Source organism: Furipterus horrens, unplaced genomic scaffold, assembly GCF_987537825.1.
Source record: "Furipterus horrens unplaced genomic scaffold, mFurHor1.1.pri manual_scaffold_3, whole genome shotgun sequence".
Lineage (NCBI taxonomy): Eukaryota > Metazoa > Chordata > Mammalia > Chiroptera > Furipteridae > Furipterus > Furipterus horrens.
In genome coordinates this window covers 191,658,074-191,769,234 of record NW_028327173.1, presented here as the reverse complement: position 1 = coordinate 191,769,234, position 111,161 = coordinate 191,658,074, and the positions used below count along the sequence as shown (strand labels likewise).

Below are 111,161 nucleotides of genomic sequence, written 5' to 3'. Positions count from 1 at the left end.
CCAGGGCCAATTCGCAACCAATAGGAGATACTCCCATCTCCCAGTCCTTTGGTGGAAAGATTCTGATGTTTGCTCTACATGGTATCCTGAGGGTCCTCAGATGGTTTCAGGACCAACTGCTCATAGCGATCACTCTCTCCTTAACACACCCTTTGCTATTTTTTCTCCATTCCTTATTTTAGTTCCCTACTTCCTCAGTGGTGCTTCCTGAAATCACCTCCCCAATAAAATAGCTGTACCCAAGGTCTTGCTAAAATGTCTTGGAAGCATTTTCCTTCCCTCGTATGACAGAATGTGAGAGTCCAGTGGAGTCTGCAGGTGTTACCCATTGGGGTGATCCTCTAAGCCAAATCCCAAGTGGTTCTATCATCAGCCAGCTATGAATTCTTAGAGAGTCTGGTTGCTAATGGGCTACTGGGATAATAAGAATTCTGCCTCTGGAATCTTGGTGTTTTCTGGAGTGCTTCAAAAGACTGAGAGCTGGGATTTCCTTGAGCCTGCAGAACAAGTATGTGAACTGGTTTTGTGCTTGGCTTCGGTTAGAATTTTAGTTCATGAGAGTCTTTATGACAGTGTAATTTGGTCTGTAATTGCTTCTCTTATAACATGGTTGTGAAGTAGCTAACACTCATCCTCTTCAAACTCCTTTAACCACTCCCATTATCACCAAAAAGAATCTAAAAGATATCATTGACCAAACTGGCTAGTTCAGTTTACAATGTCACCTAAAGTAGTCACCCATTAGCATTCACATAATCTTACTTTAATCCCCCAAATGGTACTTATTGTGTTTTTAAAATATTATTCTTTTTATTTATCTATGGTTTGTTTTCTGTCTCCAGATCCTCTCCAACCCTAACCTTGATGAAAGGTAAACTCAGTATCTTGTCTCTGTCTCCCCCAGCACTTACAGCAATGCCTGGCACTCAGCAGACGCTCGACAAATGTTCTGTTTAATGTGGAAGAGTGACAGCAGGTACAAGGGAGGCGGAATGATGGAGAACCTTGTATTCTGAAAAAGGGAGTTTGCCTGTTAACTTCGAGCCTGTGATTCTTAGGCTGTGGGGAACATGGATGCCTCTGAGAATGAGCTACTGCCTCCTCCCGCAAAAAAAAAGCACATATAATGATACACTCAAAATTCTACCTGTGATTTCAGGGAACGTATAGACCCCCAGGTTCAAAATTCCTGCTTCCAGCCACGTGCGAGCTAGAAAGGCTTTAAAACAAACACATGACTAATCTGGCTTTGTTTTTATGAAGCTAACTCAAGCGGTCACACAATGGTGGAGGAGAAGGGAGTAGGAGGCAGGGAGACCAGCAGAAAGTCTTGAGAGAGGACGAGGGGAAGAGAACGCAGGTGTTGGTTTAGGCAGCACTAAGGGAATGGAGGGAAATGGGGAGTTGAGGGGAACATTTCTGAAACAATTTATAAAATTGATAATCGACTACTTAATGGAGGGGAGAGAGGGGGAAGAGGCAAGTAGTTGTGAGTCTGGCCTGGGACGCGAGAGGAGGATGATAACCTGAAACAAGGCAGAGAAGTGTGCGCCCCTGTAGTGAGGGGAAATGATAGACAGCCTGACCCCCAGGCCGAGTCACACCGGTAGACTTTGGTCTCCCTTCAGGCTACCCTGGAGTTCCTGGGAAACAGGCTGAACCAAAGGCCAGGGGCTGGGAGAAGGAACCACTTCCTCTGTTTCTGAAGGAGCCACCTTCCCTTGTTTTCCCCTCTTGCTGAATCTTTGTTGGAGGAGCCAATTCTTTCAGTATTAAAGTGCAAGTTAATATACAGAAGTCCCAGGACGGATGATAGGTCAGAAATTGAGCTCCTCTTGGACATCTGTGGCCTAAAGCAGTCTGGCTCACCCACATACCTCTTGTTTAACTGCCTGTGCTCCTCACAGAGGCAACCCCCACCTGTGCACTGGATCCTAGTCCCTCTCACCCATTCAAGGACATGGCTCCTGCAATTCTCCCCTTTCTCCTGCATCATCTGTTTTTGCCCTCCACTGGAATATTTCAACCATCATTGTTAGCATGCTATTGTTTATCCAGTTTGAAAAAACTCCCTCTGACTTCTCTTCCCAAGGTAGCTTCTACCCCTCTTCTTTATCGCAAAGTTCCTTCAAAGAGTTGTTCAGACTTACTGTCTATATTTCTCTTCTGTCAATCTCTCTTGAACCCAAATATAAAAGGCTTTCTTTCCTACCATGATACCAAAGACCCTTATCAGAATCACTGATTACTTCCACATCAATAAAGCTAGTGGCCATTTGCCCATCATTACCTAATTGGACCTCTCTGTGACACACTTGACATCCCTAGTCACTCCCTCCTAGATATCATACTTTTTGCATTTTCCCGATACTTCTCTGGATATTCCTTCCTTGTCTTCTTTGCCACTTTTTTCTCATCTCTTGGACCTCTAAATGTTGGAGGAAACTGGGGATCAATCCTGGACCTCACCTCTTCTCTACCTACATATCTCTTAGTGATATCCTCATGTCTCATAGCTTTAAATATAATACTAGTTATATGTGATGTCTCCCATATTTACATTTCTAGCCAAACCCATTCCCTTGAATTTCATACTTTTATGTCCAATCATCTAATTCCACCTGAATGTTTAAAAGTAGGCATTTCCAGTGATCACATCAAAAATTGAGTTTCTACAATCCCCCTTCCTGACTCTATAAATCTGTTCTCATCCTCATAGTAAATGGTTTTACCATTCTTCCAATTGCTGAGGCCAAAATCCTTGGAGTTATCTTGACCCTCCTCTTTCTCAACCTATATCAGATCCTTTTGATTGCATTTTAGCACTTTCTCTTTTACACCCCAATCCAAGACCCTTCCTACCTAGATTACTGCTTTCTAGCAAGTCTTCTTGCTTCTTCCATTGCCCTTCTTCTATTAATTCACTACACAGTAACCAGAGTGAACCTGTTAAATGTCACTCTTAAGCTTAAAATCCTCCTATGGCTTCCCATCTTATTCACAGTAAAAGCTAAGATCCTTTTGAAGATCTCCAAGGTCCTTCATAAATGGCCCCACTTCCTCTTGGACCTCATCTCCTACTGCTCTCCCATCTCTCATCTGCTCCAGCCACACCGGCTTCCTTACTCTTCCTTAAACGCACTGGGTGTGCCCTGCCTCCTGGTTTGGCATGTGCTCCTCCATCTGCCTGCAGTGCTGTTCCCCCAGATTCTGCATGACTTGCTCTCACACCTCCTTCAGGTCTTTATGTCATGTTTCCAGTGAGACTTTAGCTGGCTATCCTGTGTAAAATTATAACTCGCTCCCCTAAATATTTTCTATTCCCCTTTGTGTATTTCCCCTAACACTTTTTGTTATTGAACAAATATATATTTTACTTCATTATTTTGCAAAATTTCTATCTTCCCCATTAAAATACAAGCACCACATGTACAGTAACTTTTGCTCGTTTATTACTGTAGCTCCAGCACCAAAACAGTGCGTGAAATTATAAGTAGGAACTCAATGAATATTGTTCAGAAAATGCATGAATTCTAGTCTTGAATCAGAGTCTAAATGATAGTTCTAGAGATCATAAGAACAATGTTTCCTATACGCTGCTTCTGACTGTGAGAGAGTACCTTGTATTACACCAATAGTCGCACCAAAAACAAACAGAAAAGTTAGGTAAAATACAAAATTCTGTCTGAGCGTGTCGGAGAGTTTCCAAACAGCTGGACATTGAGGAAGTAACTTGAAAACATCCTAAGCTCCCAGGTAGAACCTCTGGAGAGCTATATTCTAAGAGTAAGGAACATCGGGGGTAGAGTAAGACTTAACATGTCTAAACCCAGCTTTGAGTCATCTCAGTCCCTGTTCGGTGAGCTGCCCTGCCCTAGCTGCCTTCCAGAGGAGAGGGTAAAACCTTTCTGTAGGAAGTTAACTTTATCCAGAGCCTCTACTATTGCTCTTATAGAAACCTGGTATTGATTAAAATTTCCTGGCACACAAAAGTAGAGGACAAGACAACAGAAACAAGACTACAGATGAGACAGATGTTAGCATTATTAGACATAGACTTTAAAATAAATGTGATGAAATGTTAAAAGAAAATAATTGACAAAATGGAGAACTTCATCTAAGAATTGGAATGTGTTAAAAACATTGGAGGTTCTACCACTGGAAAAATGTTGTAGCAAATTAAGAACTCACTATATGAATAATAGCATAATGGACAAAAATGAAGAGAGGATTATTTTACTATAAGATGGGTCATTAGAAAAAAGTCAGACTGAAATACAGAGAGAAAAATGTAGGGTGGGGAAGAGCAAACAGGCATTAATATGGTGAAAAGATCTGTGGTCCCAGAGGCTGAGAAGAGAGATAATTAGTGAAAGCAATATCTGAAGATATAAAGACCTAGAATTTTCAAAATTGATTAAAGATATCAAACCAAATATTCTACAAGCACTACAAATCCCACGCAGAATAAATACAAAGGAAATCACACCAAAGCACATCCTACTCAAACTTCTGAAAATTAAAGACAAAGAGAAAATCTTAAAAGCAGCCATGGTAAAAAGATATATCACATTCAAAGGAGCAACAATAACTCAGACAGCAGACTTCTTAACATAAATAATGGAAGCCAGAAGACAAGGAATGACATCTTTGAAATGCTTGTAGAATGTAATGGCCAACCTAAGATACTCTGAAAATGCTTCAAAAGTGAAGGCAAAGTAAAAATTTTCAGACCAACAAAAATAACAATTTTGTTGCAATGAGACCCACTGTCAAATATGAAGGGCAGCTCTTCTCAGGAAGAAAGCAAACAACCCCACACGTAAACATCAAAATAAAAGAATTTTGAAAAATGAAAAGGGCATATATGCAGGTAAGTCTAAAAAATTATTAAATATAAAAAACAACAGCTGTATTTGAACAAGTACACAAAAAGATCAGTAAGAATATAGAAGCTCTGCCAACATGATTAGTTCAACAAACTAGAACTAATTGGTAGATTTTGGACACTTCACTCAACAACTTTAGAATATATATTTTTAAAATATGCACAAGTAATATCCAACAAAATTGATGTTATGCTAACCTAAAAGCAACTCTCAGCAAATTCTGAAAGACTAAAATAAATCAAAATTCTTTTTTCTGATCATAGAGTAATTAAGCTAGATATCATTAACCCAAGGATATCTAGATAATCCCCAAATGTTTAGGAATTAAGTAAAACATTACTAAACAACCAGTAAGTAAAAGAAGAAACTGTGATGGAAATTAGAAAATATTCCTAATTGAATGATAATAAAAATGTGGTATATCAAAACTTATGAGGTGAATTTAAAACTGTGTTTAGAGGAAAATTTGTACCCCTAATTATAAATATATTATAAAACAAGAAAAGCTGAAAGCAAATGACCTAAGAATTCATCTCAAGAATTTAAAAATCAGGACTTCCAGTCAAGATGGAGGTATAGATAGATACACTTCAGCTTCTTGTGCAACCACAGAAGAATTACAACTAACCTCAAAACAAATATACCCAGAACTGCCAGAAAATTGAACTGTATGGAAGTTCAGCAACTGAGGATTTAAAGAAGCCACATTCATCCAGATGGGTAGGAGGGGTGAAGATGCAGAACTGGGGTGAAGAGGGGTCAGTGGCAGAATGGATGGTCCCACATTCACCTGTGGTGGATAAAAATTGGGAGGGATACCTTGGGAGCAAGTGATCCCAGACCCAGGCCAGATTGCACAGCCCAGGGTTCCAGCACTGGGAAGATAAAGCCCCATAACTTATGGCTGTTAAAACCAGTGGTGGTTGGGGCAGAGGAAGAAACTGCTGGTCTTCCAGGAGAGTCCATTTAGACGGCCCTCACAGACTTAGAATGTATGCAAACCCACACACCAGGGCAACAGCTAGAAGAGCACCGGTTGCATATGGGAAGTGGGTGAAGTGACTGGAAATGAGGTGAGTGTTGGGAAAACATCCAGGAGTCAGGCAGCAGCATTGTTCCCTCTCCAAAACCTCCCCCCACAGAGCCACAAAGCAATGAAGCAGGTTGCTTGCCTTGGCAAATACCTAAGGCCCCACTCCATACAACTTAACAGATGTGCTAAGACAGCTAGTCAAAGCAGTTCTACCTAACACACAGAAGCAAACACAGGGAGGCTGCTAAATTGAGGAGAAAAAGAAATATAGCCCAAATGAAAGAACAGAACAAAACCCCAGAAAAAGAACTAATTGAAATGGAGATAGCCAACCTATCAGATGTAGAGTTCAAAACACTGGTGATCAGGAGGCTCAGTGAATTGAGTACAGCAATAAAATAAGGGAAGAAATGAAGGCTATAATAAGTGAAATTAATAAAAATCCACAGGGAACCAACAGGAAGGAAAGGAAGCTAGGATTCAGATAAGCAATTTGGAACATAAGGAAGAAACAAACATTCAACCAGAACAGAAAAAAGAAACCAAAATTCAAAAAAACAAAGGTAGTATAAGACTAGGGACATCTGCAAAAGTTCCAACATCTGAATCAGAGGGACGCCAGAAGGAGAAGAGGAAGAGCAAGAAATTAAAAACTTATTTGAAAAGAAAAATGAAAGAAATCTTCCCTAATTTGGCAAAGGAAATAGACATACAGGTCCAGGAAGCACAGAGTCCCAAACAGTTAGACCCAAAGAAGACCACATCAAGACACATCATCATTAAAATGCCAAAGGTTAAAGCTAAAGAGAGAATCTTAAAAGCAGCAAGAGACAAGCAGAGAGTTTCCTACAAAGGAGTTCCCATAAGACTACCAGCTGATTTCTCAAAAGAAACTTTGCAGGCTAGAAGGGACTGGCAGGAAGTATTCAAAGTGATGAAAAGCAAGGACCTACAACAAAGATTACTCTATCCAGCAAAGGTATCATTTAGAAGGGCAGATAAAGTGCTTCTCAGACAAGGTAAAGCTAAAGGAGTTCATCATCACCAAGCCATTGTTGTATGAAATGTTAAAGGGACTTACTTAAGAAAAAGAAGATCAAACTATGAACATTAAAATGACAACAAACTCACAACTATAAACAACTAAATCTAAAAAAACAAAAGCAGAAACAAACTAATCAAAAAATCAATACAGCAACAGAATTATAGATATGGAGATCATTTGGAGGGTTATCAGCTGGGAGGGGAAAGAGGAAGAAATGGGGAAATGGTGCAGGGATTAAGAAGCATAATTGGTAGGTACAAAATAGACAGGGGGATGTTAAGAATAGCATAGGAAATAGAGAAGACAAAGAAATTATATGCATGACCAGTGGACGTGAAATAAGGCGGAGGGGGGCATTGCTGGAGGGAAGTGGGGTACCAGGTGGAAGGGGGCAAAGGGGGAAAAACTGGGACAACTGTAATAGCATAACCAATAAAATATACTTAAAAAAAGAATTTAAAAATGAACAGTGAATTAAGTCCTAAGAAAGAAGCAAAGGCAGAAGATAACAGAGATTAGAACAGAAATTATTTAAATAGAAAATAAATGTATGTAAGAGAAAATCAACAAAGCTAAAAAATTGGTTCTTGGAAAAGACTAAAAAACTATTAAACCCTTAGCAAGATTCACACAGACACACAAAAGAAATAAGAAGGGGAACACCATTATAGATGCTACAGACTTTAAAAAGATAAGAATATTATAACAACTTTGTACTGATATAGTAGCAATTTAAATGACATGGACACATTTCTTTAAAAATAAAATTTAAAACTGATAAGAAAAAAGAGAAAATTTGAATAGTTCCTTTATATATTAAGGAATTTAAATCTGTAGTTTCCAGGCCCAAATGGCTTCATAGGTAGAAATTCACCAGAAAATATTGAAATGGCCAATAAGCATTTACAAAGGTGCTCAACCTCAATTATTATCAGGACACACAAATTAACCAGCATCAGATACTACTCCACACCAAATAACTACAATTATAATCCATCAAGCAATATACATATGATTTGTGTATTTTCTGTATGTAGATGTCAAAAAATGACTTCAAAAATAGCTACACATTATTCTTGATTTGTTATTTCTATCAAGTATGTTGTGATTAAATTTATATGTAGTAAAATGCACTCATTCTAAGATGATAGCAAGTAGAGCCTTCGAGCTAGATCCAGCCTCACCCATTTGTTTACATATTATTTATGCCTGGTTTCATGCTACAGTGGCAAAACTGAGCAGTTGTAACAGAGACCATATGGTCTTCACAACTAAAAATATTTAATATCTGCATTCTTTATAGAAAAAGAAGTCTGCTAATGTCTAGCTACCACCACAATCGAGATATAAGGTATTTCCATCATTCCCCAAAAGCTTCTTCCTGCCTCTTTGCCCATCTCACCTTTGACCCTAGACAATTATTGATCTGTTTTCTGATACTCTGAATTCATTTTGCCTTTTTTAGAATTTCATATAAATGGAATCATAGAGTATGTACTTTTCTGTATCTGACTTGATTCATTTAACATAAGGTCTTGGAGAGTCATCCATGTTGTTGTATGTATCTGTAGTTCTTTTCATTGCTGAGTAGTATTCCACTAAATTGTTATACCAAAATTCATTCTCTAACTGATGGACATTTGGGTCGTTTTTAGTTTTTACAAATAAAGTATGTTCATGAACATATGTTTTCATTATCTTGGGTAAATAACTAAAAGTTGAATCCTGGGTTATACAGGAAACGTATGTGTAACTTTATCATAAACTAGTAAGCAATTTTCCAAAGTAGATGATCGTTTTGCATTCAGCCAGCAGTGTGTGAGAGTTCCAGTTAGTCCAGTTCCTCATCAATACTTGGTATTGGCACTCTTTTCAATTTAAGCTATTCTAATATGCATGAGATAGTGTGCTATTGTAGTTTTAAGTTGCATTTTCCTCATAATTAATGACATACATCTTTTCATGTACTTATTGGCCAATTGTGTATCTTTTTTTATCTGTTCAAATCTTTTGCCAATTTTTAAACTGGGTTTTTTGCCTTATTATTGAGCTGTAAGACCTCTCTATGTATTCTTGGTACGAGTCCTGTGTCTGAGTGCATGTATGCACGTGCACACACACATGCTTAATAGTGTCTGCATTAGTTTCCTATTGAAGCTATTACTAATTATCACAAACTTTCTGGTTCAGAACAATACAAATTTATCATTTTATAGTTCTGGAAGTCAGAAGTCAATTTTACGGAGCTGAAATCAAGATGTTGGCAGGGCAACAGCATTCCTTCTGGAGGCTCTAGAGGACAATTTATTTTCTTGCCTTCCCTAGTTTCTAGAGGTAGCCTGCACCTCACTGCTGCCTCTGTCCTCACATCTGCTCTCTTATGCCTGTCTCATTCTTAAAGGGACCCATTATGATTACATGAGGCCCAATGGATAATCCAAGAAATCATCCCTATCTCAAGATCCTTAATTTAATTACATCTGCAAAGTTTCTGTTATTATGTAACAGATTTACAAATTCCAGGATTAGGACACGAACATCTTGGAAAAGCCATCATTCAATCTACCACAGTGTCTTTCAATGAGCATAAGTTTATGTCTCTACGCGTCAGGGTTCTCCAGAGAAACAGAACCAATAGGAAGTAGATAGATAGATAGATAGATAGATAGATGATGAAAGATAGATAGATACATAGATAGATAGATAGATAGATAGATAGATAGATAGATAGATAGATAGATAGATAGATCTTCTTTATATATTTAAGGTATTTGTAAGGAACTGGCTGATGTGATTATAGAAGGCTAACAAGTTGCAAGATACGCAGGGTGAGTTGGCAAACTGGAGGTACAGAAGAGCCAATGGCACAGCTCCTGTCTGGAATCTGGCAGGTTTGAGACCCAGGGACAGCTGATGTTTAAGTTCAGGTCCAAAGGCAAAAAAAAAAGGTAGTGTCCCAGTTCAAAGGCAGTCAGGCAGGGGAAATCATCTCTTACTCAAGAGAGTATCAGCCTTTTTGTTCAAGTCAGCCCTTCAACTGCTTGGATGAGGCCCACCCACACTAGGGAGGGCAATCTGCTTTCCTTGGTCTGCAGATGTAAATGCTCTTCTCACCCACAAACATCCTCCTAAAAACATGCAGAATAATATTTGACCAAATATCTGGGTATCCAAATGTTTGGGTCTACATTTGAACTTTGCATCCTATGCCATTCATTAATATGCCTGTCCTTATGCCAATACTTTATTTCTGTAATTTTATAATTAAGTCTTGCAATCTGGTAGTACACATTTTCCAACTTTTTTTCTTTTTCAAAATTGTTTTGGTTTATTATGAGGCCTTTGAATTTCCATGTAAATTGTAGAATATATTTGTCAATTTCTATTTTTAAAAAGCCTGCTGGCATTTTGATTTGAATTGAATTAAATCCATATATCAATTTCAGGAAAATTGGCATCTTTAACTTAAGTCCTTTTTTTTTTTTTTAACTTAAGTCCTTTTTTAAAGTAATATTCTGTTAACAATCTGAGGATCCTCATTGTTGATGATATTCATAACAAATTATAATAAAGAGAAAAATATCTATAGTTTATTGAACTCAGCCTTGTACAGACACTCTATATCATTTCACTTAATAATCTCAGCAACCAAAATGAGATAGGTATTATTATCCCATTTTTAAAATTTATAGATGAGAACTCAGATTCTGAGAGGTAAAGTCACTTGCCTGAAGTTACAATATTAAAATATCTTCCCTAGAGTTAGGGTATGAACCAACAGCTTCCTGATTCCAAAATCCATCCCTCTTTCCAAAACACTCCGGCTGTTTTACGTTACTATATTCCTTGCTCCCCGTCTCCTCCTGCCCTGACTTCAGAGGCCACCTCATTGACTCCCTAATTAACATTTATTAAGCACCTACTATGTGTGCCTAGTGCTGAGCTAGGTGATTTCTGCATGCTGTCTATTCCCTTGGAGAGAGACACATTCTCGCATGGCACAGATGGATGCGTGTGCCTTTTTCCCAGCTTCCTCCCGTGACTGGGTTGAGGTTCAGCTCACCACCCACTGCCTTGAAGGTGTGGGGAGGGGGCGGCTGAGGGCTGTTCCAAGGCCTCTCCCCCGCCTCACAACCAGCTCTAGACCTCCAGGGCTTCAGAAGCTCCTCACCCAGCTCACCTGTCCAGTTGCTCATTGTAGAAGTGGTGGTAGATTCCCATCTTTAGGGGGAATGATTTGATCCTTTTCTCTGACTTTCAATAAATATAAGCAAACTTGTACAAACCAGTCAGGGCAAGTCACAGAGAACCCATCTCTAAATGTGGGAAACCAGCACTGCTATTTTTAGGTAACCCACTTGCTCTGCTATCTCACCCCTCTGTGGATAGATTTCTCGTGCTCATGCAGGACTAGCTCCGAGGAAGCAGGTTTCCCAGACACTCTTTCATTCCCAGCCACTCTGTGCAGCTCCCCGCCCATCACTGGCAGGCCCACACCTGGCCCTCGGGGCTGCATGCTGCTTCCAGAGGCCTGAGAACAACAGCAGCAATATCTGAACCCCAATTTCTGTTGGTAGCAGTAGCAACACCTGTACCAAGCCTCCACTCATTTAATGTTAAGAAGGAACTTGGATATATTTGGGATAAAATGGCACCTTGGGGACACTGTCATCTTTCTGTCGTACTTAGCAGGAAATGCTTAGATGCCCCAGTACTACTACAGAGGGGTGTCTGATGCAGCATAAAAAATGAGGGGAATATTTAGAGGCAAGCTGCATGTGAGCCAAATAGAGTCGTTCAGGCATTTGCTCCTTCATTCAGAAAACATGCAAGGCGCAGTCATCCCTGGGTCCCTGGTACAATACCAAGTGCAGGGGACCCGAAAGTGCATAAGACATAGCCCTTGGTCTCAAGAAACTCCTAAGCTGGTACATAGGCTACAAAGAGCTATTTTAACTGCAGAAGGAATGAGAAAGGCAGAGCTCTGAGGAAAGACAGAGAGACGATGGTGAAGAACCAGACTCATCAGGCAGCAGGCCCACCCTGAGAGCAGTGGGACACCCTATGGTCCAACTCTGCTTACAAGAAAAGGGTGGAAGAAGGAGGATGGACCCACCCAGAAGAAATGGCCAAGGGCCACCTGGCAATAGCAGATGATATACTGCTCTGTCTCCAGTGAAGACAGAACATAAGAAAGCAGACTCCACGTGGGCACATGTAGATGGCCTGGTGATGTCACCAGTGGAATGTATCATCCAACCCTTTTTGTGGGGTCTCCAAAATAAGGAATTAGATGATGTCTCCAAGTCTCAGACCTCGGGAAAAATGGGGGGCCCCTCCTGCAGTATAGTAAAGGACCCTGCATGTGACATACTAATGAATATGCCTTGAGAACTTTAGGGCAGAATTAGGGAACTTAGACAGAAAAACACAAAAGAAGAGAATATATATTGCCAAATGTGCATTATCCACTGAGTAGTGCTTAAGGTTCGAGTCGGGCCAACCTTGGCTTCAAAACTCAGCTTCACCACTTCTTACTTGCTGTGTGACTGTGGGCAATTGCCCTGGCTGGTTTAGCTCAGTGGATTGAGCGTCGGCCTGCGAGCTAAGTGTCGCTGGTTCGATCTTCCAGTCAGGGTACATCAGAGAAGGAAAACTCTGACTCCAAAAAACCTCCGCTGCCTTGCGGCATACCTCTTCAGGGGAAAGGCTAAGGGAGTAAACCCCGACAGAAAATCCGGAGCCGGAGTCCCTAAGGCGGTTTGATGTTGTAGTCAACACCGGCAACTCCTGCGGCTCACCTGAACCCAAGCTGTATCGACTCCGTCTTTCCCTTGGACCCTTCAGCTGCGAAGAGAGGGGGGGTCTGCTGCATGGGCAACAGCAGACCCTCCATATTACCCTGCCCAGGCTCTGTAGCTTCAGCGTCATCGCAAGATGTCGATTCAACACGGGAGGAGACAGATACCATGTCACTCCCGAGTCGGACTGCACAGCCATTCTTGGCGGTGCAGATAGACTCTGAAGAAGCTACACCATCGTCTCTCGAGACGGACGGCTGCCGACGACGACGACTGTGGGCAAGTTATTAAACCTCTCTGAGCCACAATTTCCTCGTCCATAAAAAGGGACTGAAATACCTTTCCCATGGTTGGGAGAATCAATGAGACACCTGTATGTTCATCTCCTGGCCCCCCACCCCCTCGCACTTGTTGAGTGAATGAATGAATGAAGTACCATCTGACAGGCAGTAAACACTCAGTCAGTACCCAATGTGCTTATTATCATCCAGGTTCCTACCCCATCTATGCCCACCCCACCCAGGGCTTGGACTTACCAGTGACTGGCTGTCCTGTGTATGTTTTCAGAGCATTTGCAGAAAGCTGTGAAATACAAGCCCCCAGGCGGGTCTTGGCCCTGGGCTGTCTGCTAATCAGCATGCTGCTTTTCCTCTGCCATCTCCTCTTTGGACTTTGGACCGGGTTCTCCTTCCTGATCCCAGCCAATAATTTTCTAAAACGAGCAGAGAGGATCCTGGCCTGTACCTCTGTCTCTGTCTCTGTTCCTTTCCCCACCCCCCACCCCCGCCTCCCCCCTTTATTTTGGCCCAGGAACGTGTCCCCAGCATGTCAACAGCAGTGGGAAGTAACCTAATTAGTAGTTATTTGATAGACTGCCCACCTTCATGTCCCACTGGCAATCCAGCAGCCTTTTTCTGCAGACAGAAAAATATTTCCTTGCTAATTAATCTGAGCACAGGGATTTGAGTTTGGACCAAGGCAGGGAAATCCATCTCCATGAGTCTTGTTCAATTGCATCTGTTTCTCCTGCAATCATTTCCTTCCCTCTGACTCCCCCTGCTCCAACCCACCCGTCCCGCATCTCATCTACCTTTATTAAGGCTGGTTATCCTGATGATTTTCCTGCATGCCCCGGTGGTCCTACTCAAGAGGCTGCTCTCTGAGGACTGGCTTGGGGTTCATTTTCCTCCAGCACCAGGTGCTTCCCAAGGATAGGCGAGTTCACGTCCCTCGGCTTGGAGTGGAGAAGACACTAATGGCTTCGTCTGTTCTGCTCCCAGGCCCCATTAGAATAGCACGCACCTCACTGCGGCGCCCCCTGCCCCCGCAATCCACACTCCCAAACAAATACAGACATCTCACTGTCGTTTTTAAATAAGGTTCAGCTTCTGTCCCTGGGCCCTGCCCTGGTCCTCTGTAGAATCGTCTATTTGCATCCAAAGAGATTCCTAGGAAAGGGGCAACTGTACACATTATTTCACATGCTTTTTGTGGCTTTTGCCTGGGCCTGCTTATGAGTATGTCTCCAGTGCACACACCTGACATGGGCGGTGGGAAGGGGGCCTTGGGTATTGATGGGAGTCCATAAAGGGAAAGAGGGTCATCCATAATAAAGTGATGAAGATCTTGTTTTTGCTGGATGGGCCCAGGATCAATGGCAAGAAAGCTGTCTTTGCCTGATACTAACTTATTAGACAGATGTGAAGATTCCACGTGTGTGTGTGTAATTAGCTGTAAAGTAGTAGATGACCTATTGTTTTTGTTTTCCTGGTATACCCTTTCCCTGGCACCTTCGACTCAATTTTGCTTTGGGGAGCAGTCCCACACCCATTTCTTGCCGCTTTGGTGCTACTGTCAATCATGTGACTCAGGCTAGACCAACTGAATGCTCTCTCTATGTGTGCTGAGTCTTGAGCCAGGTGTCCCAAAGGCTGAAAATGGCCAAGGATACCCAAATCTCTAGCGTCCTGGCCCTTGGCCTTTCTGAGGCTTGGCCCTATCCATCCTTCCAGTACATTCCAATTTAGTTTAAGTTAGCTCGGTCAGTGTCTACTGCTTACAACCAGACAGCTGTGGAGCTGCTGATTCCTTCCCTCTTACCTCTAATGATTAAGTTCATAGGAATTTTCTTTATTCAGGGGGTGGATGACTTTTGAATGAAATTACAATATAATATAACCTCTAATAAGAGGTTAATATTCTGCATTCCTTATCATGTCCCCGAGTCTCTTCCTTCTCAGACTATTTCTTGGAAACTTCTCCACCTCCTGTGAGAACTACCACTAATACTGCAGGGGCTGTGTGGTTCTATCCTTGCTGCCTCCATGCAATGCCCCTTATCTGAGTTTATCACTCTGGAATTGTAGACCAGGTTGACCAGATGGTCAGGATGGAGCCGAATCCACTCAAGTGGAATCTACCCAAGCTGGGCAGGAAAAGGTTCTCTGGGCCCCATAGTGGATGTGGGTCTTTCTGGATGGAGCTATTCTACGGTAGCTAAATCAGTTTAAGTTTCAGAGAGGCCAGTTCAGCTAACTGGCCCATTAAACTAGGCACATATATAGCTCCCCAAAAGATATCATTTTGACAGGATAACACAGTATAAACCCAACTTGAAATGGTCACGTTTTATCACTTACCAAGGCACCTTTGCCTCAGAGAGTACTTTCATATGATTAGTACATAATATCTCTTTCCTCTCCTGCTCCACATGGGTCCCACCTATAAAATAAATGCACTACACTGTCCTTAACATTGGTTTTCTTTGTTGCTCAAGGATGAGCTCTGGACTCCACTAAATTCTAAAGTTTCCAATCTCCCTCTGAGAGACTTTGCCAGTTCTTCCAGAGCTGAAGGAAGTCATTCATTAAGAAGGGGAAAGAATGTCTCAATGACAAATTTGTGTTGTCCCTACTTCCAGGAGAGAAATGGCAGGATTTCACTATTTAAAGAGCACACTAATAAATAAATTCAGATCGGTTCCATTTGTTCCCAATGTTAGTGAGGTAAAGTCCAGGTTATTTTCTTGTAGACAAAGTCCTCCCGGCCCTGGAAGCAGAGTCATATTATACATCACATGACGCTTCCTTGACTTAGAGGTGTTTCTTGAGGACACTATCAGGGATTTCTTCTTCCTATTCTGGGTCTGAGATTCCCCTGATGATACCTCCTTTCTTACAAAAGGAGGGCTCTTTCTTGCCTACCAGATAACTAAAGAATAAAGCTCCTCCAGAACTATCTTTCTCTTGGACAGGGCTACATTAATCCTAAGGGAGACGGAACATTTTCCAGGTGTCATTTGTAAATCTCTTTTCACTAGGATATTACTTTAATTTCAGTCTCAATATGTGTATAAGGTGGAAACCTGAAAGTCATCCAAGCTCACTTGCCCTTCTCAGATGTGCCTTAACCACCTGATGGCTCAGCCCCAAAGGACTCCTCAAGTGCCACAAAGCAAAGTGGCCAAGCACAGGCTCTAGAGTCCAAACGCCTAGGTCCAAATCCCGGCTCAGCTCTTAGCTGTTGTATGGGTTATCTATTGCTGCATAACAAACTATCCCCAAACCCAGCAGCTTAGAACACACTTATTACCTCACAGTTCCTGTTAGTCTGGGAACTACCGAGCTCAGTCCTCTGACTCAGCTTCTCTCCCAGGCTTCCATCAAGGTGTCCAACCAGGTGTTAAAGTCATCGCAAGGCCTCACTGGGGAATGGCCCACCTGCAAACTCACTCACCTGGCTGCTGGCAGGTTTCAGTTCCTCGTGGGCTGTTGACCTAAGACCATCCGCCATTCCTTGAGGTTTCTCCAGACAGCAGCTTACAGGACGGCAGCTTGCTTTATCAGAGCAAGTGACCTGAGAAGAGGTAAGAAGAGAGAGTGTGAGCAAGACAAACATCCCAGTTTTCTGCAGTCTAATCCCTGAAGTGGCAGCCCATCATTTTTGTCATGTTCTGTTCATGAGAAGCAAGACACTAGGTCCAGCCCATACTCCTGGGAGCACAGGGTGTGAACACCAGGGTAGAGATCGGCGAGGGCACCTCAGCGGCTGCCTACCACACTACTCACCTGAGTGTGGCAACTTATCCCACCTCTCAGGGCCTCCGTTTCCTCATCTGTAAAATGTGCATTTAACAATGAATACCACTTAAGCTCTGGGGGTATTGTGTGGGTTAAATATTGAAGGCAGGTGAAGAACTTAGAACAGTGCCGGGAAGAGCATGTGTTCAATGTTGGCAGTCGTGAGCCGTAGAGGACACGAGAAAGAACAGAGCGGTTCTGAGATCCTAACACGCACCCACTAAATTAGGTGCCTGCCTGCTTTGCTGCTGCTGCGGACGATGTTCCAGGACAGAGGGGAGGGGATGAGGAGGCTGCAGGCTGAGCACTGCCAAGGGTGAGAGAGGAGCCTGGCAAGCCCAGCTACTCCCGGAGCCCAGGTCTTTGTCTCCTAAGGGGGCCTGGGGTTCACGTCGATCTCATTTGTGGCAGCCACATATCTGAGCCTTTCTTGTGTATGTACCTACTGGGAATGGTGCACAGTGCTCTCCCTGCGTTATTTCATTTCACCTTCACAACATCCCCGTAAAGTCGGCACTATCACTACACCCAGTTTACAGGTTGTGCACACTCCTGTGGGGAAGACTGTAACTTAGGGACTTAGAGGTTGGAAATTAAAGCTCAGAGGGGTTACAAGACTTGCCTGGGTCACACGGCTCTGACATGGCAGAGAGGGGAATCAAACTGAGGTCCGCCTGATTCAGTGTCCACTGGGCTCCCAGGCAGGAACCGGCAGAGAACCGACACACACACTCAGCCTCTGTGTTGTCTGACGTGTTGAATCCCACTGCCGGCCTCCCCAGTGTGACAGGCAGGTTCTCTGACCTCTCCTCATCTGTGGGTGCCATTACCCTGCCTCCCCTCTATCGCCCCTACAACCCAAATGTGGCTCTTAGCATGGTCTCCCCTAATCCACCCGACTCAGCCTCCTGGGCCCCCCCACACCAGCCTGTCTTTAATAGCAAACTCTTATCATTATTAAGAACCTCATTCTGCTCCTTTCAGCTGCTCACCGTTGGCGCAATCCGACTCCACGTGCTTTCCAAAGTCACATTTCTTCTCCACCCTCATCTTAAACCTTTTTCTTCAGGTCATTCTCTACTTAGGGGTCTGGCCTTGCTGACCTCTAATTCTTCAGAAATCACTGAGGTCTTCCCTCCCACCAACAAGTACATCTAGAGGCTGTATCACGCTCCCCTGTGCCACACCAAAGAGGTGCCCACTGCCCTGCCCGGCAGCCCTCCTGGAGCAGAGATTTTTGTTGCCTCCGCACCAAGATGGAAGAGAAGGTAAAACGCCCACAGGAGGAACAAGACAATGATGGAGACCGAGGTGTAGATGCAAGGGGAGAGTGTGTTTCAGGGGGGCCATAAATTCCCTTCTAATTCCAAATAATTCCGATTACACGGATGAGTAGTTTTCAATCAGGAAGATAATCTCGGAGATGGATGGCAGGATAATTGTTCGTAGCGCCGACGTAAATATTGTGTCGTTTCTATTAATCTCGGCGAATCGGCTGTCAGAGGTGTCACTCATTCATCACAACAAATTAAAAATAAAATTTTAAGAGAGAAAGTCATGCCTGGGGGTGGGGTGGAAGAAGCTGGAGTTGCTGCAGGAACCGTGACTAAGAGGGGGAGGTGCAGTCAGCAAGTTGTTGCCGGAAATAAATTTGGTTTACCTATTTAATATACTTATTTATGAAAGCAAACGGTAACGAGGGCTGTAGATCTCTGTTAACCGCCCTGTGGGGTGTGAACGCTCATGAGCAGGTGTGTGCACACACGTGCATTGAATGCCACCCTGCTCACACTGCTCAGCAGTGAGACACATCTTCAGGCCCCTCTGGGCCTGGGCACAGACGTCCCAGAGGCAGGTCACCTGTGTTCTGCACACCCTGGCAAGGGGTGACAGCAGGGTCAAAGCCATATAGCCAAAGTACACAGCTCTCTGGTGGTTCTGCTTGATCCAGGGGTGTCAGTTTGGAATAACTGGAGAAACAGCCAGACTATAAATGCTCCCAGCCGTCTTCCATGAACATGAGTTTTGAAATAAAAATTTTATAAGAACTGGGCAGTTAAATCTTTGAGGTTATATTCCTTATCAAGGATGTGTCATGCAGATATTGTGTTTCCAGTTGAGTGTTGAAATGTATGCTTTGAAAATGAACCGGATAGGAGGGGGGATTAACATTCTCTTATGGAAGTCAAATTGCTAACCAGTACTTGCGCATGACTAGGCTAGCTCTGAGGCCTCTGGAAAACAGCAAGCTAAGGGAATCCATCAAAGAGTTCTAGAATCCCTCCAAGAGCTGCAGCAGGACTGTGGAGGTCCCAAGACGGATGGTCAGAGTAGACATCTGTGTTTTATCTGCCCACCCGTTATTTCCTCTTTCCCTGGAAGGGAGGGAGCATTCCTTTGCGGGACCTCTGCTCTTTCTCTTCCCATGAGTGTGGGTGTGGGTTAGGTGGGACTGGCCTCTCCCACTCACAACATGTGACCCACGTCTGGCCAATCAGCATGTTGTGTTTTCTAGGCCACAGTAGTTAGTTCCAGACGAGCATGTGATCTAGGTACAGTTAAGGGCACAAACCTGGGGATTTTGCTGTAACTATTGGGAAAGAATGTTATTTCCCCTGAGATTGTTAAGCTGAATGAACATGATGCTGGGGTTTGCTGAAAACCCTGTTGTTACCACGAGGGGAGCGGTTGCCTGGAAATGAAACTAACCTAGAGGAAAGCAGAGACAAGAGATGAAGGGACCAGCATTGGTCCCTAGATTCAGACCAACCTGAGTTCCATTCTGTGCCTAGATTTGGGAGCTGTTTCCTTTTTTGCCTTGGCCAGTCTGGGTTGTGTTTCTGTACTTGCAATGGGAAGGGTCTTGACTGACAGAAAGATCTTTCAGCCCAATTGTGACTCATACTAAACTCCGAAGAAATTTCTAGATTCATAAATAGATGTGAAGAGCTGGAGTAGGAAGAAGGAAACTAAAAATATTAGACACTATTTGGACCTCAAAGATTTCCCTCACTTTCCCTCTATCCCAATTCACTCCCCTCACTCTCAGTGTCTTATACACACAATCTGTATCTCCATGATGCCTGTGTGAGTGTTTTTTTCTTTTTAACTGGACTCCTCTCTCTGAATAGAGACAGTCAGGAATGTATATGGAGACAGACAGACTACTAATATATATATATATATATATATATGTGTGTATGTGTGTACATACACACACACACATACATATATGCATATATATCTATCTGGTACAAGGAGAGGAGGGGACATCTCAAAAGCCCCAAACCCCATACTTTCACTCCTACCCATGATTCTTGGTATCTCTCTCTTTTTAAAATAATCAAATCACTTTTTTAAAAAAAGCAGGAGTAGTAGCGGTAACGGCTATCATTTATTGAATGCTCCATACGAATCAGCCCCCCAATATTCACAATGAGCCTGGGAAGTAGGGTCCATTACCCTTGTTTTACAGATGGGAATACTCAGTAGTTAAATAACTTGCCCAAGGTTTGCCAGCTAGTCAGTGGTATCATTAGGATTTTTAAAATGGCTATATTGAGGTATAATTTATATGTCATAACATTTTTCCACTTTAACTGTTCAATCTAGTGATTTTTAGTAAGTTTACAAAGTTGTGCAACCCTCACCATCACCTAGTTTGAGAATATTTCCATCCCCTTAAAAAAGACCACCTCTGTACCCATTTGCAGTCACTCCCTGTCTGACCCCACCCCAACACACACCCTGTGCCTCGCCCAAGCCCCAGGCAACCACTCACCTACTTTCTGTACCTAGAGATTTGTCTTCTCTGGATTTTTGATAAAAATGGAATCCTACACGTGAGCTTTTGCATCTGGCTTTTTTCATTTAAGATCATGTTTTCAGGGTTCATCCATGTTGTAGCATGTCAGTGCTTCATTCCTGTTAAGGGTTGAATCATGGTCCACTGTATGGATATATCAGATTTTATTTCTGCATCCATCAGCTGATGGACATTTGGGTCATTTCCACTTTTTGGCTACCGTGAGTAATGCTGCTATGGACATGGATATTTGCATACATGTCCTTGTGTAGACAGAAGGTTTTATTTCTCTTGGGTAGATACCTAGGAGTAGAATTGCTGGATCATATTTTGGATTTGAGTCCAGGTCTGTCTGCTCCAAAGTTTGAATGCACTACCCTATGCTCATTCTGTTTCTCTTCCCTTAAAATCAGTCTCTGGCAACTTAATCCCTAACCAGGACAGTCCCTTCCATGTATCACCCTGCCCCTACCTAGGGAAACATGGCCTCCTCTGGGTGAGACACTGAGGGGATATACTCTGATGATGGATCCGTGGAAGAAAGCCACCCTCTTCAAAAGCATAGACCTGGATCACACTGCTGGGATGGTCCCCCACAGCTGGCCTCCCTCCCTTGTCAACTGGCAGAATGGTGACTGGATTCTCCATCTCACTTCCTCCATTCCTCCCAAATGGAAGTGACACTTCCAGATCAGGGCAGGGCAGGGGTGGCGTGGGGTAGGGTGGAGGGAGGAATGGAGAGGCAGACAGATAGATACGTACCTACTGTCAAGGGCTGTCAAAAATACTGGCAATAGCTCTGCTCCCCAGGTCGGGATCAGGAACAACACTACTGCTTTCTGGGTGGGTGACCAGCTGTCAGTGGACTCTTCAATGAGCAGTTCAGCATTTGTCATTGCGATATCTGGCCGGCAGGGAGAACCCAGGGGCTGTTCCCATGTGAGTGTGTGAGCGAGAACAGCAGGGCTGTTGAAAGAAGAGAATAGCTTGTCTTCCCCACCATACTGTCAGCTTCTTGAGGACCAGAACTGCTTGTCACACCCACGGGGACCTCACAGTCTCCGGCACATAGGACATGCTGATAAGTATGCGTGTGATGAAGGGGTGGGTGAGGAATGAATGATGATTGGGATAACCTCAGCAGAGGCAAGTTCAAGGAAGTTCAACAGAGGAAGTGGCTACTCATCAAATAACCATGGTCAATCTCCAGTTCGTTGGGGATATCCTAGCTTGGGGGTGGGGTGTCTCTTCGGAACATACTAAATGTGGGAAGCGTGATGTGGTCGGATCAGTCACTTCTACTCACAGCCCCTAAGGCAAAGATAGGAGTAGAGCCTGGGGCATGACTGAAATCCAGGCCTCCCTGCGGCTCTGCTGGGCTGTTTGTTACAGAAAGGGACCGCTGGGGTTTGAGTACCTATCAGGTCTCCCCCTTCCTCCCTCCCTCATTGACAAGTAGCTGCTCCTGGGCCATGTGTGTAGGAGTGGCCACCAGTGTGGTGGGGAGGAGGCTCTATGCCCTCTCCTGCCATCAGGGAGGATCTTTGAGAACCCGCCAGCTGAAGGCCACTGGGATGTGTTCATGATCATGAAGAGTCATCAAACGCAAGAGTGATGAGGGTCTCATGTTTTGGCTGATATGGCAGTTTAGAGTATTTCTCCCCTCCCCTCTCCCCGATTCTAGATCTGAAGCATGTGGCAGTGTTCTGAGATTCCCTTAGAATGTCCAGCCATGCTCCACACCATATTGCAATTGTCATGGCCTCTTGCAGTCTCAGTTTCTTCATATACATAATAGGAATAATACCACTACACCCAGTTGATGCGCGGTTTAAAATGAGTTGACATAGGCGAAGTCCCAGGCACAACAATGCCCAGCTAGTATTAGCACCTTTCCCTCCCTTGCTCCACGAGGCTGACCTCCTTTCTCTAGGAACTGAGACCATGATGCTCGCTCTACACACATCCCCCCACCCCACCACATTGTCACCCCTCCATAGAACAAGTAATGTGTTCTCCTTGGCAACTGTAGCCCTCCAAAAACTTAGCATTCTTCTGGAACCCCATCAGCCTCCATGGTTAGTATCAGGTGGCAGTGTGGATTGCAACAGCAACGTTTGCAACTCTGTGATGCTGGAGCTGTACATCAGAACTTCAACTCTCCCTGAGAGCATCCTCCAATCAGCATTGATCACCACCAAATCATCACTGTTCTCCGGGTTTCTCTGGTGCATTTCACTCTGCTATGCTAACAGTTGTTAATGTGAAGAATAAATCTGCTAGAAGTCAGCAGGCAGCTCTCCCAGAACTCCAAAGATATCCCTTCAGGTGATTCTGCATTTTTTCCTAACAATGAATTAGTATTTTTGCAAATACCAAAGAAGAAAAGGCTGCAAGGCATTGTGCCCTGCTCTGTGTGAGGGTCTTTGCTCCTCCATCAACTTTGGAAAGGACTTGGCTCAGTGGGCTCCTGGGGACTCAAAGGACAAGCCTCTCTGATCACAAAGAGCATTCCGTCTTCTTTTAATTCCTGCTATAACCATGCACTATCACTGCCCTTGCCTGGCTGGTTTGGCTCAGTGGATTGAGCGTCAGCCTGCGAGCTAAGTGTCGCTGGTTCGATCTTCCAGTCAGGGCACATCAGAGAAGGAAAACTCTGACTCCAAAAAACCTGCACTGCCTTGCAGCATACCTCTTCAGGGGAAAGGCTAAGGGAGTAAACCCCGACAGAAAATCCAGAGCCGGAGTCCCTAAGGCGGTTTGACGTTGTAGTCAACACCGGCAACTCCTGCGGCGCACCTGAAGCCAAGCTGTATTGACTCCGTCTTTCCCTTGGACCCTTCAGCTGCGAAGAGAGGGGGGTCTGCTGCATGGGCAACAGCAGACCCTCCATATCACCCTGCCCAGGCTCTGTAGCTTCAGCTTCACTGGAGAGGACACTCCAGCATCATCGCAAGATGTCGATTCAACACGGGAGGAGACAGATACCGTGTCACTCCCGAGTCGGACTGCACAACCATTCTCGGCGGTGCAGATAGACTCTTAAGAAGCTACACCATCGTCTCTCGAGACAGACGGCTGCCGAGAGAGAGATTATAATAGCTACCATTTACTGAGTACTTTCTGAATGTGGGATAATGTGTTTGTCCTGGTATAACTATACCTGCCTTAGTATGAATTACAAGAAGGCACCCCTTTGGGGTGAAAAAATTTGCAAAAGGTTCCCCTTCTGGCAAACAAATTACAGATGCCCCTCCCTCCATGCTGACATGGCCCCACATGGACACGGCCCCACGTGGATGCACCGGGCTCAGCAGCAGAGCATGCACTGGGTCCCTTTGGACATGAGCAACCTGCACAGTCGTGCCTGGCAGCCTTGATATAATTCCTGTAACTACTCCTCAAGATAGTTGTTTTCAACGGTTCATAGGAAACCAAGGCTCAAAGACATTAAGTAACTTGTTCATGTCACTCAGCCAGTTAAGTGGCAGTTCCAGGAGACAGACCATGTCCTCCTGACTCCAAAGCTGGCCAATTATACAAGACCACCTTCCTTAGCAAGAGGAGCAGACTCGTGGAGATGGGCCTGTTGGAGTTAGAGACAGAGAACAGGCTGGGAATGAAGCTAAGGACAGAAGATTTGAAGGTAAGAGCCAGCGCTTCTAGTCCCTGGCACCGTGCTGACCAAAGCCCACAGCATTTGTTCAGGGCTGTCTGATCAGCTCCAGAGTGGGGTATGGACATAAAGCCCCAGTAGTCACTAAAGTTTATCATGAAAGAGAGCAAAGCCATGAGCAAATGAGACTCCTTCTCCCTGCTGCTTCTTAGTTTTCCAACATAAGCTAGAGCAAAGGTACATAAGATACAACTTCCCTATTGCTCAGCAATTCCACTCCCAGATATTTACCTTAGAAATATAAAAACATGTCTATAAAGAGATTTCAATACAAATGTTCATAGCAGTTTTATTCATAATAACTCCAAACCAGAAACACAACCATGCCCACCAGTTAGAACTGGATAAACAAACTGTGGTGCAGTCTATCCATACAACAGAATTCTATTTAGCCATAAAAAGGAACAGGCTATTGATACACACAACAGATTAATGACTCTCATAAACATTAGGTGAGTGATAGCTGCCAGACACAAAAGACTACATGGGGTATGATTCCAGTTTATGAAATTCAAGACCTAACAAAAGTAACCTATGGTATTAGAAGTCAGAACACTGGCTGTTGAGGGTCGGGGACTGACTGGAAAGGAGAAAAAGAGAACTTTCAGCGGCAATGAAAATGTTCTGTATTGTGTTCGGGGTGGCAGTTTCATACATGTATACACGGTCACGATCCATGGAAGTGAACTTAAGATCTGTGCATTTCATTACACATAAATTACACCTGAATCGTTTTTTAAAAATGTCAATTAAAAGAAAAAAAGAATATAGTAGTCCCTCGCTATATTGCAGTTCAATTATTGTGGCCTCACTGTATTGCGGGATTTTTAAAAATATTATATTTAATTATTTATTGCGGATTTTTCGCTATATCGTGGGATTTTGCAGTACTGTATACATATGTTGTTAAAGTTACGTAGGTTTAAGAGTGTAGAATAAATGTAAGGTTCCCACTTCGCGGGGCGGGGGGGAGGGGGGTCTGGAACTTAATACCCACGATAAGTGAGGGGATCCCGTAAAGGTTTAGAATGCCTCATGGCACGCCCTTCACCCCGCCCCCCGTGTGGCGGTCCTGCTGCTCTCCACCCTCAGGCAGGTCCACTTACCTCAGCCTCCAGCCTTATCACTCCCTCAGAGCAGCCTGGGAGGGTGAAGCTGGATCTTCGGGTGCAGGTGTCCTTCTGGGGAAGAGAAAGACCCATGTGTCTCCCCAGACTGAAGACAGCAACTGCAATGACAGCCACTTTTAGGAAGGAGCTCAATGAAGGCTTCAGAATGTAAGGGAGTTGGGGAGAAAGCTCCTCTTTCCTTAGAGGCCTTGTGTCTGAGGAAAAGAACACCTGCTTTGAGGCAGAGATGACCTAGGTTCAAATCCCAGCTATGCCACCTGTCAGGTGTGTGACTGGGAGCAGATGACAGCTTCTGTGAGCTGGGAATGACACACACTTAGAATCCTGCCTGTGAAGTCTCTGTCCACACTCACTGGAGCCAGCCACAGGGGTGGGTAATGATCCTTGCAGGTGTCCTGCTCTTTCCATAGATACATGGTGACGCATGTGTGCGGAGGTGACCTGGCAAAGTCCACACCTCTCCTTGCACCTCAGGTTGTGCCACTTCCTCAGAGAGGCCTTCCCAGACCCCTCGCAGATGAAATGCCGGCTCCCATGCTTGCTGTCAAGCACTTATCTTATTAAAGTATTATTATGCCTGATACTATATTCATTTGGGTTCATTTACCTCACGTCTCTCTTGCCCCCTAGGCTACTCAACCCATGAAGGCAGAGACCATGTCTGCTCTCCTTACCCACTATTTTCAGGAAACACGTAACACAGTGTTCATGTTCAATAAATATTTGTGAGTGAACAAATTCATATCCATAGTAAAAATGGTTTGAAGCTTAATCTCCCCAGAATCTGGAAAGTGATGACATCTGGTATGTAGCTACAGATTGTTAAAAATATGAGACGTTTCTGCACAAATACATGTGTTTGTAGAGATTATCGTTCAAGAGAAACCCACGGCACTTTATTCCCGGTTGGGATCCGACAGTAAACTAACATCTGGAAAAGCACTAATTTTCATTCAAACAACCTATATCTAGTGTCATATGTCGGTAACAGAACATAGGCCTTTTCACTTTTAAAAGTTCAATAAATCATTTGCGTTATCTTCAATGGAGATTAAGTTAAATTAATACTACCAACTTTTATTTTTTATGCAGTTCACGTTTTCAACATTTAATTTAAAGTAGTTTGAGGTCTGTAAAACCCAGTGTTTCAAATGGTCTTGGGTTTTGGGGTTAATTTCCATATTAATTTAAACTATAAATATGATTAGGAAGTAAATCTACTGCCAAAAATATATACACATGCATTCTGAAATCAAACGTGCATTTGGGATTATCAGTGAATATAGTTTTACATAGGAAAGAAGCCCTCAAATAATATCAGGGGATGTAAAATTGCTCCATTTCTACTAAATTTCTATGGAAGTCAGCTTTTGACATTTCATGCTGCACTGTTATCAGTAACCTCCCATTCTTAAAAATTTTCCTTTTGACTCACTTCTTCTAAGAAGCCTATTCTAAGCCCTTTCCAAGACAAGCAAATCATATGTGATCCCGACTGCCCGCCTGTGCCCCCCCCTCCCCCAAGGACACAGTGAGTTGAGGACACAGGAATGCTCTGAACAAGGAGCCAGGTCCCTACTGCACACCAGGGTTTTTGCTCTGGGCTGGGCAGCCCCTGTTCAACCTGCTTCTTAGCCTTGAGTCAGTAATGCCTGACATTTTTATTTCTGAGCATATACAGTGAGTGGAGCACTGTCCTGAGAACAGTGGGTAGGTTATCTCAGCTCTACAATCTATCCAGCTCTATATAATCTATCAGCTCTAGAATTTATCCCCATTTACACATAAAGAAACCAAAGCTCAGAGAGGTTAAACAACTTGCCCAAGGTCACACAGCACTAAGTGGCAAAGCCAGGCAGACTGTTTGGCCTACAGGCTGTCTTTTTAATCACTCTGCTGCCGTAAGCCATGAGCCGAGCAATCTCTGTATCTAATGTTTTAGTGTATGAATATCTGAAAAGCTGTCTGCAAAGAACAAAGAGAAGTATCTGAAGGAGCTGGTAGACCTGCCCTCACTTACTCACAGAGCAAAACTCAAGTCTTGGAGTGGAGAATGATAACCATATCTGCCTCATGGGATGTAGTGAGAATTAAATCGGTAAACAGAGATAATATAGCTAGAGTATACGTGTATATGTAATTGATCAATAGTTTTGTTAGCTATTACTATCATTACTACTAATACACCTACACTAGTACCACTACTAATTGTACCACAGGAGCTCAAAGAGGGCCACATAACCCATCCATGGACAGAAGAGTTTCCTGAATCTATTCTGTCTGCTCTTGCCCCCTCTCCAGCCAGCTAGTATACCAAGAAGGTGGAAGAAGGAGGTATTCGATTACTGTCCCTACCCCTACCCTGGGGCCATGGTGATCCATTCTCAACTTCATTTTTCTCAGAATCAGGCAAAGGGACACTAAAGCCATGACCAACGCCCTCGTTATCATGCTAGTGCCCTATATACAGTAGGTGCTTAATAAATGTTTATTGAATAACTGTAAAATAAGGGATGAGGATAAAGGAGAAAGTGGGTGAGCAGAGAGCAAACGGAGAAGCAGGCAGGAAACCCACATGCACCAGTGGCTGAACAGAAACTGGGGTGCCAGTGCTCTCCAGCCCTCTCATTTTCTCCCCTCGCGGCCAGAATTTTTGTTCTTCCCTGTTACGTCATCCCGCTCAAACCTTCTGCTCACCCAGACTAGAGGTCACATCATGATCTGCTGAGCCAACTACTGCTCACATGGCAATGTGAGGGAGTCGCTATTTGTCTTTGTTACTGCTTCAAGTGTCCAAAAAAAAAAAAAAAACCAGCTTCAAAGATCACATTTGTTGGGATAACCTATTGATTTGTGTCACATTTCTCCCAATCCCCATTTTATTGTTGCTCAAGACGGGGTCAGAGTAGGTCAAAAATAACTCCTTCCAATGGAGGCAACAGACTGAGGAATTCTAACAGGAATTCTAAATTCTCTAAAAGTGTGGGCCAAGGCAGTAATGAAAGACTGAGGTAGCCCAATGCCAAATTGGAGGCTGTGGGGAGGGAGAGTCAGAATGAAGTCTGTGATATACAAGCTTAGGGAGAAAAGAAAAAAATTAACTAGGAAGATAGGATTATAACATAAGATGGACACCCAGGACAAGCTTTTAGATTTTTTAAAAAAATTTTTTAAATTAGTTTGTCATACCTGTTAAACCACTTTGTTGAATATAGTGTTAGGCAACTATTCTATGATCAATGAAAGGGAAAGCACTTCGTATTTATGAATACCAGACTATTCGCTGAATACTTTATCTATATCAGGGTCTGCAACTACAACCAAATCCAACCACTGGCTGTTTTGTAAATAAAGTTTTATTGAGATACAATCATGCCCATTCCTGTATGTATTGTCTATGGCTATTTTGCTACAACAGTGGGATCAAATAGTGGCCTCAGAAACCGTAAGGCCTACAAAGACATAAATATTTACTATCTGTACTGTTGCAAAAAAAAAGTCTGTAGGATCTTAGTTAATTGTCACACCTTCATTTTACATAAGGAAACTTTAAATCATGAAGGTTAAATAACTTGCTCAGGATCAGATTCCAGGATCGTGCTGGGATTCAAATACAGGTCTGCTTGATATAAAAGAAGTTTTCCTAGACATATCTTACTTTCCAAAGGAGAAGATTTTATGCTCACTACTAATAGTGTGATCTATGCAAGTCAAATATCCACACAAATTATATCTGTGGAAGTCAAATTTGGCACAAAGTATTCAAACCCCCCTGTTTCACTAGATTGTCATTTGGCTGAGTAGTTGTGAGGTTAATGAAGATATCAGCTTGGGTTTAGGAATCTTTTAGCTATTCTGAGATTTCTGGGTTTGCCATTGTCATCGAGTTAACTTACGGTCTATGTCACCCTGACAGCTTCAAATTCCTCCTTAGTCTTGACCAACACTGACCAGTTGGATGGGGAACAGATACAAACGTTCTCTGACAGGAGGCTCAGTAGAGGCATGAAAAAGCAATGACAAGTCGCAACCACCAGAGACTGAGGGATAAAATCCAAGTGTTCTGTGTGTTTTTCTTTCATCTCCACTCCCTTCCCTGGCAGAAATCATTCCCTCAGACACTGGGAACAGCAGGTAATACTTAGGATGAGGGAGGTGGGAAATCATAGAAATATCCAGAATGCAGTACTTTCCAAAGAATCTCTGATTCTCTGTATAACTCAGAGGCCAAAAATACTCATTATGGTCAGAATGGAATAAGGAAATATGCTGTTTGATTTTAGGAGAAAATAGTTACTAAATTGGGGGAGAAGGAGGAAAATACAGAGGGATTCAAAAAAGGACATAACATTACATCAGTGTCTTGAGAGAGATTGTTTAAAGATAACCAGAGAAGGAACAATTCAAAAGATGTGATTTTGGAAGAGCTACTAGTTCCAAAGGCCGCCAGTGTCAGCCCCAGTCCCAGGTGCTCTGCAGCTGTTGCTACGGAGCCATTTGGACAACGCTGTGAGCAGCCTGACAGCACATGGCCGTTGAACTTGCAAAGAATGGTGCCTGGGCATTAAAGGAGGACACCAAAGGCAAGGAAAGAACAACCATGGGGGTATTTCATTGGATGCCGTGGAATAAATCCACCAATGCAATCGATGGCAGCTCCCCATCATACCAACATGAATTCTGAAGCTAGACAGCTTCCGGAATATGACTTTGCTCAGAGTCACCCTGGGGACCCCAGGAGACACTAACCTAACCTATGTTTGGAGTGGGTATGCCACAGGTTAAGCCAGCCCTCCTTCCGGTGTCCGACTTCCAGGTTGTGCCCCACAATTTGATCCTTTCCTCTATGATCCTGTAACCAGACTCCTTTCACTGCCTTGCTAGCTTGAGGGGATAGGCCATGTGAGCTTGGACTCACCCTGTTCCTGCCGCACAGCTGCTCTACACAGAATGGCAACTCTGCCCTGCAGAGGCCCTGGAGAAAGCTGAATTACAGTGATGGGGAAACCAGAAACACAAAGCCCATGAAAATGACTAACAGGCAAGGAAAGACACAAGGATAGAACAATAAAGCTGCCATCCAAAATTTTTAGTTTACTTTGTTTCTTCAAACTTTCCACCTTCACACTAAAAGGAAATTGAGACAAAAAATAATAATATACCAAATACATCCCAGAAGTATGGGTCTCTAATATCAAACCTAAGCCTGTTTTCTCTCCCCCTCAAGACAACCCTTTCCAATGGCAGAAATTAACCCCCGTGAGTCTTTCAAAGCTGCTGGGCTGTGCACAGTCTGGTCAGAAGCAGCCCCGGTCCCAGGCAGAGGCGCCGCAGGAGTTAACCAGGGGTATTCATTTACAGGTTAAAGAGGCAAGCTCTGGAGTGAACACTGCTGAGGAGATGCTGAGCATGAGCTAACAAGATGCTCTCTCCAGCGGCATTCTGGGTGATTACCCCCGAGCACCCAACCATACCAAAATCAATAAACAATTTCAGCGCAGCCCAGGGAACTTTGCCACACTTAATAAAAGTCTCCAGCTGCAGTTATGGCTTCATTTCACCTTAACGTCTTCTTTAACTGTCCCCTCTTTTCAAGATCAATTAGAGGGACATGCAAAGAGAATAAAGAAATATGCACATGCAGGCGCGCACACACCAACACATACACAGTAAGCAAACAAGGTCAAAACTAGCTATAGGTGCTGGTGGGCTCTCCCCTCCCCACTCATCTTTCCACTATAAGATGACCAACAGTGAATAAGTCTGGGGATGGAGTTGGGGGAGTGGAATTGGGTTTAGAGGGGAACGAAGAGGGAGCGAGTAAGAGACTGGTCCCGTGTTTCCTAAGCACATATAACAAATCCTAGTATGAAAGGCACTCTTACTCTGTTTAGAGACTTCCAAGGATCTCTTCCTCTCTGGAAATCACCAAAGATACCTTGCTTTTGACTAGTTCTTTACTCTCCAGAATATCCATTTAAGAATGAGTAAAAAGAAAGGGGGGGAGGGGGATGAGGACAAACTGTGTTAATGTTCTTATTAGTGTCTTGAATTAAAGAGTTGAGAGACAGTGCCTGGGGTAGGGAGGTTGGAGAGAGAAGAAGAGAAAACGTTCGGTCTGTTAGCTAAAATGATGTGTGCTGTTGAACTGTCGGCCTGTCTGACTCGCGGACATAAAAGCCCACCGTAACACTAGCTCTAGAACTGGGACTAGTGCTTGCTGAACTAACCAGGCTCATCAGCCATTTTCCAGGCTTGATTAGATATGGAACAAAACTTTAATGAGAATCTGTTTAATTTTTTAAGAATGGCCCCCATGTGCATTACATTCTCTGCCTCTGAAAGTTCATTATCCTTGCACAACTCTATGCACACAAACCTTTGCCTCTGACTTTAGAAAATCACTGGACTCTGTGAGATGAACTGCTCAACCTTTTAGGAAGTCAATAACACTAATTAATTCATCATCTTTCTTAGATTCTTTGCCACTCAAGTGTGATTAGAAACAAATACAATAGAAAGCTCTGCTTGCAAGAAAGCACAAAGATAAAGCCCTTCCGTGAAAGCAACACACCTTACAAAAACAAAAGGAGTCACTCAGGTGACAGGAAGAAAGATGGTCTTAGGACATTTGGAATAAATAAGGAGATGGTGATTCTGTCTCCCCTGCCTCCCCTTCCTCCTGTGGTGAGCAGTGAGCCCCAAGCACAGATGAAGTGGGCCAGCTTTCTCCACGTAAAAAAGTCCTTTATGGAGGAGGAGACGATGGCTCTTACTGCTTAATTGATGAGCTGTCCACTCCCTGCCATCAGGCATGTGAGATGTGCCCACGGAAAGGGGAAGGCTTTGACTGAGGGCTCTCAGCCCCAGACTTTTCTCTTGCTTCAAGGCGTGTCAGTACATTGGTGCTGGTCCTCTGAGCTACAGTGTTTCTCCAGTTTTCCAAGGACTTGGCTCCATCATCAAGACATCGCTGTTCTCCACGCAAGTCTCTTCTTTCTCCAACTCCAAAGATTTTCATTCCCACCCACCAGTCCCAAGACTCACACCCCTCACCAAGGGGGTCAATCTTTGGGTGACCCCGAAGAGTGAGGAGGGTAGAAGACAGAGGAAAATAATTATAGCAAAGTTCACATTTCTCCCTGACAGTATAGAAAGTGGTTCTATTTAAAAGTCCCATTGATAAGGGGAGAAAAAAATAATTGTGAAGTATTTGGCATTTTCCAATGCAGTTACAACAGCTTGGGATGCTAAAAACTGGAGTTTGGTAGAATGTTGCTTAACAGTTTAGAGTAAAAAATAAAGACATACCAACCACAGAAATAAAACAGGCTTTCTAAATTTGTCTATGTTTGTTCAAGACCTAACTAGATATGCCAACAAGCCAGTCACAGAGCTGTCCATGCACTAGACATTTCCTCAGGTTCCAGTGGCCTGCTATTGCTTCCCGGTTGTGACAGATTCATGACACCTAGTCAACCCATTTGTCAGGAAATGGTAAACCTACTGGCAGCCAACACAGGATAAACCACAGGTGCACCTACCTTTCTAAAACTCAGTAAACACATTTGTAAAAATATTCCACAAAATGAAGATAAAAACCACAGGTTCCGGTGGAAAAACATAAATACAAAGGTGTATGTTCTTGTGCCTTCCTCATGCCTCTATCCTATTTAATATTTTCATGGTGAGCACAGAGGGGGAAGCTTATGTCTCATTTTGTCTCTTGATGTCCTACAGGAGCTCGGGATGTGCAACTATCTTTATAAGCAACCTTCACAAGCACACTCGTTTAAAAAAATAATCAACTGGGACTCTGGTTAGAGTAATGCTTAGCTATTGAAGACTGAGAAAGGCAAAGTAGAGATTAATGCAAAATATATTAGGAAGCTAAAACAGAGAGGCAATTGGACACCTGGGTATCGGAAGTCCTTCTTTATTTCAAGGAACACATAAGATCTACAGGACAACAAACCTTCAAGTGGTGATTCAAATGGTATAATTCACCAAACTCACAAATAACAAGGTCTGATCTTTGTATGTTTTCTGATCTCTGTATGGTTCTGTATATCACACAGAGCTTTGAAATATATATTTGGAACTAGGCAACAAAAATAGAAACTTATTTCAGCTATAAATCAATTCCTGGGTAACTGATTGCTTTTTAAGGACGTTATCTGAAAATTAAGTGCATAGATAACCCATAGAGGCAACTGGAAATCTTCCTGTAGTAGAAGAGCAAACTCGAAATAATTTAAAAAATGTGCTAAGCTGACTTCTCCTAACCTAGGCGGCCTCCAACATCCACACTCATCCCCCACCGTGACATACATTGTAACTGATAGTCTCACACCCAATTCTCAGCCAAACTCACCTGACAGCTAATATGCAGGTTCTGTATAGCCATGGCTAGTGCTGCACATGGTTGCTCCTTCAGGGCATGTCTCTTAGTCATCCATGTCATCCAAGTCCTGCAGGAAGATTTAAACATCTGCATGACGAGGATGAAGGCCTCCATTCCTCTCTTGACTCTAGTGGTGTGGGACTGTGATTCTCAGTGGGTATCTCCCACTGTTGGGTTGTGTGGGGTCCCCTATTGGGCCAAGAACTAGGATGAGTCCTTTCTTGGTTCTTCGGGGCAAGTAATGACTAAGGAGTTCTTACTAGCAACTTCCCAAGGAGGTTATTAAAGATTACTGAAGTTTCATATTCATCAGCTTACATTAGCACATTCCCAGGGGTCACTGAGGACTTGTAGTCCCGGGGCTGCTAAGCCACCTGGCATCTGTGCGGTCCTTGGCTACACGGCAGAGCAGCTCCTGAACATGCGCGCACGGAGTCAGGATTCCCACAGGCTTTAAAAACAATTCATCATCGGTGTGCCACCAGTCATCAGTGCAGTCTTGACTCGTTCAGGGTTTTCAATACTTGTCATTCTTTCATTTAAATTACTAGTTGCTGTTGGTTTGGCTTCAAAAATATCAAGTTGGTTTGTTATGAATTCTGTAGTATTTTCTGATACATATGTGTAGATATACTTGGAGGCTGTTGTTTTTCCAATTAGTTGAATCAAAGAACACTTGTATTGTTGCCATTTAAGTGTGAATCATCCACATCCCTTATGATAAAAAAATATATGGGTGAATCTCCCCTCTACGCATCATTTTGTTAAAGAGACTCTGGATTGCAATCAATCACTGAGTTCTCTTTTCCATTAGAAGCTGAGAACAGATAGGTGGTTAGCCAGTCATGAATTCTGGCCCTTTTTATGAGTACACAGAGTTCCTGGATATTAATAGTTTAATATGGAAATTTAACATCTGTGGGAAATTATATATTTCTTAGTGACATTAAATTTTTTTATGAGACCAATCAAGATGAAGCAAAGTGCAATATTTATTTCAGAGTTCTCCTGTGATTAAAAAAAAAAAGTCCTCCGAGATTGTAATGTTTCCACTTACAGAAATGCTGCAAGTCGTTCCTAGTTTTAGTTCACAGAGAGCTATGTTAATATTACTTTGCAAACCAAGTCCTTTCTAAAGGCTGAATGAAAAAAAGCCTTCAGGAAAAGGTAGTTTGTTGAAAACAAAAATAATTCTTAGAAAATCAATAGCACATGTAAGAGCTTCTGCCTGGCAGCATATCACTGGGCTGTTTGCACACCAGAAACCTTGTTCTTCTTCTCTAAGCACCCAAACGTGGCTCATTCTTCCCCCATCCCAGCACTCTGAAAGGAAGACAAGACAATCCCTTTCTTCATTAATACTCCTTGCTCACAAAGGCCTGCTTCCATGTTGTCAGCTACTGTGAGAAAGAAATTATAGCAAATACCAAGGGCAACTGAATTACGCCTATGGGTGAGTCCATTGCTAACCCAAATTTCAGATGGTAATGGGGGTCCCAGCCACCCCTGGCTGACCTGCACCCTTTCTAATCCCAGCATCACATGTTTACTATTAACTTGCTAGGGTTTTTGCTATATTTTATTATATACAACTTGGAGATGTAAATGTATACACATCTGTATACGTGTGTATGTATATATAGATAACTATATAACAATTATTTAAGTACCCGTTATGTACAACATAGGTTCTTTGAGGGAGAAAGACAAGAGGGTAAAGAATGTGAATATGTGAGCAGTGATACAAAGATGAATAACTATAAATTGAACACACATCTACTCTATGACCCATTAATCTAGTCCCTACGTATGTGCACATATATTCACCAAAAGAATGTATAAGAGTGTTCATAGTCCCCAATTAGAAACAAACCAGGTGTCCATCAACAGTAAAACGAATACATAGATTTGGGTACATTTATGTTATCTCACAATGAGAATTAATAAAGTACTGATACGTATCTATTGAGATGGCCATGTGGTTATCAACCTTCCATTCTGTTAATGTGATATATTACATTGTTTGATTTGCATATGTTAAACCAATTTTATATGCATATGTTAAAAGAATGTCACATACCATGAAGTCCAAAGATAAGGCAATAACAAGATTAGCTAATTCATGGTCTGACAAAAATCACAAAGGATCCTGGTTCTTTTCACCTTCTGCCAACCCATCCTTGGGCAGCTTCCCTTGTGTTTATACGATAGCTACCATGATTCTAGAAATCATATCCACATAGATAATATTCAGCAGAACTGTTCCTTCCATCATATCTTTTTGAAAGAAAAAAGCCTTTCCCAGAATGCAGACCTTTCCTCATAATTCATTGGCCAAAACTATACCACATGACCACTCTTGCACCAATCACTGCCAAGGGGTTTGGAACCACTGTGGATGGCTTCAACTAATCAGGATTTGCCCCAAATCAAAATGAGGAATGATCAGCCAAACCTAGCAAAGAGGGAAAACCTATTAGTAGGCAACAAACAGGAACACAAAGCACAATGGGGGTTTTGGAAGAAGAGGGAACATCTCAAAAACAGTTCCATGAAGAAGGCAACTTTGGGGATAGGACCTGAGGATGCAAGAATATTTAAAGGTGGACATGAGAGCTGTGGTATAATTTCATGCTGGTGGGCAAAGGTATAAAAACCTGAGGGGTGTTTGGGGCACAGCAAATAGTGCATTGGGTCTGTTCAGGGGACATGTGGGAGATGACATAGGAGGGTCTGGGTTACCTAACTGAGCAGTGAGCACTTAATTTGTGATAATAGGGTCACTGAAAGTTTCCTAGAAGGAATGTGACAGAATCAGTCTCAGCAGTGGTAGTGGTATAAGGTTTGTCCTGTTTTAACCTATTAGTTTTCTATTGCTGTGTACAAATTATCCCAAAACTTAGTGCCTTAAAACAACAAACTTTTATGACATCAGTTTCTGTGGTCAAGAATTCGGCAGCAGCTTACCCAGGCGGTTTGTCGCAGGGTCTCTGTCACGAGTCTGCAGTGGAAATGTTTTCTGGGGTTGCAGCCCTGGGAAGCAGGCTGGAGGGCCCACTTCCAAGGCAGCTCCCTCACAGGCTGTTGGCAGGAGGCTTCAGCCCTCACCACGTGGGCCTCTCCACAAGGTTACTTAACAGTCCCTACAACACGGCAGCTGGCTTCCTCCGGCCTGGTGATCCCAGGAGGTGGGGAAGGATGAAGGAAGTTGCAAAGCCTTTGATGACCTACATTCAGAAGTGGTCACGTTTGAGGGAGAATATGACTTCTGACATATTCTATGATAATAAGAGTGGCTAAGGAGAGCCTATCCTCAAGGGATGGGAGATTAAACTCCACCTCCTGAAGGAATGAGTACCACAGAATTTGGGGACATATTTTAAAACCAGCTCATGTGGTACTAACTCCATGCTCTTGACTTAACTGGTACCAGTAGCAGAGGCACAGATGTACCAGCAAAGGTGGCCAAGCAGTCCTAGGAATGCAAGGTGTTATGTGGCAAAGAAATCTTATCCCTACTTGTTCCTTATCTTCCCTAAACCCCCTTTTAGTTGGTGACAGTGGCCAAAGTCTGGTCAAAATGGATTCTGACTAGCAAGTGCTTTTAATTTCAAATGAGTGTTGGGAAAGGAGCTTTCATCTTTACCCAGCAAATGAGATCTTTTAGCCAGCTGCCTGCATTGACATACTTATATTTGCAACACATATGGTTCATGTTTTTCTCTCTAAGTTTCAGAAGATTCTCAAAAATCTGAGCAGCATCAGATGGTGTTTGCCTAAATGAGAACTGTGGGAAAACCCTATAGTCAATAAAGTATAGCATAGTGTAGTAAAGTATAATATAGTACAGAGAAGTATAGCATAGTGAAGTATAACATAGTATGATATAGTACAGTATAGCAAAGTATATAGTATAGTACAGTATAGTAGAATATACTCTAATATAGTGTAGTGTAGTACAGTAAAGCACAGCTCAATACAGTATAGTGCAATATTGTTCAGTGAAGTATCGTCTAGTGAAGTACAGCATAGCATAGTGTGTGCACACTCACAAAGTTTAAAATTGTGCTTCCTTGTGACGCCGGTGTGAGCTGCTCTAAACCTTGCCCAGCCAGATTTCTAGATTGGGTTCAGAATAAAGCTATAAGACAAAGGCTACTTTTGGTTAGCCCAGGATGCAAAAATGAGATGGGAATTCCCAGATGATCCTCAACTGTTGCCCAACTTAGGATGGCCTAGGAGAAAGGAAAGGAAGTTTCTTTAGAACAGTGGTTCACAAAGTGTGATCCCTAGACACACAGTAACAGCACCACCTAGACACCTGTTAGAATCCACATTCCCAGGCTCCCCCCGCCCCCAGCCTTCTGAGTCAGCAACACTGGAGGTGGAGGCCAGCAATCTGTGTTTCAGCAAGCCTTTTAGGGGATTCTGAATGACACTCAAGTTTCAGAGTCACTGCTTTAGAAAAACCCCACCCCAATTCATTGCGTTTAATTGCACCAAACCTTGGTAAAGTAGCTGGGCTGGACACTTTCATTTATTCTTTTCTGTGCACAAACATGCAATCACAGAAACATGCAGAGACATCAGGACCCACGCGAGGCAGTGACCCAGATGACGGCTTACAAAGTCAACCACAGAGCCCAGGTTCCCTGATTCCAGAAAGTGGAAAATGACTTATGTTCTTTCAAGAAGAATATGGAGGAGGTGGAGAAGGAGAAAAAAAATCATGTATTTTCAAACTTGATTCCATAAGACATCAATTTTCTCTAAAGATAATCACAGAATCCAAATGCCGGTGATCTTTACAGAAGCCTTAATGATAAAATTAAATATTTAAAATAATTTTACACCCCATAAAACTCAGCAATTTTGAGGGCGTTGTTCACATCTTTAAAAGAACAAATATTCTGCCAGACATGTGTCTGGTACCTTAGAACTTCTTCCCAACTAGTTTGCTTTTATCTTGTAAACACGGCGAAGGAATCGTTGATTATGTTTCTGTCTTCCAGAAAACTCAGAACCAAATTAGCAAGTGAACATCAATCAGCCTTCGGTGTAAGAGCCTCATGTGGCTGTCTAGTTTTTCCTGCCTTCATTTCCCCGGCCTGATGTTCTTCCCTTACCGTCTACCTTGCCACACACTTCAAATCCTTTTAGGAATAAATTTAAAGCAGGAGGTGGGGAGGGGAGATTCTTTCCCCAAGCAAACGAAAAACCTAGGAGGAGAGGCAGAGCGTGACAGCTGTTGGTTCACGGGGCCTTGCACGGCCCACTCCAGCAGCGGTGGCTGTGGGCACACCAATCAGGATCACCTTCGGACCAGCAGGAGCAAAGAGGGAGGAAGGACAGCTGTTAGTGGCAGAAAAACTCTTTGTGCAAGTTGTTTCAGGGGTGGGGTAGGAAAAGGGGGCCAGGAGAGGAAACTGAGGTCTGGCTTCCCTGTCTGATGAGATGGATGTGTTTCTGTCCTCCTTAGTCTCCCTTTAAGACTAAATCTGCATGCACACAGGACTGGCAAAGCTGAGGCAGGCCCCCCAGATCCCACGCATTTCTCCCATTGGGCGTAATGCACCAGCTGCAGGCATAGACCAACCGGATTCCACCCTGCTCAGCTCCCAGGAGACAGGCCAGCGGCTTCAGGACAGGGAGGTACAGATAATTAGGGGCATCTGGTTCCGGCTTATTGCAAAACAGAATACGTTTTGGATTTTCTATCTAGTTTGAAACAGGTCAAGGGTCTTTTCCTTGGGTAGCTACCTTGGAAGGACTTATTTCAGCTTCAAGATAAGCTGATAGGAAAGGACTCAGGAATCAGCCACAGAACAGGGGCAGTTCGGAGCTGCCCACTCTCCCAGCCAGCAGTGCCACCCAGGGAAATTTCCATAAACAGTTCCATCAGGACTGCAGCGTCAACCTTGACCAGTCACTTCTGAGCCCAGGTACATCCATAATGACACTTCCCCACCTTCCCCTTCCCCCCGGAGCATGACAGATGAGGGGCTTCATGGAACAAGTCCCCGAGCTGCGATGGGGATCCGTCTCGCTCCACTGCAGGAAAAATATATATCCCTGAACAGCTGTGAGGAATTCTTTCATTATTCATCTACAATCTTACCACTAGTTCTTGCTTCCTCTTTTTACAATAAAAGTTGAAAACAGATTAAATGGCATATTCTGACGATCATTGTTTTTAAGCACACAGGCTGGGAGGAATATGGGGGGAGGGGTGGTAGTAGAGAGAACACTAAGAGAATAGGGGGTTTGTGAAGCCTGGGGCCATGGAGACAAAGAGGAGACCTACCCCTGCAAAGTGGAAGGGCGAGGATGTTTCCCAGGGTGGCCTGTCTGCATGGTGACCACAGAGTCAGCTCAAGGCTAAATGCTTTTGTTGGAAGCAATTCATAACCATTCAGAAATCATATCAGGGAAGCTATGCAGAGGGGAGAAGGTAAATTATAGCAAAGGCAAAAAGATTCACAGGGTGAAGAAAGCGCAGGCAGACACCCAGAGACCATATGCTCAGTGTTGTCCACTTCGGAGGAGAAACCACCAGGTGCACTGAGAAGGGACCAATCCTTCGGGAGGGCTCTCAGGAGGGTGCTTACCACTCCAGAAATGTGCCCGAAGTCACTGTAAGCAGGTGGAGAGGAGCTTGTGCGGGTGGGGGTGAAGCAGTGTTGATGGAGGGTGCCACAGTCAGCCCTGAGGATGTCACAAAACCTCCCTGAGGCAATAGCAGTGGTGGTGGAGTTCCACCCTCTGCTCAATGGCTGGGACTCAGCTAAAAGCAGTGTCCGACCAGTTCTTACCTAGCCTCCAATGTATTCATTCAATCACTTCAACACAGACTTAGTGAACACCCACTGTATTCATTTTCTATACCCCTTAAGTAATTACCAACGTAGCAGCGTTAAACAGCACACATTTATGACATTTTCTGTAGGTCAGAAATCTGCATACTGTGCAGCCAGCTGAGTTCTCTGCTCACAGGTTTCACCAGGCTGCAATCCAGGTGTGGGCTGGGGGTGTGCGCTCACCAGAGGCTCAAGAGAGAAAAAAAATCAGCTTCCAGGCCCTCAGATTGTTGGCAGGATTCATTTCCTTGTAGTTGCCAGACTGAGGGTTTCAGTTCTAGGCTGGAATCTACCCTCAGCTCCTAACCCTGCCCACAGCTCCTCTCCACTTGCTTCTTCAAACCACCAACAGTGAGAGAGAGAGAGAGAGAGAGAGAGAGAGAGAGAGAGAGAGAGAGAGAGAGAGAGAGAGAGAGAGAGGGAGAGAGAAAGGACCTAGGCAAGATTTAAAGCTGGATTAGCAGATCTCAATATCTGGACCTCATTTGAATTCTAGCTTTTCTTTATTAAAAAGAAAAAAAAAACCTCCTGATAATTATCAAGCAACTAGAAATTTGAATACCAACTGGATATTTGACGACACTAGACATTATGGTTAACTTTTAAAGTATGATGATTGTATTTGTGGACTTCTAGTAAGGAGTCCTCAGCTTTTAAGATTTCGTACTGAAAATATTAAAGAAAAAAACGGTATGTCTAGGAGATTCTCTTCAAAAGACAATGGGAATGAGAGAAGGTGGAGTTGTGGATGAGGCAGAATTATCTGATGGTTGTGGGGCTGCTGTGGTGGGCACAGGGGAGTTCATTAAGCTCTTCTGCCAGCTTCTGTGGGTACTCAAAATCCTGCATAATAAAAGCTTCACAAATAAACATATGGGTGTATACCCTTATTAGTAACCATGGAAATACAAATGCAACCACCTGATTCTACTTTGTGTCTATCAAATTGCCAGAAATTTTAAAAAATGACAATACCCACTGCAAGGAAAGGTGTGAGAAAACAAATACTCAGATACACTGCTGGGTGGGGGCTGGGGAGGGGTGGAGTATAAACTGGTACACTCTTTGGAAAGCATTTTGAGATGTACGAAGAGTCTTGAAACTTTTTATTCTTTGATCCAGTAATTCCACTTCTGGGAATGTACTCTAAACAAATAGCCTTCAAAATGAGCAGAGCTTATGCGCGAAGATATTCATTACAAGTGTGTAGCAGAGAATTCACCTCAGCCAAAGAGGAGCCCAGCCTTTGCCCTCAGCTACTGGGAGGTGATCCCTGGGCTCTTAGAATGTCCTGCCTGATAAGGGTGTCTTTGTTTATCTGGTGGCCTTGGCCACTGGACAGTCTAGCATTGTGATTTACGATGGGGGTTTTGGTCCCTGTGGCTTCCACTCTGTGTCTGGGGGTGGTGGTGCTAGAGACTAAAGGATCAGCCCCACGGGCCGTGAACCATGAGCCCCAATAAAAACCCTGGGCCCCAAGGCTCACGTGAGCCTCCCTGGTTGGCAATATTTGGTGTATGTTGACATATATTGTTGTCAGGAGAGACATCTATCCATGACTCCATGAGAAGAGGACAACTGGAAGTCCCACATCTGGTATATTCCTCACCTCTTCCCTTGGCTGATTTTCATCTGTATGTTTTAGCTGTAACAGAGCATAACCATCATGAGTATAACAGCTGCCCATGAGTTCTGAGTCCTTCTAGTGAATTATCGAAAGTCAAAGTGATTTTGGGAATCTCCAAGCTTACAACTGATGCCACAAGTAAAAGTGGTCTTGTAAAATGTTCCCTAATTTCACAGTTGGTGTCAGAAACGAGGGCAATCTTGGAGATTGTGCCCCCCTAACCTCACATGGGGCTATTTATTTTGAAATAAACAAATTCCTGGAAACAACTTCACTGTTCAGTAATAGAAGCACTATGCATTCCATCTGTGCGATGCTATGCAAGCATTAAATAAAGCCCTTTTAAAGAATTTATATTAAGGGGAGGGCATGTAACATGTCTAACATAAAATTTTTGATGTATAGTATTATTACTATACACATATAAATTTCAAAATACATATAATGTCTAGCTGTTTTAGGGTGGTAAGATGGTGTGATTTTTTAAAAATTCTACTTCTTTAAACTTTTCCAATGGTCTACAGTATGCCAATACGTATAACTTACTTTGATCATCAATAATGTGTTTATTTTCTAAATTTTTGCCACATTAGTGATGATGACTCCATAGCATAAGAAGGGTCATTCATGACTAGGAAACTCTGAAGAGCTCACACATGACTCTACAACTGAAAGTGTCACTGAAAGGAAAGAAAGGAAAATGGAATGGAATAAAAGGAAATCCAGACAAGCACAAATGTAAAGAGTGGAAGAGAGAAGCACAGAACCAAGAACCCACCTAAAAAGTAGCATGAAGCTCTGAGGACAGTGACAGCTGGTGCTGTGAAGAGATCATGATGACAGGGTGACATGAGTCTATAACTGGGGCTGTGGCCTAGCCGACCCTTAGGATCACTTCCTGACTAACACAGCAGGCGCGTTAGGCCTGGAGTGAGACAAAAGGCGGTCTTGAATTGATACTGTGCTCAAAAACACATTCCCAAGTGACAGTTCTGTTCTCATGGGCTTCGGGTCTTCAAAATCTTGGCAGAGTGGAATGTGAATAAAAACTGTAATAAATAAGACGGGGTTTGGTTAAAGAGTATCAGAAGGTTGAAGCCAGCAATGAGTTGAGACTTACAAGAAGAGTCAAGGTTGTCAGAAATGGCTTCTACTTTTTAATGTTAAGTTTAGGGCAAGTCAAAAAATAAAAAGGATGGCACAGGCCACTGTTGAGACATGGTAGTGATTTATGTCAGAAAGAAGGCAGAACTTGTACCCCCCTAATTTGCTTCCATCTCTTCTGTCAAATAAAATCTTTTACCAAGACATGGGTAGCATAAATGTCGATAAGAGAGAATTAAAGCCCCAAGTGAAGAGATTATAAAAAGTGCACCTGTTCTCTAGCTACTCTAATGAATTAAAGTCACTTACCTCAATGAATTACTTCCCGGGATGCTGATAACCCTTGCAAATGGGATTGCTAAATTATTGTCAGGAATCTTGGAGGCAACCAGGATAATATAAGATTCTAGAAGATGAGGATTAGAGCTTTTATAACAAACTACAGCCTAGATAAACGTAACGAATGACACTTCACTAAGCATTTTTACACAAATTCTTGTTCGTTTTTTGCAACAAATATGGTTGGATCAAATGAGAGAATAAATACTAACTGCTAAAGCCCCATGCGTACAAGCCAGAGCCTTAGATGAATAACCAAAAATGGGGGTTTAATCTAAAGGGACTTAGCAGGATTGTGAATGGGAAAAAATCAGGGAGTGAGAATTGGGAACCTAGTGAGAACTGGATCTAAGTGAAAGAGGTGAGAACGTATGGAGAGGATACTACAAGGCTAGGAGCATCAGAAAACAGATTGTGGTTAGTTTAACAAAATACTTTCTAAGAGTTGTGCTTTCCAACAATGGATGAGCAACACTGGGAGGCAGAAGTGTCCATGCAACCACTGCGTTTACCAGGAAAACTGTAGAAAGTTCACACATCAGATAGGGAATAGGGCTGGACTTTCTGTGATTCTGTCACAAAACAGTAAATACATAACCTTGTTCTGAGTGCAAGCACAGCATCCATCATATCAAGAAGTATCAATCCATTATGTAACCTCCAAATTAAAAAGTTCAGGAAAGCCACTCCTAAGCTGCCATGTTTGATAGTTAACCAAGCTCCTGACACAAGAGTTCAAAGACACTGAAGTCTTGTTTTTCTCGATGCCAATGGAGAGTTTGCAAGCACTTGGCTGTGGGCTGCAGCCCTGCGGGTGGAAAGCACGTCCGAGTCAGTGCCTGTGTCAGGAGACTGATGGAAGCTGGCCACATGACCCCTGGTCCCACATCCATTCCACCAAATGCAGAGACATGACAAGCCTTTTATTTTCAGGACAGAGCAACATTGATTATTCCCTGTTAATGCTTCCCTGTCAATGGTAGGCAGGGACTAAAGGGAAATGGAAGGATGTGATATCCGGGTCCCCCAAAGGAAAAATCAATGTGATATGGTTTGCATCTCATCCTAGGATAACCTCTTTCTCAGAGCCTCAACCCACAGGCCACTGTTTGTCTATCAACTGCTCTAGACATATGGTGTCCTTTCACACTCACCAAAGGACAGGGAGGGAGGGGATAAGGAACAGGCACCAGGAATTATTAAACTCTGCTTTCATTTTCTTTTGGGAATTTACAGACACTAAACAGGCTACAGGATGCACAGAAACTTCCTCAGCAAGTTCAGATCAGAGGGGAAGCGCATATCAAGTCTGGCAAAAAAAAAAAAAAATACCCGTCTGACTTATTACACATGCACCCAGCAGTCTGCTAATCTCAAAGAATGACCTTGGAAAACCGACAACCTAGAAACTGCATGCCCCCTGGCACAATGCTGAAAGTTACAAGTTCAGAGAAAGAGGCAAAGACTTGCAAAGCAGGGAGGTGAGAGGGAAGAAGCAACCTTTCTTTGTGTACACACACACACATCAAACACCGAACGTGTTTATGTTCCTCTCTCTCCAAAAGGAGCCCAACATTTGAAACAAAACACTTGAGGATTCTGGATCTAACAGAAAGGGGAATTTTCGTTCCCTCTTGGGTTTCAGGGTGAAGAAAAAGCAATACTACTTTATTAGCTTTTAAGTGGAGGTAGAGACCAGCAATATCCTGATACCTAGAGTTATAGTATCCTTTTGGTTCCAGACAGGGCTTTTCATTAACATTTAACCTTCTTCGTATTACAGCCACTTGAACCCATAAAATAGTAGGGTAGCTGCTATCTTCTCCCGTCTTGTAGGAGTTGCCCCAGGAGAAATGAAAAGACATTTTTCCTCCACTTACCTTGCTCCCTGGGGCCAGGAATCATGGACCGAGCCCTCGGCCTGGGAGAGGCTGAACCCTGTGACTTGCAACAGGCTTCCCAACTCCCAGACTCTTTGTAGAGTCCCATTGGTGCAGACTGGAGTGGCCTGGCTTAGAAATCTCGTTTCTACTTAAACTGCACAAGGTGGATATCAATTTCACTAGACTTACAAGCAGTATTTTTCCCAATACATTTCTAGATGTGTAAGATTGTATCTGTATTAAAACATGAGCTACTTTTGTTAATATCTTGCAATAAAAGCAGGTGTCCTTGCAGGTATCTAATTTGTTTTCTGTTAATTCACAAATGACCTACAAGGAATGTGAGGCAGTGGAACTTGAACATCCTAGAATGGTCTTGAGGCAGCCTCTCTATGCCTCCCTAGATCCATCTCTCCCTAGGGAATCATCTTCATACCTTGGGTTCTACCCACATCAGCTGCTCAGTCACTTTTGCCCTAGTCCTTCTCCCCTGGGCTCCGGCACCCTGCCTATCTCACTTCCCTGGCTCCTAAGCTCTTTTCTCTACACTGCACTGGCCAGACAGGTGCTCAGGCCCTTTGAGGTTGGGGGTAGGGACGCTAAAGACATCCATGTGCAGCTGCTTCCTCTCACACCAGGATATCCTATGGGGAGGGCAATCATCCTGATCAGACAGATGGTGGCCAGGAGCACCAGGCAGAGTCCCAGCATGGCCTCTGCTGTGGAAGGCGCTTTAAGACCGCAAAATTGAAATAAGAAGTAAACAGCCTTATACATGTGTTAATCATGTTTTTAATTTTCTCTGAGTCACTATGTTTTGACATCTTAAGAAACCTTCTTGGCTGGTGGGAAACTGCTCCTCCCAGGGCTAGCCAGTTCTTAGAACGAAGGATTTAGCCAGCCAGCATGCTTCTGCTGTAGAAACTTACCAGGTAGGACGGAGCTGTACTTCCTCCAACTGGCCTGTACACCCCACGAAGCAAACATCCCTGGGCTTAGGTACCAGGCAACTACAGAACACACTATATCCAAAGGGCCTGGAATTACTCAAACTAGTCATTCCTAAACTGTTCATCCTCTGGCCTTGCCTTTCAGGAGGAAGCCCCGATAAAGGCTCTGGCCTAAACCTATCACTTGCTCCTACCCTTCTGCCTCCTGACCCAGCCCTGGTGTGTTCGTCCTGCTGCCCTGCATGGCAAGTGGTGCCACATGTTTCTAGGGAAACTGTAACATTACACTTTTCTTTCGATGGCATTGACCTCTCCACGTCGCCACTCAGTCACCTCTGTAAATTAAGAGCCGGACACAAACCACATGAGCAATGAGGAAATGATACTGGAGTATTCCTCCTTAGCCACACACATTTCCCGGCTATAGCAGTCAGGCAGGGCCCAGCCCAATTCGTATAAATAAAATCTGAAGAAACAAGCGGTCATGATTTCAGTTCAAAACTTTATTAGAGTACCATATTCTGAAACACTGAGTCCATGAGTCAGACAACAAAAACTATAAGATGCTGTTGCGATTGGTCCCCAACCCCTGCAGAAGCACTAATTGAATATAAAACAAAGACAACAGCATATGACTAAGTGGAATAACTGAAAATGGATTTTTACATGTTGTGAAGTACTGAAACTAAATCCTAGCACAATGTTACCAATAACTCAACAGGTATTTACTACAAAAACTATGTACTTAGGGTAGTTTTTCTACTAATTTTTTTTTACGTTTTTGAGTCATGCTTTAAAGGCTTCATCATTCATAATACTTTCCCGTGAAACTAAGACATAATGAAATATAAAATCATGAATGGCAATATCCTACACAAATGTTTTACTGTCAACTGTGAAAAATAACATCATTCACAGACTAAAAATTTCATTGCTGTATTTTAATCCACTTTTAAAATGTTGTTTCCATCCATTTAAATTTATTTGGCCTTGGCCATGTTGGCGAAGCCGCCGCCGGAGCCGCGCCGCAGCCGCCGGTGAAGGAGGCCGAGAGCGGAGCCCGCCCCGCCCCGGGGCCCAGGGAGGGGGACCGCCTCGGAGCCCGGCCTCTCTCTGCCTGCCGCCTTCCCGGCCCGCCTGCCCGATGTGCGAGCGAGGGAGCGTGCGCCGGACCGCGGCCGCACCGTTCGCTCACGGCCCGAGCGAGCCCGCTGCCCGTTAGTTCTCCTGTCGCCGGGCCGGGCCAGAGCCTGCAGCGGAGCCCTTGAGAGTCAGTGCCATGGCGGAGCAGACCTACTTGTGGGCTAAAGAAACTTTGTAGCTGACAAAACTTGCAGAGCACGTGGAGCAGCCGTTGGAGTAGCCATTGGAGCTTCAGAACCTGCGGGGGGCCGTACCGGAGTACAGGACGTTGCCAATCCGCAGTTTAACCAACGGGAGAGCGGCCTGAGGGCCCTGGAGTGCGCCTTCACCCTGCGGATGAAAGTGAATCAGAGCCTGCTATGAGAATTCATTGTGCTACACCGCAGAATTCAGAGAGGAACTCTGAAGGTCACAGTTCCGTGTCTGGGAGAAATGATGGTATTTCAAGTGGAATAGATCAACACTCCATCCTTGAACATGGAGATGAAGGTGCTGACACTGAACATGGAGATGCAGTGTTGACACTGAACATGGAGATGCAGGTGTTGACACTGAACATGGAGATGCAGTGTTGACACTGAACATGGAGATGCAGGTGTTGACACCGAACATGGAGATGCAGTGTTGACACCGAACATGGAGATGCAGGTGTTGACACCGAACATGGAGATGCAGTGTTGACACCGAACATGGAGATGCAGTGTTGACACCGAACATGGAGATGCAGTGTTGACACCGAACATGGAGATGCAGTGTTGACACCGAACATGGAGATGCAGTGTTGACACCGAACATGGAGATGCAGTGTTGACACCGAACATGGAGATGCAGTGTTGACACCGAACATGGAGATGCAGGTGTTGACACTGAACATGGAGATGCAGGTGTTGACCCTGAACATGGAGATGCAGTGTTGACACTGAACATGGAGATGCAGGTGTTGACACTGAACATGGAGATGCAGTGTTGACACTGAACATGGAGATGCAGGTGTTGACACTGAACATGGAGATGCAGTGTTGACACTGAACATGGAGATGCAGGTGTTGACATGCACAATTCAAATGAGAGCAAGATGAGGAGAATTGTGGACTCACTGGTTCCATCCTTAAAGTTCAGACTACTGGAAGCTTTGCTCGTCTTTGTGGACCTTCTCACCACTATTTTCGTTGATTTCATACTGTCTGATCCTCGGACATTCTGTGCATTCCTTATTCATTGATTCACTTTCTGTTACGGATATTCTCCTTCAAGCATATGTCGCAGGATTACGACGGTATTTTTCTGGTGTAGTTTTGTGGATGCTGTGGTCGTTTTGTGGTGTCTAATATCTGATTCACTCTCTCATCCTTGTTTGTTCTTTGAGATCCTTCCGGATAAACCCAGACAAGCTGTTTGGAAAGGAAATGGTATATTTCCACGTGCTTGGAACCTGAAGGACTGAGGGGTCCACACACACGAAGCCCGTTTCGCTGAATGAAGAAGATGGAACCCCCAAAGGAGAAACTGGGGCTTTGCCTCTTGTACTAACTTCAACTACCCCACATTTTAAAATTCCCACTAAATTAGAGTGGGAGCTTCAATCACAAATTCCTGACACATGAAATTCCTAGATTTTTCTAGAAGAGAAGATTGATCTGAACATATGCAGCCATGGAGTGACCCTGAGGATTGGCTGAAATAGAGCAAGTGGAGCAGGACACTGAAGAAAGTTGGGGCAAAGTTAGAACTGTCTGTCGTTAGGAAATAGAATTGTGCACGAGACGCTGTGGCTTTTTTCTTCTTCCTCTTCTTTCTCCGGCAACGAGGGAAACAAGAGCCAGTGTGTCCTGGGTGGTAGATGTTGGGTGGCGCCTGCGAGGCTTATTCATTCGGCAGATAGCTCGCTTCTTTCCCCGCTCCCTCTTCCCTGGCCTTCAATTCAGGCTCCGACGAAACTTGACATTGTTTGATAGGCTGAGAGAATTGTTTGAGAATAACCAGATCCAAATGGCCCTCTGACCGGAAACCTCGGCATCATCTAAGAGCTGCTAAAAATGGAAGAACAACATCCCCGGCCCCATTCAAGACCCACTGAGTCAGGAGGCACGCTCTCTAGCTCACTGGGGAAGCACCCCGCCTGCTGCCTGCCTGGTGTGCTAGCCGCCGCAGCGAACCTCTGTCATGATGCAAGGAACACAAGTGAACAAGAGCCCTCCGTGTGTGGGGGTGGGAAAAGCCTGGAAAATACTCATCTTAAGCCACAAACGTGAAATCCACAAAGTCTAGGTGTTCATCCTCCAACTCTTTCTCTGAATCAGAGTTTTTCCACTTGCGCATGATTGGTATCCGGGATCCGATAGGTCTTTGCTGTGGGGAGGGTCCTGAGCATTAGTGTTTAACATCATTCCTGGCCTCTACCCGCGAGATGCAAGTGGCACCCCCTTACGCACCATTGTGACAAGCAAACGTGCCTCCAGACATTGCCAAATGTCCCCTAGGTGGATGGGTGGGAAGCTGGGGACGGGGGAGTGGTTGCAGAATTACTCCTGGTTTAGAACCACTGCTCTAGACTTCATTCACATTGACAAAACCCGTTTCTGCCGCAAAAACAGATCTTTCTGATTTATTGTTAGATTGTGCTATGTGCTTCGATTTCTACGGTTCCTCAGTGTGCTGAAAATATGTCTCCTCTGTCATCAAGAAAATTATTTTAAGAAGTCGTCCAGAACGATAGTGAGTGGACACTCCAAAAAAATGCTGTGTTTTAGGAAATACTGGCAAGGGCTCCTCCGTCTTTCCCTTATTTTCTTTCATTTAAGTATTTTTAAAAACGAATTCCTTGTTATGAACTAAATTGTGCCCCCGCCCCATTTTGTATGTTTAACTGCTAATGCCAGTTCCCCAGAATGTGACTGTATTTGGATAGAAGGTCTTTAAAGAGGTAGTTAAGGTTAAGCGAGGTAATTGTGTGGGCCCTAATATGGCAAATTAGATGTGCTTATGAGAAGAGGTGATTAAGTCATGGACATGCACAGGGGAAAGCCATGTAAAGACACCAGAAGAAGGCCATCTGCATGCCAATGAGAGGCCTCACAGTAAAACTGACCATCCAACATTTGATCTTGGACTTCTATCATCTAGAACTGTGGGAAAATAAATGCCTATTTTTTTGAGTCACCCAACCTGTAGTATTTTGTTATGCCAGTCTTATTAAAAAAAATAAATAAATAAAAATAAAAATAAATTTATTTGGCCTTGATGGCATTTTTCTCCACATTATCCTTTCTCAATATTTCCAGGTGACTTTTCATGAGCTTGAGGGAAAGGATATGAGAAAAGAAGACATTAACAGTCTCTGCAAATATCTTATACAAAACATCTCTTAATTCCTACGGAGGGAAATAGAAGAGCACCTCAGCGCTTGGGGGGATACTGTATATTAAAACAGTTTTTAACTGTAGAAAAGCCTGTGGTTCTCAAAGGTCACCCGGTACCAGTCTCTGAGGGCTTGCAAAAGATTCCGGCCACGCCCCTAGACTTTCAGATCCAGTGGGGCTAATGCAGCCATGAGCATGCAGATGCCGTTGGTTCAGGCACTCTAGCACTCCTATCGCAAGCATCTCCTCCTCTCTTCCCCTTGCCTTCTCACTTCTGGATCTTGCCAAGATTGCTTTCCTTGGTGAACATCTTCAGGATATGCCCCATTCTTCAATACTGTGCTTTAAATTTTTTTATTTCCAAAATTTGGCAGTTTTACCAATTGCCTATGTCTGTCTGCAGTGGCAGGAAATTTTCTTCCTTTGGCCATAAGTTCATTTTGCTGTGTTTGTTAAAAACCTTATAATCCACTCTTCAGCAACATCACTAATTTTCCTTGTTTCTTTTCAATCTTGTTGTTCACAGGCATTTGACATTCATCTGTTGTGATCTCAATGTAAGCGCGAAATCACCTGTGAGCCACTTTGTGTTTAGTGCTAATAGCGGAACCTACTAATTTCCTCACCTTTTCCCTCTGTACCAGGGTTCTGATGGCGTAGGAACCCCTCTTGATTGCTGCCACCATTAGTAACTCCACTAACTGTCATGACTGGAGTGGGAGATAAGGCGATACTGACAAGTAAAATGAACAGCTCAGGCATTAACAAAGGAGGCAGCTGACAGCAAGTGCAAACTGCTTCTATCAGCCCTCCTGCCATCCCATAATCCATGACACGCCCTGCAAGTGATGCCACTAACACGGCTGCATCCACAGCTGCTAGAGTAAGCTACTCTGTTCTCATCCCAGCTCAGGGAAGGTTCATCAGGCATAGAAAAGACTGACTATGGCTTCTAATGCTGCGATTTTGACATAGCACAGAAAACAAAAAGCGCATGGCTCAGAAGCACAGTAATGGAGTCAAAATACAGCAAAGACCTGAAAAGAATCATGCATCACCAGAAGCTTTCACCTGGAGCCAAAGTGGAGAAGCCATCACACCAGCAATGACGGCCCAGCCTCGCTCCCTACTCTAAGTGACTCCTGTGATAATCTGCTCCTTTACGCTGCAGCATCAGAACTTCTACTGCTGTGGTCTAAACTGTTTTTGACTCCAAAATGAAAAGGTATAGCAGATTAATCTATTTGGGATTCATAAATAGATTAATTACCTGTCCTAGGTGTGGAGTTTTACTCAGCAAAGGATGCTGTAAGCATTGCAGATTATATCAATTTCAGCTTTTGGTCATTTTGTAGCCCAAATGGCCTTGTTTGCAGTCTTTTTCATAGCCCAGCAAAATCTCACTCAAAACTTTCCATTGCATTTTATTTCTAAAGAATTCAAGTTTAAAAACACACATACCAATCAATAAAGACCATATTCCATCCCTCTCAAATCTGGCACTATGTCAACAGCTACTGATTTCCCCTTCTAAACAGTTCTTACCAAAAAGCAACACAAGCATTTTGATGCAAATGAAGTTGCTCCCTTTAAAATACTGCATCTGAAAAATAATCTCAAATTCCCTTAAACTAATAAGCAAAACTTTTATGGATGATAGTAGTATATAATGTCCTGACTTTTGCCTATTGTGGAAAATACACAAGGCTAGGATTCAGAGAGGCAGACTGCATAGCCAGTTGGGGTCAATTGGAACCCTTAAATAAGGGAGAACTAAGGAACTCAGCTTCAGTTACAACTTTTGAACAGATCAAATACATGTAAGCCCCAGGATTATCCTCAAAGGAACTAATGCTATTAGAGACTTTTAAAAACCTATTACAAAACCAGATTTTGAAATTATATCTTCTGTTGAAAGGTAACAGATTTTTCTTAATTCACAACATCATATAATTTGTTGTATAAAAAGTAGACTTAAAATCTAAGATTCAAAATACACTCAACTCTAAGGTTTCTCTGGCAGGGATCCATACAGAAAACAAGCAGAATGTTAATAATTCTGTCTGTAAGCATGCTCAGGTAGCAGCTTACAAGGAAGAACACAATTTAAAAACCTGTATTACAAAGTACTTGTGTGCTAAATTGCTATTTTCTAAGGCAATTAATTTTCTTCCCCAATTATTATAGGTAGATATGACATTTTGGGTGATCCCTGCTGACGTATTCCAACTATGTAGAAAAGCATGCCCAATAAAGATGATAAACATTCATGGCAAACTGCTTCAAAAACATGGGTCTCAGAGCGACTCAGGCCTATCAATGAAAAACAAAAGATTATAACCGAGGGCAGAGAGAAAGGATGACAATCTGGGATTCTAATCTTGATTTGACTGCATGATTTTGAGGAAGTCATTAAATAAACTGTGATTGCTCTGTAAAACGGCAGTAGTCAGCTACCTTCACATCACAGAAATGTTTAAAATGTAACATTATATGTACAAATCATTTTTAATCACAGATTTAAAAGAACAGTCAGGCCACATACCATGAAGGAAAGATCCTACCTGAACGATGGAGGTTGTAAGGGGCTACGATCACAGGACCAATCTCAGCATGAGCCATAGGGCTTAGTGCAAAGAAAATAAAAGTCCACAGAGTTCTCCCTCAAATTCAACAAAGTATATTAGAAATGTGTGCCTCAGGACACCATAGGGACTAGGTAAGAATGCACATGTGACAATAAAACCTACCTTCATCGCTCAACGACTCAGCAGTGCCATTTTGTATTCACCAGACGTTACATCTTCTACACTTTCATGAGTGCAGCCTGGAGGGAAGGGCAGCACCCTCTCTTCCATGTGAGGACTGGGGGGCTCCCAGGGATGCCGCAAGGGCTGGATGGAGCACTACTCCTCACCCCATAATCTCCACTTGCCCCTCCCTCCACCATATTCCTTGTTAGGGACAACTGACATGTTCTCAGTCTTACACAAGCGCCACGTAAACTTAGCTTAAGTCTCCCTCTCCAACTGGATTCACACCAACTCCACAGACAAAGAAATTCTGGAGCTACCACTGCTAAGGACTATAATTTTTAAAGGGAACATGATAAAACAGCTCACTATCACGCTCTGTGCGAGAAAAGGGGACATCTGCCCTTGTGGGAGAGGCAGCTCCGTCCCACTCAGCACCTATTTTTAAGCACAGAAACTATCCAGGTGCAAGACTGGGAGCTCCTCTATGACAGTACCAGAGCATGGGCACTTAAGAGAACAGTTTCTATAGATCTCGGAGTAAATGTACTCAATTTGTACAAAATAAGAACTTATTATCAACCAGGCCCCTGGATGAAAGACAGTCTTACTATTACCTTTTTTTTTTTAGAAAGGGTGGCTTTTCTCCAGCAGCTCTAGGCAGTCCCTTATTCCTCATTTTAACAAAATAGCCTCCAACTTCAGGCATGGCTGTGTATATAACTCTACACTCAGCTGAGCTATCATAAACACTCCAAATATAAAGGCATGTCAAAAGACATTTTTCCTCCTCAACGGATAACCCCAAGAGGCCATTATTATAATAGAGTATGAATTTCTGCTGTAGATTATTGACCTATAAGCTAACAATAAAATCCCATTTAGTATATAAAGGCTTACACTGCAACATGAAATATTAAGACACAATCTACTATTTGAAGTCTTCTGTACAGTTGAGCCACCTTCTTCATTACACCAATCTGGGTGTGTGAGTTCGTGTGGAGTCCTCTTTCGGTAGAACACGGACTTTGGAGATGAGGCAAAGTACAATGCAACTGCTGGCAGTCCCATTAGGCCATCGAGAAGACTGGAAGAAGTCCCATGCTGCTGGTGTCAATTCTGAGCTCCAACTTGAGACCTTGGGGATTTACCTATTGACATTCTGAGTGGCTCAACGTCAGGCTCCAAGGCAAGCCCTCACCTCCTGCAAACATGATTCCACACACAAGTCTTAACTCAGTGTTTAAACATGGAACTGACTGCAAATTTGGAACTTCCTCAAATGGTTTTAAAAGCTCTACACAAAAAGTATGCAAAAGCAGATACTAGTTTTTCAAGAAAAAAAGACACACCTGCAAAAAAGCAACAGCTCTGTAAGCAGAGCTGTAACTGTGGAAACAGCAATAGCAATGTAATAAATACAGCATAGGATGGCATTTTTTAAAAAAATTGCTGCCCTAATATTTTACTAACATTTAAAAAAACAGACTTCCACAATATGATTTTCTAAGAGAAAGAGTCCACTGCTTTGTTGGAAGATGAAGGAGCCAGAGCTGATTATAAACAGACAGGGAATATCTTTAAGATGTGCAAGACTACATAACACAAAATCTAATCCTCATTTCACAACACCCCACTGGATGCTGGTGGGTGACGTACTGCCCTCTAGCTGCACCCAAGGCTCTTTTCCTGTGGCATTTTAAAAAATGTAGCTGCAGATGAGTCAGTGGCTTTCTCGGTCGCAGAGGTCCTGCCCAACCACTCGGAGTCTGAAGATTTCTGGGCCTGTGATGCCGGTGTGGTTGGCTCCACGGCATCCGCATGAACTGGTAAGGTTACTACAAGAAAAGTAAAGGGAAAGAAATCGAGGGGAGACAAATTAGAATGAGAGACACTGCAACCCCAAGTAGTCTTAATCTTTATATCTTATACCCTATTAACCCAGTGGCCACATTAGGCTTTCTTCTTCACAAATAAATAAAATCAAGATTTAAGTAAGATAAGTACTTCTCTACCTGAGAAATGGGTTTAACTGAACAAATGAATAAATTTAGTAATACAAATTCATAATATAGTAACTATCACTTATCAAGCACTTATGTGCTAGGTGCTGTACTGTATCAACACTGCATCATAATCTTATTTCCTAATGCAAACTCTTAGAAGTAGGTATTATCATCCCCATTTTCCGGGTCAGAAAACTGAGCCATAGAGAGAGCAGACAAATTCTGCAGGGACAAAAGAGAGCTGGTTAAGTAGCAAGATTCCAACTCAGATACTGGATTCCAAGCCGTATGTTCCTTCTAGTACACCCCATTGTCTCCACTATAACAGTATCACCAATAAATAGCAGATATTAGGAAAATGATAGAAAATCACATAATCAGACCCAGTTTTTCAACAAGAACACTATACACATTCTAGATAAAATAATAATTGCCTATGCAGGGGTGTCCTGTATATTTGAGGACACTTACCATTCTGGACCCCATCCACTGAATGCCAAAAGCCCTCCCTAGTCATTGGGACAACCAAACAGTCCTCACATTACCAAATGCTCCCTGAGCTGAGTAGTACAAACCATCATCACACCCACTCTGTTGATAGTGAATACATACTAACAAAACCTAGAAAGTTTCATTTTTAGCACATCACTCACAAATTCCAGGAATGTAACCTAGAACAGTATTTTCGAATTGTGGGTCACAAAACTCAATTTAGCAGATCACGATCAGTACTTTTTCTTCTTAATGAAAAGGAATAAAAAAAAAAATCAGCGTGTACCCAAGGATTTAGTTCATATTTACATGTATACCCACATATATATTCAAACATGTATTTCTTACAGGAAGTCACTGTAAAAATAATCTTGAAAGCTATTACTCTATGGCACATATACAAGAGTTTCTTGAGAGCAGTGACTTCCAAATGTTTTGGACCCTCAAACCACAACAGCAAGAAATACATCTGACATCACAAACCAAATCAATCAATCAGTCAATCAACCTCACGCTCACACACACACACACACACACACTCTCACTCATTTAACTGAAATTTCACAAAACTGTGCTCGCTTCAGCAGCACATGTACTAAAATTGGAACAATCCAGAGATCAGCATGGGCCTTGGGCAAGGATGCCATGCAGATTCATGAAGTGTTCCGTATTTTTACAAAACAAACAAGCAAAACAGAACCAGAGGCATGGAAACAAGAAACAGACTGACAGGGACCAAGGGCAGGGGGAGGGAGATAACGGGGGGAAAAAGGGGAAGGGTCTAGTCAAGGAATATGTATAAAGGACCCGTAGGACAAGGATAACGGGGTGGGGATTAACGGTGGGAATGGAGGTGGGTGGGAGGGGTACGGGAGAGCAATGGGGAAAAATTGGGACAACTGTAATAGAACAACAATAAAAAAAAGAAAAAAAACTCTATTTACTATTACTGTATGGTCATTAACAGAGAAGGAAAACTGATTCCAAAAAACCTCCGCTGCCTTGCGGCATACCTCTTCAGGGGAAAGGCTAAGGGAGTAAACCCCGACAGAAAATCCGGAGCCGGAGTCCCTAAGGCGGTTTGACGTTGTAGTCAACACCTGCAACTCCTGTGGCGCACCTGAAGCCAAGCTGTATTGACTCCGTCTTTCTCTTGGATCCTTCAGCTGCGAAGAGAGGGGGGGTCTGCTGCATGGGCAACAGCAGACCCTCCATATTACCCTGCCCAGGCTCTGTAGCTTCAGCTTCACTGGAGAGAACACTCCAGCGTCATCGTAAGATGTCGATTCAACATGGGAGGAGACAGATACCGTGTCACTCCCGAGTCGGACTGCACAACCATTCTCAGCGGTGCAGATAGACTCTTAAGAAGCTACACCATCGTCTCTCGAGACGGACGGCTGCCGACGACGATGGTCATTAACCACAGTGAGAAAACCCCTACTACCCTAGAAAAACTTTGCTGTTTTTTATTATAGCAAAATATACATTAACATAAAATTTATCACTTTAATAATTAAGCGTACAGTTCAGCGGTACCAAGTACATTTACGCTGTTTCATAACCATCACCACCACCCATCCCCAGCATTTTTCATCATCTCCAATGAAAACTCTATGCCATTAAACAGTAACAGCCCATTCTCCCTCCTCCAGCCCCCGACAACTACCATCCTCCTTCCTGTTTCTATATATTTGACTGTTCTAGGTACCTCATAAAACTGGAATCATATATTTGTCCTTTTGTGTCTGGCTTACGTCACTTAGCATAGTGTCTTCATCCACGCAGCAGCATGCATCAGAATTTCATTCTGAATCATGAAGGCACTCGGGCTGGATAAACTGTATAAAGTATATGCCATGTTTCGTTTACCCATTGATCCAGCTATGAACATCTGAGTTGTTTCCACCTTTCAGCTACTGTGAATAATGCTGCTAGAACATGGGTGTACAAGTATCTATTTGAATCCCTGCTTTCAATTCTTTTGGGCATATACCCAGAAGCAGAACTGCTATATCACAAGGTAGTCTTATGTTTAGATTTTTTTAATAGTACAGAGGTTTTGTTCTGTTTTCTTTTCTTTCTTTTTTTTTTTTTTTACATGTACCATGCCATGAATTCATAGGGAACAGGTTCCCAGCAGCCCAGGCTCCTTTCCATTGGTTCTCACAAAGTGTGATTCTCTCAGTGGAGTAGGCTGGGGCTTCAGCTGAAGCCAGGTACCCTTCTCTCTGGCTTCCTTCTTTTCCTGGTCATTTTCTTTCACATGTTTCAGGAAGTTATCTCAGCTCTTAGAGTACTTTATATGCTCAATATGTACATTAATTCTCTTGGCAAGCATCTTGCCTTTAACTTGTCTGTTTACAACAATGCCCACTGCATGCTGGGTGACACTGTAGACTCCTCCAGTTTTGCCATGGTGACGTTTGTGGGGCATTCCTTTCTGAACAGTGCCCATTCCATTGATGTCCACAATATCACCTTTCTGGTAGATTTGCATGTATGTGTCCAAAGGATCAACTCCATGTTTTCTAAAAGGCCTAGAGAACAGAGAGCAGGTGCGCCTCTCCCCTTTCCCTTTTTGTTAGTCATTTAGGCGAATTATGGAAAGATGATGGTTCTGCCTAAAAAGTATGTTTAGATGTTTGAGGAACTGCCATATTGTTTTCCATAATTGCTGCACTATTTTACATTCCCACCAGCAACACACAAAGGTCCCAATTTCTCCACATCCTCCCTCACACTATGTTTTGATATAGCCATCTTAATGAGTGTGAAGTGGCCTGGAAGAAACTTTCGCATGTGTTCTCCCACAGAACAAGGCAGTATTTTTTCACAATAGCATAAAATGGGATATAATCCAAACGTCCATCAAGAATTCTTAATTGTAGTATAATCATCATATTAATACAATAGAACACCATAGATATGGCAGTAAAAAAAAAATGGATTTGGCAGGATGAAAAATGAAGAAATCTCAAGAACATAATTGGGTAAAACTAACTTATAAAATATGACATTCCATTTATACAAGGTTCAAAAACAGGCAAAGGCAGACAATATATTGCTTAAAGATACATATGCCTTAAAACTATTTCAAAAACCAAGAATGATAAGTGATTAACAAAAAATAAATATCAGGATAATGGTTATCCCTGAGAAGAGTAGCAAAAAAATTTTTAAGGTGATATTCTTTTTCTTAAAGGAGTTGGTACATGTGTCATTTTTCTTTCCTCCTTACATATCTTCTATAAAGGCTCTTTTAGAACCATTCGATATTTACTAAAAAATCTTTAAAACTTTAAAAACCATCTAAACTTTAGAAAGGCATAGTGGGCATAAGAATCTGCCCTACGGCTCCCAAGACAAGGACGACCCTAAAACAGAACTACCAAATCCAATCACAGAATTAGAATAACATTGAGAATAACTCTGTTTCAACTTTACGATTCTATTCACATATTCATACAACAAAACCTAGTGAGAGGGTTCCATCTGCTGAGTGTCATTTTAACGTCTGGGGCACAGCGGCAGAAAAGCAGAAACAAAACCCTGTCCTTGCCACGGCATCCCTAGTATCACTGGCCTGATACTCGGAATCTGATCTGATTAACAGCCTAACTGCCGGGCACCCTTCTGACTGGTGCTCTAAGGACACGTGTCCTAGCCCAGAGAGGCAGAAGTCAGAAAAGGCTTCTGGAATGGCAAAATAGGGCTCTGAATACAACGTCCTGTCCTCCCAATTCTCCTTTACCTAAAGCCATGTGTTCACTTTTGGAAGGAATGGAATTTGTACATCAAAGGCTCTGCTCTGCCATTCTGATAAAGAAAAGGATCTCAAGAAAATAAAGTCTGGTTTTCATCTGAGTTCCTTCTATTTTTTATAACTACTTAATCTCAAATGTTAGAGAAAAATAACCCATTTTTCCTTTTCCAGTTACATTCTTTAAAAGCATACACAGCAAATCCATTTTGGCATGAGACAGTGACTGCTAGGCAAGCCCTGTTCTGATGTATGGGACGTTTTAGCAGGTTTGCACAGTTACTCAGATCCACGGGGGCTCTGAGCACCACACACCTGTGTTTATAAAGCCATAAAGAGGAATGGACATAAAAAGAAGGAAATAAAGGTGCTACACTTTCAAGAAGGACCTACTCAACAACCCTATGAAAAAGTCTTTTTCTTGGCCTTTTGTTGTTAATATTGGCACAAAAAGACAAGGCACGCTGTTCCTTTCTGCTCTTCACCTCTCTAGCCTTATTAATATCTTTAAATTCAGTCAATTTCAACTCAAAACTTTCTACCGGTGGGGGAGGGGAAAAGGGGAAAGATTTGTGGCTGCATGTTTAAGAAAGAAGCTGAATTCATCACAGTGACAGGGGAGAGTGTTGGCAGAGATCTGAGCTATTTATTCTTTTAGGAAAATCCTATAAAGAATGACACAAGGAAGCCTCTATCTGCAGTCTTGTTCATCACACTGGTGAAGAATCCGATAACAGATGTATGCAGGAGCGTGATTTAGTGCCAGGAGCTGGCCCCTGATGTGTATTAATACAGCGGCAAAGCGGAACGCACCTCTCTTCATCAGTCATTTCTATAAAAGAGGTGGAATCCGAGATGGCCCAATGTTAGGCAGAGCAAGCCCATTTGTTCTACTGACTGATGGCGTGGGCTCAGGCTGTGTCCTTCACCTCCATGGGGCACTCAGGTTATGGATAGAAAAAAAAAAAAATTCAGTGAAGCAAGCCTTAGTCAACAAGTGAGGGGAGGAGTTTGGATCCACAGGGGAAATATTTAATGCTCAAGTCTTGCTTAATACCCCCTAGTAATTTCCCAACTTGAATACGGAATAAGGATTTTAAACTCTTCTCAACAGTTCTTCTCTTACAAACAATTAAAAGCAAAAAACACAAGCTAGATATTAAAGAAAAAAAAAGAACAAAAGGATAAAAGAGAGGAGATTGTGTTTTAATGCTTCCATACCACAGACAGGATGAAGATCTGCGTTTTGATGCGGAATCAGTTTGGAACCAATCCTATCATATAGAAGCAGAATACCTGCAGTGTTTAAGAGGGCAGCTCTAGAGTCATAAGGAAACAGGTCTGACCTTGGCTCTGCAATTTATCAGCCATGTGACCTTGGGGAAGTGATTAACCTCTCTAAGCCTCAAATAGCTCATGTGTATTGGGAATAAAAACAGCACCTTATAAAGTTGTTGCAAAGATTAAGTGAAATAATGTATGCAAAGGGTTTAGCTCAGGGCATGGCCATGTGAAAATCACTTAAAAAATTTACTATAGTCATCAGACCTGTGATTAAAGATTGCCCATTATCATGACAATCTTAATCTGAACCACTATCAAGCAGTCTTCTCAAAGAGAAGCTTAAAGGGGTCGATTTCAGAGCATGCTGAAATTTACTAAATGAAAGTAGGGAAAACAATTCCCTATCAATTGCTCTGATGTGTGTGTGTGTGTGTGTGTGTGTGTGCGCGCGCACACACACATGCGTGCACACACACACACAGATATTTAATTATAATATATAGTATTTTCTAAAGAAAATAAAATGATCTATGGTGTACTCCATTTTCACAGAATAAATTCACTATCATCAAGAAAATGACTAGGGATCAGTGGTTACCACAGAAAGGGATGAGGGTGCATGAAAGTGGAGAGGGGAGCTAACTGTATGGTGATAGATACTAACTAGAATTTTTGGGGGTGAACACTTTGTATTGTATACAGATGTGGAATTATAATGTTGTATACCTGAAACTTACATAATAAAAAGGGGGGTGGGGGAGAACTATAGATGTGTCTGATAGATCCTACGACCAGATATGGTCTTTTTATCCAGAGCAATTCACCCTAAACTATATTAAAATAACAAAGGATTTCCTATGATTACTTATCACATTTAGCTATCTTAACTCCAAAGAAAAAGATCTAGACATCCAATATTTTTGCTGATATAAATAAATAACTATTCCCCTTTATTTTCATTAAGGATAACATACATACAGTTATGTGTATAAATCATAAAGGTACAGTTTAGTGAATCTTTACATATTCCATACTCATGTAATCCCCAGCCAATTTAAGATACAGAACATTTCCAGCATCCCAGATTTCTGTACGTCCTCTCCCAGTCACCAGTGAAACCCACTATTTTGGTTTCTACCAAGTAGCTTTGCTCAGGAAACTAAAAGGTTTTAACTTGAAAATTTGTTTTCAGTTAAAAATTTCATGACTGGCAAAATAGCGCTCTACTACACATAAAAACATTGAGAATATACTGTACTGTACACTAAATTTAAAAAGTAAATAAACCTGTCCTGGCCAGTGTGGCTCAGCTGGTTGAAGTGTCGTCCCACAAACAAGAAGGCTGCAGGATTAGTCAGTGTACCGGAGGCAACCGATCAGTGTTTCTCTCCCACATCAATGTTTCTCTCCCTCGCTTCCCCTCTCTCTAAAATCAATAAGCATGTCCTCAAGTGAGGATTAAAAAAAAAGTAAATAAACCCATGTGGCTCCTTGATTACTGACTGACTACACTGCCATCCTAATGGGATTGTACAGACTTAATTTCCTGTCTGTGCTAAAACAAAAGTGCAGATGACTGAAGATTGTTTTTAGTGAGATATAGGGATTCACACTCAAGAAAGCTGTGTGACAAAGCGAAAAAACAGACTTCAGAGGCAGACAGAACTAGGTTTAAGCTCTTAAAATATAAGTGACTTTGGGAAATTACTTCTCACATTCTCAGTTTTCCCATGTAAAATGGGAATAAAATGACCTACCTTATCATAAAAGTTAGATGAAAAGGTATATAAAACAAATAATTTAGTATCTGACACAGAACAGGTGCTCAACAAATAATAACTACATATAATTACCTGCATTTGGGTTAGACAGAGATGCTGTGGCCACAGGTTTCCGCTTCCTCTTGATATCACGTGAACATGGGGGTCCTAAGTGTATGCATGCCTGTCTGCAGAGGTAACAAAGATAAAATATTGTTTTAACTTTGTAATTCTCATTGTTTAAGACACTACGTTCAGCCCGGATACTATCCTTGACCCATTATAGATTATATACTTACAAAATTAGTATCTTTTACCATCAACTGTCAGTACAAGATTATTCACAATTAATCATAATTCACTCTTTACTCACAAAATATACCCATTCTAAACTTTTTACCTGATTAGCAAAATAGAGGACATTCAAGATTAATTTCAGTAAATACGTGTTTCATTACATGCTGATTTTTGTACATTCTTCATAAAAACTATAACCTCAATTGTTCTAAACTCACTAATGAAACACCTACTCCCAAGTGGTAATATACTGAAAAGTTTAATGCTGTATGAACACAGACATATGCACAGAATTTTAATAGGGAGTTTAACTCTTCTATCACTATATATCTGGATTTTTAATAGGGTCTGCACAGAAGTAGTTTCTGTGATTTTTAAAAATATAAATTACGTGCTAATAATACGTCCTTTCTTCTGAATGTTCAGTTTATTTTATTTTTTAAGATTTTATTTATTTAGTTTTACAGAGAGAAGGGAGAGAGAAAGAAAGGGAGAGAAACACCCATTTGTGAAAAAAACATTGACCAGCTGGCTCTCGCACACACCCTCACTGAGAACCAGCCCGCAACCCAGGCATGTGCCCTGACCGGGAATCGAACCACTGACCTTTAGCTTTGTGGGAAAATGTCCAACCGAGCCATGCCAGTCAGGGCTGTTCAGCTTATTTTAAAAACAAAATAGTGATAGCTTTACTACTAGAAAAGCAAAAGATTGTCTGAAAGACAAGAGGCCAAACGCTGAAATAGGCGGTATGCTATTTTAGTTCCCCATTTCCTCCTTTCTCTCAAACTAGACAAATACTACTTCTGATTAAGGACCAAGCTGAGTCTCACCTTCACACAAAGCTTTCCTTGAACATTCAAGACCTTATCTACCATGAATTATTATTTAACTGCTGTATATATATCTTGTTTCCCTAATGAGACTTAATCTTCTTGAGAACAAGGACCATATTTATATTTCTTTCATAATTTTCCAATGATCTACCAACCTCAGCAAAAGGCACATAGCTCATCCTCATTAAATATCTGTTGACTAAAACTGATATGAATGAATAAAAGTTCTAAAAACTAAATAGCCAATTGTACACTTAAAATTATTAAAATAGTAAATTTTGTTACGTACGTTTTATCACAATTTAAAAAAAATAACCAAAATATGTAATATAGTAAAAGGGATCTAGTGAAATTACACAAGATGAACTCCTAACTGGTAGTCCTAGCTGGGGATGAAGTCTCACGGATAAGTCGTCTTAAACGTGGAATCTCAGTCAAATCTAAGAGAACTTAGTTATTAGCAAGGCAACAAGACAACTGTTGAATGGACAAACTTTCCTCTCAGGGGTTCTCGATCTGGCAGCTTTCACAGTTTAAAAGTACATAGGCATGTTTCTCTCTCTCTTTCTCCCCACCACTCCTTGCTCTCTCGTACACTTTTCTCCAAATAGCAAAAGCTTAAGAGACCATTCAGTGTATAAACAGGTGAAGGAAAAATTTAATTGAAATCACAAGAAATTTTTTAGAATGCAAAGAACACCAAAATAGGCAGATTTATAATATAAAGCATGTGGCTTGGAAGGTCCATCCAAATCACCTCCTATCAATCATTCTGTTTAACTTTGCATTAAGTATCCCATAGATAGCTAATTCCAAAATTCCAACATGAAATGTAAATGTTAAGTGTGTAAAGAAGGGAAAACAATTCATTTGTCATACCTTACACAAGTCCTGGGAATAAGTCTAAATCAGCATGCTGATTTAATAATAAGAAAGATAGATGACAGAATGTCAAAAGTAGACAGGCTTTTAGTCTAAATGCAGAGGTGGGAATTTCTTTGAAGTCAGACACAGGCAGAAAAGAAACTGACACTAGAGAATTTTGTTTCTCCTAGCCCTGACTGGTGTGGCTCAGTTGGTTGGGCATCACCCTGCAAAGTGAAAGGTCGTCGGTTTGATTCCCGGTCAGAACACATGCCTGGGTTACAGGCTCGGTCTCTGTTTGGGGTGTGTATGAGAGGCAACCGCTGGATGTGTCTCTCCCTCTTTCTGCCTCCCCTCTCTCAAAAAAAATTTTTTTTAAATTTCTGTTTCTCCTCAAAACAGAGATATGTACAGAACAGTTTACATCTTTTCTACAAACAAGGTATTTGAGTATATTCAGACCCAAAATGAAACTGTCCAAGCATTTATTTCTAACTCAATCTTGATTCTCCTAAAGTACTTCAGAAAAAGAAAGAAGTCAAAAAAGGGTAATAGTTTATATTCATGCTTTCTTCTTTACCTTAAGCTCATTAAAAGACTACAAAACTTTGCAGATTGATGGTAACACATTTCTTGAAACTTAACTATGTTGTTAGACATCAGGGCAGTGGTTATCTTTGAGCTGTGGGGTGAGGGACAGTGACTAGGGGCTTCTGGGGGTCTTTCTGGTAATGTCCTGTTTCTGGATCCTGAAAACTCATCAAGTATATATTTCTTTGTAAAAACTTCTCTATATGTATATTGTGTTTCAATTAATTAAAAAATACTACTTCTTTAAGATCAATGTTTATAAAACGCTGAGTTTTAGGAAATGATGCAAAATGAAAAGCCTAACAAAAGTACTCAAAAGGGCTTTAAGATATTAATTCTCTGAGTCTCAGCTTGGGCTAAGCTAAATAATACTGCCTATTATTTATATACCATCCATCATTTTCACAGCTCTGCATGTTTGACACTTGTCAGTAAGATGGTTAAGGGCACCTACGATGTCACTCCTTTATGGACTTAGTATCACTTATCTCACATTTTCAAGGAACGAAACATTTTGGAGTAAAAAGATGAAACCATTTATGTACCAATGTTTAAAATTTTAACCATTTTAAATAGAAATACAGTGGTTTTAAAAATATTTATTTTAATAAAATAAAAAATAAGTATTACTTACCTACTATTATGCACATAGGTTATTAGACTACACTACATCCTGCAACATCCTTAGGGGACTGCTGTGAATGCAAAGGCTGAGGTGGTCCTTACGATGCCCCGCCCCTTCTGGGCAATGGTTCTTAGATCCCCACTATTCCCTGCTCAGTGATGTTATGGGCTTCAGGGTGAACTGTCCCTATATTAAATGCTCCCCAACTGCGAAGCCTCCAGCCTAGTTCTACTTCTTTCTGTAGTAAATGTTCTACTTCTACCACTTTGTTCCCACTCCTAATGATTACCTTGAACATTCTGAATCCTTCAAATTTTGTAAATTTCCTCTGGTTATAACTTAGCACAGAACTGAAGACATTCCAATGAAAACCAAGTGATGAAACTTTTTAAGTCAGTAACCTTATTTTGTTGTAAAAGTATGTATTTTGTGTGAACTATTTCCTTTCTACTCAGCAGGTTTTCTTGCTTCTTGCATTGCTTATTGAGTTTTTAGTGAGCACTGGGTATGACAGCAAACTAAGCAGTCTCTTCCCTAATGGAATAGCCCAGTCCTATTTCTAGTTGCACAGCTTTCCAATTACTGAAACTGAATCATAGAGAAACTAAGGCAGGGATAAAGAAAAGTCGTGTTCATTCCTAACACTCAGCTTAATGCTTCTTCCCTCTTAAAATGTTTCTCTTAAGACCATTTCCAGGTTGGAGAGCTATTTCATAAGAGGTATAATAACATCACACCTTAGGGCTGAGTACAGAAGGGATATTTGTCTCAGTCTCTATGCCCCTTCCTAGTAAAGATCTGGGGAGGGAGGAAGACAGTCAAATTGTTATAGAAGGACAGCAAAACATTGCCCTTGTTTGGGTTTTAACTGAACATTAGTAATAGTAAGAGTTTACAGCTTGGGAAAATCTGTTTTTCCCAATGAAGGCTCCATCTGCTTGGGAAGAACTTTAGAGGATAAAGAAGGAAAAGAACCCAGCACAAGCGTGGGAAAGCAAAGAGCAGGCTGGGTGCTTGGAGCATGAGGATCTACAGGAGACAGGGACTGGAATGTGGCGCACTGCAGAGCACATTCGGAACACAGGAAGGACAGCCCTGTCCAAGAGCAATGAGCCATCCGTGTGGGGCTGGAACCTGAGTGAGGCGACAGGCGAGAGCTGCAGCCTCAGCTCCTATTCAAGAGGTAGTTCCAACTGTTTATCCCCAAATAATTGCTTATCAGTCATTGGTAGACATAAAGAATTAAAGAAGGGAGAAAACATAGAGACTGACTTACACATTTCATTTCAGAATATTTGACCTAAACCTTGGCTTCTTTTCTTTTTTATGTATTATTTCTTGAATTTGTGTTATTTTACTCTGACAGCATCACTGTCTACTCACAAGTACACTGAAAAGGACAACCGACAAGTGCGAAATTATAAAGGACAGGGAAGAAGGGTCTGAGCTTCCCCTTCTCAACATACCCTTTCTACCCATGCAGGGGCTCCCTATGGGTAGAAAGGATAAAACATTTAACTAGATTTTAAAAACTTTCTCAAGAGCAGTGTACAGTTGTTTTTTGTGTTGGAAACTACGTACGATATGTGGGGGGAAGGGACCATTCAATTATGTAGAGACTAAGTTAAGCTTGCCCTGGCTGGTTTAGCTCAGTGGATTGAGCGTCGGCCTGCGAGCTAAGTGTCGCTGGTTCGATCTTCCAGTCAGGGTACATCAGAGAAGGAAAACTCTGACTCCAAAAAACCTCCGCTGCCTTGCGGCATACCTCTTCAGGGGAAAGGCTAAGGGAGTAAACCCCAACAGAAAATCCGGAGCCGGAGTCCCTAAGGCGGTTTGACGTTGTAGTCAACACCGGCAACTCCTGCGGCGCACCTGAACCCAAGCTGTATCGACTCCGTCTTTCCCTTGGACCCTTCAGCTGCGAAGAGAGGGGGGGTCTGCTGCATGGGCAACAGCAGACCCTCCATATTACCCTGCCCAGGCTCTGTAGTTTCAGCGTCATCACAAGATGTCGATTCAACACGGGAGGAGACAGATACCATGTCACTCCCGAGTCGGACTGCACAGCCATTCTCGGCGGTGCAGATAGACTCTTAAGAAGCTACACCATCGTCTCTCGAGACGGACGGCTGCCGACGACGACGACGAAGTTAAGCTAAAATCTCTACCAAGTTATTAAAATATCCTTCTCTATTGAAATGGAAAATATTTATCACAATAATGTAAGGAGCTTTTACAAAATACATATCCCCCACCATATTGGGGTAGGAGAAGAATCAGTACTTTGTTTATTTTGAAATTTCTCCTCAAGTAATACTGATAAGCTTCTATCTACTATGAAAATTACTGAGTTGAAAAATATACCAAATTCTAAAAGTTAATAAGCTAGTCAACAAAAGAGATCAAAATATTTAACTTAAAAAATAACAGAATGATTAAAATGAATAAATGTTTAGAGAAAAATACTGTTTTCCCCAATATAAAGGCAATTAACCTACAGAAAATGCAGGCTAGGCTTGCTCAGGTTCCCCCGATGGGGCCTCAGTACTCCTCAGCACTTCTTTCACACATGAAGCCAGGGCAGCACTTCCCCTTAAAGCATCACAGTCAGCAGCATTTGCAGAAAAGAATTTATGGGGGAAATGGGCACTAAAAGCAACAAAAAAAGTCTTTAAAAATTCTTACTTCAGGAAAATTCACTAAATTCATATTGTAGGAGTAAAGGTGAATGCTGAAGATTGACAGTTAATTGAAAAGAGTATTCTGTATATCCATACATAAATACAATGTTTCTACTTTATTTTTTTGCTGCAGGGAACCAAAAGATCAGGTGAGTTGTTACAACTGCAGGGTTACTTAGGAAACTGGGCAGATCACTATGTCCCTGGGGCAGGAATGTACTTTTAGGGGGAAAAAATTACTTTGAGAAAAGCATGCATGTTTAATAGAACCAACGCTGGCAAAAAAATAACTGAAGTGACTGCTTTAGATTTAGAACAAAGATGTTTAGAGTCACTCCTAAGGAGAGAAAACAGTCTTCATCTGCCAATGGTGAGCTAATTTAAGGAATAGTGTTCACCTTCAAAAATCACTCATTTAAAAAACTCGATGGAAAGTTCCTATTCTTTTTTAGATAAAATAAAATTTATTGTGAAAAGGTATTGATTTGCTATACTTTTCCTTAAACTCCTACAAATTAGTAATATCAAGAAAGAATTATCGCTATTTCTAAGGAACAAAGGTCATATATATCATATATCCCAATTAGTCTCCTTAACTGTGGAGAGCAAAAGCGGGCTGTGGAGAGGGGATACACAAGCTGACCCAGCCCAGGGCCCTTCCACGGGGAGCTCACAACATAGTGAGGGAAGCTGATGCGGAAAGAACTAACCAGATACAGACATGAGACATAATTCAGGAAAAAGTGAAATGCCAAGGTAAAATGAGAAAAAACAGACTTAAATCTAGGGAAGGAGAGCTACCCTGTCCTCACATGGGATTTTATCTTCAGGGTTAACTGGCATTTATTAAACACCCAGTAGGGGTGTTTTCAGACTTGCACATGGGAAGAATCCAGGCCTCTGACGCTAGAAGCAGCTAGGGAGAGAAAACCACTGCACAATCACAGGGCGCAGTGGAAGTTTATCGAACAGGAAGGGATCCTGGCAATTCCACTAGTGTTGCCACTCAAAACTAATCCTCAGCAGTGGGTGACAAACTGCTCCTTAGCACCTAAAAACTCTCCGTAATCTACTTCCCTTGGCTGAGCCAAGGCTGACGTATCACGAAGCTGTTTCATGCCACCCACAGGAGCAGAACAGCTTCCCATCGGTTGGAAAGGTGGGTATGTTACAATGGCAACACAGAGGGAGAGAAAGTACTTTCATCTAAGATGCCAATTGGCCAAGAGCTGCTATACACAAGACTCTCCATCAGAAGACAAAAAATTCAAGAACTGTGTACTATAAAAAGGGAAGTTCCGGTAGAAATGGCAGCCTTGTCGACAATATTATAGCAGAAACAGTTCCTCCCGCGCGGCCATAACTAAGGCACCAAGAGGTGCAGAGGAGCAGCAGTGCATCACAGCAGCATCCCCCCCGCAGATCCCAGACTAACAAAGGTTCCTCCCCAGGAGCCCCGAGGTAGAACCTGAGGCTGTTTACTATGGCTCCAAAGGTCAAAATTAATAGCGTGAATTGAGTCTTCTTCTTGCTCTTTGAAACTCCTTGTCAAGTGGCACAACCAGCTGGGCACACAACTCTGATATGCAGATCATAACTTCTGCAAACAGATAAAATGAATTATAATGAGCACAGCCTATCATATTTCAAATCTCTAATGGGCAAAAATATCTCTCTTTTTTACCCAAACACTGTCCAAATGCCTCCTCTTACAGTCCATTTGAGGCCGTTTAAGCGCCTCAAGAATCTGTTCTACATCTCATTAGCAAACAGCTCTAGAAGCCAACTCAAAGTTGGTAAAACTACAATCATCCTAAGGACAAGGTAGTAACTACATAACAAAAATAATATTAGCTACCAGTATGTAAAACATTCAAATATATTTCATTTTGATCATCACTACTAGCCCCATAAATACTATTTTCATTTTAAAGATGAGGAAATTGAGGCATGGGGAGATTAAGTCATTTGCCCAGGTAAAACCAAGATTCTTACCTGCGTCTAACATCTGCTAATATGAGATTAAGAACTTCAAGAAGAAATAAATGGAAATGGTGACACATTACCAAATCACTACCCAAAACAGCAGAAAGGTCAGGAAAGTGGGAGAAAACGCAAAGCTTCCATGAGACATTCAAAAGCTGCAACTGGTGACCTGTGCATCCTACAGAGAGATGTAGCAATTGATAAGTTCCAGTCAGGGTTTTCTAAGGCAATAATGTTAAGAAAAGCTATCCTGGACGATCAATAAAGCTCTCATTTTGGGAAAAGCTGCCTACAGCACTGGCTCCTTATTTCCATTCTCCGATTGCACCCTGACAGCAGAACCACCGCCTCTACGGGAACACCAATCACACCACCTGCTGTTTGAGCCGCAACAATTCTTAACACCAACACCAACTGCACCGTTTTAATAGCAACATCCCAGTAACATCAACCAAAACAGCCAAAACAAAACAACTGGTTTAAGAATGTTGTCCTTGCACCCTGCCAACTGTCCAACCACCCAGACACCCACCCAACAACTCCTTGCCTGTGTTAATCACCAGGTGCAGGGCATTGTGGTCAACCCTTACTAATAGTCTCTTCTCACCTTAGCTGTTCTCCGAAGCTAAGAGCCGTCCAGTGCTCTGCCTCCCCCACAGAATCATGCTCACAACATCAAAGCACAGAGCTCATGCCAATTATGAAATGAGTACTCGCTCCGGCAGCACATACACTAAAATTCGAACAACAGAGATTAGCATGGCCCCTGAGCAAGGATGATACACAAATTCGTGAGGGATCCCTTTTATTTATTTATTTATTTTTTAATATGAAATGAGATTTCCTGTTAGGAAAATTACAAAGCGCCGGCCAAAAAACCATATGCATTTAGGGCAATAGGTCTTAACCTTGGCTGCACATTAGAGTCACCTGGGAACTTTAAAATAATGCCAATGCCTAGGCCTCATCCCAGACCAATTAAGTCATAATCTGTGGAAGTGGGGCCCAGGACGAATAGATATTTTTTAAAGAATTTATTTATTTATTTTTAGAGAGAGGGGAAGAGAGAAACATCGATGTGGGAAAGAAACATCAATCAGTTGCTTCGAGCATGCCCCAACCAGGGACAGAACCCACAACCCAAGCATGTGCCCTGACCAGGAACCAAACTGCAGACCTTTCACTTCACAGGACAGTGTCCAACCAACTGAGCCACACTGGCAGGGCCCAGAATGGGCATACTTTTTAAAGCTTCTCAGGTGATCCCAAAGTGCAGTCAGGGTTGAAAACCATCACACTTAAGTATTTCTAGAGTGGCATTTCTGAAAACCTCTTAACTACAAATCTATTAGGTGGCACAAACACCACAAAGACTCACTCTCCCATTTACTTACTGCACCTGCCATCTGGGCTATATTAAAATGCAACATAATAAAATAATCTCTTAAAATCACTGTCTCATTATTTCTTTGTTTATAGCAATGAAATACTAAACAAGAGCGTGCCTTGAGGTCATCATGGCCACCAGCAGCCCGCATGCCTCCCGCTGAGAACCAGCACTGTATAATGAATGTTCGAGCAGTGAGGAAGTGGTCAAGGGGTCCTCACACTCACGCAGTTGAGTGTGGGGGACTGTGGAACTGGCCACAGCCAGGCAGGAAGCAGCCTCAGCTCAATAACCCGACAGGAGGAAACCTTCACAGTTCAGGCACGACTGTCAGACTCTTTGTGCTCTTAAAGGAGAGTAATTATAGGCATGTGAAAAAAGAAAAGCACTCCCCGAGGAACTCTTCCTCACATGCTTCCCAAGAGGCACAAGGGCCATTAAAAATTCCATGATGAAGAGGAAAAACAGCCTGGGAACAGCCAGGAGGCAATACAGCAAATTAATACACCAGCCCTCCTCGGGGAAAGCTGTGATAAAACAGGAAACACTTCTCTCTTCGCAAAATAAAATTATACCACTAATGATAACATAGTCACCACCATACACACACAAATCATTCTAATGATGGGTGTGAAATTCCCAATGCTGCCCAGACGCTTTGAAAGAAATTTTTCCTACTACAGATAAAATGGAACAAGAAAAAGATAAAATTTCCATTCGAAACAGTTTATAATACGCTCATTCACCTGCCTCATCCCTACCACCATCACTCTTTAACATTCCCCTTCCTAGGTGCCAGGCTTTGTTCAATCGTCCACTCTTGGCAAAGCCCACCATCTAGTTCTGAGTCCAGTCTCACCCATCAGCCACACTGGAACTAGACTGCTTCTCTACTGACCACACACCAGGCAGGGACCCCACTATTTCAGAAACTGCACAGAGACCACTTATGCCAACCATTCTCATAGATAAGTCGTCGTCAAACTGTGTGCACTCTCATGATTAAAAAATGTGAACACTTCATATATGTGTAACGTATACACATAAAACAAAATTATGTGCTGCTAGACCAATATATGTACAATTTAAAACAAAAAACCTCATACATGCAACCCATTGTATCCACATCCTAGAAATGATGACTAGAAACACAGACTGAGCTATCATTGCCCACAGTCTTGCTTTTAGCAATGGTCTAAAGCAATAGTAGTATTTCCCTAGAGCTGAGTCACCAACACATACCCTAGACTTCCTTATGTTTTCAAGTCCAGCTACAAGCACTGCCAGCAAGGGAGTGAAAATAATGATATTGCACAATGAGGTACACAAAGAAACAAGAAGGTGACACCCATTCCAGCAGGGATGAGGCTTTAAAGGCAACAGGAAACCTGATAAAGGCATGGATACTGAGCACGGCACAGCTCTAGGTAGCAGAGGTAAGGCAGGCAGGCTAATAATCCACAATCAGCATCTGACATGATACAGAGCCACTTACAGTCTTCCCAAAGAGTGTATGTGGCTATTATTTTATATAGTATTAGGACTAAAAGCTTGAGGACTGCTTTCCTGTAAATGGAAATCTTGTGTCTTCTAAGACAGCTTGAACACTACCTCCTCTAAGAAAGCCTCCCTGAGCCTCTGAGCTAGGAGCCCTTCCTCTGTGCTTCAGATCATTTTGGTGCATACTGTTATGCACTTACCATTCTGTACTAGAACTGTCAATTTCCATACCCGACTTTTCCATGAGAATGGGAGCTCCTTAAGGGTAGTACCTACTCAAAGAGCCTGGCACATAGTAGGCAATCAGCAAATGCTGAATGAATGAATGAATAAATGATGAATAAATTGCATGCTACTGAAGAAAAGGCCTTACAGTACTTTATCATCATCCCACAATTTTCCACTTTCCTCGTCTCAAAGACTTTGCCCATTTAAATACTACTTCTCTAGTAAAAGATCTGGCAGCTGTTTATGGCACAGAGTTTACCGTTAGAGCCCACAGTGGAAGCTCTAATTGTATCCATGAAAGAATTACTTCTTTGTGCACTCTGTTCCCCAAATCTATGAACATATCCATTAAGAATGTATTAGGAAGAAAAAACAATCAGAACCTTGGAAGGAAATTCTTTGTGCTACTGGAAATAATAAAAGTCTTTTGGTTCAGTCTATTAACTGCCCTTTTGTGCACAATAACCCTGCTAAGGGATGCTACAATTAAAACCATGTTCACTTCATATGTCACCTAACTTAAGATAATTTATACTGAGGTACTAAATTCATTCTGCTATGTAGGCTCAGGATTCATTCTGACAAATATATACTAAATGCCTAGTAAGTGCTAGACACTGCAGCTTAGATGCTAGGGCTGTATCAGGGAACAAGTCAAAGTCTGCTGCACTGTGAAGGTTACATGCCAGTAGGGGGAGAGAGTGGAGGCAGGGAGAGCCCAATAAAGCCATTATTAACTGTGTTAAAGCTCTAAAAAAAATAATAATAATAATAAGAGAGAGATAGAGATGGCTCCATTAAATAGGATGGTCTGAGTGGTCCTCCCTGAGGAGGTGGCCCAGGCTGAGAAGAGCAGGAGCTAACCCTGGGAACTGCTCTGAAACAGCAGCCTAAGCAAAGGAAGCATGTGTGAAGGCTCAGAGGCAGGAGAAGCTGCTATTTCTGAAGAACAAAATGGAGCTCCCTGGTACAGAGGAGAGGAAGAAGGTTATGAAAGGGGTTTAGATGTACAGGTAGAAGTCAGATTACGCAGGATTTTGCAGGTCATAACAAGGACCGGTAATAATGTTCTGTGAGGATGAGTCTTGTAGCAGAAGAAACATGAAGACTTAAGTCAAAAAGTTGAAACTTAAATCACATACTAGTCACATGACTACAGGAAAGATACCTCACCACACTGCTTAGTTTCTGCATCGGTTTTACCTCAAAAGGTTGTTGCAAAGATCAAATTGGATACTACACAAAAACATACTTTATAACTTAAAAAGTATTGTAAAAAGGGAGCTGGTATTGTCCGGAAGCAACAGCGACTCGGAGACAATTACCTGGCAGAGCAGTGTGCTGGTGAACATCTTCGGTGAGAAGCATCAGCAAGAACATCCAGGGAGTAAAGCGGAGAAAGGGGATTAAACTGCAAAAATAAATAGGATTATTTTAGTTAAGGCTTATACGAAACAGACCTGACCTTAAAGGATAAACTGCCACTTGATTACTTGTCCCCTTTGACCTTCCCACAGACAGCCTTTGGCAAGGTCGCACACATCCCGCAGTGCACCCTAGCACACCTCACCTACCACACCTCAAGAAAAGACTCTTCTTTTTCAAAAACTTCTGATAAACAGTAATTACTCAAATGGCAGAAGACAGTACAATCGACCCTTGAACAAACACAGAGATTAGGGGTGCCAACCCCCAGCATGGTTGAATATCCATGTATAACTTTTGACTTCCCCAAAACTTAACTACTAATAGTCTACTGTTGACTGGAAGCCTTGCTGGTAACATGAACAGTCGGTTAACACATATTTTGTATGTTATATGTATAAGGTCCTGTATTCCTACAAAAAAAGCTAGAAAATTTTAAGAAAACCATAAAGAAGGGAAAATAAATTTCAGTATTTATTTTTAAAAATCTGTGCATAATTGGACTTGCACATTTCACATCCCTGTTGTTCAAGGGTCAACTGTATAACCGACCCAATAGAAACTTATGCCTATTGATTATCATCCTTTGTGGCTAAGAAGTCTAGCATAAAATTACCTTTTCATTTCCCTATCCTGGCAAATGTTTGCAGTGAATAACTGGTCAGCACATACCAGCAGCAGAGTGTAGTGAAAAGTAACGTTGAGTTCCAGTCTACCACTGAGTTGCCATGTATTAAAAACTACATAATCTCTTTGAGCTTTACTATCCTTACCTGTGAAATGGATGTCCCACTGTCTGTCTTAACTATTCTACAGAATTATTATGAGGACTGAAGGAAACATTGCTTTAAGTTTATAAAGTGATTTCAGTTTCCCGTCTATGAAACATCTGCCGACCTCAAAAAGCGGTTGTGAGGATCAAATGGGGTACTATACATAAAGTATCTCACTGTATGTTTGCTAGCTTTCTTTGGATTTTTTCCACAATAAATAAACCTCCCCCCAAATTTCTGAACTAAGTATATTTTAAGACTAAAAGAACTCCAAATGGTAATTTCAAAAGCACTTAAAAGAATACAAACTATGGCTTTGGCTGGTGTGCTCAGTGGGTTGAGCGCCAGCCTGACAACCAAAAGGTCGCTGGTTTGATTCCCAGTCAGGGCACGTGCCTGGGTTACGGGACAAGTCCCCAGTTGGCGGCATGTGAGAGGCAACTGATTGAGATGTTTCTTTCCCTCTCTTTCTCCCTCCCTTCCCTGCTTTCTAAAAATAAATAAATAAAATCTTTAAGGAAAAAAAAAAATACAAACTACGGAATTGTTCTCTATGTCAGAGGTTCCAGCTACGTCGCAGCTCTATGAGCTCTACAACTTGGACAAATAGCTTAACCTTTATCTGTAAATAACAGATCTGGACAAGGTGATCCTTAAAGGTCCCCTTCTGCCTTAGGTCCTCTGATGCAAACATGATGAGCACTCTAGCTTCAAGTTCCCCAAACTGCAGTCTCTGCCTGCCACCTGCTATTTTTATATCAATTATTATTATTCAGCCTTGTTCTATGAAATAACGAGTTTGCTCTAACGATTATACCTATGTTATAACTAATCACCAGGATAAAGCAACCTCTCTCCCTTCCAAAATCAAAATGTTCAAACATAAAGGAACACTAGCCACTACCAGTAATTTTTAAATTATGACCCTTACAAAGGACTCGGTGTGCCAAGGGCTCCCTCAGGGTGTACCTAGGGACAAGACTAAGAAGTCAAGGCTCTAAGTCCTCAACCTCACTTCACCCAAAGCAGCTCTACCTTCCTCTGTTTCATATGTGTAGTCTTCAACATTGTACTTCTCAGCAAGACACTGATGTTGAAGTAAACCACAGCAGATGAGGTTCATTCTGATGTCTTACTGCAAAGTTCAAAACTAAAATAAAACCAGGGTTCCTATGAAATATGTTACAAATAATAAACTAAAGATCACATCTGAACCTAACAAGGGGAATTAGCTACAATTCTTATCAGTGAATATCTATTCTTGGAAATTGGTCCTCCAAGAAAATCAGAATAACATAGAGAACAGGAACCTTACCTCACGTGCACAAGCAGAAATGTGAGGGAAATCAGAAGCCAACACTTTATTCTTTCTAAAGAAAAGGAAATCAAATGATAACGAAAACAAAGAAAAGACCTTACCTGATTTCGTTCCCTTTTCCCAGCTGATGGTAACCAGAAACTAAAGAGAGGGAGAGAATAACAGTAAAGAAAACATAAAAGAAGTTGAAGGAAAATTATAGAGGGAAAATCAAAAGATATTGGCATAATGAAGTGAATAAGAAAGAAATGGGAAAAGATGAAATTGGAGGAGAAAAAGAAAGAGATGTTAAATGTGTATAAACTTTTTTGCAGAAAATAACTCTGAAAAAGGAAAAAGCCTTGTAATAGAATGTAAGACTAGACACTCTACAAATAAACTGAAGATGACACCAATGCACTCGCAGCTGTGCAGTGACTAAAGGATTCCCAATTCAATAAGGGCATAAACTACACATGCATCTTGCCCAGGCTGGATAGGTATAGGATCATAACTGGGTACTGACCCTGACCATGACGTGTCCAGGAGACATCAGAAAGCCAGTCATGTTAAGGGACCAGGCTGTCACAAGAAGGGGTGAAATGATTTTCCCATAGCCACACACAGGCTTTTTAGTTGTACTGATCACAATAGTTAGAACAAAAAGATACTTCTCTATATAGAGGTCTGAAATTGGGAAGAGACTATAAGAAAATGCAGAGGCAATCAACCATTTTTGAACAAAAAAAAAAATTAGGAGACAATAATGTAGGCGAAAGTCACAAGCCCTCTGCCGGGGGGCCTGCAAGCGGGCCCCCTGCCCAGGTGTCCAGTGACCTCAGTTTGCAAGAACTTGCAAGCGAGTCTTGCCGACACCAGCGGCTGCACGCGACTCCTGGTGGCTGAGTCACGGAAGCCAGGGAACAAAGAGAGCTGAAGACCTAAGCCTCCTTCCCATAGTGATAACATCAGAATGGTGCAGACCCTTGGACCCTTACCCGCACACAATTCTTGGGGGCCGGTTTACAAGTCTCTAAGAACAAAGAAGCTTGAAAATTAGTGTTTCCTCTCTCCTAGCAACTATATCGGATGTGGAACAGACCCTTGGACCTTTGTAATTTAATGCTTTGCTCTGTAGCTCTATAGGTTAATGTTTATCCCTCTTAGTGGGATCATGTAAGCCTTTTAGTTCTGTAGCTCTATAGGTTAATGTTATCCCTTTTAGTGGAAAGAATGTTTGTTACCATGTAAGCCTTTTTAGTTTCTATTTAGTTTTACTTTAAAAAAAATTTTTTTTCTGCAACCCAATAAAAGAAACGGAGGGCTGTGAACAATTGCTGATGGCCTGAGCGAGCCACAGTCCTCCGTGCGTAGCTGGCCACTCATCCTGCTTGCTGGACTTAATCTCAGCGTCTCTTCCCACAAATATTCTTGCAACACAATGAGTTTAAAATATAACATCTTTATTGGGGGCTACTTTTATAATACGCACCTAAAGATATAAAAAGCAACGAAATAAAAACTACTCTAGAAAAGAAAAAATAATCAGTCTCATAGGTTTAAGGTATTAGCCATGTTGACTGTTACAAAGTATAAATCTTTAAGATCTTCTCTTTCAGCTCTTAAGTCAGATTTCTAGGTTCCTTTATAGAACTTTCCTCTGCCTCCTTCTCCTAGGAACAGACTAGAACAGCCAGTAAATACATAAGCACTTACTCTTTCTGCCGAGAGTCACTAATGATGTGGCCTATCCTCTCAGTACCCAAAGTACTTATGCTGGTCTCCTGAAAAGACAAGGAAGACAAGAGGGTCATCTAACCACAGAAACAAATATATGAAGCACAACCAGTCAATCAAGCTCACACTTTCCCATAACTGTGCCAGCAACTCCAAAGGCACATGTCAAATGTCAATCTTAAAACCCAACACCAACTATATTTCTTTCTATGGAAATCTAACTTAGAAAAGTATTTCATGTTACCCTAGACTTATTTTTCTCTAGTGTTCCCAAAAAGTCATTATAAACACTGTTTGCAATATAAGTATTTTATTATAATACCTCCTGGACTCACTAAAGTATATAGAAATAAAAACTTTAAGAAAATCCAGCAGCAGCTACTTTTTACCAAGCCTGCATCACATCAAGCTCCCTAGTATAATCTGACTATAGCCCAACAGCCTTCATAATGAGACATGTACAGAATCCTCGCTGGTAACACTTGAATACCTACTGAGTAAATGTATACCCATCAAAGGACTTTTGCAACTTACAAAAATTGTTGCCCTGTATTTTATCTGTTAAATGTCATCTCTTAAGTAAAAGTGGAAGTTTATATAAATTAGTTCTTAAGTTTGGGATTCTCAAGATTGCAATATGAAATGTTACCATAATACCACAAGCAATTCAGAAACTAATCATCTCCAAAAAATTGGAAAATGACAGAAGGCACTCACCCTTCATTTAATGTGAGCACATTTACAATGAATATCTATCACAGTAGCTGGGGAAGCATAACAGTATATGAATAAGAGTTATGCACAGTATGAGTAAGTGTTAAGATGAGAAAGCATAAGTCACAGGCATGAATGTCAAGAATGTCAAGCCTGTTAACTCAAACACATTTGTTTCTGGGTAAATATTATTATCTGCATTCATCTATGTGTATAATTAGCTTCAACATTAGCATATACATTTTAACAAAACTGGCTACAGAAAAATTAATTTGAGGTCAGACTGTGGCAGGAGTGGAGCTAAATGAAAAGGTTTCACATACTGTATTCTTCATATTCTTCATCCCTTACGCTTATGCCTCCTGGTCACAGACAAAGCCATGGTAGTGGGGCTCAGGAAAAATATGGGTGAAAAATGAGCTATTTGTTACAGCAGAGAAATTATTAACTTAAAGTGCCGTAATGTTTAAATTTACAGTTTATTACTGTGTAAATTACAAGCAGTACTTTGCGTAATTAGCAGCTCACTGGCAGGGAGCTGTGAATGAAACTCATTATTTATGATTACAATTTAGAAAAAGAGAAGAGGGATGGGGGAGGGGGGAAAAGGGGGACAGAACAGTGACCTCTGTTAAAAATGACAAATATCCTTTTAAGGTGATGAAGATGAATTAAACAAGTATATTATTCTATTCATCTGAAATCCTTAGAGACATCCAATAGGCCCTAGTTTTCTTCCAGGCAAGCTAAAGGGAGCCTTCAAGATGAACTGATTTATTTCCATGGAAGTGGAAGGCTCTTATTTTATAGGAGCTGGAACAAAGTAAGGTAGGAGGTAGGAAGAACATTGTCTGTTAAGCTTAACCAATAAAGAGAAAAGAAACCAAACCATTTCTCTGTCTCCCACTCCCAACCTCCTGCTTCCCTACAGCCCATGTACTCCCTTCTACCCTGCTAGCTATCAAGAACAAGCACCCAAAAGAACAAACGCAGCTTTTTGTCAGGATAATGAGTGATTCAAAAGAAGGTATCATTCTTCCAATAATCAAATGTCTTTCTAATTAGACATTTAAAATTTAACTGAAAGATAAAAAGAATATAAATTCATCTGGAAATAATCAGCCTCATTTCTTTTATATGACTAAAACATCAAAAAAACAGTTCCCTAATTATATTATAAAATAGTGGCTCTCTGAGGGCAGCCAAACTGTGGCTCTGACCACTATATACCCAGCTTGGCAGAGAGCCCGCCATTTGGTAGGCATTCTAGGTGCCTATAGAGTAAACCAACTAATAATGCTCTAAAATGCCTCTCTCTCCCTCACTCTTTGCCCACCACCATCTTCTCTGAGTATGAGCCCCAGTCTTAACCTATATTCAGTCTCAAAGCTGAAGTAAAAATAAATAATTTTTAAAACTTAACTTAAAAAAATAAAAAAGAGATGTAGCCCTGTGTTAATTCTCTACTCTGCCACTTCTATCTGGATAACATCAGACATTACTGAACTTCTCTGAACTCAAGTTTTCCTCACCTGCTAACGGGTAGAACAGCACCTTTTTTACAAGGCTGTTATGAGGATTAAATGAGCTGAGTGCCTAGCACAATCTTTGGAAAAGGCAGAACTGAGTAAGTGGCATATATTCTTCCCTCACAGCCAGTGAGGAGGTTTTGAAATTTGATAACAAGTTTTTTCCCAATTTTTTCTTTTTTTAATGAATTCTAGAATAAAAGACCAAAGACAGAATAGAAGAAGCATCCATAAATTCAGGAGGAGTCATAAAGAAGCCAGGCATATTTTAACTTATATAATAATAAGATTAATCAAAAAAATAGAAAAGACAAGAGATCAGGCCTGTAGATTTATAGACAATAGATACAGTAGTCCCTCACTATATCATGGTTCACTTATCAAGGCCTCACTGTTTCACGGGATTTTTTAAAATATTATATGTAATTATTTATCACAGATTTTTCACTATATCGCAGGATTTTGCGGTACTGTATACGTATGTTGTTAAAGTTACGTAGGTTTAAGGTGTAGAATAAATGTAAGGTTCCTACTTCGTGGGGGGGTCTGGAACGTAATACCTGCGATAAGTGAGGGAATACTATACTGTCATGACAGTGTGGCTTTGTCAGAACTTCTGTATGAATTAAACTTCATCTTTCATGTGTATATCCATTCATATTCTACATAATGTTCACTCTTATGAACTTGCAAAATATTCCAGTTGGATTAATTAACTCCAGGGTGTTCTACAGCACCTTTGATTATCAAGAAGGTGCACAAATCCCACAGGGAACATTATCCCCCCACTGAGTCTAGCAGACAATGAGAGCTATCACCTTCCCAACAAGCCTTCTTCGCCCCTTTCTGAGGCACCGAGCTGCAGCTCCAGGCAGACGATTCAAGCGAGCATGGTACCCTAAAAAACAAAACATCCTTGGTAACTGACTACGGAAGATTCATTAGCAGGGACACCCTTCTAGTACACCAGAGGCCTTACCACCCAGAACCTACTAGACTGACACTTAAACTAGTATCACCAGGCTATTTGTCAAGAATTTATTATTCCCATGTCTCTGTCATCATCAGTATGATATCAAGGATGTCATTTATCTCTGACCTACGCATCCTCATCTATAAAAAGAGGGATAACCATTTGCTCAGTCCTATCTTACAGGGGTGTTTTGAAACCAAATGAAAAAGCACATGGAAGGTACTAATAAACTGGAAAAAAAAAAACCTAAACAAATATATTATCAACAATTTCTAATTATAAGTTAAAGGCTAGTTATTACTCACAACCATTCTAATTCATGAAATAATGGTAAAAATAGCCTGTATAATCTAATCGCATTTTTCCAACTGCTGTATGTGCTCTACACACAGAAAAGACAACTGGAAGAACCACACCAAAACGTTATCAATGACACTGTCTCTGGGTGTGGGATTACAAGCCATTTTAAGTTCCTTCTCCCTATTCTTGTTTATTTGTGTGTATTTGAACTAGTCCATAAAGAGCTTTTAGACATGGTCATTGCAATGTTCAATAAACATTATTAAGGTAGCAAACAATGTGCTTCAGTCAGAGAATTGTCTTTATTGAGAACCAGCTTCTTTGAGAAGGCCTTTCAATCACCCAAATTCATCATAATAAAATGCTATAAAAATTCACAGCTCTGAGTGAAATTCTGACCACCAACAGATGCTCAACAAATACTTGATAACTAACTGGATAATTACTGATTACTGGGAATCCTATAAATTTATAGAGCTAAAAGAAACCTCTGAAACAGTTTTGTTCAATGTCACAATATCTTAAATGGCCCTGACATCACAGGGAAATAAAGTGACTGTCACAGTCAAGAGCTAGACAGACACTCCCAGAGAGTATCATCACATGTCCTTCTCCCTGCCCTAGGCTCTTTACACCCCACCTTGCTATATCAACATTGAAGGAAAAAGCAAAGGGAAGCAATATATGTTTGTGTTAAAGTACACAGTAATAGAATTATTTTAAAGATTTTATTTATTTTTTAGAGGAAGGGGAAGGAAGGGAGAAGAAGAGAAAGAGAAACATTGCAGTTGCCTCTCACATGCCCCCATCCAGGGACCCAGCCCACAACCCAGGCACGTGCCCTGACACGGAACAAAACCTGTGACCTTTCGGTTTGCAGGCTAGTGCTCAACTCACTGAGCCACACCAGCCAGGGCATTACTAAAATTATTTAAAGAATATTTTTAAATCATCCATTCAAAACATCCATTGTAACTTGTATGTGAATGTTCTTACTGAAATCTTTTCTCTTCCAAGATCCAATGCTTCAGGCTTCCAGTGAGCACTCAAAAGCCCTTCAGTCATAGGAGGATAAACAGCCATGACGTGCTTCCTAAATCTGGCACAAATGGCAATGGCAAGCTGAAGGAATGCCCTGCTAATATATATCTCAAGAGTCTCCAAGGACTGATTTAGGAGAAAACCTCAAGCTTTGAGACTCACCATTGAATCCTCTAGAAAAATCCCTGGACTAGCTCCAAAATTCAGATAGTGGGTGCTTAGAAGAAGAAGAGCATGTATACATGGGATGATTGTCCCCAGAGAGAATTGCAAAAGTGTGATGTGTATTTTGGTCTCCTCAGAACTTACCTCTTTGAGCTGGCCGAGAAGGTAAAAGGAACGTGGAATCTGAGAGTTTATCCAGTCCAGAATCCATTCTTTCTACTTCTGAGCAATGATCGGGAGCCCACTTGGGCAGAAGATTAGGGACAGTGAACCCTGGGACGCATTCTCCTTCATAGAACCAGTCACTCTGCTCGTCATCCCCTGAAGTAAAGAGATCATTTTCATGAGCTGGAATTTTAACATGCTCTGTCAAAAACCAGAGGGGAGGATAACTTCTCAGTGCTGTAGGCTTAACCCTTTGAGTGCCAACACCGCTGTGAGCGACACTGACAGATTTTCCCGAAAGTGCCAGCATCGCTGCCAACGACTCTTTTCGATGGCTATGAATGTAAATAAGAATGGAATAATTCATATTTTATGTTTTGTTCTCTTTTGCGTACCTCAGGTTATATATTGATATTTTTTCTCATGTTGATCCAAATTTTGAATTACGAATGGCACTCAAAGGGTTAAGTGTGTGTGTGTGTGTGTGTGTGTGTGTGTGTGTGTGTGTGTGTATTTTTTTTTTTTTTTAAGATTTTATTTATTTATTTTTAGAGAGAGGGGAATGGAGGGAGAAAGGGAGGGAGAGAAACATTGATGTTTGAGAGATACATTCATTGGTTGCCTCTTGCACGCTCCCAACTGGGGACCAGGTCTACAACCCAGGCATGTGCCCTGACTGGGAATCAAACAGGTGACTTTGTGGTTCACAAGCTGGTACTCAATCCATTGAGCCACACCAGCCAGAGCGGGTTAAGTATACTTTTAAATAAAGTCAAGGTACAAAAAATAACTTTGATCCTTCTTCTTGATCCATATTATGATGAAAAACAGGGACACCAAACTAGTTTCACATACATTTCATAATGTGTTATGCTGGACTGCTTTTAACAGTACAAAAATAAAGCTACTATTTACTAGGTCCTTATCACCTACCAGGATCCATGCTAAAAATCTGTAATTATGTTATCTCTTCCAACTTACAAATGAGGCAACTAAAGGCCAAAGAAGGAAGTCAAGGTCAAGGTAGTATATGAAGAAGTCAGGACTTGAACTAAAAGCTTGGCTAACTCCAAAGCCTTTACCACAGAGAGAAACTGCCTCCCATATGTCATTCTCAGCAGTATAAATGAACTAAGGGACTCAAAGCCCACAAAAGTTTCTCAACCCCAAACTAGCTGTTCCTGGGGGGATTTCTTACTGTATTTGCATTTCATATAATAGGTGAATTAAGAATGTAGTATACTCATACCTTGTTTTTTCCTTGTTACCTCGTTAATGGGACAGAAAATCATCTTGACACTAAGCAATACAAGTTACCAGGGAAAAACTAATCAAAGACAAATAATATAATCCCCAAAGATTTATGTCATGAAGTTACATCATTGCCCAAGACCTACTCTTCAACAATGACAAAGTCAAGACTAGACCTATATATCCACTCTTGGCTCAAACTTCTTTCTATTGGTTAAAATGATAGTATCTCAGTTTCCAATAGTTTATTTTTGCCAACAAAGAGTAAAATAGATAACTTTATGTCTGCCGCCACCACCCCCTTTCAAAATAGCAAGGATAAAGGAAATTATTACAGGAACATCTAAAGGGTTCATAATGCATTCATTCTCTAATGTATACTGACTGGGTCCCAGGGAAGCTGCTTAGGATATGCCAATCATATGAAGTGTTAGATTCATGGGCTGCTATGCTAACTCCCAGGAAGATGATAGCTCTTAAATCACTGTGGAGCTCACCAAACAGGGAAATTAAAGCTGCATACTGGTGAATAACAGCAGATATTGCCACCAAACAGGCGTTTCCTTAAAAAAACACACCACCAGCAGCTGTTTCTCTTTAACGATGGTTCTCAACCTTTAGTGTGCATCAGAGGACAACGAGGGGTTGGTAAAACACAGACTACTGGGCCCTACCCCCCAAGTTTCTGATTCGGAACTAGGCAGGACCAACAATTTGCACTTCTGACAAGTTCCCTAGTGATGCTAAACTGGGGATACCACAATTTGAGAACCACTACCCTAAAAGCATCTCATCAAACTATGTACATTAGAATTAACAATAATTAGTTTCTCTATTTTAATATATTAATTCCATTTTTATTCATAAGCATCCTTTAGGCCATTTATTAAAACAGAATATTTAGCTAGACCATGTTTTCTGATGACAAATGGCAAACTATCATGGAATTTTTTTGGTTCTCAAGCATTCACTCAAGATTTTCGATAATATGAAAAGACTCACTGAACAGGAAGCAACCTTGTGAGGTCATCTAGACCCATAGTCTTCAGCCTGGGTTCACTAGGATGCCTGATGCGGGAGCTCCTCAAAAGAGTGCTGCCAGAGAATATGGAAGAGGCTGAGTGGACCAGGCTCCTGATGTACTGCTCCTTTAGGATCTTGCTTTAACCAAAATAAGTTTAGCTGTTTTACAATTTGAGGTTCTCTGTATGATTCTGTTTGAGGGGAGAAAAGGATTATTTTTCCCTTCAACTGGGCTTCCCAATAATTGTTTTATTATGAGTTCACTATATGCCTAGCAATGTGTTACCCATAGTGGTTGCAAATAATTTTTTTCTAATTCCCTGCCCTTGAAAAACTTCAATGGAAAAGACACACATCTAGAAACAATAATGTAATACGGTAAGTGGTAAGAAAGCAATAAGTACAGGGAAAGAAAAGAGGAAGGGTTCTAGGAGATGGTGCCTACAGTGAGAGTATCAGTCAGAATCCCTTGAGGAAACACATGAGCATTTAAATGGAGTAACCGAGACTTTATGAAGTGACTGTTTACAAAGGTGTAGACAGCACTGAGAGGAAGAAACCACTAAGAGACGGGGAAGCCCCGTGGAGCCGGCACAGTGAGGAGCCTTTACCCTTACTAAACCTGAAGCAGCACTGGAAAGAACAGTTATCAGAGCCCAGAGACAGAACTGGGGTTATAGAAGGCTGCCCAACAGGAGGAGTGGCCTTCAGCAGAAGAACGCACCCACCGCCAACCAGCAGTGCAACAGAAAGGGAGTCGGGGGAAGGGGAGCGGGGCGGGGAAGCTCTGCTCCAGCCTGGTAGACGGCATTCTTGTGCCCACCTCATCACCCCCTCCCAGTAAGAGAATGCCACACCCATGCCCTTGGTGAGGGATTCCACAGAGCCTTCCCCTTGAGGCAGAGCACACCTCACCCCACAGGCATTGGGCTGGGTCAGATGACTTGCTTTAGGCAGTAGAACATTAACAAACATGATTCAAGCAAAAGCTTTAAATATTCATGCACAGTCTGGCTTGATCACTTCGCATTCATGTCCTCCGCCATAAGAAGTCCCTGAGACTTATATAGCCAGGGCTTCTTTAGCCTAGTACCCAGAGTAAGATACACTGAGTAGATACAAACCTAACTTGAAGCCTGGACACCAGCTGAGCCAGATCAACTGAACCTCAGCTAATTTCCAGTATTATCATAATAAAAACTTGACTATTACACCCAGTCTCATTCACCTCCCTCCCTCCCTCCATTCTTCTGCTGATGCTTCCTATTGGCCAAACCCACAAGGACAAGAAAACCCACTGATGCGGTCCATAAATAAGCCCCGGAGAGGCAAAAGGAGAACTGTGTCTTGGTGGATGACCAGCCATTCAAGGAAAAGTGAGGATGAGAATTCAGGCAGAGACCAGTATAAACAAAGAAACGGAAGCAGGAAATAATGCCGCATTGTGCTAAGAACTTTTAAGTATCCAAAATATCACCAGAATGTGTGAAGTTGAAGGACAGACAAAAAAGAAAGCTAGGGCTCTAGACTATGCCACAATCTTTCATGATAAACCAAGGGTTCCTTATCAATGAAAGGTTTTCCAAAGGCTCAAAACAATTTGCTGTAATAGGTCCACAATTCCTTGCACCTCTGTATAATTATGCATCATGACCTTTTAAGAGAGGTATTATGATACTTCATAGCACTGCAGTAAAAGCAAAGAAAAAATGTAATTCTTAACAGTATGCACCAGCTCATTCATGGAAAGACAACCAGACTTTCCTGGTACAAGATTAAAAAAATCAAGACCCTGGCTAGAACCTACCAGAGAATACATACACACAAACCTCGAATGACACATAGCTCCCTCAGAATCAGAAAGGAATAGAAATGCACTCACAACCTCCACACAGGAGGAAGCTTAACAACTCCACTCATGCCCACAACTCTGAGGCATGGGGAGATACCACCCTCTCCATGGTGTCTCAAAAATCAGGACTTGGATCCTGAGACTCAGTCCCAGGAGCCCTTCAGTTACTAGGGAGCCTATCTATATCAACGAAGACATGTAGCCACCATGCCTCTGTCCTTCAACCACTTAACCCCTGGAGAAAAATCACTGGATTTCAGAGCTAAAAAGGACTTTAGGGATCTATAAATCCCTTAATTAGAGTAAGAAAACTAGTCCAAAGGAGCTATATGAAATTCTTATTTATACACAATTAGTATGGCCCTAAAGAAGAGTACAGGACAAGAACAAAGTTTCAAATTACTGTTTATGTAGTAATAATAAAGAACTGATAGTTAACATACACCAGCTTTATTCAGTGTTCTATGCTAAACTTTAACTTTAGAAAGATGTTTTCTGTAACATATTCACCCAGAACACTGTGACCATTTATAAATAAGATTATAAAAATAAATTCCCCCTATGTGAAAATAAGAATGTCTGAATATCCAAAAGAAAAAGTAATACATGAGGATATTTTTTGGTTCTAATCAAAACCAACTTCCCTAAGTCCCACCCTTCACACCATATCCCCCTGGATCAATGATTCTCAAAGTCTGAACGATCTGCATAAAAAACACAGCAGGTGCTTGTGAAAAATGCAGAATCCAAGGACAAACTCTAGGCCTATTTGATGTCTAGGAGTTCAGGAATTTGCAGTTTTAACAGTTCCCCAAATGGCCCTTACATGCCCTAAAGTTTGAGAACCACTGCTATAGACAACCATCATATTCTCAGTGACGCACTCCTGTAATCATTAAAACCTTCCTAAAGCTGGGATCAAGATTACCTTGCCGGCCTTCATCGTTTGTAAAGAGCCCTGGGTCACTGCTGCTGCACACGCTGCTGGTTTCACTGAAAGAAAAAAGAGTAGAACAAAGACAACAAATCAGATCCAGGCAAGTACAAAGCACTCTCCATTTTTCTTCTGGTTTTCAAATCAAAAGTTTCCCTAATTTCATTAGCTCATCAGAAATATATATTTCATGGTTAGGTCACAGGGTAAAGTTTAATAAGTAGAGAAGAATTCTAAAACTTTTATTTACATTTCAAAGTATTTTTTAAAAAATCTAAAGTTATTTTGTTAGTTTAGCATTAGAAAGTTATTAAGGCTCAAAGAAATAATCTCAACTTTTTCGGTATATTAAATGACATAAATTTAAAATTTACCAACTAATTTTATTTTTAACTTTCATCAACTATCAGTTTTAAATAAAGCTATCCAAGTTTAAGACATCTAGCATCTCAAGTTTTTTTCTCCCATTTACAAAGCTGCAAACGAAAATGCATGAACAGGGAAAAAAACTGACAAAAGTTGTATTTTCTAAATTTAATGTCTTCCTTTATATCAAGCATATACAATAAAACTTACTTTCTAAAAGGAAAATATGAAAATATAAAACAAACTCCATTTGATCTCATTGAAACAGAACTTTTGCCTCATAGAATTCCATCCAATAAGTTTCATTTTCTGAGCTATTTCTAACAGTTGATTCTGCCTCTTCTGAGGTCATATTTCTTTCACATAATCACCAAATTTAATTTATTTGGGTCAAGAAAAATTTCTCTATTATTTATAATATTAGCTGTTTCCTTGAGTGGGAGTGTTTCCTTCCAAGCTACTTTTTTTTTTTTTCACCTGTTTTAGAAGATGGAAGAATCCAAAGCAAGGAAGAAACATTTGCAAAGATCTTGCCAATACTAAATCCTAAAAATGTTGGTTAAATTAAGTAGTAATGCTCTCCTCACTTAAGCTCATCTCTGAATAACAGATCCAAGGATTTGTTGCAGCAAAAGCCATTAAAACATATCCAGTTTCGTTAAAGGTTCTTTCATTTTATTTTCTTCTGTATTTATAAGTGGAAACCTTCTCAGGTGTCATTATATAAGAAATTTTACAAAACTGTATCACTAGATTCTGATGAATTTAAAATCTTCAAAGAGATCTGCAGTTAAATTCAGAAGACATCCTCACAGACTACTGCATTCTTCCTACTTCTGAGTTCCAAGAACTGTGCCTGCTGAACTTAATGGTTTTGTTTCTGTTTTCAGCAACTTCCTAAGCACATTACCGGTCTAACTCCATTGAGTCTTAACTACACATCCTCTCACATTACTACTTTATTATTCTCATGTCACCTCCAAGATAAAGCAATTTTTGTATTTTTAACTCCTCTTGATATGAAGGAGGGCTGAGAAAGCACATTAGGCCATGGGACAGATATTCTACTCCACTATCGTATTATATTCGTTATTGGCTAGCAGTCTCACTCACTGAGATTTAGGGGTTAGCAAATGACAGCCAGTTACCTACTTTCGTATGGCCTGTGAGCTAAGAACGGTTTCGTTTTAAATCCCTGGGGGGGCACGGAGTGGGGGATCAAAAGAAAAATATTTTGTGGTATGTGGAAGCGATATGAAATCCAAATTTCAGTGTCCATAAATAAAGTTTTATTGGCATGCAGTCACACTCATTCAATTATATATCCTCTATGTCTTCTTTCGCACAACAAATGCAAAGTTGAGTAGTTGCAAAAGAGAACATACTGCCCACAAAGCCCTAAAATATTTACTATCTGGCTCTTTACAGAGGAAGTTTGCTGATCCCTGCTCTACATGTATTACAAGTTTTACCCTGCAATGTCTGGTCCCCTCTGAATATTTCCAATTAAAAATTTTAAACTGTTGCTTTATTACAAAGTCTTATCAATTCTTTTCCCTATTCATTTCCAGCTACTCATAAGCATTATATGATACAGTGCTAATTTGATCTTTTTTTGCATGAATTCCATTCTCTCCTCATATTCTAAATAAAAGGGGCAAGCTCAAAGAAATCTGCTGAATCAAGACAGGTGTTGGTAACCTAAAACCTTTCTGTCACCACTGACATTTTCTACTTTTGTCAAAAGCATTTAAGGAGACTTACTGTTCTTGGAAAAGCTTCTTGGACTAATCTCTTCTATAAATTTCTACATATGGTTAATTAGAGTAATAGAAATGGTGTCACGGAACTATCACCAGGGTTTTAAGATTATGATCAAGGAAGTTATGTATTTTCTTCATCGAGAAAATGATTTATGTCTTAGAGAACATTTAGTTAAAAGTACCATCACTCCTACCAGTATCTGGAAATGACTATCTCATCTGATAGCACCTGCTGCTGATTCTATTCCTCAGAATAAGTTGCATTGTAGAAATCTAATGATATGTAAGCAACTGTTAGCATAATTTACCGAAAAGGAAAAAGAACAGAAACTCATGGCATGTTTGCACATAAACACTATGATACAGCATGCAAAATGTAGTGATAGCTTTAGAGTAGAACCAAATATTGCCCCTTCCAAGTTATAGGCCAAAGCTGTCAAGTCCTGCAGCTTTCCTTCATCTATGGCTCAGAGATTATGATTTTCAAATAAAATCACCAAAGAGGACATAGAGATGGCCAACAGACACATGAAAAGATGCTCCATGTCACTAATCATCAGAGAAAAGCAAATTAAAACCACAATGAGATATCACCTCACACCTGTCAGAATTGCTATCAATAATAAATCAACAAAAAGTGCTAGCTAGAATGTAGAGAAAAGGGAACCTTTGTACACTCTTGGTAGGAATAAAGATTGGTGCAGCTACTATGGAAAGCAGTATAGAGGTTCCTCAAAAAATTAATAATGGAACTGCCATATGACCCAGCAATTCCACTTCTGGGACTATATGTGAAGAAACTCAAAACATTAATTTGAAAATATATGTTCCCCCTATGTTCACCGCAGTGTTATTTACGAAAGCCAAGCTATGGAAGCAACCCAAGAGCCTATCAATAGACTAGTGGATAAAAAAGCTGTAGTACATATATACTATGAAATATTACTCAGAAATTAAAAAGAAAAAAAAAAAGAACAAAATCTTACCATTTGGAACAGCATGGATGGACCTAGAGGATATTAGGCGAAGTGAATTCAGTCAGAAAAAGACAAATACCATATGATTTCACTTCTACGTGGAATCTAAGGAATAATATAAATGAACAAACAAAACAGGAACAGACTTAAAGACCCAAAGAACAGACTGATGGTTGCCAAAGGGCAACCATGGGTCATGTGTAAGTTCTTTGGCTACTCCATTTCTTATATGTACTTTACATCCCCGTGGCTATCCTGTAACTACCTATTTGTACTTCTTAATCTCCTCACCTCTTCCATTCTCCCACAACCCCCTTGCATCTGGCAACCATCAAAAACACTCTTTGTATCCATGATTCTATGTTCTTCTTGTTTGCTTAGTTTGTTTTTTAGATTCAATTGTTGATAGATTTGTATTTTTAGCCATTTTATTGTTCATAGTTTGGATCTTCTTTTCCTTAAATAAGTCCCTTTAATATTTCATATAATAAAAGTTTGGTGATGATGAACTCCTTTAGTTTTTCTCTTGTCTGGGAAGCTCTTTATCTGCCCTTCGATTCTAAATAACAGCTTTGCTGGGGAGAGCAATTTTGGCTGTAGATCTCTGTTTTTCATATTTTGAATATTTCTTGCCAATCCCTTTCAAGTCTAAGTTTTTTTTGAGAAATCAGATGATAGTCTTATGGGAACTCCCCTATAGGACACTAACTTCTTTTTTCTTGCTGCTTTTAAGATACTTTATCTTTAACCTTTGGCTAAATAATTATGATGTGTCTTGGTGTGGACCTCTTTGCATCAGTCTTGTTTGGGACCCTTAGTGTTTCCTGGACTTGAATGTCTATTTCCTTCACCAAATTAGGGAAGTTTTCTTTCATTATTTTTTTCAAATAGATTTCCCATTTCTTGCTTTCTCTTCTCCTTCTGGCACCCCATGATGCGAATGTTGGACCTCTTAAAGTTTTCCCAGAGGCTACTTACACTGCCCTCAGTTTTTTAATTTTATTCATCTTGTTCTGATTGGTTATTTCTTGCTCCCTTATGATCCATATCATTTATTTGATTCTTGACTTCATCCACACTACTGTTGTTTCCCTATAAATTGTTCTTTATTTCAATTAGTGTATCCTTTGTTTCTGACTGGATTGTTTTTATGCTGTTGGGGTCTTCACTAAGTTCCTTGAGCATCCCTATAACCAGTGTTTTGAACTCTACATCTGATAGATTACTTATCTCCATTTTGTTTAGCTCTTTTTCTGGAGTTTTGATCTGTTCTTTCATTTGGGCCATGTTTCTTTTGTCTCGTTTTGGCAGCCTCCCTGTGCTTGTTTCTATGTATTAGGTAGAGCTGCTTTTTAGTAGTGTGGCCTAATGTAGCAGGTATCCTGTTGGGTCCAGTGGCACAGCCTCCCGTCACCCAAGCTGGGTACTCAAGGTGTGCCCTTTGTGTGGGTTGAGTACACCCTCCTCTTGTAGAGCTGAGCCTTGGATGCTGTTGGCAGATCAATGGGAACAATTTATCCAGGTCAGTCAGCTGCAAGGATTGGCTGTGACCACTGACCACCAACCTTAGCCCTCTGTGGAGGACCGGCTGTGCAGGGGCAGGGTGGTTGTGCTCTGATGTGGTTTGTAGCTGTACTCTGGGTGCACTGGCTTTGGGGTTTCCCAGGTGTTGCAGGCCAAGTTCAGCCACAACCTGTGTTTTGCTCCTGGTCACCCTGTCTGAGATATAAAGCAATCTGAGATGGCTGCTACTTATGCTGGGCTTGAAGATTCCCAAGCAAAGGCTATCTGTGAATCTAGGTTGGCTGCTGCTAGTGCAGGGCCAGAGGCTTATTGGGGCCAGTTATTGCTTGTTTGATAGGATTTAGGAAGTTGTGAAGCATGAGCCAAGACCAGCTATTCATCTGGAAAAGCAGCTTGGGTGGGCCCATAAGTTGGGTGGGGCAGAGTCTCGGTGGATCTCCACGGCAGGTCAAACAGTGTCAGCCAGGTTGACTGAGTCTCAGATATGGGACCAGCTTGCCAGCTCAGTCTGGACGGATGTCCTTTCTTTAATTCCGTGTTGTCAGACTTCCATTCAACTCGATTTCTGACAGTTCTGAGTGATGGTTGTTTTATATTTTTGTTGTAATTTTGACATGGATTTGTGAAGAGGTGAACCATGTTGCCTACACCGCCATCTTAACTGGAAGTCGAAACCTAGTCATTTTCCTGCACTAGATTTCATCTGTGAGAGACACTACCCTCAACAATACCTAAATTACAAGTGTCTCAAGGAAGGCTTTGGTACTTGAACTGAGTTTATTAGGGAAATTATTAATATAGAAGGCTCCTATTATTTATTGACACCAGTAATATCATTTATTGAGTGCTACTACAGGCAAGGCAAAGTACTAAGTGCCTTATATTGATCATTACGTTTCTTCTACCTCAAAACTCTGAGCTAACTATGTTAACCTCCTATTACATACAAAGGAATGAGGCTTAGAGAGGTAAGCATTTGCCCAGCGTTACACAGGGAATAAGTATCAGCCCTGGTGGTGTATCTCCAAAGCCCATGCATTCACTGAATGGCCACTAAAACATGGCTGGTGCAGAGATTCACCTCACTAAGTCAATCTTCTCAAATTCTTTTGAATTGCAGCACTTCTCATTTTCATTCTCCTAAAAATGCAAACTGATTAACCAAACAAAGGAAAGTGTTCCCTGGCTTTTTGCTACTTAAAACATTCAGACACAGCTGAAATCCTAGCTGTGCTTTGACTACTGCTTATCAGCTAAAAATGTGTCATACGCGCTGAACACCAGAAAAACTAATTATGAACTCTCTTGGAAAAAAAGCTCTCCCCTTTAATGCCATATCTTAAGTTTAAAAAATAAACATTTATCATCAGTGAACTTACTTAAAAACACAATAAAATATACTTACTCTCAGTGACATATATCTGTTTGCCCTTCTGTTGCTGGATACATGTCCTCTGAAACAGAATTAAAAGCCTTCTCCTAATAAGTTCTAGAGAAATAGTAGTCTGAACTATTCCTGAATTTAGCTTCACACTAAGTCAGGAAGGAAATTCAGAAGACCAGTGGTCATCTCTGGTAATCACACTCCCATGGGGCTTGCTTCCTGGTATATCACACCCTGGCTGGTCTTTGTAACCAATAGCACAGGCAGAAGAATGGTATGCCACTTCTGAGAACAGGTTTAAGACGACTGCACAGAGAGGATAGATGGTTTCCCACTGTGATCGTCAGACATCCCAAGTCCTTAGCACAGTCTGGAACACCCACATTCCCTCCCAGTTCCCCTAAGAACTTTCTACTTCTTTCTCTCGCTCTCTCTTTTTTATTTGGGGGGTGGGGGGAGATAGAAGGAGAAGGGGAAGAGAGAAAGAAAGAGAGAATACTTTATACCTGTCTTAACTACAATAAGGAGGTACCAAATAAGTTTATCATCTATAATCAAAAGCTGGTATCAGTAAGTTACCACCTGGATTCCTTACTCATTTAAGATTATTAACTAAGTAGCACAAGTAAGAGGTGTCTCTTACATCTAATTTTAAAAGAAATAAGCAGGTCAGAATGGCCATCATCAATAAATCATCAACAGCAAGTACTGGTGAGGATGTGGAGAAGGGGAACCTTTTTGCACTGTTGGTGGGAATGCAGATTGCTGCAGCCACTGTGGAAAGCAGTATGGAGATAATACCTCAAAAAATTAAAAATGGATCTGCCTTTTGACCCAGTGATCCCACTTCTGGGACTACATATATCCAAAGGAACCCAAAACACTAAGTCAAAAGAACATAAGCACCCCTATGTTCATTGCAGCGTTATTTACAATCACCTAGATACAGAAGTGGCCCAAGTGCCCACCAGTAGATGAGAGGATAAAACAGCTATGGGGGATTTACACAATGGAATACTACTCCGCCTTTAAAAAGAAGAAAATCTTACCCTTTGCAACAGTATGGATGGACATGGAGAACACTATGCTACGTGTAACGAGCCAGTCAGAGAAAGACAAATACCATATAATTTTACTCACATGTGGAATCCAGTGAACAAACTAAATAAGGAAAATGGGGACAGACTCACAGATGGAGAGCAGGATGACAGCTGGGAATGGGGGAGATTAGGGGATGGAGGGATTGAGAAAAAAGGAAAAAAAATTCATGGGTATGGACAACAATGTGGTGATTGCTGGGGGGAGGCAGGTATAAGGGGACTAAATGGTAACTGAAAAAAGTACAATAAAGATTAAATCAATTAAAAAAAAGAAATAAGCATGATAGAGTTTATGGCTTACATCATTCTATAAAATAAGAAGTTTGCATTTTAATTTATTAAATAATGATGTATTTAATAAAAAATTTTAATTGTCTTAGAATTCAGAAAATCAGAAAGAAAAAAATGTCACTCCTAGATCCACTGTCCAAAGACCTCTTTGCTCAATTTTCCCCGTCTTTTTCCTGGGTCGAGGTGGTACATTTGTAACCATATGTAATCAGACTTCTGAGACTGAAAGTAAACATGACTGAGTGAGAAGTTTTTCAGAGAAATATCTTACATCAATTGTAAAATTATTCCCATCATAAATTATGAGACTGCATAATGAAGGAGTTTGTTTCATTCAGATGGCACCATGAAAGCAGCTACGTCTCTAGTTTCACAGGGTCATTACCACAGCCACTGCAATCACACAGTTTGCAGAGATGATGATTTTGCTGGGACTCTGCTATTGAGATAGAGGTTGTGCCTTAGAAGTCCACCCATCCTTTTAAGACTTACCTTTTCTTCGAACTAATAGTCATTCATCTTTGGTTAGATGAAATGTCATTTCAGAGTAAACTTTTAAAGGACATACATTCCGAGACCTGCATATTTGAGAATGTCTTTGTGCTGCCTTTCTATATGAAACCTATCTTAGCTATCCATACAATTCAGGGAGAAGAGGTGGGAGAGCAACCTTTCCCCAACTCAAAACTCCTAGACAAATTTACCCATCACACTTAGTACTATAGGGATAAATGCCAGCCTTATATATTTTCATCCCTTTTAAGATTTTTCTTTACATCTGCTCCACCCCTACTACCAATGCAGAATGCAAAGATGTTGTCAGAATATACATAGGTACAGGTCTATTTTCATTAGTTTTCCCTTTTAATCTTTATACTTTTTTTTTTTAAGGAACTTTTCTTTTTTCTTTTTAGTTCTATTTTTTAAATCATTCTTCTATTCCAAAGCTTTGTTTTCTTCCTTGGGAATATTTACATACTCACAGACTGGGCCTCTATTCTCTGTCCTCCGGATCTATCACCTTCTCTTTCATTTTTAGCTCCTCTCTGCATTTTGGCAGGGCTTCTGAAGTTTTCCACATCATCAACTCGTCGTTCAGTCAGGTGAACTGTCCTTCATTTTAACATTTCAAATTACATTTCAAATTTCCCTACAGTTTTTCCTCCCATACACTTGGATTTTCAAATAGCCACCTTTCTGTCCTATGACTTACTTTTCCTGTTCCAATGTGATTATATCTCCTGCATCGTAATGAAGATTTTCTAAAATGTGCTGGTTTCCACTGGAAATCATTTTCAAAGATGTATTCTTCCTCTGAACTTTCAGGATGAAGTTTTCTTTTCTTTATTCTGCATAACTTGTTCAAAGACCTCTTGTTGAAAACTGGTTTACCTAGATTCTGGTATTTGTCAGCAGAAAGAGTGTGTAAATAACCTTAATCCCATTCTTTACTCCCTTGGATATGGGTAGTAACATACTCTCCTCACATCTATAATTGGCCAAGAGGATGTGCAGACCTCTAGCCTAATTCCCAGTGTCAGTGGGAGGCTTTTAGCTCATACAGCTATGATAGACTGAGACCGGATCTTCTAAACCTCACTGCCTGATTCCGAGTCTGCAATCAGTGTATTTCAGAATGCTCCACTTGAGAGTACTTCTTCCTTTTCTGTCCATGCCAACAGTAAACTTTAGGAGTCTGCAGTCAGTGAAGGCATATAAAACACTACATTTTTCAGAATGCTCTTCTATGAGTGCTTTTTCCTTCTCTGCCCATGCCAAGAGCAAACTTTATTTTTGAAGAATGTATTTTCTAGGACTCAATATGCTGTGACTGCCTTCTCCTACCCTCAGACACAAATAAACACACAGAAAACAGTAAGATTCCCTATCCAAGAGTGTTTTGTGAATTACAGTCTCCAAATAGAAAGGGAAAAATAATGATTGGGAAGTAAGGGATGGAACAACACTCTGGCTCAAATTGCAGCTGATCAATCTTCTGATCAAAGTGCACCTCGCATTTCTGAGCCCAGGGCTGACTGCAGAGAAAAACGCAGGGCCCCAGTGTCCACTGTCAGGCAGGCTCAGCACTGCTGAGGGCTTGCAATGGCACTCTCCCGTGCAGTTCTATCAGTCTGGGGAAATCCTGGCAACAGGCCAACTGTAAGTCCTCGTTTCTGGTAATGTGCGTGTACAACGTTTAATGCCTTCCAAAGTATTTTAGTGAGCAGTGGAGGCTGTTTATCAGATGCTTGATTTAAAAATGAAGTTCAATGATGGGAAGGAGGTTGTGACTGAAAAGAATTATAGAATCTCAGTGTTGCAGGGACTTCAGAGGTCACTCAGTTCAAACTCCTCAACTTTACAATAATATAGCAAGTGGTCACCAAGCCCAGGCCTGAATCCCACCAGTGGTCAAGATCATTACACCGTGAAACGATTCACTTCATTTTTACAGAGTTCTAATTTTTAGAATGTTATATTTATACTGAGGCAACACTTAACTCCGTACTTACTATCTATGCATCCTTAGTTCCTTTCTCTGGAGCCACACAGAATAATCCTAGCATTTCTTCGAAGAGACAGAGATCCTCAAATACAATAGTATCAAATCCACCTCCCAAGTTGTCTTTTTCAGTTGTTCCTAACAATGTACTAGCAGAATTTGACTAAATCTACATAAGGACACTATGCTAGCTATTCAATACTCTCAAATGCCAAGGGAATCATTTGCAACAATGGTAAATACACTGTTGGTCAGCACCCCTATTTAAAGAACAGAAAACAGAATATCCTCAACCTACCACATAAGTTCTTTTCCACAGCTCCAGTAACCCCTGATTAATGACCTCCACTTGCAAAGGAGGCTACTTACCTTAACTATGAAATAATGAATGCTATTGATCCAACAAGCTACTGCTATAGAATGTTATTGATCACCCAATCTTTGGTTAAAATGGTCCTCATTTAGCAATTTCACCGTTGCAAACACCTGGAGCAAAGCCTGCTGATAATTAAAGAGTTTGGGGGAGTTAAAGGGAAAGGTGATAGACAGAGATCTCAGCTTTCTGCCATTTATTCTTGCTTCTGAGCTATCGTTTGTGTCAGAAGGGATATTGATTTTCTATAAAAATAAGAAAACAAGAGGCACCACGGGGCCGCATAAGGTCAGCTCGGGCTGGAGAAGGAGGGGGAAGGTTTAGCACTCTATCTCTGTCACTTGCCTTCCAAGAGAAAGGGATATTTTCTTTCCTGTAAAATCAGCCTCTAATACATCACCACAGGAAGGCTCTTGACTGCAACCTCAGGCCATCACCAAACCAATTCACTTATGAAAGAAGAGAAGCTAAACCATATTCAAAGAGAACAAGTGAATGAAGTGTTAGTGGAGAACAGAGCAAAATTAGGCTGTGAATCACCTAATTAATAACTGCTATATAGGCAATTTGAATAAAGATCAGTAGAAAGTAACTTTACAAAAGAGTGTTCAATTTTAGAATGGAACACAGGTGCACAGAAAAATATTAAAATAATAATTGATCTTTCTGCACGCTCTTATAAGAACACTATGACATCGTAACCAGTTTTAGTTCCTCAGAACTTGAGGGACCAGTTGGTGTAGAATTAAAGAATAGAGAGAGGAAAAGCAAAAAGAATTATTGGTTACACTTAAAAAGACTCCATGTTTAGTAAGCAGAGTAAATTTAGGAAATTAGAAATAAAGCTCTCTAATTGAGACATACATTTTCAAACCTAAAACACCTAACACATACTTTTTATAAGAAAACTCTCCATGCACTGACTAGGCTAAGCTAAATGATCAATTCAGCTTAATGATTTTACAAGCTGAATCATATATACTCTGACAACCCTCAATACCACTGATAAAAAGTTCTACACTTTGATTTATGAATAATAAACTTGTACATCCACGCAAATTTATGAAAAGAGTAACCAAGAGGATTCCTGGAAGTCGCTCCTTTAATGCAGAAAAACTAAGAAAATTTTGACAGAATCAATTCACCAAGACGCTATATTATCCAAATTATACACTAGTATCTATTCAAACACACACTACTATTTATAATGTGTGCTTAATAATTGCGGGTAGAAGATTTTTAGTTTCACTTCCCTGTTGAGGGGCTGAACATAATTTGCAGTCAAAGAATAAATAAGAATCACCCCTCTTTCCCCATAGAGTAGATTTAGGTGGAAAAAATTAAAAAGCACTTCTGTTTATAACTGCAGATGAATCAACATAATCAAGGCAAATTTAAGACTCCTAAATAATCAGATTCTAAAGAATTTTTCTTTTTCTATTTCTGCTACTACCCTATTCACTACTTCCTCCAGCTGCAAAGACTTTGGCATCCACATTATTGAGAAAACTCTAAAGTCATGTACCAGGGAGACAGCCCAAAGGGGAAAACAAGGACTTCTCAATTTGGGAAAAGAGTAAGAAATCCCATAAGAATCGCTGCCTACTTCAATTCATCCAGGCTCTCAGATAACTAGAATGCAATTATTACAACCTGACTATAATGTGCAACAGATCAGGGAAGAAGGAACCAGAAAAAGAAAGTGCGTCACTGCTGGATTACAGATCCTACGTCTGGAACCATACGTGGGCTACTCTCTTACAGCAGACAGAGTTCACAGTCTCTCTCACACACACACAACTGCGTCCTAGCTTAACAAGACATTCTTGGGAAGAAATAACACACAAGCTATCATCCCAAAAAGCTATGTTTAAAATTGCCATTCTCAACAGTTAAGATCACTATTTGGTATGTAAGCTCAATACTGAAACAAACTTGACCACCTCAACTGAGGGTTTCAGCATTGTGAAAGGCTACCAGCTGACTAAGTATTTCTTGTTTAATTAAAAATAGCATGATGAAGGGAAAAAAATCTTTTATTTTAAAGATTTTATTTTTATTTATTTTTAGAGAGGGGAAGGGAGGGAGAAGGAGAGAAACATCAGTTGGTTGTCTCTCACACGCCCTAACTGGGGACCTGGCCCACAACCCAGGCATGTGCCCTGACCAGGAATAGAACCAGCGACCTTTCGGTTCACAGGCTGGTGCTCAATTCACTGAGCCACACCTGCCAGGGCAGGAAAAAAAAATCTTTATAATCCAAAATTATACATCTAAATTGGATAAAGAGGCCTTGGAATATACATGAGAGGAAGGTTTTTTTTTAAATTATAAGCCTACCTAGTTGTGCAGCTGGATTAAAAACCACCCATGAAAGGTATAGGCATACAGACTTACAAAGCTTTTCCTGTTACTGACACAGCCTCACCTCAGAGTTCCCAAGATTTATGTCTTTGTTTTTCAGCCAAACTTCAAAAGCAAAGTCCTAAGAAAGGTCATACATGTAAGGTTGCAGAAGATGAGAGAAAAAGAGCCATGGAGAAGGCAAAGTCAAAGGGTGGGAAACATGGTGGTTAAGTATGAGCTTTGGAATCAGGTGTGATTTCCAGTTTTGCAATGCTGGGCAAATTATCTAACCACTCTTAACCTCCATTTCCTCTTCTATAAAATACAAATAGTGGTACCCACCACAGAGTGGAATTGTGAACATTAGATAAGAATGTATGTTATGCACAATAGTACAGTGCCTGGCATACAGTGCTTCATAAATAACAGCTAATATTATCATTAATACAATACAATGGTTCTCAGTCACCCTCCTGGGGGAACACCTACGGAGGGATTCGGTTTGATACTATGAAGAGGGGATGGGAACAATGTACAAATTCCAAGTGCCTGCAAGGCAGAAAACAGTGCATCACCACAAAGAACTGCCCATCTAAAACAGCAACAGCATCCCCATTGGGAAACAGACACCACACATTATCAATAACAATATTAAAGTATCAAGCTGGGGAGTTTCAGTGTTCCTAGGACTATGTCAAATATAAAAAATAAAAACCACCCTGACGTTATAAACATGAACCCATTAGACAAATTTTTCTAGCTCGATGATATCTGACATAACCCTAATGAAACTCAGTACTATTATTTTCAAAGCCTATCATGTATTCAGACCACTTGAATGTCAGACCCATACAAAATAAACTCAATACAGTCAAACCATAAGCAGCAGAGAACAGAACTATAGCCCAGAAGTATCTAAAGCCATGATTCTTAATGGGTCAAGGCAGTATCAGGAACATTTACAAACTCCATGTGCCTGGCACCAGCATTTATAATACATACACACACACACACCAGCGTCTACTAAGGCCCTGGTTCTAAAGAACAATACTTGTGTAAGAACTACATGGCATAAACAGCAGCAAACTTTAAAATAAAATTCTGGTTATGCATTTGGAGCACAAGTTTTAAACAATTTTTAGAAATAAATGTGTTTCCAGTACATTACAGCCTTCTTGCATAGGGAAAGAGAATCATGAACATTCTTTAAAAAATAAAGACCAGCTGATTGGTTAAAGGAGAGCTACAAAGTCAATATCACAGTGGCTGGTTTGAAAGAAAGCTGATTTAATCAAGACTGTGAATTTGTACTTTGGGTCAGATTAATTAGGAAAATCTTGGACTAAGTAAGAGAAAGCTCACCATTCTGACATGTTCTCATCAGAGCCCTGTTTTTGTTCCTCTGCTTCACACTCCATCCTTTCTTTCCTTCCAGTTTTGCTTAGAAAAGTCCTATTTTCTGCTGATTCACACAATCCGTGGCCTGATGAGGTCCAGGGAGTATTCTCCTTCCAGCGTGACAGACGCTGCTTCTTAGCAGACTTGAACCTACACCCTCTCTCATAGCTCCAATCTGATACCTTGAGCTTCTGCTGAAGGCTGGCAGCCACCTCTGATGTCACTCTCTTCACCTTCCGCCTGCGCCTGAGTGGTCGACAAGGTGCATTTTCAGTAAAAGAGTCGGATTCATGCCAAGAATGTTGCTTACTTTTAACAATGGTGTTGAGAGCTGGGTGCCGTTTGGCTACAATGGTGTCATCGGAGTCACTAAAATTGGTGACTGGGGCCATTTCTCGACAGTCCTTAATGGCCTCATCCAGACTGGACTCAGAGGCCTCACTGTAGCAGCAGGTATGCTCTGCCAGGTGAGTGAAGTCTGAACGGCGCTTCCGGCCTCTCCGTTTGCGAAGCTGCCGCCTCTGCTGCCGCGGGCTCAAGGCCATCTCTTCCCACAGCTCACCAAGCTTATTCTGTTCAGACGTCTGCTCCAAGGCTGAGGCTAAGTCATGCACCAGCTCATCCATGAGGCCACATCTGCCAAAGGAGAGTTCAAAGAGAGAGTGAGCCTGAATAGGTTCTGTTGTTTTAGAATAATTTTACAAAATATATCATGGCACTGCAGTCCACCATATCTATAGAAAACAGTCACCTTTCACCTCGCCACACTTAGAATCCCACCATCCATGCTTGCTTTGGCCACAGAAGACTGGTGTTTGGCCCTTGTTAAACGCCTAGTCAACATGTTTTTAAGCACAAATCTCACTCATCAGTGGCAACTGGGATATGAGCAAAAACAAGCCAACTCAGGGGAGTAAATTTCCCCCCTTTCCCCAATTAAACGTGTTACTAAATTACCTGATGATGAGATCCAAAAAAATAAGAAAATGTCTTATCAGACAGGAGCCGAAAAACACACAACTTCAAAACCAAGGATGAAGGACTGTTTTATGGTCTCAGGTCACTGATAAGAATGCTTGTGGAAGGGAACTTTAGTGAGACACTTTAAGGAAGGCTGTTTGCAGTTTAGTGACCCAAGAATTTGAACTCTGAATGGAAAAAAAAAAAGAGAGAGACTAAGTTTACACCCATTCTGCTCGTACCACCTGGAAGCTACCAGGTAAAGAACCTTATAAGAGTATATCATACATTTTTAAATAATTAACAACTTCTAAACTGTTATCACATCCTTCAGAAAATAAGTGCTCCTAATCATGTGCTTTTGTGCTACAACATACACAAAAACAGGATGTAACTGAGGCTGCAATGACAGGGATGCGTAGAATCCTAACATTTCTAGCTAACTGCTTCCCCAAATTTCTTCCTTTTCTACTCATTCATATCAAACCATCGTACTTCAGGGGCCACTTCAGAGGCAAACCTTCAAAGGGATGAAAGTAGTCAAGACCAATTTTCAAAATGCCCTTTTAAACGGAAATGTCTAATATAATTTGTACAATACCTATCAAATACATATTAAATTAGCACTTTTTCTCTAGCCCTTGTTAAGGCCAAAGTATTTCAAGGGCATAATTAGAGCTTAAATCTCTGAGTGGCACCACTCTCAGACCCCATTTCCGTTCATGCAGTTTACATTTTGCGAAGGACTTTCTAAAACCTATTTTCATGCTGCCCTAATGCCAACGAACTCAAAGGCAGGAAAACAATCCGCTGGCTTATCTGCCCCATCCGTGGACCCAACGGAGACATCTAGTCCCAAAACTACCAACCAACCAAACACCTCTCAAAGTATCAAAAGCCTCCCTCCCCCCCCTCCCTCACACTATTTCCCTTTAGAAAATAAGTAGTTTAAAACTCCCTGACTGGGTTTTGGGAGACAACTGTCTCTAAAACAAAAATAATCTAAATCGACTTCCCAAACAAAGAACTGCTTTAAAAACTCAGGCAGAACTGTACAAACTTTAACATGGAACTAAGTTGCAGAATCTTTTCCCGCCTCCAAGACTGGCATTCGAAAAGTAGAAGACAGAAGAACGCCAGGACTCCCACCCCTCCGGTCTCGGAGGCACAGTCCCAGAGGACCCTGGGGTTCAGGAAAGCACTCGGGGAGAGGAAAGGCCGTCTGATTTACGCGAAGGAAGGAGGGGAAACTGGCAGAAGTGAGAAGAGAGACAGGCGAGGGGGTCGGAGGGGTAGACCAGGTTGGGGACGGAGGAGGCGGGAAAGGCAGGAGGCAACTTCCCGTTCCCGCTCACCAGGGGCAAGGGTCAGTCCCGCCAGGAGAGAAGCTGCCATAAAGCAAATCCTGGCGACCGAGCTCTCTCCGCGATCAGGTGTCGCAACAAGGCCACACGTGTGAGGGGGGATGGGGGGAAGCATGTTTCGAAGGACTCTCCCCAAAGCTCCGGCCCGCCCCGAGGACTGGGCGACCACGGCTCTGGACACCAAGTCCTCGCGCTGTCGCCAGCCCAAAAGAGCCAGGAAGAAGAGGAGGTGACTGTCGGCCAGGAGACTCCCCGACTCTCAACCAGCGGGACAGAGGCGATGGGCCCTGAAAAGCAAGGCCCGGTCACCCTCGCCCCTCCCGCCGGCCGCCGCAGCCCCAGGAAGCCGCTGGCCGCTCAGCCACGGCTCAGAGCCCTGCTGGCGCCGGACCCCTGGACCACGACCCTCTCAACCCACATCTCCCCCTCACCAGCTGTCGCCGGTACCTCCAACGGCCGCCGCTTTTGGGGCCGAGTCTCCCCGCGAGGGTTCCCCTTTCTGACCTCATTTCCGGTCTGGGCCGGAGAGGTGGGGCGGTAGTGGAGTGGGAGGAGCTGCCAGCGCGGGACGGCCCGCCCCGGTCCAGCGCTTCCGGCCCGCGACCGCGCCCACTTCCGCCCCCAGCGGGGCGGGGCCATGGGGAAGCCAGGGGACAGGACCGGAGGCAAGGAAGGGCCGTGGTTAGGGAGGGGGCAATGCAATGGGTGAGGTACCTATCTGGGGAAGGACTGCCCCAGGCTGGCCTCATCTTCGTCAGGAAATTGGGCGCTAGGGAGAAGCATAGAGTTGACCTTTCTTGCTGACCTGCTTTCTTATAAAGTGTGTGAAGTTGACAATCTTTGGCAGGGTAGCTTTGCACTGAGTTACTCAGCGTATTAAAAATACACACTCCTTGAGCAAAAAAACAAAGTACTAGTGGATCATAACTAAAGAATAAAAGTATATGAGTACATACTGATACAAGGTAATGATATGAATACTGATATGAATAAATTAATAAATGGGAAGAACAGTTTACTCTCTAGTGAAGAATTCCAAATAATTTATTTAGCTACTCCACCCGAAGCACAACAGACTCCTTAAATGTAGGTTGTGCATAGTGACTCCAGAGTACAGTAAGGAGGGGAATGAGTAACTTTATAGTAGAGAAACTAGAGAAACACAACCTCAGCCAGGTAATCAAGGTTAACATCAACAGTGATAAATCATGTTGACAGTATGTGGGCTAGATACGATGAGAGTAGTATTTTATCTCTTTCCTGCCCAAACCCACAACCCCAGTCTGATCATAAGAAGGAAATCAGACAAACACGAACTGAGGAACATTCTAGAGAATGCCTGACCAATATTCCTCTAAATTATCAAGGTCATCAAAGACAAGGACAGTCTGAGAAACTGTCACCGCCAAGAGGTGCCTAGTGCCACATGACGACTTAATGTAACGTGGTATTGTAAATGGGATGCTAGAACAGCAAGAAGGATATTAGGTGAAAAGTAACGAAATTTGGATAAAGTATGGACTTTAGTTAATAATATCTCACTATTACTTCATTGTAACAAGTGTGCTATACTAATTTGCACAGCTAGAGATGTTAATAATAAGGGAAACTGGGTACGGGGTATATAAGAATGATTTGTAGTGCCTTCGTTACTTTCTGCAACTCTAAAACAATTCTAAAATTAAAAGTTTATTTTAAAAATGCACAGGCCAGAAATTCAGTCTCTAGGAATTTTGTTCTATGGAAAAATCAGAAATGGACACAAAAATGTTAAATACAGGTAAATTCATCTTTGTGGAAGGAGAGGTGAGAAGGCTAGAAAAAAGCCAGAAACCCTACAACAGTGGTTAGTTAAATAAATTACAATACAGCTATGGGGTGGAATACTTTTGAGCCTTTTAAAATTGTGTGACATGACATCATCAATTTCTGACTGTGTACATTTCTGCTGATTGTTATACTTTGATAAAATGGTTACTTTAAAAATGTAGAGTATGACTCTAATTCCTATTGCATAGGAATATGACCAGCATGATACATTACAGAGTCATCGTCATCTGCAGCCGTCCGTCTCGAGAGACGATGGCATAGCTTCTTGAGAGTCTATCTGCACCGCCGAGAATGACTGTACAGTCCGACTCGGGAGTGACAATCCCTGCCGCACTTGTTACAGGTGAAGGCAGATGGCCGTTGTTGCTGCTGTTGACGCTGCTTCCGCCTCGATCTTTTCTGGACCGCCTCCTCGTTGCGCGCAGCCTCTGCACGTGACGTACCTTGCCTGACCGCGAGCCTCCAGGCTAGGCGGTCGTCTGCTTGAACTTCCCATGTGTTGAGATTGATGGAGCATTGTGTCATATCCTTTTTGCAGATGTCTTTGAACCGCAGTTTTGGGCGCCCTGTCATCCTCTGGCCTTCTGCTAGCTCGCCGTAGAGGAGGTCTTTGGGAATACGGCCTGCATCCATTCTTTTGACATGGCCGAGCCACCTGAGGCGTCTCTCACTAAGAACTGCATGCAAACTGCTCATGTTGGCTCGCTTCAGCACCTCGGTGTTGGGAACCTTATCCTGCCAGGCGACATGCAGGACGCGTCGCAGGCACCTCATGTGGAAGCTGTTGAGTTTCCTTTCATGCCTTGCGTAGGTGGTCCACGTCTCGCTGCCATAGAGGAGAGTGCTGAGTACGCAGGCTTGGTAGATGCGCAGTCTGGTTTTCTCAGTGAGGCTGGAATTGTTCCACGCTCGCCGGTTCAGTTTGGCCATAACTGTGGCTGCCCTGGTGATTCTCCGATTGACCTCCAAGTCAACTGACAGAGAGCTCGAGATGGTGGACCCGAGGTAAGTGAAATTGTTGACAACCTCCAGGGTGTATCCGTCGATGGTGATGCATGGGGGAGTCCCCGTGCCTTGAGCCATAACGTTCGTCTTCGGCAGGCTGATGGCTAGTCCGAACTCCTTGCATGCGTGGGAAAGGCAAGTGACTAGCTGCTGGAGTCCCTCTTCGGAGTGTGATGTCAAGGCTGCGTCGTCGGCGAAGAGCATCTCACGGATGAGCACCTCTTTGACTTTGGTCTTGGCTCGTAGACGGGCCAGGTTGTAGAGCTTGCCATCGGATCTGGTGTGAATGAAGACACCCTCGCTGCAGTCCTTAAAGGCGTATTGGAGGAGCATGGAGAAGAAGATTCCGAACAGCGTAGGCACGAGGACGCAGCCCTGCTTTACTCCACTGCTGACTGGGAAGGCCTCAGAGGTTGCGCCGTTGTAGGACACCGTGCTGTGCATGTTGTTGTGAAAGGACATGACCACAGCAAGCAGATGTGGTGGACAGCCAATCTTCCGTAGCAAGCTGAAGAGTCCGCTTCGACTGACCAGATCAAACGCCTTCGTGAGGTCGATAAAGGCGAGGTAGAGTGGTTTATGCTGCTCGTGACACTTCTCCTGCAGCTGGCGTAGGGAGAAGATCATGTCCACTGTTGATCGGCCAGCTCTGAAGCCACACTGGGACTCTGGGTAGACGCGGGAAGCAAGGGTCTGCAGGCGGGCAAGAGCGACCCGGGCGAATACTTTGCCGACGACGCTGAGGAGAGAGATGCCCCGGTAGTTGTTGCAGTCGCTGTGGTCTCCTTTGTTCTTGTACATGGTGATAATGTTGGCGTCTCTCATATCCTGAGGGATGTAACCCTCCTTCCAGCAGAGACAGAGTAGATGGTGGAGCGGCTGTAGCAGGACTGGTTTCCCGCTCTTTAGGATTTCTGGAGGGATTCCGTCGCTTCCTGGTGCTTTCCCGCAAGCGAGGCGGTCGATGGCTTTGCCGAGCTCTGCCGCAGTAGGTGGGGTGTCTAGCTCCTCCATGACTGGTAGGTCTGGGATGGCGTTAAGAGCAGTGTCTGTTACGGTGTTCCTCATTGCGTACAGCTCGAGGTAGTGCTCGGTCCACCGCCGCATTTGCTGTTCCTGGTCAGTGATGACCTCACCTGTCTTGGACTTAAGGGGGGCGATCTTGGAGGGGATTGGGCCTGTTGCCTTCTTGATACCCTCATACATTCCTCGTGCGTTGTCTATATCGGCGGCTTCCTGGATGCTTCTGCACAGGTTTAGCCAATAGGTGTTGGCACAGTGGCGGGCGGTCTTCTGGACTTTGTTCCTGGCAGCCCGTAGAGCTTGAAGTGTACTGGGAGTGGGCATGGCCTTGTAAGCCAGTAGGGCCTTCCTCTTAGCCTCGATCATGGGTTCCATTTCTTCCCAGTGAGCCTCGTACCAGTCAGCGTTCTTCCGCTCTTTCTTCCCGTAAGCAATAATGGCGGAGTTGTATATGGCGTCGCGGAGACGTGGCCAATTGGATTCGATAATGTCGTCTGCTGCCATTCCCTCGCCGAGTGCATCTTCCATCCTGTTGATGAATTGCTGGGTCTTAACTGGGTTGCTGGCACAACTGGTGTTGATGCGTGGGCGACCCTTCATCTTGGAGTGGTGCAACCTCTTCGGCATTATGCGCACCTTGCTTACCACGAGGGCATGGTCCGTGTCGCAGTCTGCACTGTGGTAGCTGCGGGTGAGGAGGGTGCTGCCAATATCCGTTCTTCTGGTGATGACGAGGTCAAGCTGGTGCCAGTGGCGGGAGCGGGGGTGCCTCCATGACACCTGGTGGATCTCTTTGCACTTGAAGAATGTGTTTGTCACGCACAGGCCGTGGTGACACGAAAGCTCAAGCAGTCGCTGACCATTCTCATTGATCTTTCCTCTCCCAAAGTTTCCGAGGCAGGTGGGCCAGGCCATGTGGTCAGCTCCTACTCTTGCGTTGAAGTCTCCAAGGAGATAAAGAGCGTTACTTCTGGGGATCTTGGATAACGCTTCGTCCAGTGCATGGTAGAACTGTTCTTTCTCTTCAGTGGTGGCGCAGAGGGTTGGGGCATACGCGCTAAGAATGCTGACTGGGCCGAAAGTTGTTGACAATCGGAGGGTAAGTAATCTCTCTGTGCCTCCTGTGGGTGGCTCTATGGAGTTAACAAGCGTGTTCTTCACAGCGAACCCAACACCGTGCTGTCTTGGTTGGTCCGGAGACTTCCCTTGCCAGTAGAAGGTGTAGTTGGTTTCTCTGATAGTTCCGTTGTCAGCCAACCGGGTCTCCTGTAGAGCCGCAATGTCGATGTTTAGTCATGCCAGTTCCCTGTCGACGACGGCAGTTTTCCTGGCACCATTGATCCACGGAAGGTCTGCAGTAAGTCCGGGACACATGGTCCTGATGTTCCAGCTAGCGAGGCGAAGAGCTGGAGGCTTCTTTCTTGTTGTTTGCTTGGAATTGCCTGGTGCGAGTGTTTTGTGGCCCACTTTTCGAGAGACGCCTCTCTGATCCCCACGCACCCAGTGGGGCAGGCGAGCCATGGCGAGACGGCACCTAATTGGCTGGGGGCTGCCCAGCTTGAGGCGGGCGGTAGCTGTCCAGTGAGGTGCGATGACCT

At 42.1% G+C, this 111,161-nt stretch overlaps 1 protein-coding gene and 2 non-coding genes across 3 annotated transcripts; 2 read left to right on the top strand and 1 right to left on the bottom strand.

Moving 5' to 3' along the window:
* Nucleotides 1-55,268: 55,268 nt before the first annotated feature.
* GPATCH2L (G-patch domain containing 2 like) lies at nucleotides 55,269-106,218 on the bottom strand. The gene is made up of 10 exons (XM_090271214.1): nucleotides 106,153-106,218; nucleotides 103,346-104,017; nucleotides 89,351-89,415; nucleotides 84,276-84,452; nucleotides 82,471-82,550; nucleotides 79,389-79,456; nucleotides 77,795-77,834; nucleotides 75,503-75,588; nucleotides 63,276-63,370; nucleotides 55,269-55,715 (listed from the first exon to the last, which is right to left on the bottom strand). The coding sequence occupies exons 1-10, from the start codon at nucleotides 106,212-106,214 to the stop codon at nucleotides 55,543-55,545; spliced, it is 1,518 nt and encodes a 505-aa protein (XP_090127340.1). The 5' UTR covers nucleotides 106,215-106,218; the 3' UTR covers nucleotides 55,269-55,542.
* On the top strand, nucleotides 56,947-57,050 carry LOC150017081 (U6 spliceosomal RNA). Its single transcript, XR_016510201.1, has one exon. It is a non-coding gene; the product is annotated as a U6 spliceosomal RNA (small nuclear RNA).
* On the top strand, nucleotides 71,772-71,873 carry LOC150017080 (U6 spliceosomal RNA). The gene has a single exon (XR_016510213.1). It is a non-coding gene; the product is annotated as a U6 spliceosomal RNA (small nuclear RNA).
* Nucleotides 106,219-111,161: the final 4,943 nt, after the last annotated feature.

Coding starts and splice junctions, on each gene's coding strand:
- GPATCH2L (XM_090271214.1), bottom strand. CDS start 106,214: ATGAGGTCAGAAAGGGGAACCCTCGCGGGGAGACTCGGCCCCAAAAGC. Junction 82,551..84,275: donor TTCTCGGCCAGCTCAAAGAG/GTAAGTTCTGAG, acceptor TTTGTTTTTTAG/GGTACCATGCTCGCTTGAAT. Junction 77,835..79,388: donor AGTGACTCTCGGCAGAAAGA/GTAAGTGCTTAT, acceptor CCCTCTCTTTAG/TTTCTGGTTACCATCAGCTG.